General features: G+C 49.1%; 7 protein-coding genes across 19 annotated transcripts; 5 read left to right on the forward strand and 2 right to left on the reverse strand.

The window, feature by feature from the left end:
* The first annotated feature begins 12,840 nt into the window (after positions 1–12,840).
* Positions 12,841–22,623, forward strand: SH2D2A (SH2 domain containing 2A). The gene is made up of 8 exons (XM_024572420.3): positions 12,841–12,971; positions 13,563–13,723; positions 14,516–14,700; positions 15,461–15,550; positions 15,839–16,007; positions 18,968–19,117; positions 19,299–19,595; positions 21,550–22,623. Exons 2-8 carry the CDS (start codon positions 13,607–13,609, stop codon positions 21,715–21,717), a joined length of 1,176 nt encoding a protein of 391 aa, XP_024428188.3. The 5' UTR covers positions 12,841–12,971; positions 13,563–13,606; the 3' UTR covers positions 21,718–22,623.
* Positions 22,624–27,889: 5,266 nt separating this feature from the next.
* PRCC (proline rich mitotic checkpoint control factor) lies at positions 27,890–63,470 on the reverse strand. Its single transcript, XM_024574395.4, has 7 exons — positions 62,731–63,470; positions 51,646–51,693; positions 48,386–48,952; positions 45,042–45,137; positions 43,220–43,363; positions 40,698–40,763; positions 27,890–28,333 (listed from the first exon to the last, which is right to left on the reverse strand). The coding sequence occupies exons 1-7, from the start codon at positions 63,190–63,192 to the stop codon at positions 28,247–28,249; spliced, it is 1,470 nt and encodes a 489-aa protein (XP_024430163.1). The 5' UTR covers positions 63,193–63,470; the 3' UTR covers positions 27,890–28,246.
* A 10,391-nt stretch (positions 63,471–73,861) lies between these two features.
* On the forward strand, positions 73,862–83,606 carry HDGF (heparin binding growth factor). Of its 7 annotated transcripts, none has more exons than XM_071219727.1 (7): positions 73,862–74,291; positions 80,395–80,471; positions 80,613–80,751; positions 81,191–81,260; positions 81,412–81,597; positions 81,838–82,046; positions 83,102–83,606. In XM_071219727.1, the coding sequence occupies exons 2-7, from the start codon at positions 80,465–80,467 to the stop codon at positions 83,160–83,162; spliced, it is 672 nt and encodes a 223-aa protein (XP_071075828.1). In that variant the 5' UTR covers positions 73,862–74,291; positions 80,395–80,464; the 3' UTR covers positions 83,163–83,606. The 7 variants fall into 7 exon arrangements, with proteins under 7 accessions (XP_071075828.1, XP_024430142.1, XP_024430151.1 ...); XM_071219729.1 differs by lacking the exon at positions 73,862–74,291 and adding an exon at positions 78,818–78,857; XM_071219728.1 differs by lacking the exon at positions 73,862–74,291 and adding an exon at positions 79,866–79,915.
* A 919-nt stretch (positions 83,607–84,525) lies between these two features.
* On the forward strand, positions 84,526–88,565 carry MRPL24 (mitochondrial ribosomal protein L24). Of its 4 annotated transcripts, none has more exons than XM_024574348.3 (6): positions 84,526–84,608; positions 87,139–87,382; positions 87,463–87,558; positions 87,764–87,867; positions 88,108–88,238; positions 88,337–88,565. In XM_024574348.3, the coding sequence occupies exons 2-6, from the start codon at positions 87,200–87,202 to the stop codon at positions 88,471–88,473; spliced, it is 651 nt and encodes a 216-aa protein (XP_024430116.2). In that variant the 5' UTR covers positions 84,526–84,608; positions 87,139–87,199; the 3' UTR covers positions 88,474–88,565. The 4 variants fall into 4 exon arrangements, with proteins under 4 accessions (XP_024430116.2, XP_024430124.2, XP_045060823.2 ...); XM_024574356.4 differs by having other exon boundaries at positions 84,547–84,666; XM_045204888.3 differs by lacking the exon at positions 84,526–84,608 and adding an exon at positions 84,634–84,742.
* A 346-nt stretch (positions 88,566–88,911) lies between these two features.
* On the reverse strand, positions 88,912–95,075 carry METTL25B (methyltransferase like 25B). Of its 3 annotated transcripts, none has more exons than XM_053915081.1 (8): positions 94,800–95,075; positions 92,426–92,550; positions 92,081–92,188; positions 91,558–91,620; positions 91,161–91,304; positions 90,221–90,705; positions 89,622–89,806; positions 88,912–89,215 (listed from the first exon to the last, which is right to left on the reverse strand). In XM_053915081.1, exons 2-8 carry the CDS (start codon positions 92,507–92,509, stop codon positions 89,094–89,096), a joined length of 1,191 nt encoding a protein of 396 aa, XP_053771056.1. In that variant the 5' UTR covers positions 92,510–92,550; positions 94,800–95,075; the 3' UTR covers positions 88,912–89,093. The 3 variants fall into 3 exon arrangements, with proteins under 3 accessions (XP_053771056.1, XP_053771055.1, XP_024430095.2); XM_053915080.1 differs by having other exon boundaries at positions 92,081–92,233; XM_024574327.3 differs by having other exon boundaries at positions 92,081–92,273.
* Positions 95,076–95,238: 163 nt separating this feature from the next.
* Positions 95,239–100,792, forward strand: ISG20L2 (interferon stimulated exonuclease gene 20 like 2). Of its 2 annotated transcripts, XM_024574310.4 has the most exons (4): positions 95,239–95,529; positions 96,094–96,942; positions 98,993–99,193; positions 99,903–100,792. In XM_024574310.4, exons 2-4 carry the CDS (start codon positions 96,208–96,210, stop codon positions 100,014–100,016), a joined length of 1,050 nt encoding a protein of 349 aa, XP_024430078.2. In that variant the 5' UTR covers positions 95,239–95,529; positions 96,094–96,207; the 3' UTR covers positions 100,017–100,792. The 2 variants fall into 2 exon arrangements, with proteins under 2 accessions (XP_024430078.2, XP_024430071.2); XM_024574303.3 differs by lacking the exon at positions 95,239–95,529 and having other exon boundaries at positions 95,536–96,942.
* A 22,488-nt stretch (positions 100,793–123,280) lies between these two features.
* Positions 123,281–128,180, forward strand: CRABP2 (cellular retinoic acid binding protein 2). Its single transcript, XM_024571081.4, has 4 exons — positions 123,281–123,504; positions 126,778–126,956; positions 127,160–127,276; positions 127,709–128,180. Exons 1-4 carry the CDS (start codon positions 123,435–123,437, stop codon positions 127,757–127,759), a joined length of 417 nt encoding a protein of 138 aa, XP_024426849.2. The 5' UTR covers positions 123,281–123,434; the 3' UTR covers positions 127,760–128,180.
* Positions 128,181–139,221: the final 11,041 nt, after the last annotated feature.

Consider the following 139,221-nt stretch of genomic DNA (forward strand, 5'->3'; position numbering starts at 1 on the left):
TCTTCCCCACACACCCTTACCCCAGGTATATGACCCTCTCCTTCTTACAGTCCCTGGGCTCCGTGCTTCTGGTTTAGCTGCTGTCGTTCTGAATTATCTGGATTTGTTTACCTATGCATCTCCCTGCCCTTGTGTCTTATTTATCTTTCTAGCCCTTGAAACTACCACCACTCCAGCACATGATAAGTTCTCAATAGATGCTCAATGAATTAATGATAACAAACCAGCCAGGGGCAGAGAATGCAAAGATGAAAAAAATACTGCCTTTGGAGCCAGATCTGAGCTGAATCTTAGTTTAACGTACTTACTAGTCTGCTTGAGCAAGTTATTGATTATTTACTTCTCCTAGCCTCAGTTTAGCTCACCCATCAAATGGAAAGTCCACTGCACACCTCACAGCACAATGCCTGGCCCAAGGCATCTGCAGGCCTACCTGCCTCCTCCTTCAGATGGCTGTGGGTGACACTTAGACCACCCATGAGGACCTCAGCCCCAAGGGAGGCACCAAGAAACCTGAAGCACTGACTCCATGGCTCCTTCTCAGCCAGTCTACATGCTGGACCGTGATGGAGGAGGGAGTGGGAACCTTAAATCTCCCCACCCTCTCTAGACCTCGGATCCCAGCCCCCAGAGTCTATGAGACTCTGAACTCCCTTGAACACCTTATTGTCCTGACCCCCACATTCCCTGGTGCCTTTGATACCCTTAGCCTCACAGGTTCCTTAGAACATCTGGCACTTCCTTGGGTTCTCTGGGGTCCCTTGAGACAACCAGGATCTTCCACACTTCTCCACTAGTCTCCCTTCCTGATCACCTCCCAGCAGTCCTGGAACCTGACTCTCAAGTCACCAAGAACTCTCTCTCTGCAGTCTCTGCGGACTCCCAGCCTCCCACGTTCTCCTCATGATCCTTGTCTGTCCCCTCTGGACGCTGCCAGCTCTGTCCCGGCAGCAGCTGGACACAAGGCTCTCTGGCTGCCTGGAGCAGGGACTCCAGCTGCTGCAGGGCCCCCCCCCCACCCCCCGCAGCCCTCTTGTCGCAGCCACTCCAGCCAGCTCTTTCCTTTGCCGTGTTGTGATGCACTCTAACAGCAAACTCAGCCTTAGGAAACTTCAAGCAGGGCACACATTCCCAAAGGGCCCACAGCAGGAGAGAGAAGGAGAGAAGTGGAGCTAGCAAACTGATCCGATCCCGTGTGCTCTTCACATCTTGGCCCAGACTGTCTCTGAACCTAGGTGGCTTCTTATCAAGGTTCCGCATAGCTGTCCCCAAACTCCTCTGCTCCTCCTCCCCTCCATCGCCCATCAGAAGACAGCTCTCTCCCCTGAGGCCCTGGGGAATACCATGGCTCCAGGCACAACTGCCTTGAATCTCCTGTGATCCTACCTGCCTCAGAGTCTGAGCTCCATGAGGGGATGGGCTTTGACATTTTGTGTAGGGACTTTGTGTCCCCTCACTATGCATATGTTGAAGCCCTAACCACTGCCCACCCCCCCACCCCTAGTGTGGCTGTATTTAAAGATAGGGCCTTGAAAGAAGTAATTAAGGTTAAATGAGGTCATAAAGGTGGAGCCCCAAACGGATAGGACTGGTGTGCTTATAAAAAGGAGAGAGACCAGAGACATCCCTGCTTCCATACACCAGCACAGAGGAAAGGCCAGCTGAGGACACAGCAAAAAGGCAGCCATCTGCAAGCCAGGAAAAGAGCTCTCACCAGAACCCAAACACGCTGGCAACTTGATCTTGAAATTCCAAACTCCAGAACTGTGAGAAAATAAATTTCTATAGTTTATGCCACACGGCCTGTGGTATTTTGCTATGGTGGCTCAAACTCGTATTTGGGAACTCAGGAAAAGGGTTCTGGGAGGGGACACCAGCAGACAAGCCATCTCACACATACTCCTCTGTAACCCTTCCTGTTATCAGCCCAGCAGCATGTATGGCGTGGGGTGGGACTGGACCCTGGCCTCCCCAGCCTGGCCAGAGGGAAGACATAAGATCTGCCCCTTGCCCCAGCCACGAAGAGACACTCACAAGAGTTCCCCTCACAGTCCCAGGAGCTGGTAGGAAAGAAGGGAAGAAAATACCTGAGTTCCTTCTTCGTATAAGACAGATGCTCTGCCCTGCTCAACACCCATTCATTGCTGGAATCCCACAAATCCTCCCATAGAGCTGTTCTTCCCCATTTCCCAGGTGAGACACATGAAGCTTGGAGTGATCAAATAATTACCCAGATGACCTTGGCATGAGGTAGAAGTGGATGAAATATAAATAAAGGTGAGAAACAGTCACAGCTGTAGAGAGGGCTCAGGCTCTCCAAGTGATACTCCTCTGACGAAATGTGGAGGCAAAGACGAGATTCCCGGCAGGCCCATAACGTGGTCTGTGTTTGGACAGAGCTGTTGTGGGAGGGTCCACTGTACCTGGATCTAAGAGAACCAACTTGCCAGTGCTGCTGGCCTGGGCCAACGCCTCCAGACAAAGAGAGTGAGTGATCCCATTTTAAAAGTGAAAAGTGCTTCTGTTGCAATTATCTCAAAGTGTATCAAAGCAGTGAGCTGTGCAAAGCGTAATTCCAGCCACATGGAGCATCGCAGAGCAAAGCCCTGGCATTTGATGGGGCTGCACTGTAGTGGCTCCTGCCTCCTGGTGATCAGTTAAATGGCAGGTTATTGAGAAGGTGGCGATCAGGTGTGGGAGAGTGGGGGTTACTTAATACCAAACAGTGCCAACCCTCATGGTGTCTTCCTACTCTGGGGGGATAGAAAGAAAGAGTCCTTTTCTGGGGTCTTCTGTGTCCAAAAGCCAGAATCCTGAGGTGGAGATGACCAGGATTCTGGAATTCTCTGCAGAATCTGGGCTCAGTTTTCAGACTTCCGGGCTGGAGGGTTCTATGTAGCCCCTCCACACTCGTCCTGTCTGCTTTTTTCTGTTTCCATTTTCTCCAACACCCTGCAGGCTGGCTCTGCCCCATCCCAGGCCTGAGCCAGCCCTCCCTACTTCCCAGAGTGAGAAGTCACAACTGCAGGAGGCTGTTAAGTGCAATGGCAATGGCGTGGCTGGCCTGGGAGAGCAGGGTGCACCTGCAGGAGCTGACAAGGGAGCCCGCTGGTCCCAAGGAGGTTCTCAGGCTGAGATCGGCAGACTGGCTTGTGACTGTGCCCAGTGCTCCAGGCCACTGCACCTGTGTCCCAGACCTCGAAAGTCTGGCTTGTTCTTTCCTGGTCAGCGGGTTAAAGTGTCTGACATGTCCTCAAGAGAGCCTGCGTTATCATCTTCATAACTCCTAGCACAACCCGAAACTATGTTTCTTATTTGTTCACAAGTTTCTTTTTCTCTCTCTCATGAGAATGAACGCCCCAGAGAACAAGAGCCGCGCATGTCCTAGCGGCTGCATCCATCATGCCAGGCTGCTGACACCTCGTGGGAAAACTTACCTCTGTTGAATGGACCAACACATGGCCCCCCAATTCTTTTTTCTTTTTCTTTTTTTGGATAAACATTTTGTAATTGATTTTAGAGAAGGAAGAGAGAGAGAGAGTGAAACATTGATGTGAGAGAGAAACATTGATCAGCTGCCTCCCGTATGCACTCTGACCAGAAATTGAACCTGCAAATTTTGGTGTTTGGAATGACACTGCAACCCACTGGGCAACCTGGCCAGAGCAGCCCTCTATTTCTTATCATTACTCTATTGATATAATAAGTAAAATGATGATACCGAGTACAACAGCCTTTGCCAGTTGATGATGCATCGCCTGAGTCACAGCCCATTTTCCACATAAAATGGCTCAACCTGGCTTATCTCCATTTTACAGATGAGGAAACTGAGGCTGAGAGGGTCAATGAGATTTGCCCCAGGTCACAGGGTCCATAAGTGGCAGAGCAGGGGCTCAAACAGACCTCAGCTCCCATTCTCCTTCCAGTCACATAATCTCCTCTTCTTGTGACACTCTCATCCACACAGGTGCCCACAGCAGGCGCAGGTGTGACGTGGAAGAAGGCATCTGCCACAAGCCCATGTGCATGAGGAGATGCACATAGAATGAGAGTGGCCTGTTAGGGAGACACATACAATGTGAAAGAGGGTTGGGGGGGAGACGTCAACATACAGACGACTCTGCCTAAAATGGCTGGCTTTCTGTTCTCTAAAAGCTTTCTTTTCTCCTTTTTAAAATTTTCTCAACAACCCTGACTGGTGTGGCTCAATTGGTTGAGTGTCATCCTGCAAACTGAAAAGTTGCCAGTTCGATCCCAGGTGAGGGCACATGCCTGGGTTGTGAGCCAGGTCACGGGTCAGAGTGCATACGAAAGGCAACCGATCGATGATTCTCTCTCACATCGATGTTTTTCTCCCTCTCTTTCTCTCTCCATTCCCCTGTCTCTAAATATAAATAAAATCTTTAAAATACATAAATAACATTTTTTCAACATGTCAATACATAGTTATTGAGCACCTCCCAGCATTTTGCCAGCCACTGGGAATGCAACATGAATAAAAGGAGCTTTTTACCGAGGAGTAGAAAAGAATGAAGAAAAAACTGAGGAAACTGTCTCTCCCGCCATTGATTCGCTGCTCAGGTCTATCAGTTGCTCTTGGAGCCCACTGTGCCGTATTATTAACCAAGCCAGTGATCTCATTTATCAATATCAATACTAACATTATATTTACAAAGGACCTTATAATTTTCAAAAAATCGAATATATTATTATAGTATATATTATTTAAAGAGTTTTTTCATACCTTCATAAGAACAAAGAATACTTTTATGAGGCCTGGCTCATCACAAACTCATGTAATAGTTCTGTACTAAAGCTGTGAGTTGAGAAGCCCAGCCAGACCCATGCAGACCTATGGAAAAAACAAGTTGTTGAGGTCAGAATCAAGGGCTGACCATTTCAATCCACAGCACCTCAGTTTTACTGAACTTATTTGGTTATCTGTTCCTTTTCAATAAGAAGTTAGAGGCACTAAAATGTTTACATGCCATGGCTATTTCTTTTCACCCAGATGTGAACTCTAAAAGAACAGGTTGCTGGGTTTTTATTTACTTTTGCATGCCTAGTCCCTGGCATGCTTGGTATAGTGTTGGCATAGAATTAATGTTGACTAAGTAGATACAGGAAGAACAATTATAAAGTAATGCCTTTGGTTCTGCAAATGCCTGGAGCTGCTCAGAGAAAAGGTGCCGAGTGAGAACTAAAACATCACTGCTCCTTTCAGAAGCACTGTGGGAGCGTGTCAGAGCGCTCACAAGGTCAGCAAAGTGCATGTGAAGAAAAGTGGTTCTGTCCTGGTCAGTGTGGCTCAGTCGTTTGGGCGTCATCCTGTGCACCAAAAGGTCACCAGTTAGATTCCTCATCAGGGCACATACCTAGGTTGCGAGTTTGATCCTTGGTCGGGGTGTATACAAGAAGCAACTGATGGATGTTTCCCATTCACATCAATGTTTCTCTCTCAGTTTCTGCTTCTGTTCCCCGCCTTCCTTCCTCTCTCTCTAAAGATCAGTGCATAAATCCTCAGGTGAGGGGAAAAAAAGAACAGTGGTTCTGCAAACAAGTCTATGTTTGGGGTTGCAATTGCTGCAAAGCATAACAGGTTACTGGAAGTGTAGAGTTTTGGCTGGTGGTTAGAAAAGTTTCTTGGATTCTGTTTTTTTATAGTATGAATGTACTGGTCTTCTCTGGGAAATTCCACAGAGTTCTTTTGTCCCAGTGACAGTCAAAAGCTTTGAAAGTCCTGCTCCTTTTCTGCTCGACTCGGTTGTCTAACATGAAATTATTAGGTGGGAGAGCAGTTAAGTAGTGCCCACCTATCCATGTGGGGTTATGTCCCTGATTCAGTAGTGGCTACTCGTTCTCAAATCTTGAGATCCCAAGATTTGAAGTCAGATTGCCTTGTTCTGATGCCCATTTATTGACGTATGACCTTGAGCAAGTTGCTTTATCTCCTGAGTTCTCAGATTCACTGCCTGTGAAGTGGGAATGGTAATAAGAATCACTGCTATTGGCCTGTTATCGGGGTGTATGAGTTCATACCTGCAAAGTACTTAGCACAGGGCTTGCTCACACAAATACTCCCTCCTCACCCACAGAGCCTAGAAGTCCTAAGCTGGAAGCACCTGCTCGGTTCAGATTAATGTTCTCACTGTGTGACTAAAGCTAAGTCCCTTGACCTTGATCTCAGTTTTCCCACTTGTGAAGTGGTGCCAGGTAATCCTCAAATAACACAATGCCAGCCCCTGGCAGTCATTTATAAAATAGTAACTGCTGGCTGGTGCAGCTCAGTGGATTGAGCGCAGGCTGTGAATGAAATGGTCACTGGTTCGATTCGCAGTCAGGGCACATGCCTAGGTTGAGGGCCAGGTCCCCAGTAGGGGGTGCACAAGAAGCAACCACACATTGATATTTCTCTCCCTCTTTCTCCTTCCCTCTCCCTCTCTCTAAAAATAAATAAATAAAAATCTTTGAAATAAAATAATAACTGATCATACAATGTAATAGTGGGCTGTTGGTAAAGTCTGGACACAGAGGACAGGATAGTAAAAAATCATCCATTTTGTTCCCCGAAAGCAGATAGGAGAAGCAAAAATGCATAATAGCATGCATTATCTGTGCTGTGTTGGACAGAGCTCAGATTCCCTTGATCACCACCTCTTTCCCTCTTCTTTACAGAAATATTTTCTTTTCTTTATTATTTAATTGATTTTACAGAGAGAGAGAGAAACACTGATTTGTTGTTTTACTTATTTATGCATTCATTGGTCGATTCTTGAACATGCCCTGACCAGGGTTTAAACCTGCAACCTCGGTGTATCAGGACAATGCTCTAACCAAATGATCTGTCTGGCCAGGGATCACCACCTCCTTTCCAAAAGCCCTGGTCTTCAGCTTGACGTCAAGGACAAGATGCTACACCCTGCACTTTCTAGCACTAAGAAGAGAGCACAGCGTTCATTTGGTTTCTTTGAACTTTGGGGACAAGGTGTACTGTGCTTGAGAATACCACTTCAAACTAATTATTGAGTGACACAGAAGGCTGACAGCTTCAGGTGCATCCCAGACCAAGAAAGGGCCCTGCAGCAGGTCCAGGCTGTGAACAAGCTGCTCTGGTACTTGGGCCTTTTGATCCAGCATGTCCAGTGTGCTAGAAATAGCTGTGGTAGAGAAGGATGCAGTGTGGAGTCTCTGGCAAGTTCTGGCACAGAATTGCAGCACACACCCTGAGGTTCTGGAAAAAGGTCATTCTCTCTCTGACTCTTGGGAACCATCCTGCCTGGTTTCAGAGGCTGTAAGCCCACCAAAAGGTGAAAAGGCTCCACAGCTAGGGGACCTTGGGACCATAAGCCACTAAGGAGACAAAACTTATCCTCCTGGCAGAGGCACAGCCCTTTACTTCACCTGCATGGCCTTGGGCAGGTGACTGGTTAGCCAATGACACATAAGATTCCTCAAGGGAGGGACAACCTAAGACAGGCATGGTCACGAAGGGCCATCAGGGAAGACTTAGGGGATTGTGGAGAAGGGACAAAAAACCCTCACTCCTTGGCTTTATCATAGCCTGAGTCCTCATGCTATCTGAAAAAGTTACCTAATCTCTTAGCTGCCTTGCTTCCCCCACCTGATTCAGACCTGAAACAATGCCAAAGGGGGGTGCAGCCCTGTGTCAGAACCGGTGGTTCCTGGTGGGGGGCGATCAGGCCTAAGAAAGAATTTATAAAGTCCTGTAAAACCTGCTTTGCTAAGAATGCCCTCAATTTCAATGTTAAGGGTCCAAGCACAAAATAAGTTTGTTTCCCAAGGTTTTACAGCTGATGGGCATCACCCTGTCTACCAGACCCTGACTCAAAAGGACCCCATGACCTCAGAAATATTATCTGTAAACTATACCACCTTTCACTGATATGCATCCCTATGCAAGCTAAACTCAATAAAAGCCCATTGAGAGAGAGGCTAAAACACCTTTCTCCTCTGAGATACTGGTCAGCCTTCCTCCCCAAACAGATAACATCTTGATAGAATTATTCTCATCCACGGTGCCCCAGGGTAGCGCTGTGGGCAGAGCTCCCCGACATCTGACAAAGAATTACATCTAAAAAACAGCAACTGGTATGCTATTAGGCCCTAATAAAAATGGAGTGCCTGACCAGTGGGCACCAAGTGACCATTCAACTTGATCTACCCCCATAAGCTGAATCTTATCTGACCTGTGAGTTATAAAGTTAGACAGGCAAAGCAGTCATCCATTATGTGATTGGAGTGACACCTCTGGACCAGACTGGAGCTTCTCCAGAATGTGTAAGTAAATTGCATGAGCCCTGGCTGGGTAGGTCAGTTAGTTGCCTAGTCCTCCCAATAGGCCAAGGTTGTGGGTTCAATCTCAGGTCAGGGAACAACAAAGAATTAACTAATGAGGGCCAAGATGGAGGCGTAGGTAGGTACACTTTGCCTCCTTGCACAACAAAAAGAAGGACAACAACAAATTTAAAAACAAAAAACAACCAGAACTGCCAGAAAATGGAACTGTGTGGAAGTCCCACAAACAAGGAGTTAAAGAAGAAATATTCATTCAGACTGTTTCTGGATAGAGGGGCAGAGATGGGCAGCTGGGGCAAAGAAGACAAGTGGCAAGGCAGCGGCTGGCAGACGGGGCAGTTCCACATTCACGTGCAGATAAACCAGGAGGAACAACTGGGGAGTGAGACAGCCCATGCAACCCATGGTTCCCGCATGGGAAAAAACCCTCAAAACCTCTGGCTGTAAAAACATGTAAGTGTTGCAGCAGCAGGAGAAACTCCCAGCCTCATAGGAGAGTTTGTTGGAGAGACCCACAGGGTCCTAGAACGTACACAAACCCACCCACCCAGGAATCAGCACCAGAATGGCCCAATTTGCTTGTGGGTAGTGGGGGAAGTGACTGAAAGCCCACAGAAAGCTGAGCAAGCGGAATTGTTTCCTCTCTGACCCCTCCCCCACATACAGCACCACAACACCCAAAGTGGGTTACCCCGCCCTGGCAAATACCTAAGGCTCCGCCCCTTACAACATAACAGGAGAGCTGAGGCAAAGAAATATGTCCCAAATGAAAGAACAGATCAAAGGTCCAAAAATAGAACTAAGCAATGAAGAGATAGACAACCTATCAGATGCAGAGTTCAAAACACTGGTAATCAGGATGCTCACAGAAATCGTTGAGTGTGGTCACAAAACAGAGGAAAAAGTGAAGGCTATGCAAAATGAAATAAAGAAAAATATACAGAGAACCAACAGTGACAGAAAGGAAACTGGGACTCAAATCAATGATTTGAAGCAGGAGGAAGAAATAAACATTCAACCAGAACAGAATGAAGAAATAAGAATCAAAAAAACTGAGAGGCTTAAGAACCTCCGGGTCAACTTGAAATGCTCCAACATCTGGATCATAGGGGTTCCAGAAGGAGAAGAGGAAGAGCAAGAAATTGAAAACTTATTTGAAAAAACAGTGAAGGAGAACTTCCCCAATCTGGAGAAAGAAATAGACTTCCAGGAAGTCCAGGAAGCTCAGAGAATCTCAAAGAAATTGGACCCAAGGAGGAACACACTAAGACACATTATAATTAAATTACTGAAGATTAAAGATAAGGAGAGAATCTTAAAAGCAGTAAGAGAAAAGGAGACAATTACCTACAAAGGAGTTCCCATAAGACTATCAGCTGATTTCTCCAAATAAACCTTACAGGCAAGAAGGGGCTGGAAAGAAGTATTCATAGTCATGAAAGGCAAAGACCTACATCCAAGATTACTTTATCCTTCCATTTAGAATGGAAGGGCAGATAAAGTGCTTCCCAGGTGAGGTCAAGTTAAAGGAGTTCATCACCACCAAGTCCTTATTATATGAAATGTTATAGTGAATTATCTAAGAAAAAAGATGATCAAATACACGAACAGTAAAATGACAACAAACTCACAACTATCAACAACTGAACCTAAAACAAAACAAAACAAAACAAAAACAAGCTAAGCAAACAACTAGAACAGGAACAGAATCACAGAAATGGAGAGCACATGGGGGGTTATCAGCAGTGGGGGGGAGCGAGAAAGGGGGGAAAGGTACAGGTAATAAGAAGCTTAAATGGTAGGTACAAAATAGACAGGGGAAGGTTAAGAACAGTATAGGAAATGGAGAAGCCAAAGAACTTATATGTAAAATGCATGGACATGAACTAAGTGGGGAAAATACCGGTGCAAGGTGGAGGGGAATAAAGAGGAGAAAAAAAAATGGGACAACTGTAATAACATAAGTAATAAAATATACTTAAAAAAAGAATTAACCAACAAATGCATGAATAAGTGAAACAACAAGTCAACATTTCTCTTTCTCTCCCCCCTTTCCCTTCTCTCTAAAAATCAATAAATTAAAAAAAAAATTTTAAACAAAACAAATTGCATGAGCAGGCATCCCAGACTCCCAAGTCACGTATCTTCATCGCACTACTGCTTCTGCAAGCCACATATATGCCCTCATGGGGGTTCCCAGTTGATGGTCCCATTTAGGGTGTCCCTGAAGGGCAGTGGCAAAGGGAATATTCCCAGGGGTTAGAGCTGAAAGCATTCACTGGTCATGTACTATGTACATAGGGATGGTCCAGGTTAAGGATGTGCGTGGAGTACTGGGAAGTGTTAAGTGGCTTGGCCAGTTGGTCAGAGTCTTGGAAAAAAATAAAATGGAAAGGCTGAAGGAAAAGAGGCCTGGGGAAGAGATAAGTGTATGGCAGGTCCAGGACTGGCATGCATTTCCGCAACACTGAGCAGGATAACCCACCCTGTGGACGTCAGCCAGCCTTTCTCTTTAGCCATCAGGCACCCTCGTGCTGGAACAATGGGCTGACAAACAGCAGACTTGGTTACAAGATGGAGGCTTTGCATGGGCCCAAGATCATCGGAGCCGTCTCACCGAGGTTGAGAGCTACTGCTGAGTGTCCAGCTTGCTCACAAGAGAGATTGACACTGAGCCCTATTACTTAGTAGGGGGAGAAAACATCCAGCCACACAGTGGCATGTTGCTTAGAGTAGCCCCCCTATCCCTTTTGAGGGGGCAGTGATTTGTCCTTATCAGAATCCGTAAGAACTCCAGCATTACCCATGTGCTTACAGAATGTCTGCTCTCAGTATGGTGTCCCACATCTCAGTGCCTCAGGCCAAAGAAGTCATTGTGCAGTAAAGAGGCACACCACAGGCTCATGACTACAGGATCTACTGGTCTTACCCTGTCACCCCAAATTAATCAGCTCTGTAGAACGATAAAATGGCCTATTGAAGGCTCAGGCACTGTCTCGGGAACAACCCTTTATGGAGTCAGAGCTCTCTCCTCCAGGAGGCACCTCTCAGTCCCCTTTCCATCACCTGGGGGCTGGGACCAAGTGTAAGGCAACAGTTTTTATAGAAGGGAAGAGGGAGCAGGCAGCTCAGGAGGAGGTGAATGAGGCCTCGGGTATGGCTGGGCCAGCAGTAACCGCTTCAAAAAGTGCTCCCCTGCCCAGAGCAGGCAGGGAAGTGGCTCTCCAGGCTGAGTCGGGAGCCCAAACTCCTTCCCCGGAGCAAGGCAGCATGTAATACGGCCTGGTGCCCTGCAGCCACATAAACTACTGCTGGCAGCCTCGGCGCCAGCTTCCCCTCTAGTCACATCTTCCCCTCGGCTACCCCACGTACCACTTCCATCTTCTGTGCATTTGCACATGCTTGTCCCTCTTCTAGAAACACCCTTCCCCATCTTCCTCAACCCTACGTATCCTCCACAACTCAGCTCAGTCTCCTCTTTGACATCCCCACTCCTATGCACACAGCCACACACACCAGGCTAGAGTGGGGGCCTCTGAGTTAGACTCCAGTAGCATCATCCACACCATTAATTTGCCACAATAAGTATCTATTGGCAAGTCCGTCCTCCCCATCGGCCGTTTTGAGACACAATCCTTTTTCTCTCTGGGTTCTGCACATCAAGAACAGTGCCCGGCACATAGTCATGGACCATTGACCTAAATCACAGTGAAATTAGTAAACGATCTGGATTTTAGTTCCCAACTCTGCCACCAACTTCGGAGCCACTGAAAGACCGCGGCCAAGGCACTTCTCTGAGCTTTAGTTTTCCCTTCTGGAAAATGGGGATAATGTTCCTGGTCCCCTTCTCATTTGTGAGGAATCAAGTGAGAAAGAAATAGCAGAGACAGAAGCCCACCCGAGTTTAAGACGTCAGCGTTGAAGTTACTAACAACTTCTAATAATAGTGTTACTACTAACAACAGTCTGCCTGGTTGGAGGAAATTCTCCCTCCCTTCCTCCAGGATTGCCTGGTTTGTCCTAACCCAGCTCTGCTATCCGCTGGAGGAGGCAGCCAGGCCCCCTTCTCTTTATCCTTTGTCTCACAGATTGCATATGACCTCAGAATGTCCTTCCAAAAGTCGGACCCACATCCATCCCATTGCAGCCCTGCCCGCTCCCTCCCCAGGTGTCCTAAGAGCATTATCCTGAGTACAAATTTCTGAGCAGAGGGTCCAAATCCTGAGCACCTTCTAGGGTTTATCCTTCTGAGGTTGACATCCCCACTGCCACTGCTCAGAGCAGAAGCTGAGAGACAGAGGAAGAGAAGTCCCAGTCTGTAGTGAGGGAGTAAAGAAAGACTCGGGAGGACCCAGGTCAGACAACAGTAAGGACTTCCGAACACCCAGACACAGTGTGACACAAATATGCACCACAACCACCTTCAGCTGCCTGGCTTCCGGGGGAGGGACAATTGTCTTAGGCTTTCCATGACGCGAGTCCCCTGCTAGGGCTAGAGCTGTCGGTAAAGCCACATTTCCTGCTCCAGGGTCTGAGGTGAGAGGAGAGTTGCTGAGTGTGCACACCTTTTGAGAGCGCAAACACATACCCTGCTCCCCGGGCTTCCTCTCAGGCTGCCCCCACGGAGTTCTCCCTGGCCAAGATAGGCCCCCAAGGTAAGTGTGATGTGGAAGAATGTGGGTGGGAGGGGAAAAGACCCCCACAGCCTGCTCTCTCCTGGGCCAGAGCCCCACCCCAAGCCAGAGCTGGCAAGGCTGACTGCAGGGTGCCCACAACCCCTTCTCCTCTGGGACTGCAGGTCTGCTCAGCCCTAGAACAAGGGGTCTGCTGTGTGCTCTTTAGGGGGGAGGGCAGAGAAAGCAGGAGGGATGGGGGAAGCCAGAGGACCCTGGGCCAGAAGAGGGACCTGCACTGAAGAGATCTGGCTCTCCTCTCCAATTGTGGGACTGGGTTCCAGGACACTAGAAGGCCAGATGACATCCAGCTCCCTTTTCTGGTGCCCAGTTTCCCCAACAAGCCACTCAGCTGCCTCAGCCCCTCTGTCCCTCCTTGGCTCCATACTTTTCTCTGAGAAATCCACCCCTGCCATTGTCCTACCTGTACTTCTCCTGCTGACATAACTGTCCCTGTCCTCCAGGTTCCTGGTCAAAAGCATGCAGGGCACCTCTAAGCCTGGGGAAGGGGTGAGCAGCAGAGAGAGGCAGTCCCTCGCTGAGAAGTCCTACCTGTTTTCTTTGTGCTAACAGGGAGCCACGAAAACCCTACCCAAGCCTTCAGCACCTTCCAGCCCATGGAGTTGACCTACAAAAGCTGCCAGGGCCTGGGCTTGCTTCCGGTGCCCAGACTCCAGGCCCTGACGGCTGAGGAGGCCCAGTTCATCCCTAGAACCCCGGATGTCCACACTGGGGTGAGTGGGAACCTGGGTCTGCAGCCCCTTCATCTGCTCTCAAGCCTCCCATGGGTGAGGACTTACAGATGAACAAATGCCAATGGGGAGAAAGCAGGAGTGACCTGGGACTGTCTACAGGGATAGCTCACAGAGGGAGGAAAAGAAGATGGGAGGTCCCTTCTTCATGTGCTGAACTGCCCTGCCCACTCATTGCTCCTCTGTCCCTGGGAAGCTCAGGTTGAGTCCCCAGGTGGCCAAGGTACAGTGTATCAAGTCTCAGAAACGGGCATCTGCATCTTTGTCCATGACCTTCATTTGCCTAGCACACCCCCATCGCAGTCCTTCTAGCTCACCCAGTTGTTTGGGAATCCTCCCTGCCAACCAGTTCAATCTGCCACTGTAGGGTGGGCTCTCCCTTATTCCAGACTCTGGGGTGACCTCCTGCTTCATCTCCCTTCATCTTCCAGGCCAGGGTATGACTTCCGGTCCATCTGGAAGGCCTCACCCCATTTGAGCACAATCTGACAGCTTACTGCTACTGGTATAAAGGCCCCCCAGGATCCAGTGACAAGTAGAAAAATTCCCTAGAAACCAAAACAGCTGGAACCGAAGAAGGGATTTAAGTCAGACCTTGGGAGGGACTTTCTGGGCAATGATACTTAAAATAGGCAACTGCAATGGGGGGCTGGGAGCTTCCTCCTCCAGCCCAGGAGGGTCTGGAGATGAGGAGGAGAAGGTGGCCACTGGCTTGGCATCAGAAGTCCCACTAATCATGGCTGCTTTCCCTCCTTGAATTCCTCCCCTAACCAGGCATCTTCCCAGGCCCTGGGGGCTGCCCCCAGCCCAGAAGACACTGGAAGGGCTGAGGAGGTGCCTAGGGAAGGAGGCCAGTCCCTGAAGGCCGAGACCCGGGCTTGGTTCCAGAAGACCCAGGCCCAGGGGCTCCTGCAGCATGGGGCAGCCCCTCCTTGGTTCCATGGCTTCATCACTCGGAGGTGAGTTGCAGAGGAGGAAAGAGGCCCAGAAAGGGGCAGGAACAAGTCCTGGGTCCCTCAGCCAGTCAGGAGTTAATTGGGGCTCCCATCCAGGCTGTGCCTCCTGGAGGTTCCCAGGCCATTCACTAAGGCATCTCTCCTGGAGGAGATCATTGGAGAGGCTCCAGCCTGACCCACCCTGTGCCTCAGTTTCCCCTCTGTAGGCTCAGTTATCCTCCTGTATCTAAGGTCTCTAATCCTCATGGTTTCCATGTGTCTCAGGCTCTCTCACCCCTTCTTTACCTCTGGCTCACCCAGCCCTCCTCTTTCATCCCTCCCTTGCAGTTCCTCCCTCCTCCTCCATTTCTCAGCTTCACTTCTGTATCTCTGTTCACCATCTCCCTTCAGCTTGACTTCTGTCATCTAGAAGTCTATTAGATCCCTGTTGTTGCAGCCACCGCACCAACAACAGAACCGCCATCACCCCAGCTCCCCTTCAACCCTGCCCACCCGCCCCAACACACCACCAGCTGCCCTTCCAGGCTGGGGCCGGGAGGAGAATGCAGGGCTGGAAGTCGTCCTGGGTGAGACCCCTGGGTTCCATCCACGACCAGGCGCTACAGTGGAAGAGTAGCGCCCACAGCCTCTGGCCCATCTCCACCCTTCTCCAGCCACTTCAGTCCGCTTAGTTGGGTCTGGGGGTCCCCACGGGAGCCCGGGCAACACGGGGCAAGGCTGGAAGAGTCAGAGCAGCATTCTGTCTCTTCTCCATCACCCAAAGGGAGGCCGAAAGGCGGCTGGAGACCAAGCCGCAGGGATGCTACTTGGTGCGGTTCAGCGAGAGCGCTGTGACCTTCGTGCTGACTTACAGGTGAGGGGCGGTACCCCGCACCGGGTGACCAGGAAGCGGGACTTCGGGCTAATCCGAGGGGCGGAACTGGGTACAGAAGTTGGTTGTGGGCAGAGGTCTTGACTGCTCGCAGGAGCCAAGCTGTTCGTTCAGCCGCTCCCCTTCCTCCTCCCCACCCCCACATCTGAGAGTGGGACCTCCTGGGGCCGGGGCTGGAGGTGGGTAGGGACCACGCCTCGTGCTGGTGACCCTGGCCCGGAGAGTTGGGCCTGTGGGGGAGCGGGTCTGATCCCGACTGGCGCCCTCCAGGAGCCGGGCTTGCTGCCGCCATTTCCTGCTGGCCCAGCTCGGGGACGGACGCCACGTGGTGCTGGGCGAGGACAGTGCCCACGCGCGGCTGCAGGACCTGCTGCGGTACTACACGGCGTCCCCGCTCAGTCCCTACGGGGAGACGCTCAGCCAGCCCCTTCCCCGCGAGGTACGCCACCCCCCCCCAACACCTTGGCCCTGACCCTGACTCTGACCCTCACCGGGGGGCCCAGGCCAGCCCCCCTCCTCACCCAGAGCCCAGGCCAGAGGACCGCGGCGGCAGGCACTTTCTCACCCCGACAAGACTGCCAGCCGTGCCTCCCTTGCCCACATCCCTCCGCGGGAAGCCCTTTGAGAAAGATCATGCTGTGGGAGGGGTCCTTGAAAGACCAATCCAGCCACAAAGAGAAGGCACATGGGTCGCTTGTTTTTGTTTGTGTGTACATTTGTTTTTAATTAAGAGATATTTACTGAGTACCCAGAATGTACCAGATGCTGGCAGGTTCTGGAAACAGAGCCATGGAAAGACAGACGGGTCCCAAACCCCCAAAGCTTACTTACCAGCAGCAGAGAGAGAGAGAAATACTGAGAACCAAGTGTGAGGGTGTGATGGGAGGAGGTACAGAGTAGGGGAGCTGTGTCAGGGGGTGCCTCTCTGAGGGCCTTCAGGCAGTTCTGAGGGACCACTCTGCAGGGATTGGTCTGGGCACTGGAAAAATAGCAGTAAACAAAACTGACCAAAATATCCCGGACTTCATGGAGCTTACATTCTAAGTGAGAGGAGACAAACGAATACGCAATACAGATTACTAATGGATAATATGTAATAACATATTCAGTAATGGTAAGTAAGTGCTAAGAACTAAAAACAAGCAGTAACAGGGAGTGACAGTTTGGGGCTATCTTCCATAGAGACATCAGGGAAGGCTGCTCTGGTAAGGGGACATTTGAACCGAGCCCTGAAGTAAGGGAGGGAGCCGTGCAGACAACCAGAGGAAAAACCCTCTCGGCAGAAGGAACAGCAAGAGCAAAGGCCCTGAGGTAGAGAGATGTTTGGTGTGTTTGAGGAAGCTAGCAGGGTGGAAAGGTAGGAAATGAGATCGGACGGGTGGAGGGAGGAGGCCCTGCAGACTCTAGTAAGGATTTGGGATTTTATGCTGAGTGAGATGTTATGGTGAGATGTTATGGTGCCAGACAGTTAGAAGTGAGGGTGACACGGCCTGGCAAGTGCGGGAGAGGCGAGGGTGGCCAGATGGAGGCTACTGCGATGCGTCAGGCGAGATGAATGCAGGCTGGACCAGGATGGCAGAGGCAGAGGGCTGAGGAGGTGGGATGCTGGGTCTATTTTGAAGGTGGGTTGAAAGGGTTTTTTGTAGGACTGGATAAGAGTGTAAAAAGATGAGCTCTCACTGACTGAGGGGAGGAAACTGCAGGAGGAGCAAGCCTAGGGCTGGTGGAGAACAGGAGGTCAGTTTTGATATGTACAGTTTGAGATATCCATTCGCTATCCACGTGGAGATGTCAGGTAGGCAGTTGGAATACCTGAGCCTGGAGTTTGGGACACGGGTCTGGACTAGAGATAAATATTTGGGTCATCAGCATGTAGCTGGATTGACTCTAAAGCCTTCAGGAGGGGTGAGAGTGAGTGTAGATAGAAAAGAAAGGACTGCCAAGTCTTCAGCACTTAAAGTTTGCAGATGTGAGGGAGAACCTACAAAGAAAATTGAAAAGGAGCAGCCAGAGAGAGGAGAAAACCAGGAGAGGGCGATGGCCTCGAAGCCAAGCAAAAAAAGCAAGTCAGGGAAGAGCAGGTGCCTAGAGGTCCAGAAATGACCACTGGACTTAGCCAAGAAGTCATTGGTGACCTGGGCAAGAATGGTTTCTTGGAGCTTGATTGGAATCAGTTCAAAGAAGCAGTAACTGTCTATGGGTGACCCTTTTGTGGAAGTTCTTGAGGAACAGGAGGAGACCTGAAGATTCTGGAGTGGCAAGAATGGTGTGGGACAGCCTGGAGGTGAGGGGAGCCAGCTGGAACTGACAGAGCTGAAGGCGGACCTGCTGCAGACCAAGCTCTGTGACTGGGTCTCAGAGGGTCCGACACTCAAGCTCTCTGCAGTTTAGACTTTATCTGGGAGCAGCGGGCCGCCTCCAAAGTGTTGCTAGGAGAGTTTCTGCAGGCTCACCACCCACAGAGTTGGAGAATGGTTTGCCAGGGCAAGATAATGCAAGGGCAAGATTTAAGAGGCCTGGAGTGGGGTGGTGGCTGTGGGCATGGAGAGAAGCGTGCAGATGTAAAAACACTGAGGCAGTGAAAGGAGCAGGGCGGTGTTCACCAGATGTGGGTACGGAGGGGTCAAGGTTGGCTCCTAAGGTGCTGTGTGGCAGCAGGGTGGAGGTGATACTTTTTATTCATAAAGGGAATGTGAGAGAGGAGGGGTCGGGGCAGGGAATAAGAATTCTGATTTGGATCCATGAAGCCTGCAGTGCTTGTACACCTCTGGGTGGAGACATGCACTTGGTGGACAGACGGCAGGAGCACAAGACAAGCCCCACGGCCAGAGCACACCAGCAGAAGCGGGCGTGTGGGAGCAGTCCCGACCCCAGGGCTAAGTGCCGAACTAAAAGCACACCTGTTATGGGAGAGAACTGTCCCCCAGTAAGACTCATCTCCCCTGAGGCAGTCTCTCTGCCCTAAAATATCTGGCTTATATCTCCATAGAGTACTCCTCTGGGACCTGCAGAAATAAACATAGGCTCAGTAGACTTGGAGGCTCAGTAGACAGCACGCCAAAAATTTTAGGCTAAAAACTTCTCAAGCCTTGTTGCATTTTTACAACCACAGGCACAAGGGAGGCCTGTCTGGCCCTGTGTGCCAGATGAAATCAAGTTTAACACTAGATAATGCCTGTGACCAGAGCTATACCCCTCCCTGCCCTCCGTCGCCCTGCCATCTCTACACCCTCTTCTTCAGGCAGGGAACCCAGCACTGGCCAGATTCCTATGCCCCCCCCTCGCCCCCCGTCTTCCACCTGGGCCGGTTTACTTTGTCCTCCTAGATCGCCTGCCCATCCCTACCCACCAGCCATCCGCCCTCAACCAAGTCTCTCAAGCCTTCTTTTTTTGCTGCAGACTCCTGAGCCTGCAGGACTTTCCCTAAGGACTGAAGAATCAGACTCTGGAAGCAAAAGCCAGGACCTACACCCCCAGTACAGCCCAGTTCTCAAAAAGGAGAATCCCAGAGTCCCCACACAGAAAGAGGGGAACGGCGAGACAAAGGAGGTATTGGGCTGGAGGATCCTGGAGCAGGCCAGGCCGGAGGGAGGCGAGGGAGGGGAGACAAAAAGCAGGCAGCAGCCTGCAAGGAGTGGGGCCTGGGAGGGGCGGGGTCTGCAGAGGGCACAGGCTCCTACCTGGGTTGCTCTGACCCACTCTCCTCCCCAACTGCCGCCTTCTCTCCTAGCCGCCTAGGCCCAAGCCTCCTGTCCCCGCCAAACCTCAGCTACCCCCAGAAGTCTACACAAGCTCGACTCCAAGACCCCGCCCGGCCCTGCCCCCCAAGCCCTCCAACCCCATCTACCATGAGCCCGATGAACCCATAGCCTTCTACGCCATGGGCAGGGGCAGCCCTGGGGAAGCCCCCAGCAACATTTATGCCGAGGTGGAAGTGGCAGTGCCCTCAGGGAGTGAGGACCCACCGTGCATCCTCCAGCACCCGGTCCTCTGGAAGTGCTGGTCCAGGCCTGTCCCAGGAAGCCAGGTAAATGGGAGTACAGGGAAAGCTAGATCCCAAGAAGGACTTTCTGAAAGCTAGTTTGAGAAAGATTCAGATTGGATACCTTGGTCAGGGTGAAGGTCAGAGGTCTGAGGCCCAGAGATTGCTCCCTCTCTTCTCCCTGGAATCACTGGGGCCCTTTGTCAAGTCCCAGCCCTCTCCCCCCCCCCCCCGCCCCCCCAGCAGTTCATCCCTTCCTAACTCACAGAGAAAAGAGAGGGCCCAGGCAAGTGCCCCTTCCCCTTCCCCCACCAGAGCCTGTGTTTTGGTTGGTGTCCGTCTCACCCAGCTGGTCTTCTTTAAATCCACCTGAGACCTGCCCCACCCTGTGTCGTGAATCTCAGCCTCACCCACCCTCTCCTCCCCAGTCTGGATTGGGCCCCCAGCTCCCACTCCCTCCCTTCAGCCTTCATCGCCCTGCCCCGTGTGAAGAAGAGGCTCAGAGTCCCTTGTGTCATCTCAGATGGGCACCTGCACTGTCCCACCCCACCCCCAATGCTCACCCCCTCTCCTTTTTTTTTTACAGCATTTATTTATTTATTTATTTATTTATTTTTAGAGAGAGGGAAAGGGAGGTAGAGAAACATCTATCAGCTTCCTGACTTCCTCTTGCATGCCCCCAGCTGCGGACCTGGCATGTAACCCAGGCATGTGCCCTGACAGGAAATCGAGCCAGAGACCTTTCCGTTTGAAGGCTGGTGCCCTCCACTGCGCTTCACCAGCCAGGGCCCCTCTCCCTTCTCCAGCCCTCCGCCTCCCCAGTCTTCTCACCGACCAGTTCAAGTCAGATCTCATGGGATGTGTCAGGCCCAGCGGGCTGCTCCCACCCTGTCCCTTTGCCTCCAGCCCCCTCAGGCCCTTCCCACCTCTCCCCCTGCTGGTACCCCAGACTCCCCTTCACCCTTGTATCTGGTTATACTCACCCACACCCTTGCCACCTGCTGCCATCCTAGAGCTGATGTCACCAGTCCATTTCTGCACCCAACTTCTCTCCAGGCTTCTGCTCGACTCCCCAGTGTCCCACGTCTCTCACATTCAACACAGCCAACACTGCCCTCACCCTCGCTCCCCAGATTGCCCCTCCCATGTTTCCTGCCCGGATATCCAACCATCCAAGCCAGAATCCTAGGGCTCCTTCCACATCTCCCTCTCTTCACCCCCATTCCTCTGTAAGTCGCTGATTTCTTCTGGGCCTCTTCCCAGATTTATTTTTCCTTTCCCCGGTTTCAAGCCCCTTCTGATCATCTCTTATCAGAACTTTTCCAAGAACTTCTTAACTCTTCTCTAACCACCAGTCTTGCCACTTCTGATCCACTCTGCCCCAAGGGTGCCAGAATGGTCTTTCTAAAACAGCTGCCTGGCCCATGAGGCCCTCCACACTCAGAGGGAAGTGCATGGGGAGGGTGCCACCTCCTCAGTCTTATCACCTCTCCTCCCAGAACTATTCATGCTTCTCCAAATACACCAAGTGGTTTCAAGCCTCCTGGGGTTTGCCCGTGCCAGTCCCTCTGCCTATACCAACTTCCTGCAAGTACAATCTCCTGCTGCTTGGGAAACTTCTAGTCACCCTATGAGCTAGCTTGCACCTCTTCTCCTCCGGAAAGACTTCCCTGACCTGACCATAGAGCCATCCACTGTGCTTTATACACAGCAGCCACACCACTGAGCAGCCGGGACATGGCTTCCCTTTGCCCAGCAGAGTGAGTTCTGTGAAGGCTGGGGCTAGGGCCTATTCTTCTCTGTTTCCAGAGCACCCAGCACAGTGCCTGACACGGAGCAGGTGCTCAGGAAATGTTGGTTGAATGAATGAGCGGGATTTAGCCCTCCTTTGTGCAGGCCAACATCTGTTAAGACCGGATGTCTTGGTCCTTGAGGCTGCAGGTAGGCCTAAGAGGCAGAAGGTAGAGAATGTGACCTAAGATTGTCCTCTTCTCTACAGAATCCAGGTGGCCGGCAACTACATTCTGAAAATTCTGCAACCGAACAAGGCTCTCCCGTGCGCCGCCAGCCCCTGCCTCTCCGGGGACACAGCCTCCCTCATACCCTTTCTAGACAGGTCCTTCAGGACAGAGGACAGGCGTGGCTTTCCCTGGGGCCTCCTCAGTAGCCAGTGATTCTGAGCAAGGATAACCTGGAACATCTGGTCCAGAGACTTCACACACACCTGGGTGCCCTTCTCAGGAAATGTGGATGGAACAAACTGTAGGTGATCAAAGCTGGAAAGGACCTCAGCATCACCTATTACAAAGATGGCAAAAAGGTGTCACCTTGCATGCCAGCGCCAATCCATTGGTCTTTGCTGCCCGGGTCACTGCATTGGAAAAGTTGTTAAGGTCATATCTGAACTCAGCAGAAAAGAGCACTGTGATTGATTAGTGATGTCTGCTATGGGTGAGGGAAGGAAGAGGAACAGCATCTATTTTTGCCCTTCCTGATCAAGTCCAGCTTTCTCACTGCGCAGATAAGTAAACGAAGCCAGAGTGGGATAGTGACTTGCCAAGGTCAAGGACTGGAACACAGGCCTCCTGGTTCCCTGGTTTAAGCTCTGTTCCTGACCCCACATCCACTAAGTCTTCACAGGAACTATCAGAAACTTCCTAAAATAGGAAATCTCTCTGCTCTCCAGAGTTCTACCGCATTGGGTCCTGGGTGCTGGATCCCTTCCTCAGATCCCAGTATAGCCCTGTTACCCTGACAGGTCTGGGATCCCACAAAAAAGCGCAGAGGTTGGAGGAGCAATTGTGGAATCCACTTCCTATTAGGGACACACCCACCGGTTCCCTCCCAGACTCCTCAGTGATTGGTGCTCCTCTAAAGACGTGGGCTAGCAGGGCCCTGCTGCCTCCCGCTGCCCTGGCCTCTCCTCGTGGAATCTGATTTCCTTGGCCCTCTGAGCCTTTGGGTCTGGGCCCTGGTCCAATGCTGCTGTTGTCTGAGGGTTGGTTTGTCGAGAACAGATGTTAGAACTTGTTTGTTGATTCTTGTCTGGCTAATAAATCATCGCCAACCACTTCCCCCTACAGGGATCCAAGTACTCCAGGCTCCTTCTATGTCTGCCTCTCACATTATGGAAGGGCAGGTGTTTGAGCTGTTACTGCAGTGGAAGGGAGAGGGGCCTGGGGGTCAAGAGACACCTGGGCAAGGATCACAAATCTGTGGGCTGGGGGCCAGGAGACACTGAGACAAGGGACACAGACCTCTCTCTGCAAAGTGTTCCTTCCCTAACTGGGTTGGGCTGGGCAGGCAGCCAGAGAGAGAGAGGGGTGACTGTATCTCCTGTGGATGCCAGGAAAGGAAGACGAGCAGGGAGGGAAGTTGTTGAGGGTAGCCCCTGCACCTCCTTCCCCACCCCCCTGCCAAGCACAGGCCTGAGAAGGGGAGAGTGCACCGTTAGCCTGTGTGCGTGAGCCCTTACAGGTTGAGGAGCCCCCACAGTGGCTCCAAAACTCCTCTGTGCTTTCCCAGCAAGGTCAAGGCCATAGGCTTTTGCCTTAGTCAGGACTCCAGTTCTCTTCCCTGTCCCTCTTGTGAGATATCCTTCCCCTCTCTGCCCAGACCCACTTCAGGGCAGCCTCCTGCCCCACTGCAGAGCTCCAGACTCGGGGCTTTAACCACCTGGAACAATCTGCCCTGGGTCCTATTTTTGTCTCAGATTGGGGGCTTTTCAAGGCAGTATTGTGTCTGCCCCTGGATTACCCTCAAGGCTCAGGACAGAGACTGTCCCCACCCCCTACACTTTGCCCTAAGGCCACTCAGGCCCAGGTACTCCAGTGGCCCCATCTCTGCAGCCCATTTAAGGTAATCAGTGCTTATCAGGGTCCCTTTTCTGCTAGAGGCATAGAAGTCCCCCAGACCCTTTCCTGAAGCCATGTCCCCTAAGCCTAGCTGCTGCGAACCACACCACCCCCAGCCTGGTGCAGGTGCCAGCTCCAGTGACAGGCGAATTCCCCTCCTTTCCACTCCAGTGCTAATCAGCTTAAGGAGAAATTCGGTTGCTGAGTCAACAGAGCTGGGGTTCCACTTCCTGCTGTCTAAACTCCCTCCCAGCAAGAGAAGAGATGGGGAGGGCAGGGAGCAGATGGTGTGCCGAAATCAGAGGCTGAAAGTGCAAGAAAGGTCTCAGATTAGACTCAGGATGTCACCCAGTGGCTGATTCCTTGTGGCAAGGGGAGGGGGCAGAAAAAGGAGTTCATACTCTACGGCAAGAGCTGGAAATCAGAAAGTCAGAAAACAGGATGGACAGGTGCAGGGAGGAGGCAGAACTAACTGCATCGTGATCCACTTGGTGTTTCTGGAGGGAAGCCTGCTAGAGGAGGGCCGAGTGGGACGCAGTGACTCTCTCTCTCCGGCTTCACAGCTCGGGGTGGACTCACTGAAGGGGTCAGGGAGAACCCAGATGATGGCATCACGAGCCCTGGGTCCCTGCTGTAGCACTGTGCGAACTAGCTAGGTAACCTTTGGCAGGAAAACCTTTTCTCCGCATCACTGTTCCCCACATTCCTTTGAAGTGGAGGTGTAATGCCACCTTATTTGCACACAGGACTCCTGTACAGATCAGATGAGATGATCCAATGAAGGGCATGGCAGAGCAGGGCTGCTGGGGCTTAAAGGGACTTCAGACCCTTTGTGACTATTTGGTTCAACTAAATAGGAAACTGAGGTCTAGAGAGCGGAGGTGACAGTGAGTTGCCAGCAGTCAGACCCAGATCTTGCCATCCCAATCCAGGGTTCCCCCTTATACACAGGGCCCCTCTGCTAAGCAAGAGTAAGATCCTCATCCTCCCGAGGACTCCAGCTGCAGACCCAGCCCTGAACAAGGTGGTGGAGGCTCCCTTCCCCTCACCAAACAGGGGTCCCCTAGCACCATCCTGCTAACTTCACTCCCAAGCTAAGCCCTGGGGCTACGGTGAGACCTCAGAATGAAGGTAACTTTCACAGAAAAGTAGCTGGAGCCACGGTGCTGAGGGTGGGGCATTTCCCAGCTAACCCAGTCTTCCCCTGGGCATCCCATCCCTACCCCTGCCTCCCGCGGGCAGGGGACTCTATGGCTCAGCCCTGAGATCTGAGAGGAGTCTCCCACCCCCCAGGCCCAGGTCCCCTTCAGAGCCTGCAGTTCACACAGTCGGTGCAGGGTCCACACATTCCTTTCGATTCCAGCCCCTTCAGCACCGTGGCTGACCCTGGTAACTTTTTTTCTTTTCCTGATCCTGCCTCCGCTGAGCTGCCCCTTTCATCCTATCTGCTCCTTCAGCAGATGCAGCGGACAAGCTCAGTAAGGTGGCCTGTAACTCAGGGGCAGGGGGTAGAAAAGCAATAAATTCCATAACCTCAGCCATCTCAATTCCACAGCACATCCCTGCCCATGAACCCACTCACCACTGGGGCCCCACTTTCAACTACCTCTACTGGCCTGAGCACACCTGAACCTATCTGAAAGAAAGCTGGGGGAGAGGGTAAAACAGGGTAGAAGCAGGTAGCACAGAGCTTCCCAAGGCCCCCACAGAATTTCAAACGCCCCCTTAAGGGACTGCAGCTCCTTGGACAGCAAGCTCAGCACCCAGCTGGGGTGAAGACCTGGCCAAGCCCCACCCCAGGGCTGGCAGCTGTGGGATTGGAGCTGAAAAACCCTCGGGACAGGTTTGCTGTCTCTGTGCAGCTTCTAAGCTGGATTCCTCTATACCTGAGCTTCCCAGGCTCCGCAGTTCTCATCAGTGCAAGGCTGCACTGGGGCTGTGCCCCAGTCCCTCCAAAATCCACCAGGCCATATAGATCCATTTCCGACCAAGGCCTTCAGCCCTTCTTCCCTCTGCCCCATGGCTGTTGCTGCCTGCCAATTTTAGCCAAGTGACATTTCTCTTTTATTTTTAAAATTTTTATTTATTTTTAGACAGAGGGGGAGGGAGGGAAAAAGAGAGAAGAAACACCAATGTGTGGTTGCCTCTTGTGTGCCCCCTACTGGAGACCTGGCCCACAACCCAAGCATGTGCCCTGACTGGGAATTGAACCAGCTACCCTTCGGTTTGCAGGCCACTGCTCAATCCATTGAGCCACACCAGCAAGGGCCCAAGTGCCATTTCTTACTCTTCCTCATCCCTGTCTCTTTCCTATCTATTCACCAAAACTTGAGGCTACCTCCCAGATGAAGTCTGCCAATTTTCTAACCTATAAATATTTCTCTTGGTGACCAAGAGATTCCACCGCCCCCCTAAATGAAGGTAAAACTAAAAGGTGGCTTTTTGAAAAAAGTAGCTTAAAGTGTGTGTGGGTGGGAGCTGCATGAGGGGTGAAGGGGTTAGGCAAAGAAAAAAAAGAAGACTCATGGACACAGAACAAACAGTACAGTGACTGCCAGAGGGAAGGGGGTGGGGGAGGTACAAGAGCGTAAAGGGGGGATAGTGATGGAATGAAACTCAACTAGGGGTGGTGAACACACATCCAATATAAAGATGATGTATTATAGAACTGTACACCTGAAACCTATATAATTTTATTCATCAATGTCACCCCAGTAGGTTCAATTAAAATAAAACAGTGGTTTAAAATTACTTGCACAGAATCAAAGGAGGTGGAAGGCAAGAGGAACCTTAAAGATATCTGGCCTAAATGTCCATTCCCAGAAAACACTGGACTCTCCCTACCTACCATGTCCTGCCCCCCAGCACAGAACACTTCCTGCTACATCATGATGCAGCCCCTGCAAAGAGAAAGTTGAACAGCTGGGTCCCAAGAATGTACCTCCTTGGGAGAGCAGGGCTGCCCCTGTAGCACGACACACACAGGAAAGAGCGTTTGACTCCTCAGGATCACAGACTGGCTGGCCCTGCTGAGCCTGCCTCACCACCTAAGACACCCAGAGGGGCCGTCTCAGCCCCTGTGCCTCCGTGGATGGTGGGAGTTGTGGGAGCCCATGCACCGATTTTGACTACAGCCTGAATGTCCCTGAGGGAGGATGCAAGAGCCCTGTCTGGCTCCAACCCCGAAGTAGGTCAGATTTCAGATAAGTGGGTGGTTTTCCTGTAAGTGATGAAACCCTCCTCTGCACTTAATGACAAACAGACTCAACTTACCCTAGCCCTGCACAGAGGAGCATGGTGAGAGGCCACACTTCTGCCTCTTCTCAGCCCCAAGCCCCCACCACACACTTAAAACTGCCCCTCGGGCCTTAACATTCCTTTCACCAGGACTGTCAAAAACTAACTCTGCCAGCCCTGGTGGGGTGCCTCAGTTAGTTAGAGCACTGTCCTGTATACAAAACAGTTGTAGGTTGATCCCCAGTCAGGGTGCATACCTAGGTGGTGGGTTCGATCCCCAGTCAGGGCGCAAACAGGAGGAAACCGATTGATATTTCTCTCTCCCCCTTCCTCTCTCTAATATCAATAAGCATATCCTCGGGTGAGGATTAAAAAACAAACAAACTCCTCTGTATATTATTCCCTCTTCTGAACCTGCAGCTGGAGTCAAGCATCTCTGTCTATCCGGTGCTTCTCAGACAGCACCCAAGGCCTTTCTTCTTGCTGGAGTTTCAACACTTCCTCCCTCTAGGAAGCCACTACAGTTAAACCCTACAGGAGTCCCAGTACCCTCAGCAACACATTTCAGGAAAATCTGCAGGGTTTTGTGACCAGTGCACACATCTTCCCTGCCTACTTGAACCTTGAACCCTCCCTCACAGGGAGGAACCACGCCTCCTATCTCATTGCTTCTGGGCATCACAGCACCACACCACTAACTCAAGTAGGCAGGCCCGCCACCTCCCTTCCCCAACCACCCACTGGAACCACCCTTTCCTCCCTAGCAAAAAGCTAGGGGCCCAGAAGCCTCCCAGGGGATTTGTCTAGCCCCCCCAGCTCTATGCAAAGGTTCCAAACCAGTCCAGGCCAACGACTACCAGTACAAACTCGAATCATCTTCAGGACCAGGCATTTCACCACTTTCCCTCCTGCTGGACTGAATCTTACGTCTAACAACTCTTTCACGTCACAGAAAGAACCTCCTGACTTCCCCCAATCTTCAAAGACACCTGAGATCAGCAATATTGCCCACGTTTGGGATCACAAGCTCCCGCCCCAAACACAGCTGACATACAATTCCTGGGGTCTTCAATGGTCATGAACCCAGTTTAGATGGCGGGGACAGGAAAAAAGGCAAAAGAGTCATCGAGGCAGCTCACAATGATTGGAGGGTGCTTTGCACAAGGTAAAAACTGAGACCCAGGGACAGGATAACAAATGAAAAAGGAGACCAGACTAAAAAGTAGGAAAGGGGTCAGGGCAGGAAGCGTCTGTCAGACTGAACGTTTTATTTCATCACACATCCCTGGTTTAAAAAAAAAAAAAGGTGGAGGGAGGGATTCAACATTTCATCACACCCAACAGGGAGCAAATTCCCATCCAAGAACTCAGTACCCCTTCTGAGGCATCACTTGAGTCTTTGCTAGCTCCAAGACAGAAAGGAGCTGAGTTTTCTAACTTTTGTAAGAAAACTCTATCAAATATGTTCATTCTCGCAGAGGCGAGGGCTGGGTCCTCAGGGAAAGAGATCCTGGGCTTGGAGCAGCTGGGGTCCCAGAGATGAAGCTGGGGGCTGGACCAGTAGAGATGCAAGAGATCCTGGGATCTGCAATCAGGTCCAGAGCCCTAGAACCCATACTTGGCTTGGGTCTGCCGGCGGCTGAGCTTGTTTTCCGACCAGGTGTTCTTCAGCTCCAGCTCCCGCTCCTTAGCCTATGGCAAAAAAGAAGAGGCAGAGGAGAGTCAAACTGGAGTTTTGCAAGACATTGTTCTCATCTCTATGAGCTTCCCCATTTAAAATATTTCTCCCATCATAACAATTATGGGGAAATAGCAAATCCCTGAAAAGACGTAATTTTCTCTTACTCAAGCATAAGGAGAAGACCCTGAGAGAGCAAAGAAAAATCATCTCTTTGGGAAGCTAACAGTTTCAAAACAATAAAAACTCAAGAATCCTGGTCCTTCATCTGCTAGAATTAAAACTGAAATCCTCACCCTGGCCAAGTAGCTCAGTTAGTTAGAGCATTGGTCCTATATGCCAAGCTGTGGGTTCAATCTCTGGTCAGGGAACATACAAGAAACAAGCAATGAATGCATCAATAAATGGAGTAAGAAATGGATGTTTTTCTCTCTGTTAAATCAATTTTTTTTTTAAATTTAAATAAATCAATAAATAGAACTGAAATCCTCAAGTGGGGAAAAATAGACAAATGAGAACTAGAATTTGAATACCTGACCAGCCAATGGGAGAGGACAGGCTCAAAGACTTGGACAGGGCTAAATAGGACAACATCTTAGCCTACAGACGCAGCTTTGCTGTAGTGCCGAATACAGTGTATGCGGAACCCTAAAAATTCACAGCACTTTAAAGTACAATGGAGCTGTGAGAGAGACTGGACAGTACTAGAATCATGATTACCCCCTTCCACCTGCTGGCTCTGCAATTGCATTCTGGGAATGTGCAAACACCGTCATAGAAAACGGACACCTCAATCTTACCCCTACAAAGTTAGAAGATGCCTGCTCACTTCCCATGGAATAAAGGTAGGGGGCGGCTAACAGTTGGGGTTTAAAAATAGACCCTATCCTCAAATAATATCCTGCAAGTAACAAGACAGGGTAAGGCCACAAATGAGTTCCTGCAAAGGGGGGTGGAACTATGACAACAAAAGTCTGATTTGCCACTGAAATCACCAAGCAGCATGGACACGCCCCAAAGGGCCAGGAAAGCTTTTATTCCCGTCTGTATCTTTGACAGCATTTCATATAGTAAGCCTCAAACAAAGGGTTCATACTTAATGATTAAATGAGTATTTGAAAGCTGCCAGGTCCTATCAAATCAGTACAGATACGTTCTAATTCCCAAAGACATTTTTTGACTGTGATTCTGAATTATCTGTGTTGATGTTTCCTGTCACGAAGTGGAGAATACAAAACCGACCTCCTCGTTAGTGAACCAACTTTTTCTTTAAATAGTTTTTTAAATTATTAAAGCTGCTATTTAAAAGAACTCTGTGATAGGTGTGTTCCAGTCAACGTGGCAGAGTAGGTAAGCACTGTGCTCACCTCCTCCCATGACCACAAAATTACAACTACATTACAGAACAATCAGTTTGGACAGCTACCTAAAGACTAGCTGGACAGAAGTCCTATAACAAAAACAAGAGAAGAAGCCCTCTTGAGACTGACAGGAGGGGCAGAGAGGCAAAATGGGCTGGTCCCACATGCACTGTGGCAGCTGAGAATCAAGAAGGACATCTCAGCCACAGAGCGACCCTTTTGAGGAACAAGGGGTCCCTGCCCCACACCACGTTCCCCAGCCAGAAGCCCCAGTGCCGGGAAGAAGAGCCCACACAACATAGCCGTGAATGTCAGCAGAATTCTGTCCATCTGGGTGGGAGGGAAGCTGAGAGAAACCCAGGCATCCTCTTAAAGGTCCCACACACAGATTCATTCACTCATAGGCACTCACCCTGGGCTCTAGCAAAGGGAACAGTGGCTGGGGAGGACAGGGAGAGTGACAGACACACACGGGAAAACTGAGTTGTATGACTTCAGGGCGAAGGCTGGAGGGACGGACAGCTGCCATTGTCCCTGTGTTCAGCCCTCCTACCACACAGCCAGAGGCAGTCACTATTTTTCCTGTGTTAAGCCATCCCCCCACGGGGCCATACCTGAATCTGTAATAGCCTGGTGAACACCATTCGCCCCACCCTGACTCCCTGAGATCCCACCCCCACCCAACTTGAGTACCACCAGAGGCTCTCGACGGCAGGTAGCCAGCCTCAGCCTGCAGCCTGCACTGAAGTTTTTCTTAAAAATTCTCGAAGGTCCACAAGCCCCGGGCAGGGGGCAGCTGGCCTCTGTGTGCCCTGTGCCTTTTGCTGAGTGACCATAGGCTTGGCCCTGCTGCCAAATCTGAATCTACATTAACCTGGTGAACACCATTCCCTCCACCCTAGTGACTCCCTGAGACTCCACCTCACGCAAGTCAGGTAGCACCCCAAGCCTCTTCAGTGGCTGAGCCTTATGAGCAGCTGGCAGATGGAGGCAGGCCTTGGGGTACCAGGTGCCTCCTGCTGAGTAACCACAGGCCCAGTACTGGTGGAGGCTGGCCTGAGTTCACAGAGCGGTTCTCCTACATGCCTCCAAGCCCAGCACGGGCAGCTAAAACCACAGATCCCTTTGTAGCTCCTACCACGTATCCCTGTGCCAGTCACAGGCAGCACCTGACCTTGACCTGCACCAGAGCACCTCCCAAAGGCCCCCACGAAACAAACACATCTGGTAGCCAGCTTCACACAACAGAGCACCACCCCCAATAGCTCCATAAGCAGCAAACCCAAAGGGTGGTCTTGGTAGGCACCAGAGGCCACTGGGTTGAATCCCACTTTGTGGGGTAAGTTTCCACACAGCAGTGTGTAGACTCTGCTTGTGGCCAATCCTCATAGCTGGTCAACCTGAGGGTCAACCCCACCCACTGATGTGCCAACAGCAGTCAAGGCTCGACTACAACAAGGGTACACTAAACCCACACAAGGGACACTCCTGAAACACCCTGTTCAGGTGATCTGGGACCCCGCAGGTAACCTACTATGCAAAACCACCCTACCAAGCCTGAGAAATGTACCTAATACATAGGACCAAACATAGAAAGGCATCAAAAATGAGGAAACAAAGAAACATGCCCCAAATGAAAAAACAGGAGAAAACTCCAGGAAATCTAGAACTAAATGAAATAGAGGCAAACAATCTACCAGGTAGAGTTCAAAACACTGGTTTAAGGAAGCTCAAAGAATACAGTGAGAACTTCAACAAAGAGACAGTAGGCATAAAAAAAGGACACAGAAACCATAAAAAAGAATGAAATGAAGAATACACTAGATGGAATTAACAGCAGATTAGACAAAGCAGAGGATCAAATCAGCAATTTGGAAGACAAGGTAGCAGAAAACACCCAATCAGAAGAGCAAAAAAAAAAAAGAATTAAAAAAGTAAAAGAACAGTTTAAGGGACCTCTGGACAACATGAAATGTAACAACATCTGCATCACAGGCGTACCAGAAAGAGAAGAGAGAAAACAAAGGACTGAAAACCTATTTGAAGAAATAATGACTGCAAACATCTGAAACCTGATGAAGGAAATAAAATATACAAGTCCAGGAAGCACAGAGTCCCAAACAAAGTGAACAAGATATATCATAATTAAAATGCCAGCCCTCACTAGTGTGGCTCAGTGAATTGAGTGCTGGCCTGCGAACCAAAGGGTAGCCAGTTCAATTCCCAGTCAGGGCACATGCCTGGGTTGTGGGCCAGGCCCCCAGTGCAGGGCATGTGGGAGGCAACCACACATTGATGTTTCTCTCCCTCTCTCCGTCCCTTCCCCTCTCTCTAAAAATAAATAAATAAAATCTAAACAAAGGAATAAAAAAAAGCCAAAAGTCAAAACAAAAAGAAAACTGAAAAGCAGAAAGAGAATGGCAGTTAGTTACCTACAAGGGGACTCCCGTAAGACTGTCAGCTGATTTCTTTTTTTTTTAAGATTTTATTTATTTATTTTTAGACAGAGGGGAAGGGAGGGAGAAAGAGAAGGAGAGAAACATCAATATGTGGTTGCCTCTCACACAGCCCCCACTGGGGACCTGGCCCGCTACCCAGGCATGTGCCCTGACTGGGAATCAAACTAGCAACCCTTTGGTTCGCAGGCCAGTGCTCAATCCACTGAGCCACACACCCAGGGCTCAGCTGATTTCTCAACAAACTGTGCATGCCAGAAGATACTGACATGCAATATTCAAAGTGATAAAATGCAGGGACCTACAACCAAGGTTACTCTACACAGAAAGGCTACTATTTAAAATTGAGGAAGAGATAAAGACCTTACCAGACAAGAAAAAGCTAAAGGACTTCATCACCACCAAATCAGTATTACAAGAAATATTAAGGGGCCCTGGCCAAGTGGCTCAGTTGGTTGGAGCATCATCCCATACACCAAAAGGTTGTGGGTTCAATCCCTGATCAGGGTATATACCTAGATTATGGGTTCGATCCCCTGTCGGGGTGCATACAGGAGGCAACCAATCAATGTTTCTCTCTCACATTGATGTTTCTCTCTCTCTCTCTCTTTCCCTCCCTCTCTCTCTAAAAATCAATGAAAGATATCTTTGGATAAGGATTTAAAAAACAAAAAAGAAAAAGGGGACTTCTTTAAGGAGAAGGAAAAAAATATGAATTATAAAGTGGCAATAACTCCATACCTACCAATAATCACGTTAAATGTAAATGGATTGAATGCTCCAATCAAAAGACCAAGGGTAGCTAAATGAGTAGGAAACAAGCCGCATACATGTGTCTACAAGAGACACACATCAGACCTAAAGACGCAGACTAACAATAAAGGAATGCAAAAACAAATTTCATGCACATGGAAATGAAAAAAAAAGCTGGGGTAGCAATACTTACATCCAACAAGACAGGCTTTAAAACAAAAGACTGTAACAAAAGACCAAAAGGGCACTTCATAAAAATAAAGGAATAAATCCAAGAAGAAGACATAATCCTTGTACACATTTACACACACAACACAGTAGTACCAAAATATCTAAGGCAAATACTGACAGTCATAAAGGGAGAGCCTGGCCCTGACTGATGTGGCCCAGTGGATCGAGCACCAGCCTGTGAACCAAAAGACTGCCATTTCAGTTCCTAGTCAGGGCGCATGCCTGGGCTGCAGGCCAAGTCTCCAGCTGGGGGCGTGCAAGAGGCAACTGCACATCGATGTTTCTCTCCCTTGCTCCCTCCCTTTCCCTCTCTCTAAAAACAAAAAGTTAAAAAAAAAAAAAAAAGAAAAGAAAGAAAAAGGAGCGATTGATTGACTGTAATACAGTCACAGTAGTGGACCTTAACACCCCACTGACATCACTGGACAGATCTTCCAGACAGAAAATCAACAAAGAAACAATAGCCCTTAAATGACACGTTACACAAAATAGATGTAATTGACATTCTTAGAGCATTTCACCCCAAAGCAGCAGAATATCCAGTCTTTTCAAGTGCACGTAGACATTTTCCAGGATAAACCACATTAGGCCACAAAACAAGTCTCAACCACATTAGGCCACAAAACAAGTCCCACATGGTATAAAACTAGAAATAATTACAAGATAAAAACTGAAAAACACACAAACACATGGAGGCTAAATTACATGCTACTAAACAATGAATGTGTTAACAATGAGATCAAGAAAGAAATCGGCCCTGACTGGTGTATCTCAGTGGGTTGGGTGTTATCCTACAAACTGAAAGGTTGCCAGTTCAATTCCTGGTCAGGGTGCATGCCTGAGCTGAGGTCCAGGTCCATGGCTGGAGGCATGTGAGAGGCAACGGATCGATGTATCTCTCTCACATTGATGTTTCTCTCCCTCTCTTTCTGCCTCCCTTCCCCTCTCTCTAAAAATAAATAAAAAAAATCTTTTTTTAAAAATCATAAGATACCTTGAATCAAATGAAAATGAAAACACAATGATCCAAAGTCCAATGGGACACACAGAGAAAGCAGTTTTAAGAGGGAAATTCATAGCAATACAAGCCGACCTCAAGAAAGAAGAGGTATCTCAAACAAACAATGTAACCCCATACTCAAAGGAAACAGAAAGAAAACAACAAACAAAGCCCAAGTGAGTAGAAGGAAGGAGATAATAAAGATCAGAGCAGAGTCCTGACCAGTGACCCCTCATCCTGTGAAGTGAGGGGCCACTGGTTCGATTCCCAGTCAGGGCACTTGATTGGGTTGTGGGTTCCATCCATGGTCCAGGCACATGCAGGGGGCAGCCAATCGATGTTTCTCTCTCACATAAATGTTTCTCATCCTCTCTTTCTCCCTCCCTTCCCCTTTCTCTAAAAGAATAAATAAAATAAAATCTTGGGGGGGGGGTGGAAAGCAATCACAGCAGAAATAAACAAAATAGAGTCTAAAAAATACAAAAAAATCAATGAAACTAAGAGATGGTTCTTTGAAAAGATAAACAAAATTGATAAACCTTTAACCAGATTCATCAAGAAAAAGAGAGGACCCCAATAAATAAAATCAGAAATGAAAGAGAAATGACAATTGACACCACAGAAATAAAGGATTATAAGAAAATACTATAAACAATTAATTACAAGTCAACAAGTAGGACAATCAGAAGAAATGGATAAATTCCTAGAAGCACGCAATCTTCCAAGACTGAATCAAGAAACAAAGAAAATCTGAACAGTCTGATCACTACAACAAAATCAAATCAGTAATCCAAAAACTCCCAACAAACAAAAGTCCTGGCTCAGATGGCTACACAGGTGAGTTTTACCAAACATTCAAAGAAGATTTACAACTTTGAATCAAGATGGAGGTACAGGCAAACACACTTCGCCTCCTTGCACAACCACAAAAAGAAATTACAACTAAATCTTAAAACAAGTAACACCCAGAACTGTCAGAAAGGTGAACTGTATGGAAGTCTGACAACCAAGGATTTAAAGAAGCCACATTCATCTGAGACTCGGAGACGCAGCGTGGCACAGAGAGGCAGCAGCGGAACAGGTATGCAGGGTCCCACATTCACGTGTGGTGGATAAAATTGAGAGGGATACTTTGGGAGTGAGTGACCCCAGCCCCAGGCCACAATGCACAACCCAGGGTTCCAGCACTGGGAAGATAAATCCCCATAACCTCTAGCTGTAAAACCAGTGGAGGCTGGAGTAGCAGAAGAAACTGCCAGATTTTCAGAACACTGCTTAAAAGGCCCACATGGTCTTAAAACATATGCAAACCCACCTATTCTGGGATTCAACACCAAGGCAACAGCCAGAAGGGCACCAGTCGCATATGGGGAGTGAGTAAAGTGACTGGAAACAAGGTGAGTGCCAGGCACACCACCAGAAGCCAGGCAGTGGCACAGTCCCCTCTCTGAACTCTCCCCCCAACACAGAGCCACAAAGCAGTGAAGAGGGTTGCCCCACCCTGACGATTACCTAAGGCTCTGCGCCACAAAATTTACAGGTGCCTTTTACCGGGGTCAAGCAGCTCTACCTAATACACAGAAACAAACACAGGGAGTCTGCCAAATTGAGGCGACAAAGAAACATGACCCAAATGAAAGAACAGAACAAAACCCCAGAAAAAGAACTAGATGAAACAGAAATAGCCACCCTATCAGATGCAGGTAATCAGGATGCTCTAAGGACTCAGTGAGCACACCAACAACGTAAAGGGAAAAATAAAGGTTACATTAAGTGAAATAAAGAAAAATCTAGGGAGCCAACAGTGAAGGGAAGGAAACTGGGATTCAAATCCACGATTTGGAACATAACGAAGAAATAAACATTCAACCAGAACAGAAAGAAGAAATAAGAATTCAAAAAAACAAGAAGAGAATAAGAAGACTCTGAGACATCTCCAAACGTGCCAACATCCAAATCACAGGGATGCCAGAAGAGGAAGAGCAAGAAATTGAAAATTTAATTTGAAAAAATAATGAAAGAAAACTTCTCTGATTTGGTGAAGGAAATAGACATACAAGTCCAGGAAACACAGAGTCCCCAACAAGTTGGACCCAAAGAGGACCACACCAAGCCACATCATAGTTAAAATGCCAAAGGTTAAACATAAAGAGAGACTCTTAAAAGCAAGAGAAAAGCAGAGTTACCTACAAAGGAGTTCCCTTTGTCTGCTGAAATAAGACTGTCAGCTGGTTTCTCAAAAGAAACTCTGCAGGCAAGAAAGGACAGGCAGAAACCTAGAGGACTCTATCCAGCAAAGCTATCACTTGGAATGGAAGGGCAGATAAAGTGCTTCCCATACAAGTAAAGCTAAAGGAGTTCACCATCACCAAGCCATTATTACATGAAATGTTAAAGTGACTTATTTAAGACAAAGAAGATGATCAAAACCATGAACATTAAAAGGGCAGCAAATTCATAGCTCTCAACAACTGAATCTAAAAAAAATAAAAAATTAAAAAAATTTAAATGCCCTGGCTGGTGTGGCTCAGTGGATTGAGCACTGGCCTGTGAACCAAAGGGTCACAGGTTTGATTCCCAATCAAGGCACATGCCTGGATAGCAGGCCAGGTCCTCAGTTGGGGGTGTATGAGAGTCAACCACACACTGATCTTTCTCTCCCTCTTTTTCTCCGTCCCTTCCTCTCTCTCTAGATATTAATGAATAAATTTTTTAAAAATAAATTAAAAAACAAACAACTAGAACAGGAACAGAACCACAGGCATGGAGATCATTTGGAAGGTTATCAGTGGGGAGGGGAAAGGGGGAGAATGGGGGGAAAAGTGCAGGGATTAAAAGGCGTAATTGGTAGGTACAAAATAGACAGGGGGATATTAATAATAGTATAGAAAATGGAGAAGCCAAAGAACTTATATGCAAAACCCATGGACATGAATTAAGGCAGGGGAGGACTGCTGGAGGGCAGGGGGTACCAGGCAGAGGGCAAAGGGGGGAAAAGTGAGACAACTGTAATAATAATCAATAAAATATACTAAAAAGAAGAAGAAAAATTAACACGTATCCTTCTCAAACTACTCCAAAATATCCAAGAGAAGGGAAGGTTTCCAAACTCATTTTATGAGGCCAGCATTACCCTGATTCCAAAACTATACAAAGACATTACAAAAAAATTAAATTATAGGCCAATAGCACTGATGAACACAGATGCAAAATCTTCAACAAGCCCTAGCTGGTGTGGCTCAGTGGATGGAGCCCCGGTCTCTGGTCCCAGAGACCCAGTCAGGACACAGGCCTGGGTTGCAGGCCAGGTCCCCAGTAGGGGGCACATGAGAAGCAACCACACATTGATGTTTCTCTCCCTCTCTTTCTCTCTCCCTTCCCCTTTCTAAAAATATATGAAATCTAAAAAAATAAAATAAATTTAAAAAATCTTCAACAAAATACTAGCAAACCAAACCCAGCAATACATTAAAAAGATCATACTCCATAATCAAGTGGGATTTATTCTTGGGATGCAGGGTTGGTTTGGTATCTGCATAGCAATTAACATGATAAACCACACAAACAAAATGAAGGATAAAAATCACATCATCATATCAATAAATGCAGAAATAGCATTTGACAAAGTCCAGAATCCATTTATGATAAAAACTCTCAGCAAAGTGGTAACAGAGGGAACGTATCTCAACATAATAAAGGCCATATATGAGGAGCCTACAGCTAACATCATACGCAATAGGGAAAAGCTAAAAGCATTTCTCTTAAGATCAGGAAGAAAACAAGGATGTCCATTTTCACCACTTTTTTTCAACATAATATTGGAAGTTCTAGCCACAGCAATCATATAAAAGAGAGAGAGAGAGAGAGAGAGGAAGGGAGGGCGGGCATCCAAACTGGAAAGGAAGAAGTAAAACTGTCATTATTTGTGGAAGACAAGATACTATATAGAGAGAACCATAAAGACTCCACCAAAACCTATTAGAACTGATAAATGAATTCAGTAAAGCAGCAGAATACAAAGTCAAAAATCAGTTGCATTTTTATACACCAATTACAAACTATCAGAAAGAGAAATTAAGAAAACAATCCTATTTACAATTGCATCCAAAACAAAAAACAAAAAAACCCACCTAGGAATGAATTTAACCAAGGAGTAACAGACTTGTACTCAAAAAATTAAGGCCAGAAAGACACTGAAGAAGATACAAATAAATGAAAGCATATACTGTGCTCATGAAGAGGAAGAATTAACATCATTAAAATGTCCATACTACCCAGAACAATCTATAGATTTAATGCAATCCCTATTGAAAGAAAAATAAAGTTGAAGGTATCACACTACCTGATATCTAACTGTACAACAAGGCTGTATTAATCAAAACAGCACAGTATTGGCATAAAAACAGACATAAATTAATGGAACAGACTAGAGAGTCCAGAAATAAATCCACACCTATGTGGTCAATTCATCTATACAAAGGGGGCAAGAATACAAATGGGGTAAAGATAATCTATTCAATAAATGATGTCAGGAAAACTGAAGAGACAGATGCAAAAAAATGAAAGCAGACCACCTTCTTATACCATACCCAAGAATAAACTCAAAACAAATTAAAGACTTAAATGTAAGACCCAAAACAATAAAACTGTATGAAAACATAGGTCGTAAACTCTCTGACATTGTCCTTAGTACTATTTTTTCAGATATATCTCCTCAGGCAAGGGAAACAAACAAACAAAAAAGAAACAAACGGGACTATATCAAACTAAAAAGTTTTTACACAGCAAAGGACACCAACAAAACGCAAACACAACCTACCAATTGCGAGAAGATATTCATTCGCCAATGACACATCCAATTAGGGGTTAATATCCAAAATTTATAAAGAATTAATACAACTTAACACTAAAATAACAAACAATTCAATTAAAAAATGGGCAGAGTACCTACACAGACATTTTTCCAAAGAGGACATACAGATGGCCAACAGACATATGAAAAGATGCTCCATGTCACTAATTACCAGAAAAATGCAATTTAAAACCACAATGAGCCGTGGCTGGTGTGGCTCAGTGTATTGAGTGCTGGGCTGTGAACTAAAAGGTTTCAGGTTCGATTCCCAGTAAGGGCACATGCCTGGGTTGTGGGCCAAGTCGCCAGTTGGAGGCATGCAAGAGGCAACTGTATCTCTCACACGTCTGTGTTTCTCACCTTCTCTTCCTCCATTCCCCTCTCTCTAAAAAATACATTTAAAATCTTTTTTAAAAAAAGCCACACAATGAGATATCACCTCACACCTCTCAGAATGGCTATCATTAATAAATCAACAAATAAAAAGTGTTAGTGAGGATGTGGAGAAAAGGGAACCCTTGTGCACTACTGGTGGGATTGCAAATTGGTGCAGCCACTGTGGAAAACAGTATGGAGGGTCCTCAAAAAATTTAAAATAGAACTACCTAATGACCTAGCAATCCCACTTCTAGGTATTTATCTGAAGAAATCCAAAACACTAATTTGAAAAGATGTATGTATCCCTGTGTTTATTGTAGCATTATTTATAATCGCCAAGATATATGGAAGCAACCTAAGTGCCCATCCAGAAGATGTGGTATATACAGGGTCTAGCAGAAATAACGCTGCTTGAGTATGGTTGGTAGGGTAATAATACGGGTGTAATAATTTATAATTTTAATTTGAACATTTCACCTAAAATGTCATATGCTGTGCTTGAGTGTGATATTGTTATATTACAGAATTACATACTTATAATTTTGTTAAAAAAGGGCATTATTTCTCCCAGACCCTGTACACACAATGGAATATTACTCGGCCATAAAAAGGAATGAAATCTTACCATTTGCAATAAAACATCAATGAATCTAGAGGGAACTATGCAAAGTGAAATACATCAGACAAAGCAGGACAAATACCATATGATTTCACTTATATGTGGAACCTAAAGAACAAAATAAACAAAACAGAAACAGACTCACAGATACAGGGAACTGATGGTTGCCAGACTGGGAGTGAGGAGATATTGGGGGATTGTGTGAAAAAGGTGAAAAAGGTGAAAGGATTAGGATGTACAAATTGGCAGTTACAAAATAATCACAGGGATGTAAAGTACAGTGTAGGGAATACAGTCAATAATACTGTAATAACTACATGTAGTGCCAGGTGGGCACTAGATTTACCGGGGGAATCACTGTGTAAGTTATATAAATGCCTACCACTATGCTGTACACCCAAAACTAATATAAATATTGAATGTCAACTGTAACTGACAAAAATAAATTTATTTTAAAAACCCTGTGATAAACTATTTCACTCCCTCTACACTTATATTTTAGATATCTGAATTTTCACTTACAGACTTTATTTTAAGCACCTGTAGGTGAGTCTTGAAATAATTCTGAAGGACACACACCCCCTAGTGGCCACATGGAGAACGGGACAGAACGACTGCCCAGAGCAGGTAGGTGCCCAGCAGCTGGGCTTGCCGTGCAGATCTCAGCCTTCAAATTCCCACGTTTATAGGGACCCTGCCAGGCAAGCCAGGGCCCTCAGCACTCTCACCTGATGAATCAGATATGTGATCTGGTGTTTCCGCCGCTGCTGGCCTGTTGGCTGTTCACCTTTCTTCTGCAAAGGAAGAAAACACAATCATTAATCCACAGAAAGAAAAGCAGGAAGTTTCTCAGGTGCCTAGACAATGTGAGGCTGGGGATTGAGAAAACAACAACACTGCCCAAATTCTGGGGGAGAAAAGTGAGCTTGGAGCTATTTTTATGTCTACACACTTACAAAACAGTTATTTTTATTAAAGGCCTTATATGCAAAAAGCCAAGCTCAGAATACTTGCCTGGAATAGCCTGCTAATATCCCCATTAGATGGGAAATACTTTAAGGTGGGGACTCTGTCTTCTCTTTCTTAGCAACCCCACCCCACCCCCAGCACCTAGCTCCGCCCACAACATTTGATACCAGTTGTATTGCCTATAGTCAGCCTAAAACAGCTTAAGTGCCAGAACACAGGCAACCTCCCTTCCATCTCACAACCCCTTGAGTCCTGTTCATCTCTGTCCCCTACTCCCCAGCCAGTGCAGATGCCTAGCCAGTCTCCTACCTACTGCTTACCAAACTCTCTCCCATCAATCACCTTCGGCTGAACCCCCAACTGCCCCCATTCTAGCAAGTCCCAACAGCTTCCCTGGAACTAGAGTTTTCACCATCATCACTCCACCTCTCTCCAATCTTCCAGCCTCCACCTGTAACAGCACTGAACCCCTAACTAAACTGTGATGCAAATGATCTACTGTCAAAATCTGTATTGGTTTGGGCCTTTGTTCTGTACTTTTTCTGTCCTCTGCCAGTGTTTTCTCAGACTAGAAGCTTCCTAATCAGCCCCACCCAACTCCTAAAACTCCTCTCAAGAGTCTCGTCAGCACTTAGGTAATCAATTTGCACTGTAATCATTTACACTCAAGTGTTCTTAAATCTTTTTCCCAACTACACTGTAAACTCTGCAAGGAAAAGGAATGAATCTTTGCCTTCTTTTTTTCTTTAAGATTTTATTTATTTATTTTGAGAGAGGAGAAAGGAGGGAGAAAGAAAGGGAGAGAAACATCAATGTGTGGTTGCCTCTCGTGCACCCCCACCTGGGACCTGGCCCAGAACCCAGGCATGTGCTCTGACTGGGCATCGAACTGCAACCTTTCAGTTCGCAGGCCGGCACACAGTCCACTGAGCCACACCAGCCAGGGCATGCCTTCTTTTTAAACAAAATCTAGCTCAAGCCCTGGCTGGTGTGGCTCAGTGCCGGCCTGCAAACTGAAAGGTTGCAGTTCGATGCCCAGTCAGAGCACATGCCTGGGTTGTGGGCCAGGTCCCCAGGTAGGGGTGCGCGAGAGGCAACCACACACTGATGTTTCTTTCATGTATCATGTTTGATGTTTCTCTTCTTCTCTATCTCCCTCCCTTCTCCTCTCTCTAAAAATAAATAAATAAAATATTTTTTAAAAAATCTAGCTCAGTACAATTAGATGGTGGAAAGAAAACTTGGACCGGGGAAAATAGCAAACCCCAATCCTTGCTTTACTTAATGTCATTTAATGTGGCAGTTAAAGCTGATAAACATAAAACATCCAGCTCCATTCTTGGTCCACAGTGAGTGCTAACAACAGTCGCTATTACTATGTGATGATACCTCTCGGCCCACAGTTAGTACAGCAAGCTCTAAGTGGTTTTTCCAGGAAACGGTGATGGATGTATGCTATCTAACCACTATCCTTTGCTCTGTCCTATATGACCGCCAACATTCAGTTAAAACAAATGGCGAGGGCTCCAATGACCATCTGTGGCCACTGAACAAAGAAAACGGGAGGAGAAGGGAATAAGATGCCCGACCTTGACCCTGCTGGTGCTGGGCTGGAATCCAGGGCTCCCCCACATTCTCCCCCTGTGGCAGGCTCATAAATGTCCACATTTGCTGTACGCAGCTACTAGATGAAGAGATGTTCATCATTCTAACTGAAGACAACTAGCCCAGAGAAGGTGGGACAGCGGTGTGGGAATGTGAGGAATAAAGCATGTGAAAAGGTCGCAGGTGGCTACAATAAATAATGGAAAGGAGAGAGGAGGAGGGCTTGCACACTCAGAACCTAGGGCCCAGGGCTTCTGAGGCTCTGTGGCACCCACACCTCAAAGCTGTCCTCAAATCTTTTTCCCAGCTATACTATAAACTCTGCAAGGGAAGCCCACAAAACTCTGCAAGCTTTGAGCCCACAGCCCAATGGGATGGAGAGAGAGATATGACTACAGGGAGAGGGTAGAGCAGCTGTGGACTCTGTCAACATATCAGAGATCTTCCCGAGTGGGAAACTGTTCTACCATTCATCTCAGCAAATAGAATGCATGATCCAGATGGAGAGCAAAGTGCCACAAAGTGCTGGAAGGCAGGAGCAGTATCTGTGAGGCTTGGTGCAAACTCCAGTATCCTTGACAAGAGGTGTTTGCTAAAGGTGCTGTGACAGTAACAGTAGGGAACAGGACTTAGGGGGCCTCCCAAGTTTGTCACCCAGTAGATCCTTCCCACTTACTTTGCTGAATGACTTCATGGTTTTCTCTTCTGTCAATGACTTGGTCATCCACTGCTGGGCCCCACTGAGCTGGTCATCCCCTTTGATCTCCACAAAGTTGATCTCTTCCCTACCTCGGTTCCTCTTGCCCTGCAGCCGCTTAAACTGGAAAAGGAGAAAAAATGCAGGAGTAGGGTTCTGGGTGGGGGATTAAGAGATGTGGCTAAGGACCCATATTTTATGGAATGGTTTCACGATTCCCCAATTCCATTGCACCCTCACTTCCCCTCTGTATAATACATTCTTCCACCCTACGCCTACCAAGCTGCCCTGATGCCAGATGCATGGCTACTCCCCAGTTCTCCTGGACTCAGGGAAAGGAGGGTCAAGAGACACTTCTAAACGTGAGTGAGTACTGAGAATAACTGGTATGAATTTGCACTCAAATTATTATAAATTGTATCTGCCTAAAAGGACTGCATATAGTTTTCAAATTAAGAATTCGGAAAAAAAAAAAAAAAAAAAGAATTCGGTATAAAAAAATATCTAGGAATTCTCTAAAAATCAGTTCTTTTTGTCTGTTCCTTCTCATTGGTTTGGTATCACCAACTCAGCAGAGCCCGTCGCAGAGCAGTCATCAGTGAGGGAAAACAGACAGCTGGGTAGAGAGGGACCTTCACAGAAAAAGGCCTGGGAAATTTCCTAGGAGACCACACTCTTTCTTCTTCCTCCTCACAAAAAATGCAGATCACTTCAGTCACCCAAAGATGTGCCTGGAAGGGAGTGTGGGTTCTGAGAAATCAAATTAAAACCCTTAGAAACTTCGGTGAGACTCAGGGCTGTGAGGCCTCTAAGGTCACTCTACCCACAAGAAACTGACTTTTGCCAACTGGATGACTCCCTGATGCCTCCTAGGCTTAGAACAAAAAGAACCTAACTATGGAACTTGTCCAGGACATGCACAGGAGAGTGGATGAACACAGTATTAACCACAGGCAGAGAAGTATGCAAAGGTATGGACACCTTCCTGTGAACAGGTAAGTAGAAAAAATTTTTTGTAAGAACCTGCATGGAATGAGGTAGCACCCTCTGTTTCTCCACTCCCCCTCCACAAAAGGCTGGGACAGCCCTACAGATGAAACAATACTTTACATCCTGAGCGTGGCCTGATGGCTGCAGGACATGGGGTCTTCACATGCCCTTGCACTGAGGCTGGGGAGCTCAGCAGCAGGGGATCCAGTTATAAGGAACACAAGGATTACTTACTGTGGTTGCTGTTCCCTCCCAAAATCCATCTCCCCTTCTCTTGTCATGTGAATGAACCCAACATTTAGGCTAGGAATATTACCACTCAACTGAAAGACTACATTTCTTAGGCTCCCCAACAACTAGATAAGGCTATGTGATCAAATTCTAGTCAATGAAATAGAAGTGGAAGTGAACTTAGGAACTTTTGGGAAGTCTCCTAAAAGAGGAGGGAAAATGTCTCCTCTCTTTCTCTTTCCATCCTGCTGGAGGGCCAGATAAAATGCAGATGTGACAGCTGTAGCCTTAGCTCCTATCACTGATCACATGAATACGGACCACAACCTTAAAATAATAATCAGAAGGGGACTGGATCCCTGACAACTTTGTGGGGTTATCCCACCGGCCCTGCCTGGCTTGCCTACCACTAATCTTTTAGGAGGAAAATAATACCTTCTCTTACAGAAGCCCTATTATTTGGAAATTCTGTTACATGCTACCACACCTAATCCTAACTGAATATAGTTTAAAAAAGAATTTCCTTTAGCTTCAGATTTATCTGTGGGTCAAGGATGGTCACTTTTGCTTGTTAACTTACTGCTTCGTCATCGATGAAGGAGGCATCTGAAGCCATTTCCTGGGGGGGAACCAGGGCCGGGTCCTGTGCAGGATAGTAGCCACCACTGTAATAATCCTGCAGCCAAGGGAAGAAAAAACTCACCGAGGGTACGTTGGAGAGGGGACGACAAGGTCTGCCCAGGAACAGAGAAAACCCTCCTGAAAGAGGCAACAGTGACACCCACACTAGACCCCTCAATGGACCAGTTAAAGGCACGGGTCCTGAGGACCTCAACTCAAGAGCAATTTCTTCAGCTTTTCTGATAGGCACCATCCAGACGGATGGGTATTTTTTAGGTAAGGATGACAAGAAATAAGATATTCTCTTTTGCTTCAGTTTACACCCTGTTCCCTCGGCTGCTTCCCAAGAGTGACTCCTACCCTTTACATCTGCTGTGCCCGGAGCTCTGCTCCTCCTGCCCATAAGACCCTAATAAGCTCTGATGTGAGAGGGGTGCGAAGGTGTGAGGGCATGTCATTGCTGCTCCTCATCCTATTTAGAGCCTCTGTGCACGACACAGGGGGACTGCCTATAATAATGAATGGGCGGGGAGGCTTCGCATCTCTGGTGTAAAATCAACCACTGTACGGGTGGCATGGGATTTAGAAAGTTAGGACCAAACCAAGTTGTGTCACCAGGTTTCTGGCTCAGGAATCTGGTGATTCCTCTTAAGGGCGAACTATCCAAATGTTGTAGACACTAGAATATGGCAAGGCCGCTGCTGAGGCCAAGCCAGGCAGCCACAGGGCTGAGACACTATTTCTACCCTGACCACACGTTTTCCTAATCCTTCCATCTTTGTCCAAAATGCCAAAAAAATGCCCCTCTAAGAACATTCATTTTACAGTGACCTAAATGGAAAATAAGGTCTAAGAATTATTAAATCAAAAATACTATATAAAAATCGAGTGATGAGAGCGTAATTTTCCATGAAAGTACAGCTGACCACTGAATAACAGGAATTTGAATTGCATGGCTCCACTTACACATGGATCTGCCCCCCATACTGTAAAGGTATTTTTCTCTTCTCTAGCTTACTTTATTGTAACAGTACAGTAGTATATAATTTATATAATATATAAAATACATGTTAATCGTCTATCATGTTATTGGTAAGGCCTCCAGTCAACAGAAGGCTATTAGTAGCCGAGTTTTGGGGGAATGGAAAGTTATAGGAGAACTTCTGACTCTGTGGGAGATGGGAGGTTGTCAGCCCCCTAACCCCCTCCTTGTTCAAGGGTCACCTGTATTGACAATAAGATATTTACATTACAGGGTCCTCTAGTGTATTTAAAGTGCCTTAATTTGCCCTGGCTGGTGTGGCTCAGTGGACTAAGTACTGGCCTGCGAACCAAATGGTTGCTTGGTTCAATTCCCAGTCGGGGCACATGCCTGGGTTGTGGGCCAGGTCCCCAGTAGGGGGCACTCGGGAAGACAACCACATACTGATGTTTCTCTCCCTCTTTTTCTCCCTCCCTTCCCCTCTCTCTAAAATTAAATAAAACCTTTACAAAAATAAATAAAATAAATAAACAAATAAAGTGCCTTAATTTGCACAGACTGCCTCAATGGTGTTTAGAACTGGATACAGAATTCCATTTTGTTATTCATTTGCTGAATGTAAACCAGGTTTCTGATTTAAATAGCATCTTTTTAAATAAATTTTTGTTCGTTCATTCATTCATTCATTCATTCATTTTAGAGAGAGAGGAAGGGGGAGAGAAAGAAACACCGATTTGTTGTTTTACTCATCTGTGCATTCATTGGTTGATTTTCTATGCCCCCTGACCAGGGATTAAACCTACAACCTGGGTGTATGGGGACACTGTTGTAATCGAGGTACCTGCCAGGGCTTTTTTTTTTTTTTTTTTTTGCTAAAAAGGTCAAAACACTCTCATCTTCCTCCTTCCTTCTAACAATGTTTAGGGAAGATAGATTAGTCCCTGATCAGCTACAGGACACAAGGTTTAACAGCAAATACCTAAGAAACACAACTGTCTAAAGTCTTTGAACTGAAAAGGGTCCCTATCCATGCCCAGACTAAAGATAAGATTAACACTACCAGTCAGAAAAATCACAAAAGGACTTAAGCCTTCCAAGTACCCCAGTCTGGCAGGAACACTTTCTACAGTAGCCCAGCCGGGACCAGCCAACTGCCTATGCTCAACCACTACTTCTCCAAACTTCTCCAAACTCACAGGATCCCTCTCCAACTAAAGAAGCTCTGGCTGCTGGGAAAGTCTTCTTAAATCTATTTACAACCTAGCATCCTATACGCTCCCTCTCTAAGGCCACACAGAACAATCTAGGTAGCTCTTCTAAATAACATTTGAATAAAAAGTTATCATAACTGTTTACTGAGCATTTACCATGTTCCAGGCACCATGCTAAGCTAATGTAATTTTAGCAACCCTACGAGGTTAACATTATCACTCCCACTTAATAGCTGAGGAATCTGAGACTCAGAGACCGTTAAGGATTTGCCCATACACATATAGCTTGGGATTCAAACCCAGCCCACCCTCAGACCTCATTCTCTATCACAGCCCAACTGTGGCCCCCTGGGCCTTGCCTGTGTCCTTTCAACTTCTCATGAATAGGTGAAGGCCTCACCAGTCTTATTCCCCCTTTTCATTCAACTCTCCAGATTCCCTCATTCCTCTCCAGTCCCACCTCTCCCCTTCCTTTCTGTGTTCTTAGTACTTTCCACCTCCAGGAACTCTTCTTGGACTCACTGTGATTAGAAGTCCAGGCCACAGTTCACTTATCTTCATCATCCCTATCTGTGGAACTACCTTGGATTTCTAAGTTAAAGACCATTCCTCTTCTGCCTTCTCCCTATATCTCCCACTAGCTCCTCCAGGAAGATTTTATTTTCAGAATAAAAGTGTGGATTATGTGGTTCTACCTGTTAGATGTCAAGACAGGAAATTTTAGACCAAATATGGTTCAAAATAAAGGTAGTATGTTTTGAGCACTGGATTGAGCACCAGCCTACAGACCAAAAGGTAGCCAGTTGGATTCCTGGTCAAGGCCAGGTCCTCAACTGGGGGCATCAGAGAGGCTACGGATCGCATTTTCTTTTGCACATCCATGTTTCTCTCCCTCTCTTTCTCCTTCCCTTGCCCTCTCTCTAAAAATAAAACAAATAAAATCTATTAAAAAATAAAAAATAAAAATAAAGGTAGTATGTTTTGAGGCCCGATAAATATAGGAAAACCACTAGACGATTGATTAATTCAGCTAAAGTGATGCCCCAGAGGCTGACTCACTGGCTGAAAGCTCTCCCTGATGGCCATGCGCCAACATTCCCTCCTACCTACCTGATAATAAGCACCAGCAGCATTAGCATCGCCATATGTGGAGAACTGACTGTAGCTGTAGTCATCCCCAGGCTTAGGCATCCAAGGGGCCCCGCTTGAGCCTGCTGCCATCTTGAATTCAAGGGGGGCATTGGCTGCATCATCCTGGAAGGCTGGCTCTGGTTCCGTGCCTGGAGGCAGCTCTTCGGGGACAGTGGGAATGGGGTAAGGGTATGGCTCAACTCCAGGTGGCTCAGCCTTGTCCGGGAGGGAGAAAAAGTTCTCAGGGGCTACTTCCTCATCGCTGTCATCCTCCTCCTGCGTGATCTGCTTCGTCACCTGCAGGGCAGCACTCTTGGCAGCAGCCTTGATGGCAGAGGGTGACGGAGTGGTGGTTGTGGTACCCACAACAGAGGCAAGAGAGGAGGGCTTGGTCTTTGAAGCCTGTCTGGAGGGCTTAGTGTCAGAGGAGCCATCCGAGGGTTTCCGAGAGAAGGCATGGGGCAGGAGCAACCTGTTAGTCTCTTTCACAGTCAGGTTTTTAGGTTGGGGAAGCAAGGCGGACAAACCAGTCCCCTGGCCAGATCCCTGGTGAGCCCGGGTTTGGGGAAGGAGGGAAGAAAGATGACAAGTGAAACGTTATAGTATGTACCACTAACGTCAGGAACAAGAATTATAGGTATGTGCTCCAGCCTAAAATCTTACCTGCCCTGTTGCCGTCTCACCTTCACCAATCTGGGCCTAAGTCCTATCTCAGGCCCTTCTGCTGCCTGCTTCTCCCAAGGTAAGATGTCATCATGGTTTTGGTTGACTCCATGCCAACCCAGCCCCACTGCCCTCTGTCACAGAGCCTTTCCTGATTCTGTGTATTTGGCAACTACAATGCTCTTCACCTCATCTTTCTTCCCAAAAAGCCCAGGGCTCTCTCCAGCTGTCCACTCAACCTCTTTCCATGTCCTGAAGGTTCTTCTTAACATGAAAACTTGCTGCTTCCTTTGGACTGGTACTCAAAGTCAAGAACAAGGCTCTGTCCAAAAAAGACGTTCATATGTGTTGCCAAAAGGCCCCTCCCTTGACTAAGAAAAGTCCTACATATGTGTTATATTCAGCTTGCTTACACCAGAGTCAAGCATTTAACATTTCGTAAGAATCTCTCAGATTTTGCTTTTGATACGCTACAGGGCAGCCTGGTCTAACAGTAAAGCTGAGGGAAGATCCAGTTTGAAAAAGGAGAATGGAATAAGGTCACTGGTGTTTGAGTACCAGTATACTACAGCACTCTCAGCTAAGAAATGCCCAGGCACATAAATAAGATTTTTGAGTCAAGCAGGCCAGACAGAACTGTTCACCCAGAAAATGGGCTCCTCACCTTGTTCCCTGTGCTCACAGGTTTGAGTCGCTCTGGCCTGGCAGACCCCAGATGCTCAGAGTCATAGGAACTGAGCGAGGTGCCAGGTGGAACACATCTTCAGGGTATCTTATGAAGTGTTCAACTTCTCAGATGCTACCTGCATCCTGGCTACATCCCTGTGCAGTGCTGGGTCCCTACTCTGCCCTAACAGCTCAGTTTCTGTATCTGTAATATGCATCTCTTCCGAACCCCTGGAAGACTGCACTTTACCACTGGCGTGTCTTCCGATCTGAGCCAGTGTCCTCTCATCACTTTTACGCCAGTCTACCTCCTCCAGGAAGCCACTTTGGTAATAGGAGAAGGACCAGCCTCCTTCAGTCTCAGCATGCCAGTTTCCTCCATCACAAATATGGACACAGTGTCACTCTGGCCAGTTATCTAACTTCCACGTTCCATCCTCCTAAGACTTCTCAGCAGTGGAACTGACACGGTAACAGAGTTAGGGAAATGACTCGGCATTGTACACTTGAATCATGAGACAACCACCTTATGAAGAGAGAACCAACTTTGATCCACACCCAGTGTGGAGTAGAACAGGAAGAAAACCTTGGGAGCCAGAATAAAAAAACTGGGATGAGGAAACAGAGGAAGCAGAGCAAGCAGCAGAGATCATCTCTTGGCACTGTCTGGTTGAAGACTTCTGGTCTTGATTACGGAGCAGCAGCCAAACGCAGCAGGTCACAGTTTGGACTCCACAGGCAGGCTGCCTAAGTCTAAAGCCCAGCTCTGCCACCCCGCAGCTGTCTGACCTTGAGCTCTCAGTTTCCTCATACGTAACACAGGGACAATAACACTACAACTTAGGTGATATTATGAGAGTTAAATCAATTAAATGCTACTGAAGCACTTAAATCAGTGCCTGGTACACAGTAAATGATATTTAAGTATTTATTTTCCAGGCTAAAAATGAGACAGAGAGAAGATGGACAATTTTAAAATACAGATGTTCTAGAAAACAAACTCATAAACACAGAGAACAAGTTGATGGTTGCCAGATGAGAGGGGGGATAAGGGGCTGGATGAAAAAGGGATTAAAAAATACAAATTGGCCTATAGGAGCTACTATAAAGGACACAAGGACAAAATCAAGGGGGAGGGTAGAGGTGGGGGAGGGAGGTGGGACTGGCTGGGGTGGGGTGGAAGGATGGGGAGAAAATGCAGACAATTGTAACTGAATAAAAATTAATTAATTAATTAAAAAAATACAAATTGGCAGTTATAAAATAGTCATGGGGATATAAAGTACAGCAAAGTCAATAATATTAATAACTGTATGATGTCAAGTGGGTACTTGAAAGGGGTGATCGCTTTCGAGGTTATGTAAATGTCTAATCACATGGTGTATACGTGAAACTAATATAATATCATATGTCAACTGTAATTGAAAAGTAAAAATTTCAAGAAATTTTTTAAAATTATTTTATTTATTTTTATTCAGTTACAATTGTCTGCATTTTCTCCCCTTCCCTCCACCCCACCCCAAAATTTCAAGAAATTTTTAAATAAATAAATAAAACATACATGATGTTCCCTAACATCACTTTGACCCAGTCATCGTTTATACTACCCTTCCTAAATAATCCCTCTCCCAGAAATGTAATGAATCCAACTGAGTTCCAATTCATCTCCCTATACTACCTGTCCTGTACGGGAGGTACCACCACCACACTAGAGCCAGGGAACGGTGAGGAGAGGGCACAGAAGCACAAGATCTTATGTTACCAAAGTAAGCAATAATCACACTTAAAATAGTTGATCCTTAAATACCTGCGTTTGACTGATTTGGAAGCCGCTGGGCACTGTAAATCCTGTCTTTCAGGAAGCAACATGGGAAGAGAAGAAATGGCTTCTATTATGTCACAAAGCTTACCTGAAGGACAGTTTTCTTCTTTGTGGGTTCATCTTCCTCAGAATCTGACTAAGGAAAAAAAATGATAAATCGAATAAAGGCCTCGCTGTTTAAGATCGGTGTAGGAAACACATTCAATAAAGCACATACGAATGACTGGACAACAGTGGCCATCTCTAGGCTCCACCTCAGCACAAGGGGCACCCCCACCCAGGCCCAGGGCCAGCCCGACAACAGAGCTCCCCTCCTGCCTTCAAACATCAGAGAATGGCTATGCGCTGACCTCCCCTCCTCTTTCACTCCCCATCCCAGACCTGTTGCATAGCCTTCTTGACATTAATTTCTATTCCTTTAAATTAAAACTATTTCCTCTCATTTAGTCTTTGGTGGAAGTAAAAAGCTATACCCATTTTTCTTCCTGTAAGTCTGCCCACTAGAAGATGAATGGGATTTGGCCCACAATCTCACCCAATCTCAGCTTCACTTCTAAAACCACTTACATAGACTACATAACCACAGGTCTGGGGAACTCCAGTGGGATTAAGTGGTGTGTTAACTACTCTTCCATCAGGCATTAAAGGTCAAAGCCATTGGAGAAATCCATTCCCTCTCCAAGTTTGATCTATTGTCTGCCAAACAGCTGATCGTGTCCAGAAAGAAGGCAAGCAAATGACGACTGCGAATTTGGGGCAAGACGAGAGGTCATCTGTGTTATCTCTCTGACTCATCAGAACTGTTTCTAGTATAAGCTCTCACACTGGAAATATCTAAACTTTTAACTCAATATCAGTTCTCAGTATTTTTAAATATAGAAAGTTGCAAGGCATATGAGTAGCAAGTTTAACATTTTATTTTTAAAAGTATTTCCCAGCCCTGGCTGGAGTGGCTCAGTGGATTGAGCTGGGGCCTGGGAACCAAAGGGTCGCTGGTTCAATTCCCAGTGTAGGGCATATGCCTGCATTGCAGGCCAGGCCAGTAGGGGGCGTGTGAGAGGCAACCACACATTGATGTTTCCCCCTCTCCCTCCCTTCACCTCTCTCTAAAAATATATTTTAAGAATATTTTTACAAAGAGAGAGAGAGAGCCTATTCTACACAGGCCCTATTCTACTCCATGCTGTGTATGTACACAGGGCTTCCCAACTGGTGTCCCGTGGCCGGGTTACAGCTATGATATTGGTCCTCGAAGCCCACCGGGCCCCCTGCAGGACTTGGAGCACGCAGACTCCTGGCCTGCTGGTTTCCAGAGGCAAAACCTGGATCATGTACTCCAGCGTCCTTCAAAGATTTCCTGTGTGTGCCATGATGAAAAAAGTCCCTTCCTTCAAGGACCTTCCAGTCCAATGAGAAAAATGACAAATATCCAAATAACTGTAATAAAGACAGTAAGAGTTAAGGGCATCAAGTGTGGCTCAGATATCACTTCAAAAACTGGTTGTTCCTACACTTGTGCTTTCTTTCACGTAAGTCCCTTGCTTAGAACTCTCTCTCCCCGTACCAATGTCACTACCAGCACTCACTCTCCTGTCAATCTGCACTCTGTACTCCTTATTCCAAACTCCTGAGAAGTCTTCCTGGTGGATCTCACCTTGCTCTTTTTTACTCTGCGTCACTGGTTTGTTGGGATAGGATCACACCAACCCTGATTTATTTGTGCTTTGCTCTGGAAATGTTACGTTTTTCATGTGTGTATTCTTGCCTCTACTCTGACAACAAAGGCCCTACAGTTCAATATTGCTGCACAATAGTCTGTACATAATGATTTTAATTATTTTCTGCCAAATATATTTTAAAAACCACTTATCTGTCTCAGTATTTAACTGTGAGGACTAAGAGAGGGTGGTAGATGAAAGGATACTATGTGTCAGGCAATTTACAATCTTTCACTTGGTCCTTAAAATAACATTTCAAGGTAGGCATTGATATCTCAACTTTATGGTTAAGAAAAACAAGGCTTGGAGAGGTTAAATAATGGCTGAGTAAGTTCCGGCTCCCATGCTTTTGCAACAACATTGCGCCGAACTGTCCAGGCTTCACAGCCACACTGACCAGACGCCACTTGATCCCACAAGACTCGGTCAAGAAAGTACCAGACACAAAATCAGAAATGCAGGTTTGAGTCTCAGCTTTGCCACTCACTGGCTAGGGAATCCCCAATAAGCCATTTAACTAACTCTCCAAGCCTCAGTTAGAAATACTTAGCCATGTCACAAAGGTGTCCTAGAGACTGCCTGAGCTCCTATGAGTGAAAATATATATAAACTAAAATTCTAAAGAGTTCAAGGATTATTATTCTCTCTAGTCCGCCAAAATGTCCAACTCAACCAAAGAAAAAGCTTTAAGCCCCAAACACCTCAGTATTTTCAACCTTTTCTCTCTGTTCTAAATTCCCATTGCCACAGGGGCTCCTGACCGCCTTCCCTCTTTTGACCACGAAGACTTGTATCCCTTCCAGCAGACCACACAGAACCACCTCACTATGGAGTACGTAAGGGTCTCATGGAGTCCCCAGGCACATTTAAACTTTAACATCTTACACAATAGGTTCAATGGAAATAATCTGAAAATAAATAAATTTTATCAAAGTTTAAAATGATTACATTTATAAAATTGTACAAGTATATTCTTATTTTTCAGATACTGTGACAAAAAGTGGTCGCTGTGAAAGTGTAGGCAGATTGTCCTACAACTAATAGAATTGAAGGCACTTCAACTGTGGACAGAAAATTCAATTTCTCCTTAAAGAACAGAGATTATGTCCTGCCTGGTGTGGATCAACTGGTTGGGCACTGTCCCACAAACCAAAAGGTTGCATGTTCAATTCCCGGTCAGACCATATGCCTGAGTTGCGTTTGGTCCCTGGTTGGGGTTGGTGCAAGAGGGAATAGATCAATGATTCTCTCTCATATAGATGTTTCTCTCCCACTTTCCCTTTCTTTAGAATCAATAAAAGAACCCTGGCTGGTGTGGTTCAGTGGATTCAGTGCCAGCCTGTGAACCAAAGGGTCGCTGGTTCGATTCCCTGTCAGGACACATGCCTGGGTTGCAGGCCAAGTCTCCAGTGGGAGGCGCATGAGAGGCAACCACACATTGATGTTTCTCTCCCTCTCTTTCTCTCTCCCTTCCCCCTCTCTAAAATAAATAAATAAAATCTTTAAAAGGAAAAAATTTAATAATATAAATATCAGAGATTGTTTCCATTATACTGACATTTTTAAAAACTGTACAAAGACCTTAGAAAAACCTTACTATTTCTGGATTTAGGGGACTGCTATGGCTACTCACATCATCCTTCTCTCTTTGAACGTATCATGTGAATCCACTAAACCCCATTATAAATCATCTCATGATGGGCACTAAATATGACAGACTCTCTAAAACAGCACACTAAAACAAGGCCCTCAAAAAATGTGCTGAGCCCCTAAACTCTTGTTAAGTCATGTCTGTTGATTTTTGAAGGAAGGGTAGAAATAAATGTACACCCCTTAAAGCTGACAAAACAGGGCTCAGAGACACTCACTAACCACCTAGGACCACAGAGTAAGTTCCAAAGGATTGGAAGAATGCCAAAATAAATTAAGGACCACCTTTTGCCCCTAGGATGGAGTAGCTAAAATATATAACTGTAGCCAACTCCATCCTAGAAAGGGGTGGAAAGGTGGACCTCGCTGGCTCACTATGAAAAGAAGTTCAGGTACCACTCAAAGCAGTTCTGGGCATGTGGGGCCTGAATGAAAACAGGAAACAGAAGGAAAGCTCAGCAAGGCATTTCCCAAACACTTCACAAAGATAATGGATTTTGGTTTAGAGTACCAAAAAGCAGAGAGATGAGTAATCCAAATTATAGAAGATGTGCCAAATACCCTCCAGTCACCCTGGGGAGGGATGCAGGGAGGAGGAGATATGGCTGCCTTGGAGCATTTGAAAGGAAAATCAATTCAGCTTCTATCAAGTAACTAGCTAGAAGCAACGGGCTTAGCCTGAGCACACAGTATTTAATTTAGACTCCAGGAGAACCTGCTTGATAGTGAGAGAGAGGTACAGAAGCATATTGGTTTTGTTGGGCTTTTTTAAGCATAGTAAAACACACATAACATAAAACATACCATTTTAACCATTTTAAGTATACAATTAAATGACATTAAGTACATTCACAATGTTGTCCAATGCTCACCACTGTTTCCAGAACCTTTCATCACCCCAAACAGAAACTCTGTGCACGATAAACACTAACTCCCCATTCCTACTCCCCACCCCCAACCACCTGGTAACATACTCTACTTGTCATCTCTATGAATTTGCCTCTTAGGGTTCCTCACGTAAGTGGAATCATACCACGTGTCATTTTGTGTCTAGCTTATTGTTTACTTAGCATACGACCTCAAGTCCATCCATGTTGTAGCATGTATCGGAATTTCATTCCTTTTTAAAATTTTTTAAAAGATTTTATTTATTTTTTTAGAAAGAGAGGAAAGGTGGGAGAAAGAAAGGAAGAGTCACATCAATGTGGATGTGCTGGAGAAACATTGATCGGCTGTCTCTCTCGCATCCCCACCTGGGGACCTGCCCTGCAACCCAGGCAAGTGCTCTGACTGGGAATCAAGTCCACAGGCCAGTGCTCAATCCACTGAGCCACACCAGCCAGGCCTCATTCCTTTCTAAAGCGGAATAATGCTCCCTGGTATCTATATACCATACTTTGTTGATTACTCATCTGTTTATGGACATCTGGGCTATTGCCATATTTTGGCTACTGTGGATAGTGCTGCTATGACAGTGGTATACAATCTGTTTGAGTCCCTGCTTTTTCTTTTTCTATTTTAAAAAACACTTTATTTATATTTAGAGAGAGGAGAAGGGAGGAAGAAAGAGAGAGAGAAACATGAATGTGAGAAACATCAATCTGTCGCCTCACTCGCCCCCAACTGCGGACCTGACCAGCAAGCAACTCAGGCATGTGCCCTGACTGGGAATTGAATCGGCGACCCTTTGCTCTGTGCAACGACGCCCAACCCACTGAGCCACTTGGGCTGAGTCCCTGCTTTCAACTGTTTTCACCTAAGAGTGAAATTGCTGGATCATATGGTAATTCTAATTTACTTCTCGAGGAACTGTCAAACTGTTTTCCGCAGGAATATATGAAATGGAGGCTGTAGAGTCGATTCCTAGAGAGTACTAACGACCAGTGACTGGTAATCTAAGTGGGTCCGTGCCATTGGACGAGAGAACTGGGTAACACTCGAAAGACCAGAGCACCCAGGGCTGGGAGAAGTGTGCTGGACCAGAACAGGCACTCCCGAGATTTGGAGGCACAAATTGGCTGCCTTTCTTAAGAAGAAAGTATTTTATTTCTCCTTGGCCTCACAAGAGCCTGAACCTCAATGGCTACCTCTGTCCCATCTGTTCCAGCTGCCAAGAGTGACAAGACACACACACCCCTAGACTGCTGAGCAAGAACGGAAACAGACGTTTTCCATTAAGCTAAGCCCAGTGGGATCCACTAATCTATCAGAGCCCATTCCCGATGGCAGCCTCCCTCTTATCTTCCCAGGCTCTGGTTCTGACAGACTCCCTCTTCAAAAAGCAATCACTAGTTGCCAGGGCCAGGAGCCAAGAAGGAAATAAGGGCCCAAGCACAGACAGACAGAAAGACAGACAGAGACAGAGACTCAATCACTACTGCACTCCTCTCTGCTATTAATCTCAATTAGCTACATTCACCAACTTTTTTTTACTCTTTGGTCTGAAATATCTTTCGCTTGTATCTGTCCTTTAGTTAGGTTATCACTTCCTCTCCCGTTTTTGCACTCCTCATTGTATTGCTTTCCTATTCTGGTTACCCAAGCTCTTCTATCCTAATAGGCACTATGATAGACAGAACAGAACAGATCTGGGTGCAAATACGACTTTCTGCTACTCCCAAATTGTGTGGTTTTAGGCAAATCACCTGTTCTCTAAAGTTCCATTTCCTCATCTGTAAAGTAGAATGCCCTTACAGAGTCACTGAGCGCCTACGCAATGTCAGACATTAAGCAAGGGCCCCCCAAGTGCTGGTGGGGCCCTCTTTCCCATCTATCCAGAGCTAAAACTTAGCTTAATCCACTTCAATCAACTCTTAATTACTTGGTTAACAGAAATGACCAAAATTAGTGAAATCTCAATCTCACAACTTTAAACTTTCCACTATCTGGGTAAACCATCTGTTTTTTGTTTCTTGGTCTTTATAAGTGAAATTAATTTATAAGTTGATTATAACTTATAATCAAAATTGATTATAAATTATAATCAACTTTATAAGTTGATTATTATTTTTTTAATTTATTGATTTTAGAGAAAGAGGAAGGGGGAGCAGAGAGGAAACATCAATTTGTTGTTCCACTTATTCATGCACTCATTGGTTGATTCTTGTATGTATCCTGACCGGGAATTGAAACCTCAACCTTGGCGTACCAGGACACTCTAACCAGCTGAGCTACCCAGCCAGGGCTCAATAAATAATCTCAAAGTACGGGTAATACCAATCCAGATAACCATAAAAACTCCTACTGGCTTTGAAATGCGCACGCATTCTGACAGAAAACTCTTCCAACAGACTTACTCCTCTAATTTTGGTTTTCTATATCCTAATTTTAGAAGTTTGCATCCTCTAAGCTGCAGGTGGCAAACACAAAGCCTGCAGGCCCAATCCGGCCCTCCACCTTGTTTTATCTGGCCCAGCACCTTGTTTCTGCCCGGTGGCGGCACCGAGCTCCTTGCCCCTACTTATGGAGTAGGTACATTTATACAGTCCTAAAACTACATTTGGCCCTTTGAAGGCAATCACGAGGCTGATGTGGCCCCCGGTGAAAGCAAGTGACACCCCTGCAGTCTAAGCCCATGAAATCGACAATTGAGCAATGCCTGGAAGTAGCCTGGGTCAGAGCAAGAAGAAGGAAAAGAGGACAAGTGTCCATTTTATGGACCATTCCTAACTCCTCACATAAATCAAAAGCTGAAACTTGATTTTGCAGTGCACCTGGAGAGAGAATATGGCACTAACCTGTCCCCTGACTGCAGCTAATTGATGTGTGACCCAAATCAAACGAATCTCTCCTGGAAAAACAGAATTGATACTAAGATTGTATTTCAATCTGGGTGGCTCACTAAAAGGAAGGAAATGAAAAACAAGAAGGTGTGGGTGGCCATCTTTCACCTGCAACAAAGACTAAGAAGCAGAGGAAACTGTTGTGCAGACAAAGAAGAACGAATCAAATGTGCAAGAAGCTGTGTGGGTCCCCAAAAGATCTCTAATTCCTGATTCCAAGCCCAGGAGCTTGAGTTGGTTTTTATACTTGCAACCAATTAAATATACTCTGCCTCCTGAATTCCCTAAGTAAATGGCACCACTATGCCCTGGCCAGGTGGCTCAGTTGGTTGGAGCATGGTCCCATACACCAAAACGGTTGTGGGTTCGATCCCCAGTCAGGGCACGTAAGTGAGGCAACCGACTGATGTTTCTCTCACATTGATGTTTCTCTGTCTCCCTCTAAAAATCAATAAAAGTATCCTCAGATGAAGATAAATAGCCCTACTACCCTCCCAGCTGCCTGAACCAAAAGGCACGAGGTCAACCTTGAATCCTCGCCTTCATCCATGATATTCAATCAATCCCCTAATCTTATCACTTCTACCTCTTAAATAGACCTAGAACCCCCAGCTCCCTCTAATCCCCGCTAGGCCCTTTCCCTGACCTCTATCACTGCACACACTGTGTCTCTGCCAGTCTTGCTCCCCCCACACCTTTCACTACTCTGTGATCAGAGAACGCTTGCTCAGCCTTCACTACCCTCACAATTACATAGTAAGGCTTTAGCATGGCACCTAAGACCTATTGTCATCTGGCCTCAGCCTGTCCCTCTACAGCCCCAAATTCCATCATTCCCCCTGCCCATCCATGTGCTCCAGCTACTGTACCTTACTCACTTCAGACTCCCCCAGAGCACTGTCATTCTCTCTCACCACTAAGCTTTCATTCACTTTGTTCCCTCTGCCTGATGCACTCTTCCCCTCTGCACCCCTCTTCCTCTGGCTACCTCCTCCTCACCTATCTTACCGCTGTTCAGACATCTCCTCTTTCTGGAAGCCTCTCCAGCCTGTGGACTGGTGTGCTCCCATGGCACCAGCTCTATCATGGTTCTCCTCTGACTTGACCTAAAGTCTGCTTCCTTGTCGGTCTCCTCCAATGAGCCACAAGCTCCTTTTGAGCAGGGTCTATCATGTTCACTACTGTACTCTTAGCTCCTGGCAGGGAAGCAGCTCAACAATGAATTAGCCAATCTAATTAATAAGAGTTCACAGTTAATTACTTCTGCTTTAGCACCAAACTCTACAGGGAAATTACATAAGGAAGCCTAATTCATTTATTTAAACATGTACTAAGAGCCTACTAAGTGCAAGACACAAAGCTTAGATCCAGAGGGGCTTAGAACTGGAGGGGGCACAAGACAAAGGTCACCGTCATCTGATCATCTCGAATGTGCTTAAGCTACCTTTCCCCAGGAATTGTGTTCCAAAAACAATACTAACTTGAACAGAAAAAAAAAAACGGGAAACTAAACCAGCTAACACGTGACTTAATTTTAATTATATGTAACACCGTTCACCTCAGGAATTTAGTGAATTATATTACACAGAAGGGATGGTCAGGGGTCCTCAGAGTTTTCTGCCACTTCAGCCAGCCTAAACCGAAGGTTGCCTCTCCCAGTGACTTTTGCTGCTGCTACCTTCACAGACCTACAACTGACCCTTTCCCCTGTCACTATGGAAGGAGGCGGGCTGACAAAAAGCACCACCTTCCCCCGTAGATCACAACTAGGCCGAGATAAAGAACAGGGAGAAAACTGCGAAGAGGGGAGGAAAGAGAATGCCAAAGAAATGAGCCTATTTTCCTCTGTCACATTCAGGAACTTTGCTTTGTTTCTGATTAAATCAAAGCCAAAGTAAATTTCAATGTGGCGACAGGCTTTTTTGTGGGGGGTTTTTTAAAGATTTTATTTTTATTTTTAGGAAGAGGAGAAGAGAGGAAGAGAATGAAAGAAACATCCACAAGCCACGTGTGAAAGATTGATTGGTTGCCTCTCGCTCGCCCCGAACCGGGACGAACTGCAACCCAGGCATGTGCCCTGACTGGGAATAGAACCAGAGACCTTTCGGTTCATGGGACAGCACCCAACCCACTGAGCCACACCAGTCAGGGTGCAGAAGGCTTTTCTGGATTCTAGACTTAAAAATGGCAGGTTCAGATGACAGAGAAGGAGAAAATAATATGGAAGAACAAGATAGGGAGGAAGATTCTGGAACCTCCTTCCATGAATAATCCACATTCATTTGAGTTCATTTACTCAGAAAACATTTAAGTTGTACTCTGTATGTGCCAGACATTGTTTTAACCACGAGACATAGCAGTGAATAAAATAAACCATAAGCCCAATAAAATATCTTATGTTAGATGGTGGTTAGGTACTGTGGATAAAAATAAAACAAGGCAAGGGGTGGGGGAGCGTGGGTGATAGGAAGTTGCACTTCATTTTCTTTAATTTTTTAAAAAATATTTTATTTATTTTTAGAGAGAGTGGGGAGGGAGAAAGAGGAAGAGAAATGATGAATGTGTGAGAAAATGGATCAGTTGCCTCTCTCACGCCCCCAACTGGGGACCTGGCCTGCAACCTAGGCATGTGTCCTGACTGAGAATCGAACTAGCCACCTTTCAGTCCACAGGCCAGTGCTCAAGCCAGTGAGCCACACCGGCCAGGGCTGCAACTTCAATAGGTAGGCTAGGAAGTTCTCACTGAGTACATGTCTTTTAAGCCAAGACTTGAAAGAGGTGAAGGAGAAAACATTAGGATGCCTGGGGAAGAAACTGAGGGAACAGCAAGCGCCAAGAATGGAAATGGCCCCTAGGCAGTGTTGCAAGTCTGAAGAAAAGCAGTAAGAAAAGAACAAGCTTCTCCTGGGGGGTAACCAAGGTAAGCCAGGGACTGACCAGTTAACTTTTCAAAAGAGAAAGGAAGGAACTAAGGAACTCAGGGTAACTCTAAAGCATTACCTGTCCCTATAATGTCTCCTTTATCCCCAAAGTACTCACTCCAGAAAAGGTCCTCTAGTTTTTTGCCCTAATATACAGAAAAATAAGCTTGGCTGCCTCTTCTGCAAATAGTACCCAAGCATCCTAATTCACCTGGACTTGACAGTACCTAAACCACAGGTGGCAAACGCAAGGCCCACACTCGAATCCAGCCCTCCACCTTGTTTTATCCGGCCAACTCTTGCTTAACTGTTACGGGGTAGTTACATTTATACAGTCCTAAAATTACATCCCACCCTCTGAAGGCAACCGTGAGGCTGTGGCCCGGGGTGAAAATGAGTTTGACAGCCCTGGCCTAAACGATGAAACTGAGGCACAGACCAGAGCTTAGACAGACCAGCTGTTAATCCCTCTACCCTTTACCAGGTAAGATCCTACGTGCTGAACATCTGTTTGTCATCTGGAAAATACTGGAAGGGTATCTCCCAGAGTGCTGTCATAAGCCTGCCAAATGATCTGAATTCAACAAATGCTCAACTTCCTCCCTAACGGTCCTCAAAAATAGAGTCCATCATTCCTCCCCTTTTCATTCAGACCCTGATGCTTTTAAGTTCAGGGTCAAAGGAAAAGTTTAGTCAAGAATGTTCAGCAAAGGGTAAGAATCCTGTCTCCTGTGACTTCTTCAGGTACCAGACTTTACGCTGTTCTCAGCGTAAGAAGGAAAACAAAACAAAACCAAAAACCCGGCCTGAGCTAAAGATACAACAAAGGGAGCAGAACCAAGTGTCCCTAGGCCTGAGCCGGGGTCTATCGTTATTGCCAAGTGATGGTATGTGGCCCTTCTACAGGAGGCTCCAGCCAGCTCGATGAGACAAATACCTTACTAACTCCTCGAAGTTGACAAACTTCAGCTCAATTGCACTGAACCAGGAATCTAGTGGTCTGGAATCAACGGAAACACTTACGTCCCGGGAGTCCTTCCTACAGCTGAGCCCATGTCCAAACCCGATGTACAGATTGGGGGTGTCCTCCCCAGATACTCACATCCCCCTTATGCAGCTCTGGCGCCGCAATCTTCACGGGCTCTGTCCTCTTCTTTGGCTTGGGAAGCCCCAGGAGGGGCCCGGCACCGCCGATAGTGGGGGGCAGGCTGAGGCCAGGGCCGAGGGCCGAAGGCAGCCCCAATCCCAACCCCTCCCCAACTCCTGCCGCTTCAGCCGGGCTCACGCCTGGAGGTGGGGGGAAGCCTCCCAGGCCGAAGGGCAGAGGGGGAGGAGGCTGCAGCCGGGGGTCTCCGCTGGGTGGGGGCAGTAACAGCGGCGGGGGAAAGGCTGGGGCTAGCATCTGAGGGGGCGGAGGCAGCAAGGCCGGAGCCTTGGGTGCTGGGAGAGAAGCGAACAAGCCCCCTAAAGTGGACCCAGATGTAGGTGCCACCGCCTCCTCCTCCTCCGGCTCAGCCTCATCCGGCTCACTCTCATCGCTGCTAGCGTAAGCAACCAGCGACATGGCGCCTCCTGCTTTTGGGGCGCCCTTGCCGGCGGGCTAGGCCTACTCGAGACCGGGGATGCCCGGAGGCCTAGTGGGCCCCGCCACTCGGCGGGGCGGGGAGCCGTCAAGTCCACCTTCTCCGTACTCTAGGGCTAGCCCCGGCAGGAGCCCATCGCCAAGGCTGATTTCCACCGAATAAGGCTTCTCTCTTCACTTAAGCTCCTAATCCCGGGAAACTACACACAGCTAATGGCCGCCGAATCACTCCGCCCCCTCCTCGCCTTTCTAAAACAGAAACTACAACTCCCAGAGAACACTTCGGCCATAGCCCCATTCTTCGCCGCAGGTAGCTCAGCGCAAGTCACAGTGGGAGTTGGAGTTCGAGGAAAGATTAAAGGGCGCGCAAAAAGACAGATGGACAACCCGCCTCTGGCGCGAGGTCTTCTGGAATGAGTAGGGTTTTTTTTTTTTTCGGGGGGGGGGGGGGTGTCGCCTCACAATTCCTAGGTGACTACAAACCCCAACGGTCACCGCGGTAGTCACGGAGGCGAGGAGGAGAGCATTTCGGTACTTGAAGTTCCCCAGGGTATAGCCTCTTGAGCGCTAAGCTTTATGGGAGATGTAGTGCTCTTAAGAACTGCAAGTGATGTCGGGAATTAGAGGGCGTCTGGGAAGGTGGCGGGATGGAGAAAAAATAGCTTAAAGGGAAAGTGACGTGGAAATAAACTGATGAAGTTCCCCAGTCGCCTGAAACCGGGGTTGGAATCGTACACTTCAAAGAGAAGCATGGCTCGAGAGACGTGTACGAAATTGGGCTGCGAGTCAGGAGGAACCGAGATTTCAAATCTATCAATAAACATAATGTGACATAGAAAGATGAGGTGATCCTCCTCACCTTCACCAAGTTGCACATCAAGAAGCAAACCTAGCCCTTCCAGCTTGGGGACTGGCCTCCCTATACAACAAACAGTGAGACAGAAACATGGGAAGGGCCCTAAAAGAACTAGGTACTTAAGGTTAATCCCTTCCCCTCAGCCCAAACGGACTAACTGCATCTCAGCCCCTTTCACAGATCTGGGGCATCCCTGAGTCCATCTCTGTCGACTGTACCTCCCACTTACCCCTCTGCATATGTTCTGCATATCCGGCTCTGTCTGTGCCTGGTGTTTATCCCGCCTTTGTGTGCGCCCTTTATATGCCCATGATTCTGTACCTGTCCTTTCCTGGCCAGCTGTGACCTTGTGTCCTTTTCTTCTTTATCCATCTTTGTCCTTTCCTGTCTGCCTGTGACTCAGTCCGTGCCTTCTACTTGTCAGCTCTCTGTGAGTCCTTTACATATGAACCCACCTGTGTGTGGGTGCCACCTCCCTGCTCCCACAGAGCCAAAGATTGTACTGAGCTTAGCCCATGAAGATTGTTGCCGTTTGGGGAGGAGGCTACGGAGGAAAATGGAAAGGATGATAAGAGGGACAATGGCAGTGGCAACAATGAAAAGGATAATGAAAGGCCCAAGCCTGATCCTCCATGAAGCCTGATATGGCCCCCTCCTCTGTACCCTCTCCATGTGTCTAAATCTCACCCTGCCTATATGGACAAACCCACATACCACTTTCTCCATAAAGCCTCCTTAAATATGTTTGCTCTCTGCCCTGGATGTCCAAAGCATTTTTCTGCATATCAGTTCTTAAACTTTACTTATTTATTTTTAATCCTCACCCAGGAATATGTTTATTGATTTTAGAGAGAGAGGAAGGAAGAGAGAAACAGCAATCAGTTGCCTCCCTTACACAGTCCAACCTGGTATCCAACCTGCAGCCTGCAACCTAGGTATGTGACCTGACCAGGGATCGAACCTGCAACCTTTTGTTGTACAGGATGATGCTCCAAACAACTGAGCCACGCTGCCAAGGTGTAATTCGTTGTTGTTGTTGTTGTTTTAAGATTCTATTTATTTCTTTCCAGAGAAAGGAGAAGGGAGGGAGGGAGAGAGGGAGAGAAACATCAGTGTGTGGTTGCCTCTTGTATACCCCCAAATGAGGACCTGGCCCACAAACTAGACATGTGCCCTGACTGGGAATCAAACCAGCGACTCTTTGATTCACAGGCCGGCACTCAATCCACTGAGCCACACCAGCCAGGGCCCAAGGCATACCTGAGATCACTGGGAAAGCCTCTTAAATAAAATGTAAATTTATGAATCAACGCTAAAGAGATTCCTAATCAGTACGTGTGGGGTGGGGTGGGGCCCAGAGTCTGGATTTTTAAGAAACTCCTCAGTTAATTGCAAAGCAGAACCACTCTGAGAAACTAGAACTTCCAGTCCTGGTGTTCTTTGCACAATGCTGACTTTTAACACCTGCTTTCGAATCTAGGTTCCCCAACCTATTTTCTGGTGACTTCAGGCAGTCACTTCTCTTCTCTGAGCCTTACTTTTCTCCTTTGAAAAATGGGTAAAGTATTAAGGAGCCCTGTCCTATTATGTGAAAAACACCTGCTATTAACACACAGTGAAATGACTTAGAACCCTAAGAGAGTAAGAAACTTTCAAAGGGATAGGACCATCCTTGTTCCTTGTTAACACATCGAGCTGCCCAGCAGAGAAGAGAAGCCCCATGAGGTCAGGGACCTCTCTTTGACAAATATTTTCAAAGCTAGGTCCTCTTACTCTAAAGATTAACGATTCACACAAGAAACTGATAATAGAAACTTTAGAGCAAGGGTGGAAAGGGGATTTATTTCTTATGTGTACTCTTTCATACCTTTAGAAATTTGTAACCTTTATATCTAATTGGGTTCCCTTCTGAAATCCTACTTAAACTTCAGTAAAAGAATTTTTTGTGAAAAGGCATTAAAGACCATTTTGAAAAGATTTAGGTCTCACCCTAGCTGGTGTGGTTCAGTGGATTGAGTGCCGGCTCGCAAAACGGGGGGTGGGGGGTGCTGCACGAGGAGGGGCTGCCATTTCGATTCCCAGTTGGGGCACAAGCCTGGATTGCCTGCCAGGTGAGGCCCCCGGTGGGGGGCACACAAGAGGCAACCACACATTGATGTTTCTCTCACTCTTTCTCCCTCCCTTCCTCTCTAAGATAAATAAATAAAATCTTTTAAAAAATGAAAACTCAGAAAGATGGGACAATGAGAAGAGGAAACCACAGTTACAACATTTTGGAAGATGGAAAGCAAATGCCCTGGTGGTAACTGATTTGACATATCCAAGACAGCTGAGACCCAGGCTGGCTTTGGGGAACGTCAGAATCAATACGCTCTGTCCTAGAGCCTCAAAAGGCTCAGGAGGACCTCTGGAAGTGCATGAGACAGGAAAGGAACAAAAAATGACAGCTGGTTAAAAGCTGTTTAATAAACTGCTATAGCTCCTCCCCACTTCGTGCTAATGGGAAACTGGCTCTCTGCAACCCCAGAAAAAATAAAAGCAGGTAATTTTTTTTTCTTTTCCTCAAGAGGGAATAAAAGAGGATTTCTGATATGGGAAAAACCAGGCACAGTCAAGGACAGAGGCACTACACAGAAATCAGGGGAATGAAAGCAATATGCACATGGGATTCAGAGACCCAACCGTTTCTTCCAGAAGACTGGCCGTGGGCTCTACCCTCCATCCTAGATATTGGGAAACTCTCCATTGAAAATCTGCTCAGCTCAGGAAGTAAGACCTATGGAGTCTGATATCATGGATTCATCCTACAAATTTTCCAACCAGATAATCTTAACGGCAAGTTCTCAGCTGACAAGCCCCAACAGCATACCCAGAGATACAAGATGGCTTTTTAGTCCCTCACTCTTAAACACTAGCAGGTACTAAGGATTATATACTGAGGAAAGCCTTTGACACGAGTGATAGAAACAAAACAAACACAAATACAGAAAGTACAGCCCTGACCCGTGTGGCTCAGTCGGTTGGGCATCGCCCCCAAACCGAAAGGTCACAGATTTGATTCCTAGTCAGGGCACATGCCTGGGTTGTAGGCCAGGTCCCCCACTGGGGGCCCGCGGGAGGAGGCAACCTATCCCTAGGTGTTTCTCTTGCACATCAATGTTTCCCTCCCTCTCCCTCTCTCTCACTCCCTTCCCCTCTCTCTAAAAATAAATAAAACCTTTTAAAAGTACATAGAGCCCTGGCTACTGTGGCTCAGTGTATTGGGCACTGGCCTGCAGCAGAAAGGTCACCAGTTCGGTCCCCAGTCAGGGCACATGCCTTGGCTGCAGGCCAAGTTCCCACTTGGCGGTGCATGTGAGACGCAACCGATCCATGTATCTCTCACACATTGATGTTTCTCTCCCTCTCTCTCTCCCTCCCTTCCTGTCTCTCTAAAATAAATAAATAAAATCTTAAAAAATAATAAAAATATATAGAAAGTGCAGAGTAGAAAAATTTTAAAACCTATCAATAATTTTCATACATAAACTAGAGAAGATACTGTACGTATGAAACAAAAACAGAATGCCATAAAAAAGTGATATGCACCCCTTGCCCAGTTGCTCAGCTGGTTAGAGTATCCTCCCCACACACCACGGTTGCTGGTTTGATCCCCAGTCAGGGCACACACAAGAAACCACCAACGAATGTATAAATAACTGGAACAATAAATCGATGTTTCTCTCTTTCTTTCTATCTTCCTCTCTCTCTCTCTCTCAAATCAATAAATAAAATTTAAAAAATTAGATTAATATTTTAAAATATTAACATTTTTAAAGACCTTATTTAGAGATTTTTAGAGAGAGGGGAGTGGACTAGGAAGAGGAGAGAAACATCAATGTGTGAAAGAAACACTGATCAGCTGCCTCTTCCACACCCTGCAACCCAGACATGTACTCTGACTGGGAATCGAACCTGCAACCCTTTGGTTTGCAGGCTGGTGCTCAATCCACTCAATCACACCAGCCAAGGCTAAAAAACCTTTTTTAAAATTATTTTTAGTGTTGTTCAATTACAATTGTCCTCATTTTTCCCCCATTGCTCTTCCCTGCCCTGCCAACACCCCATCCCTCATTCAGTCCCCACCCCCACACCCGTTGTCCTTGTCCATGTGTCCTTTATACATGTTCCTTGACTTGACCCTTCCTCCTCTTTCCCGTTATGCCCCTCTCCTCTCCCTTTTGGTCACTGTCAGTTTGTTCTTTATTTCCATGTCTCTGGTTCTGTTTTGCTCAGTTGTTTGTTCTGTTGATTAGGTTCCACTTATAGGTGAGGTCATATGGTATTTGTCTTTCACCACATGGCTTACTTCATTTAGCATAATGCTCTCCAGTTCCACCCATGCTGTCATAAAGGGTAGGAGCTCCTTCTTTCTTTCTAAAAACTATTTTAAAAAATATAAGAGCACAGGGCGACCAAGCAGAGGTGCCAGAGGATGGAATGAATATATATGGATAAATAAAATTCTCACTAGAAGAGTTGGAATAAAAGTTTTAAAAAATCAGAGAACTGGCCCAGAAATATCTGAATAATGAGTTCCAGAAAAAAAGAAAGAGCAGAAAAAAACAGAGGGGAGTAACTCATCAATGGAATAATTACAGCCCTGACTGGTGTGGCTCAGTTGGTTGGAGAGTCTTCTCCCAAACTGGAAGGTGGTCAGTTCGATTCCTGGTCCTAGGCTGCAGGTTTGATCCTGATCAGGGGAGTCAGGGCTCTATGAGAAGCAACCAATCAATGTGTCTCTCCCTCCCTTCCCCTCTCTCTAAAAATAAATAAATAAAATCTATTTATTGAGGAAAAGGAAGAATCTGTGAGGCTGAGATGGACAGAGGAAAGATCTACTCCATAGATTTCCATCAATAGATACTTAAAACTAAATAAATCAAGAAATAGCCATAAACACATGTTGCTTAGAAACAGAGATAAATTACCCAAAATTAGTTAAAATAGTTTGTTTGCATGTTGAATGTTGTTGTCTCGGGAACAGAAAGAAGTGGGAGCTAGGACCACTGTTTTGCATTAAATTTTGTAGAAATCGGCATCTTTAGATTATGTGCGTATGTAACTTAAATAACAGCAGCAACAACAAACTCAAATGCACAGAAGTGAAGTTACCATGATCTTTGCTTCTTAATTAGTTTCATCGCTGGTCCACACATGACCCTCACTGATTCATTTTAGATGGATATAATCAATACCCACATACCTGTCACCCCAACCTTTCCCACTAATTGATGCTTTCCTATGCTCCCCTTCCTAATCAGGCCTCCCACTTCCCCCCAACACTAGGTATTCACTGTCCTAAAACTACATATATGTAGTTTTTTTCACATCTGTTTACTCCTGAAATTACTGTTCAATTTCAGCTGCTTTTAACTTTATCATCAAAAGGGTGACAAGCTGTAATGGCTAACATGTTTTACTCAGTATTATATTTCTTAGATTCATCCACGTTGAATATATTTGTTTTTTTAATAATATTCCTTTATATGAATCTGCAGCAGTTTACTATGCATTCTCCTGCTGATGAAGATTCGAGTTGTTTCTAAGTTTTCACTATTATGAACAAACCTGTTATGTTCTTCTCCACATTTCCTAGTGCACACACACAGTACCTCTCTTGTCTACTCTATACATTTAGGAGTGGAAACAATGGACCCTGGCTGGTGTGGCTCAGTGGATTGAGCGCAGACTGAGAACCAAAGGGTCGCCCGTTCAATTCCCAGTCAGGGCACATGCCTGGGTTGTGGGCCATATCCCCAGTGGGGGGCTTGGGAGAGGCAACCATACATTGATGTTTATTTCCCTCTCTTTCTCCTTTCCTTCCCCTTTCTCTAAAAATAAATAAATAAAATCTTAAAACAAAATGTCCTCAGGTGAGGATTTTAAAAAATCAACCAGTGAATGCATAAATAAGTGGAAGAGATTGATGTTTCTCTCTCTCCCTAAGACAATAAATAAATAAATAAATAAATAGTCAGAAACTTCATTAATTTTTTTCCGAAGGATAGTATATATAGGGAGTTATAATACAAGCACTTTAAAGAAAAATAGCTAATATTATTATACTAATGGCTAATAGCAAACACATAATAGCCAATAGTATTTACTATTGATATATTACATATATCACATATATTAACTGATTTATCAACATCCCCCTTTACAGATGAGAAAACTGAGGCACCGAAAGGTTGAGTAACTTGGAGCAGGTCACACAGTTGGGAAGGGTGGAGGTGGGACTTAAGCCCAGGCGAGCTCCTAAGCCCATCCCACCCACACTCACCCACTGTAGCAGTGCCAGGGCATGATGCTGGCACCTTAGAGGCTCGCTGCAAAGGAACCCATTTTCTCAAACTAAATATTGCTCAATAACTAATATGACAAATACAGTGATAACCAATTTTATCAAACACTCAGTATGTTTCAGGCTCCGTTCAAAGCACCTTAAATACATTAGTGCATTCTTTTTTACAGACACAGAAACTGAAACACCACATTTTACAGACATGCCAACTAAGACTCAGGTTAATTAGATAGCTTTCCTAAAGTGACATAGTGTGTTAATGGTGGGGCAGGTACTCACACCCTGTTATCTCTGATTCCTAACCCCCATGATTCCTCCTAAAATGCATAAAAACAGGGCTGCTCTTTTATTTTGGGTGGCATGCATGAGAGGGGCAATAGAGATACAGTTTTGAAAAACACTGGTATAAACTCCCCATATTCCTCTTGTCCATTTTCCAGTGGGGGTAACTGGGGCCAAGAAGTTGTGATGGCAGTAGGACACCCAGCACTGAGGGCTGGAGCCAACCCTCTTCTCTCCCTCCTCTCTTTCCTCTCCCTTCACCCCACATCATCGATCCATCTCTCTCTCTCTCTCATTTAAAGGGAAGAAACGGTCATTTCCTTTGATCCTCATGAGTAGGTGTGGTTTCCACATGGGTAATCTCCTTTACCGCTCCATAAGATAGTTATTTGTATTTGTATTTGCATTTTTACAGTGGAAGAAAATTTTGTTTAGAAATCCTAAACGTTGAAATTAAGAACAATCTGACAGTAACCAGAGGGGAAGTGGGAGGGGATAGTGGGGGGAAGGGGGAAGGCTTTTCAGGAACAACTATAAAGGACACATGAACTAAACCAAGGCCCGGTGGAAGCAAGGGAGGGAGGTGGGTTTGGCTGGGGTGGGGGGGCAGTAGTGGGGAGTAAACACAGACAACTGTAATTGAACAACAATAAAATAATTAAAAAAAAAAAGAAATTCTAGTTAAGTCTTTGCCAAAAGCAAGATTCAAACCCAGACACCCTGCACCCCCACCCCCCCGTGCAAACCCAGGTTGTGGCCACTAGAGCACCCTCGACCCGTCCCTCTGGCCGCTCAGCCCAGTCAATCTTCCTGATACGGTCGGGAAATGTCCACCTCATCTTCCCTGACCTTCCTCCTCCACAGACCTGCTCCAGAACCTGACAGCCAGATCTGCACCCACAAATCTTCTCTGCTCTGGGGCCCCAAGTCCCCTGACTTCTGTCCTGACCTCCCTCCCACACAAATGTAGAAGCAAGCACCGGCATTTGCACATTAAAGTCTGCACAGCACTAAGACCTGAATCCCAAGGGATGCAGGCTTATGCCCACCTGCCCCTGTAACTGACCCTCTTTTGGCTGGATTGTTAGGGGCACCTGGGAGTTGGTTGATGTTGATCGTTTGTAAGGAGAACGTGGATATTAAATTGCATCCAAGGCCTGGGAGATCACAGCAACAAAGGAAACTCTGGCTGGTTTATTGCAACCGGCATCTGTATGGTGAACTGAGACAGGCCCAAGAGATTTGTTGCAAAAAGAACGTAGAAACCTTGTTGCCACAGGATTTTATGATGCAACTGAAGGGGACAAATGGATGGACTCTTAGTTTTAATGAAATTGGGGTTTGCTAAATTGAAAGTGGTTTTAAAATATTTGTTGCACTGAACCTGTTCATATTTATAACACTGACCTGGACAGTAAAAGGAAACTTACTGCGACATAAGGTATACACAAATATCTTTAAAAACTTGTGACAAGGGTCTCTCCTAACAACAATAAGAACAACAAAGGAAAATGCTAGCCTGACAGAAACTGGACTGTCACACTGACTGCATTTCAAAGTGGAGTGCATTGCAGAATAAACACCTGCTGGAATCTGGCTGCTGTGTTGTGACAAGTTTGGATTTGCTATTGAACAAATCTGCAAGTCTGTGGCTGAAGACATGCTCTCTTCTCTCAACAGGACCTTGCAGAGTGCCCCACTGTGCCAGCAGCCTGAGGCCTGGAGTGCCTATGGACAGGGCCGGAGGGACTCTTGTCACAGGGGCAATGACGTTAAGAAGGCACACCGTCATAAGGCAAAACTTGTGAAGTGCGCTGCTATGGGCAGGACAACCAACGGACACGAGAGACCGAGGGACCTGCAGGCCTCAGCTAACGATACACAGCTATTCCGCACCTCTGATGTTGGCAGGGCAGCGATGTTATCCCATCTTCCTGAGGAAACTGAGACTAAGAGCTAAATTCAGGGGGTCATCCAAGTCCTCATGACTGGGGAACTGCAAGCAGGGTAAAATGTGGACCTGGGCCTTTTGGCTACATCCTGCACTTCTTTGCAGAGAAACTGCATGTGCCTTGAAGTAGAATCAGGAAAAGTGTGGGAAGAAAAACTCACATTTTACCTATTCAAACCTAGACAATTTTGTTGCAAAATTTTAAGGATATGGACATGCTATAACACACGATTCAAATATCTTATTTCTAGAAGACCATAAGTGTCTGAAATTTGGGCAAATCCAAGACCACTACAGTGACAGCAAATCAAAGATATAATTAAAATAAAGTCTTGTTTGGCTCAGTGGGAAGAGACCTGAGTTCAAGTTTTGGTTCTGTCACCAGATAAGACATAACCTAGGCTAAAATGTAGTCTCTGGGATCCAGCAAAATCATACTACCTCTTTAGGTCCCTGCTGTAGGTAAGCAACGTTTGCGAAGCCTTCCCAGATTCTCTCCCACTCCCACTCCGCAAGCTGATGATTTGGGATTTACTGGCTTCTACTATCTCTTCCCACTAGAATAGGGCTCACTTTCCCCACCTCAGCTAGTCGTAGAGTCCAGCTCTCTTTTGCCAGTAAGTAGCATATAGAACTGAGATCTATCTAGTGCAGCCGGAACGTGGCCACTTTGTGCCATAACCCCTCTGCTACCTTCTGGCAACCAAACTCAAGCCATTCCTCCCCAACAAAGATCGCCGTAGGACGCAAATTCCCGACGTTTCCAGGGCCACCCCACTGACTGTAAGCACGTGGAGGTCCAGGGCAGACCTCTGCGCGCAGCGGCACTGCGCCCACCCCTCGCCCCGACGCCAAGCTGGCTGCCAAGCACGGCGAGCGCCGAGCACACGCTCGTGGATTGGGATGGAGTAGAGGGCAGCAAGACACTCGAGTAGAAGTCGCCTTGACTGAGTGAAGGCCACGGTTGTGAGCGCCCCGCGGGGTCGGGGGAGGGGCGCCAGGCCGTTCCGTCCAGCGGGGCGCCAACTCCTCCCGCCGAGCGGGCACCCACTGACTGTAGGCACACAAAGCCTGCTCGGCGAGTTCGGCGATCGGCTCCGCACGCCTGGGTCGCCGCGCGCCGCCCTCCGGCTTCAGGTTGGGCGTCGGGCGGTGACAGGCCCGGGCGTCCGGAAGCTGCGCGCATCGAACCGCGGCGGGAGGGGGTGCCGAGGGGAAGGAGGAGGAGTGGGGGAGGAGGGAGCTGGAGTGGGGACCCGGAGGGGGGTGGAGGAAGAGGCCTCGCGCAGAGGAGGGAGCAATTGAATTTCAAACACAAACAACTGCACGAGCGCGCACCCACCGAGCCGGAGCGTCGTCGCCCCGGATCGGCGCCCGCCCCGTCCGTGCGGCGCGCGCGGGGAGTCGCCGTGGCCGCGCCAGAGTTTGGGCCGGGGACCGCCATCGAGGCGGGGGCCGCGCGAGGGCCGGAGCGGAGCGGCGCCGCCACCGCCGCACGCGCCAACTTGGGCTCGCGCTTCCCGGCCCGGCGCGGAGCCCGGGGCACCCGGAGCCCAGCTATGTCGCGATCCAACCGGCAGAAGGAGTACAAATGCGGGGACCTGGTGTTCGCCAAGATGAAGGGCTACCCACACTGGCCAGCCCGGGTGAGCAGCGCGGCTAGTCGTTCGATTCCCCTCCGGGCTTGGGTTGCATAACACCGGGAGGGCGCGAGCGCTCCGCGAGGAGGGGTGGGGGCGGCGGGGTCTGAGCCCTGGACTTTTTCCCTAGCGCCTCCAAGCCCACTCGCTTGTTACATAATGGGGGAGGTGACGGGGTGAGGGCAGCGAACACCTGGCAAGACGGCGTCCGAGCACAGAGGCGTGTGCACGGCGTGGGGACCCGAGTGCACGGGTCACTTCCCGACTTGGCTCTACGTGCTCAGTCAGCTCCCTGCCCCCCGTACTCCCGGCGGTTTCGGACCCGCTCCCTGGGTTTGAGCCGACCGTGTGGCTCCTCCCACCCCCCCAGCGCCACCGACACCCCCTCTGGGACCCCCTTAAAGACCCCTAGCTTCTTCATTGATTGTTGCCTCCAGCTCAGACTCCTCCCTGGGTTAAATGGTTAAAGGAGGATCTCATCCTAGAAAGGAATAGACGGAGGTGGAGTTCGTCTGTAGAAAACTTTAGTTCAGAGCGTCCGTAAGAGGTGTTGAAGTTGAGAGGGTCGAGGAATGGTTGGGGACGGCGTAAGAAGGGATCTGCCTAGCTCGGAAATTATCCGCCAGAGCCCTTCTTCACTCCTCAGCCCCACAAAAATACACCTCCATATGCTGCCAACTCAAATTTGGGGCTGAGGGTGGCAGGGCCCCTGTAGGACAGTGAAGTCCACCCCATACTGCCTCTTCGTGGAGGCGAGGTGGGGTGGAGAGCCCGAGTTGCTTCTATTCCACTCCCCTTCTCCTCCCCTGTCCCCCGCCCCCTAGTGTGAGCCTCTCGCGCCAGAAAGGCCCAGACTGCCATGTGGTGGATCAGCCCGCCAATATGAGGGCTCCTCCCCACTTCCAGCCACCTGTCCAGGTGGGAGGGTGGGGCCCAGAAGCCCTTCTTGGTGTGTGTGTTGTCAGGTGTCCCTATGCTGAGGCAGGTGAAGTAAGAAGGGAGGGAGGTGGCCAGAGGGTTCTGGAGGAATTTGGGGGTGTCACAGTGGGCAGTGTCTCTGGCACCTTATTTCAAAGTTGGTGTAGGGAGGCCTTGGTATTAGGTACAGATGCCTAGAATGTGAAACTGGTGCAAAGTAAAATTCAAAGGCAGAGAGGGGAAGGGCATCTTCAGGGCCAGGGGGCCAAGTGCAGAATTGTCTTAAGGCTGTTCTCTTGATTTTAGTCTGTGTCTCTTTATCTGGCCCAGGTCCTGCTCTGAGCTTAAGAAGTTACCTCAGGATCCTCTCCAGGGTGTCAGGCTAACTTTGGGGTCACTCTGAGAAAACCCAGAAGACCCTTCCTCACGCTGTACCCTCTCCTGAGGAATGTGCCTTATCCCAGATGCCTTGTTTACTGAAACTTCTAGATGCCTGGCCTCTAGAATGGGGGTGAAATACAAAGAGAAGCAGGACTCCCAGCTTCCAGGGCCTCCTAGAGGACTGGGGAGGCAGTGTGAAGCAGCAGGCGCAGCAGCCTTGTGTGCGCATGTGTGTGTGAACACGCATGTATGTTACCCTGCACCTTTGATCCAGCCAGCTTCTTGGCCTAGATGCCAAGGTCCTGGTGGGCAGGGCAAGCACTGAGTCCAGGTCTTCACCACTCCTGCCTCCTGGGGTGGGACAAAGTCCAGAGACTGGGCTAAGGTCAGGGGCATGGGGGGTACAGCTGGCATGTGGGTTGCAGGGAATCCCTTCCACATCAGGGGAGAGAAAAAGGATCGAGGGAGACACGGATGGGTCCACATTGACCCTGTGAGGAAGATTCAGGTTTCTGGTGGCCCCCTGAAGAGGGCAGTGCTTGGGACTGGGATGCCATCCATTCTGTCTCTTTCCACTGGCCTCCAGGGCAGGGGGTGGGATGGGGAGGCAGAGGCTCTTCCTTTGTTGATGCCTGGACCTTTCAGATAAAGTTAGGGCTGGGGGAAGGCGATCAGAAGGGACCCCAAAGCTGGGGCCCCACCCTTTGCCTGTGCTCTGGCTCTTGACTGTTACAACTGGGGGGGAGGGGTCGGGGAGCGCTACACCCAAGGCTGTTTTTATCTGACATGCATCTCCCTTGAATGCCAAAAGGACAAATCGAAGCTCCATCCACTGGAGATAGTCTTAGTGCCTAGAGTGGCAAAGCCTGAAGGGGCCTGGCCCCTTCAGAGGGGAGGAGGAGTAGGGACCACCCCTCCGCTGTGCTGAAGGCCACTTCCTAGACTTTTCCTTCCAAAGCCCCTGCTTCTGGGTAGCATGGCTGATTCTGAGTGAGACTAGAACAGCCCAGTGCTGGGAGAGTCCAGCCAGAGGGGCCACGTGGTAGGCAAGACCTGCCTGGAAGGATGGTGTGACTCCATCTTGACCTTCTCCTTTCCCTCTTCCTCCTGCCTGACTTCCTGGGGGATCTCCAAGCACTTAACAATTAACCTCCAAGAGTCAGGGATTCTCCCCACCTCCCCAGGTTCCTTCCTCCAGAATTTCTCTCTTCCTGTTTCACAGACCCAGAAAACCTGAGCAGCCAGAGGGCCTCACCCCTCTTTCTCCCTCTGCCCCTCCCCCACATCCAGGCGCCACCTTCTCTTTTCTTCTGCCTCTCTGGTTTGCCACACTTTCCTGGCCCCAACTGTCTCCTGCCCCAGATTTTCCGGTTCCTGGGTCAGGTGGGGCCGTGGCCCTGGGTGTGGTGGTCAGAAACCTGGCAGTGTGGGCTTGGCCTTCCCTGCTGCCTTCCTCCCAAACTGGGCAGGCCACCCTAGACTTGGATTTGGTTTGAGGCTGAGGGTGAGGTATTCAGTCCTCACCCCCACTCCTCACCTGGGAACTTGAGATCCCCTTTCAGACCTCCAGGTGCCCATGGGCTCTGGGAAGACTGGATTTCATATGCTCAGACCTGTCTGATGGAGCTAGGCAAATGCAGAGGGAGGGGTGGGAGTAGGTGGGCCTGGCCTGGGAGAAGTAACTTGCTTGGATTCCTGGAATGGCAGAGAAGTAGCAGAGCCCCCTCCCCTGTTGGGCCAGTGGAGGGGGTGCAGTGGGGTCTCCGGCACTCATCTGGTCCCACCCTGACCCACTTAGCCTTGACTCACTTGCCGAGTCACAGCCTGGATATAAAGACACTACCTGGGAGACATATGTCTGTAGTGTGGGTACAGGCCTCCCCAGAGAAGTCATATCATCTTTCCAAATGTAAGAAAAGACATTTCCTTTGTAGCTCGGAGGATGAAGGGTCCACTACAGAAGGGATTTCTCCCCTGGGAGGTGGGGTGAGGCATTGGAAACTCCGTGGAGTGAAAAGAGCACACCTCCTGGCCCCTTCCCCCTAAGTGCCTCCACGCAGGGTGAGGGTGGCTGTGGGGGTGGGGGGGCGGGTGACACTTAGGGGATAGGTCTGCCTATCTGCCCAGGCCTGGCCTCTCTTCTCTAGACCCACCCTTTACTTGGCCAGAGGCCAGCAGCAGGGCTGGTATATCTGGTGTGTCTCATTCTATTTTTAATTCCCACCCATTCTTTTGTTTCTCTCCCGCCCCCGAGGCTGGGCAGCTGGTTGCCTCCTGGGTCCTGTCACACCGGTCAGCTCGCCCTCTCCAAGTTTGCTTTCCACGGGAAAGAGGCTGGTGGTCAGGGGAGCGGCTTTGCTATGGCTGTGCTCCTTGAGAGGACGTCACTCATCTCACCCCTCTCCTGAGTCTGTTTCTCCTCTCTCACATTTCCTATGAGCATGTTGCTGCCCTGGCTCAGGTGTGCGCACTGAGAACGCAGAGCCCAAAGTTTGCTGCTGCACTCTTAGCTGGAGAACCTCAGATCCCCGCACCCCCCCCCTCGCGCCCTGTTCCTGGTGCAGCCATCCACCAGGGAAAAAGCATAGGGAAGGGGGTTGCTATTACTGTACTGTGCCAGTCTCCTGGGATCTCTTAAGCCCTGAAGGCTCTCATTTTGTTTTTTGCTTCTCCCTCTGAGAAGAGGGTGGGGAGCTAGCTGGTAACTGGACCCAGGTGTCCTGGCCAAGGACAGGCTCCTCCTCCTCCGCCCCCACTTCAGGTCCAGCTTCCTGAGAAAGGGCCTAGGCCCTCCAGCCTTAGCTGTGGTTTCAAGCACGACCCAGGACCCAGGTGCCAGAGTCTAGGCTTGGGGGTGGGGTGTGTTTTAGTGTCCCCTCCTCCCCAATCCAGAGAGAAGGCCCGGGGGGGAGGGGTGGTCACATTCCTGATTGCTGAGTTGCCCCGGGGGCGGGGTTGGGTTGTCATGGCGATGGAGCTCATGTGTTGGGGGGGCGGGGGACAGTGTGCTTTTCCACCCCCTGCATTCACACCCCAGAGTCTCCTGGTCATGGGGAGGGCCCAGTCGGTGCCCGGCCTTCCTGGGGGGAGGGGCCGGACCTCTGTCCCTAGAGGCCACAGGGCAAGTGGGGGAGGTGCCCAGGAGCCTGAAGATTCCATGTCTGGAGCAAGATGCCCCTAAAATTCGTGCCCGGGGCTTCACCGCCTCTCCTGGGTGTATCTTAGCTCATTTCCATCGTCCCAGCGTACATGTCTCCCCTGGCCACCAGTCAGGTACTCTGATGCGGTCTTGCTGCGTTAATCACTGCCTTGGCCTGTCTCTTTCCTATCTGCGCCTGGGGCCCCAGTCAACATGGCCACCTGGCCGCTGTCCGGAGGGAAGCCGGGCTGCTGGAGCTGCTGCAAGTGCTTCTGGGAGTTGTAGTTTGCCCTCAGTTCAGCTTGGCCTGGGCTTCCTGGGCCTAATGTGAGAGGCTGGCTGGGCCGTTGACTCTCTCCATTTCCCTGACCTCAGACCTCTTTCACCTTCACCACCACATTGCTCTAAGTACCCAGGACATGTGGGGCAGGGGACCAAGTCAGGAGATCTGTCTCCAAGACCTGGCCCTTACTAACTTGCCCTGTTATTTTGGGCAAATCACTTTCTCTGCCCTCAGTTTTTTCATCTGTAAAGGGAGAGAGTTTGACTACATCAAGTGTCTTTTAAAGTGTTCTCCAGGAGCCTTTGGGGGCTGCTGCTGAGGCGAGTGAGGTGAAACAGGCAGCCCCTTTGCCTCACCCCTCCACTACAACCAGAGCTGTCTGATTTTATCTATTTCAGAGACTGGGTCAGCCATCCTTTGTGCATCTGCTGTGTGCTAGACACTGCTGGGGTGAAAACAGACCTGCTCTCTGATTGCAGGGCAGGTAGAGTCCACACAGACATTAATCAGATGATAATATGAGGAACTGTACAATTGGAATTGGGGAAAGCACTCTGAAGGAGAGATGGATGGGTGGCTTTCTGGGGGAAGAGGTGATAGGGCTGAGGTTGGAAGGCTGGTCGGGTCAGTGCAGCTGGGAGGCTGCAGGATCAGTCTGACTGGGGCAGCAGGCAGAGGGGCTGCCCCCTGGGTGAGGAGAGGAGAGTGGGCACGGATGTGGGGCGTGCTCTGAGCAGGCTGTAGTCACGTGGTCCTCACAACCCTGTGGCCTAAGTACTATGACTGTGTATTTTACAGATGATGAAACAGGCAGAAAGGTTCTAATGTAAGTTGCTCAATGTCATACACATACGGGTGGCAGCATTGGGATTCAGACCTTGACGTTAAGGAGAAGAGGCGAACTAATGGGTGGGCCCTAGAGTCATGAAAAGCCATTGAGAGATTTCCAGCAGGGGGAGGAAATGCTCACTCGGAGCAACGCTTTGAAAGGCCCACTCTGGCCGCATTGGGGAGCATGGGTTTCAGTGAGGCAGAAATGGAGGCTGAAAGAAGAGATAGATGCTGTAGTTTTAGTCCAGGCGGGAGGTGGCAGTGGTTGAACCAGGGTGGTAGCAAAGACACGGAGCTTATGGTCAGGACCTGGGCATGTTGAGGGCAGAATGGATGCTGTTCCATTTGTGAAGGAGATGGGGGTGGCTCTGGGGCTTCCGCTGGGCTATCATGTTTGACTTTGAACAAAGTTCCACTGCTGAGAATGATTCTAAAACCGTCTTGATGATCTGCTGGGTCCCTCTCAGTCCTTTACACAAATGTGCCTTAGAGGTCAGCCCCGCAGCCCCAAATCCACAACCTCCAGCTCAAGCTCACTTTCCTCATCTTGCTTGCAGATTGACGAGATGCCTGAGGCTGCAGTGAAATCAACGGCCAACAAATATCAAGTGTTTTTTTTCGGGACCCATGAGACGTGAGTGACGGGGCTGAGGTGGGGAGGGCTGTGGGCAGTCCACGTTGGGGAAATGGGTGGTTATGGTGCCCCTTCCCTGTTGGGCTGTGCAGCTCAGAGGCAGTGAGGGGCTCGAGAGCACAGTCTCCCATCTCTCACCAGGGCATTCCTGGGCCCCAAAGACCTCTTCCCTTACGAGGAGTCCAAGGAGAAGTTTGGCAAGCCCAACAAGAGGAAAGGGTTCAGCGAGGGGCTGTGGGAGATCGAGAACAACCCTACTGTCAAGGCCTCTGGCTACCAGGTGAGCTGCCAGCTGCCCAGGAGACCCCCTGGAAAGCAGGTGTGGACATAGGCTCCGGACACCCCGGACCCACACTTGATGTCTTCTGGAACGGGTCTGAGAAACACCGGGGCTTTCAGAGTAGGAGCTAATAGGGTGGGGGGACGGGGGAGGCTTCTGTTGAGGGGATGGGGTTGCAGGTATGAGGTGTAGTTGTGGTGAGGCGTGGGGGGGCAAAAACAGGATGGAGGCGGTAAGTGGGGAGGCCTTTGTTGGTCCCAGCAAGAGTGTAGGACTTGGCCTTAACTCTTCCGCAAAGGCTTCCTGGAGGAGGTGCTCGTGAGCCGGGCAGGGTGAGGCGGGCAGGATGAGGCGGGAGGGTGGGGGGCGGGGGTTGGCGGGGAAAGGGTCCCAGCTCCCTTTGGGAGAAGTTGACCCGAGGTTTTGCCTCCTGCTCCAGCCCTCCCCCCTCCTGCACAGAGCCCTGCCTGCCCGGCCAGTGGGTTTACCCCGGGGCTAATCCGACAGAGGTGGGTCTCAAATCACTCGTGAGACTGGGCACCTGGGTGGGGGTGGGGGAGAGGTGGGAGAAGGAAAGAGTGAGTGGCCGAGGGAGGGGTCTGGGGAGGGGCCAGCATGGCAGGCACTGGTGCCACTCAGCCTCTGCTGTCACTGCCACAGTCCTCTCAGAAAAAGAGCTGCGTGGAAGAGCCAGAGCCAGAGCCTGAAGCTGCAGAGGGTGATGGTGACAAGAAGGGGAATGCCGAGGGTAGCAGTGATGAGGAAGGGAAGCTGGTCATTGACGAGCCTGCCAAGGAGAAGAATGAAAAGGGGGCGCTGAAGAGGAGAGCAGGGGACCTGCTGGAGGTAACTGCTCCTCCCTGGGGCCTAGGAGCCAGGTTCCCAGTCCGAGATACAGACCTGACCCCTGGTCTTAGGGAGCTGCTCGGTGAAAAGATGGAATACAAGGACATTTCAGCCATCAGAGGGATGGGAGGGACTAGGGATACCCAGGAAGGAGCCTCTGGGGAAAGGAGGGGTAGGCACAGGCTGGTGGCTGCCATCCTTCCTCTCCAGCCTCAGCCCTCGTCTGCCAATCCTGCCTAGGACTCCCCGAAACGTCCCAAGGAGGCAGAAGACCCTGAAGCGGAGAAGGAGGTGGCCATCTTGGAGGGTGAGCATCCCCTTCCTGTGGAGGTAGAGAAGAATAGTACTCCCTCTGAGCCTAGCTCTGGCCGGGGGCCTCCTCCAGAAGAAGAAGAGGAAGAGGCTGTCAAGGAAGATGCTGAGGTCCCAGGCATCAGAGATCATGAGAGGTGAGTGAGGCCCTGCCCTGGCAGTTTGGCCAGAAGGGCCCAGCCACCTGTGGAGAGGAGGAGGTGGAGAGCCTGCGGCTGTCAGCCTCTCAGGAGGCAGGAGGTGGGAGGCCGGGTGGGCTTTCCCAGGAGATTGGCACTGGCTGGGGCAAGGGCAGGCCAAGGTCTCATCATTAACCCTTCTCCCCTCCAACCCTCCCCTGCAGCCTGTAGCCACCAATGTTTCAAGAGGAGCCCCTGCCCCGTTCCTGCTGCTGTCTGGGTGCTATTGGGGAAACTGGCCATGGCCTGCAAACTGGGAACCCTTTCCCCACCCCAACCTGCTCTCCTCTTCCACTCACTCTCCCTCCCCAAGCCCAGCCCCTGGAGATTGACTTGGATGTGGCAAGCTACCTGGCCCTTACCTCCATGTCACCTTCACGTCCCCACACCCTGTGATCTGATCAGGGCTATGTCTTCTGCTCCGTGGGATGAGATGAGGCCTTTGTCCCTCCCTGCCTGGTGCTGTCTCCTAGGATTTCTCTTGGGGCCCGGACCAGCTGTTTCCACCTCTTGACACCCCTTTGCCCCTTCCCCAGGCATTTTGGACCTCTGGGTTGGTCGGGATCAGAGTTAGGAATAGAAAGGATGGAGGATAAACAGCAAGGGTGGGCTTCTGGGGTCTGAGAGGAGCAGTCCTCAAAGTAGGGTAGGGAGGTGGGCAGGAGATGGCATCTTCTTGAGCTCCTGTGCCTTCTTCCCACACTTACTATCCCAGCTGCCTAGAATCAGGGAAAATGGGACAGTTTGTGTGGAGGGACTCCCATAAATTCTTGATGATTAACGACACTGATCCTTCTCTTTGCTAATCCTAGGAGTTCTAGGAGTTGTAGTTAATTCATCAAAAGACTTTGAGGCTTCCCAGTTGTTTGGGCCAAGGACCTGAGATCTGAAGTGTTGACTTCACTCCGCTTGGATGGGAGTGTTGAGGAGTAGCTGTCCCCACTTTTAGATCTTGGGCCAGAGATGGGATACCCTGGGGAGATCCCTAGCTGCCCTTTTCCCTCTCCCCACAGTGCTCAAGGCCAGCCTGCAGTCACATGTCGCCCAGACATATGGAGAAGACACATTTTTTAGGAAATGTTTTTAATAAAAGAAAATTTAAAAAAAAATTTGAAGACCCCTTATCCCTTTGTGTGCCCCCCACACTGCTCCTTTCTTCCCCACTTTTGCCCTCATTTCTGAGGTACACTGGGAGGCTCCCCCTCTGTTACGGCTTGATGATTTTCCTTTTGTAGCTGGGGCTTTGGTGTTCCTTCTGGTGTCATTTCCCATCCACATACTCCCACCTCGTCCCCTCAGTGTTGTCACCAGATGCGATTTGTAACCCACTGAGTGGACAGGGAAATGAATGCCCTTTCCTTACCTCTTTCTAGTGGTCTCGATGCCTCTTCCATCTCGTGTCTGGTTCACCCTTGTCCCTCTCCCTAGGGCTCTGATGAAAAATTGCTGACTGTAGAAGTTTAGCTCCGAGAACCGTAGGCAATTTCAGTTCTAGGAAAATAAACCTGTTGATTACTACATGGGATTCTGACTGATTCTTTAGGGGGGAGGTGTATTGGAGAAGGGGAGAAGGGAAGGGAAATACAAGTGATTTCTAAATTAACTTCAGATTGAGGTGGGGGTGACAGCCTCTCCTCCATTCTCAAGCTGTTCGAAGTAACCAAAATTCTACATGAGGGGAAAGTCACAGAATAAACTACATCATTTCTTTCTGCTTCTCTTGCACAACCACTTTAACACAGGTTCCCCCAATAAGCACCCAGGAATGTAAAAAAAAAAAAGTTTGCACAAGAAGTAGGGTATAAGAAGGTGTCAATATCAACCAAAGCCCACGACGTCCGTGGAAGTAGGGGTATTTGAGCTGGTTGAGAGCTAGGTATACCCGGCGCCCTGAGCTGGTGATTAGAGGGGACGAGGTTGATAGGGTGAAATCTTCCCAGCACTCCTGTCAAGTTAAATGCCTGAATTAGGTCATATGAAATTCCTTCCAGATTTGACACTTTGTGACTAGATCATTGACTGGAAGGGCCCACGTTATATCCCTTCCTTCAGAACACCTATGGCAGTTTTTTAATCTCCTGACCCCCTCCAACAGAGAAGGGCGCGTGGGGGGGGTGGTCTATTGTCTGTACCCTTGCCTGGAAAGGGTGGCACTCTTATTTTGAACTGGAAGCCACGGACTCCTAGAAAATGGAGCCATCGGCTCAACTACAATTCCCAGCAGCCCGCATAGCCTGTTCAGGAATGTGCCAGGTGCGGCGGCCTTTCTCCTCCAACGTCCGACGTGCTTCTCGGTGATTTACGCTCCCTTGGTTTCCTACCTGACCCAATTTCCTGTTTCAGCGCGCTTCGTAGCTATGGACTACAACTTCCAGCATGCAGAGAGAGTAGGTTGGCTGAGCTTCCGCTCTACGATTAGACTACATTTCCCACAAAGCCGAGGGGCGGGGACGGGCGGGGCTCGGGGCCCACGTGTAGCAAGCAATTGGCACGACCTCTGCGGTGCAGCGGGAAGCAGAGGTGAGGCGGGTACAGCGGAGGTGTTGGCGACTTTCGGCTCGTCCTGGAGGCGGGTGCGGTAAGGGTCATCCTTTTCCTGGGCCGCCGCTCGGTGGTATCGCCCAGAGTTGTTCTGCACCGGAAGCTTGGCGCGGGTGGGTGCAGCTGGCTTCCTGGGGCCGGACTTCGCCCGCACCTGTGATGGGGCTGGCGGGGAAGTCTTTGGAATTGAGGCCTGAAAGTCAGACGCTCCCCGCAGTACCTTTCACGGCGCTTCCAGAGCTTGCCGCGAAAGTCCCACTGTGAAAGGGACACCACCCTCTCCAGGGTATGGAAGGAAAAAAGGGAAGGACCCAGGGGGATGGCTTTTGGGATCTCCTCCCAGAGCTTCAGATTTAGAATGGCTGAGGTTAAGGGACTTTTTGCAGTCGTCACGCAGGAGTCGTGGGTGTTAAGAGTGGCTCTGCTTCTGCTAGGCTGTATGACCTAGGACAGGCACTTCAGCTGTCCGGGCCTTGGTTTCCTTGTCTCCTGTCTACTTCACTCACAGGGCAGTGGGAAGATGAAATACCAGTAATAGTGAAGTTCCCAGCATTTGTCTGTCACACAGTAGTGCTCACTGACCATTTGTTGAGTCTGAATGGGGACGTTGAGACTTACAGTCAACTAGCAGTAGTTGAAAATAACATTAGGCCTCTTCCATATAGAGGAGTACAAAGAAAAAAATCACACAATATCCCATTGTTTAAATAAACCAGTTGGTGTGGCTCAGTGCTTTGGGCGATGCTCCACGGACCGAAATGTCACCGACTCGATTCCCGGGCAGGGCACAAACTTGGGTTGCTGGGCCAGGTTGGGGCCTGCGAGAGGCAATGGATGGATGTTTCTCTCCTCTTTCTCTCTCCCTTCCCCTCTCTCTAAAAGTAAGTTTAAAATCTTATTTTTTAAAAAAGATATGGTGCCCTGGCAGGTGTGGTGCAGTGGATTGAGCACCAGACTGCAAAGCAAGGGGTCTCTGGTTGGATTCCCAGTCGGGGCGCATGCCTGGGTTGCAGGCGGGGTGCATTAGAGGCAGCCACACATTGATGTTTCTCTCCCTCTATTTCTCACCCTTCTCCTCTCTCTAAAAATAAATAAACAAAATCTTAAAAAAAAAAAAAAAGACATGGTTAAAATGCAAACGTTATGGCAAGAATCAAGATGGAAAATAATAGCCCTCCCAAATGGTTCCTTTCCCCCTAAACAAGTACCTGAGTTATTTCCTGCCCATAAACATTTATGCCTGTACCAGAATATATATATTTTAAAATTTACCCCAACAGGATAATACTGTTCACATTTTTTAAACATTAAAAATAATTTGAATGACATCAACCACCCTGTAATGTTTTATGGATGATGAAAGAGACGCTTGCCTTGGGTCACAGAGTAAGGATGGTGAAGTAAGTACCAGAACCCAGGTCATCTGACTGCCAGTCCAGAGCTCTAGATGCTGTTATAGTGCACTTTATTTGTACTTTGAAGCTAGACTTCATTCTTAGCTATAAAACAAGATTGATGGTACATACTTTCTTTCTCAAATGAAGTGATACAGGAAAGCACATAGCGTGGTACCTGGCAGGTAGCAAGTGCTCAATAAACGGAAGCACTTACTTTTGCCCTTAGTTCTCTCACCACCTTGTAAATTTAGTTCATGATCCAAAATTGAGAGGCTTAGGATATATAATTTGTTGGGCAGTTTAGGACACAGTAGTCCTAGAGTCTGGCTCTGTGTCCTTTCATTTAGAAAAGAGGCTATCTTAAATTGGAGTGGTCTTTTCCTGACTGAAGGTAGGGATTGGAAGTGGTGTAAGGACATTTTAATCTTAGTTTCTATCTCTGTTCCCTGTCTGGTTGTTTTACTTCATAACTGCCTGCTTTTTGGCCCTATACCAGTGGTTTGTTCCACAACTTGGGTTTGGTTTTGTTTTCTTTTCCTATCCTGTTGTTTGTGCACTTATTTAATAACTTTTTATTGAGTACCTACTACCTGCTGGATTCAGGGGTAAGCTAGATAATGTGGTTCCTGGCCTCAGTGAACTTTTTGAACTTTGAAGTCAGACATATGTGGGTTTGAATGCTGATTCTTCTGCATGTAGCTTTTTTTAAAAAAGATTTTATTTACGTATTTTTAGAGAGAGCAGAAGAGAGGGAAACCAATGTGTGGTTGCCTCTTGCACGCTCCCTGCTGGGGACCTGGCCCGCAACCCAGGCATGTGCCCTGACTGGGAATTGAACCAGCGACCCTTTGGTTCGCAGTCCAGCACCCATGATGGCCACTGAGCCACTCCAGCCAGGGCTGTTTCTTCTGAATAGTAGCTTTATGACCATGGGCAAGTTAGTTAACTTCTCTGAATCTATTTCCTCTCTGAGGAAATAGACTCAGTAAAGTGAAGATGATATATTATGGGGATTCAGTGAGATGAGGTCCACTGAGCAATGGAGTAAGTGCTTTAAAAAGAAATTCCTCCCTTTGCTTCTTTGCCCCCTTGTTTCTACCTGTCTACTCCAGAGCTGACTAGGAAGGTTTCTGGGTCTTTCACTGGCCAAGGGATTCCTCAGAGCCTTCAGCCATGCGTCTCTCTGCCCTGTTGGCCTTGACATCCAAGGTCACTCTGCCCCCCCACTACCGCTATGGGATGAGCCGCCCAGGTTCCCTTGCAGACAAGAGGAAGAACCCTCCAGGGACCAGGCGGCGCCCAGTAGCTGTGGAACCCATTTCCGATGAAGACTGGCATCTGTTCTGTGGGGATAAGGTGAGAACCTCAGATGAGGTAGACAGGTAGGGGGCTCCTGGGGAAGGATCTCCCTCCCTGACCCTCATGTGTTGCCACAGGTGGAGGTCCTAGAAGGCAAGGATGCTGGGAAGCAAGGCAAAGTGGTTCAAGTTATCCGGCAGCGAAACTGGGTGGTCCTGGAAGGGCTAAATACAGTAAGTGAAGAGTGGGGTGGAGACGTTCAGGAAGCCTGTCCCATCTATCCCTTTCTATTAAGAGCAGCAAAGGAGTCAGGAGACTGGCTGAGGGGATGGTGAGGCAACTGAACCTTCTGTTTTTCAGCCTGGGCCAGATGCTCAGAGCTGTGGTATGCAGGTCGCCTTCACACCCTTTGATTTCTAACCCTCCTCTTTCGGACAGCATTACCGCTATATTGGCAGGACCAAGGACTACCGGGGAACCATGATCCCTAGCGAAGCACCCTTGCTCCACAACCAAGTCAAACTTGTGGATCCTGTGGACAGGTAAGCATGTGGGCTCTGGTTAGAGGGTTTCCCATCCTGAGTTCTTACGGATGTTAACCGCATTTATCCAATGGCAGTGGTGGTTTGGATGCTCTGGAAATTGAGAGGGGCCATCTCATGGACATGACCCCCTGTAGGCAATCCCAGTACAGAGGTAGCATTTTCAGCCATTGAATTTTAGGTTGTGGAGTAGCAGGGAGACCTGGCTCCCAGGCCTGGTGCATCTCTTCTGTCCACTAGGAAACCCACTGAAGTGGAGTGGAGATTCACTGAGGCAGGAGAGCGGGTCCGAGTCTCCACAAGATCAGGAAGGATTATTCCCAAACCTGAATTTCCCAGAGCTGATGGCATCGTCCCTGAAACATGGATTGGTGAGGCTGGACAAGGGACAGGAAGATGGGGTAGGGTGATAAAAGTGGGAGTAACGGATGTTAAGATCCTCACCCATCTTTATTCCTCTGGCTCACAGATGGCCCCAAAGACACATCAGTGGAAGATGCTCTAGAAAGAACCTATGTGCCCCGTCTAAAGACTCTGGAAGAGGAGGTGATGGATGCAATGGGGATTCAGGAGACTCGGAGACACAGGAAAGTCTATTGGTATTGATCCTGGGGAGAGCAGCTTCTCCCCTCCTTGTCTTAGCCTTGAGGGCTGGGGTCACATCTTCTTCAGTCATCAGTAAAGAGCCATGAGTCCTCCTCTGTGTGCAGCTGCTGTCTTCTGGCACCCCTAACCCATGGTGCCTGTTCCAGGGGCTGAAGGGAGGGAGCATCTGCCCCAGTGTATGGAAGTTAGCTAGCCTTAAGATGGCCTTCCTGAGGCACAGCGCTTACCGATCCCGGGATGGAGACTGGTGGGAGAGAGGTTCCCTCCGATGGAGCCCTGAGTAACAGAAGATGCCACCTGTTCTGGAGGGCAGTCGGGGTTGGGGACGTGAGACCAAATAGTCGCGCCTCTGGAGGATCTAAGTAGGGAGGGTGTACGCCTGTCCTTTTCTATATTTAATAGAAGGGGAAGAGAAATAAAGATTCTAATTTTTTCATTAAAAATAAATTTTTACTAACAAAGCATAACACATGGAGGGAGAGAAAGAGTACGAAGCTGAAGGTCTGTGGGGCACCAAGATTCCAGGGAGGATGCAGGATACTCATCCTCTGCGTCAGGAGTGCAGACTCTGCCACCCAGTGTGGCTCCTGGGCCCCAGGTGTGCCCTTCCGCAGGCTGTGTCAGCTGTCTTCACTCTCCAGAACAGAGAAGGCCTGACCCAGGGGTCCCTTGGTGGCCACCAAAACCAGGTTTCTGGGAGAGAGTTCGGGGCTGAAGATGGGTAGGAGCTCGGAGTGGAAGCCTGTGAGAAAGACAGGGCTGCTAAGAAGGGGAGAAATGAAGCCCACTCTCAGCTGTACTCCTTGCCCAGGCTGCAGGCAGGCATAGCTCCTTTCCCCATGGGGGAAGCTCCAGGAGACTAAGGACACCCAGTTCTCTACCAGGAACACCTAAGGCACCGACTTGAAAGGAGGCACAATGCTGGTTCCCAAAGCCTGGGATGCTTGCTCAAAAGGCACTTCGGGGACACATGCCAGAGGCTAATTCAGTAGAAATCTGTTAACAGGTCTCCCACCCCACTCCCATCACTGGTGACTCTGAAGCAGGTGACCTAAGAATCACCACAGTGATGAACTCTGGACCCTGAAGGAGGAACCCCAGGACTCCAGGCCCTCTAACCTTGGGCCCCTGCTGTAGGCCGCCCTCACCCTGCTCCTGAAGGTACAGCAGTCGGTCCAGTAGAATCAGTGTCTCCACCAGTGGAGCCAGCAACAGGGCCAGGCTGAAGAAGGCCACCACACGGTTCTCCTGGGCCTGATGGGCCCGAAGGGCAGCTAGATTCAGTGGCAGCTGGGAATTCAGCCCCACTCGCTGCAACCCCTGCTGTACATATCTGTGGGGTCAGCCACACAAAACACTCAGTTTGGTTTTTGGGGTCCCCCCCACTTAAACTATTGGCTCCTAATTTGACTCTAACTTTGCTTGATTTTCTACCCTAACTTGCATTTTAAATGTTTCTCTGGCTGTCAGCTGTCTGTCCAATAACAAGTTGATCCAAAAATGTATTTTCAGCCAGATCTGTCCAATTATTTAGCCATATTTTTAGCATTTAAAAGCACTAAGTCTTCTGATAAAAGAATGACAACTCCTTTCTGAAGAAATTTTGAGAAGCTGCCCCAGTCAGAGAACTCAGAATCACCCCTCAGGAGCATTTAAATTTTCTTAGGGACTGGCTAACAAGTGAGGTGGGGGGGACTCAGACCTCCAGTTACTCCCAACACCAACCCCCCAAACTCCCCAGCCTCACTCTTCAATCTTGAGTTCATGGACCCTGGGGATGCCCTGCACGCCTGGCCGACGGAGCTTGGGCTGGACATGCCGGATGACCATCTCCAGGGCTGCCCGGTAGCAGTGGGTTCGGAGGCCAGGGCCTGCTTTTTGTAGCCTCTGGGCATATTCCTCCAGGGCATGGCAGGCCCCCTCCCTCAGCCTGTAGGACAATTCGTAGCCAGGCAGCGTGGCCACCCACTGACTCAGTGGGTAGCCACCAGGGTCACTCAACTTCATGTAGCAGCAGCCCACTGAGGCTAGGGCCTCCACCTCAGGGCAGTAGGAGAAATGCCTCAGCAAGGCGACACTCAGGTCCCCGCAGGCATGGAGGCCTGTCAGCAGCAAGCGGGCGCCCCCCCGAGGTGAGTCCTCCAGTGGAAGCAGAAGCTCCTCACACAGGGTCCTGGGGTCTACCCACTGAACCACATGGTGTGGGGAGCGGCGAGACCCAATTTGCACCACCTGTGGAGGCAGGAAGGACAAAGCAGGTGAGAAGTGTGTTTGCTGTCCCCATTCCACCTCTGGTGGCTAGAGGGATCTGTCCTCTGTTCTTTCCCAAGGGAGAAGGTGGACGAGAAGCTGGGGCATGGGAGAGTTAGACCTTGAATCAAGATGGGATAAATTATGGACCTATCATTAACTGCAAGTTTTTTCATCTCTGAGTCCGTTTCCTCATTTGTAATGAGTGTAATACTGACTGGCTACTTCAGTTCGTTGTGAGATGGACATATCAGTGTGGAAAGCACGTTGTAACTAGAGAGTGCTTTTAAGATGTGAAGAGGCTTTGCCAAAGGGGAAATCTGGGAAAGGGTTAGCAGAAATAGGAACCACACCATCTCAAGCTGAGAAACTTGAAAGACAGCCCAGCCAGTCAGACCCTGCTCCTGCAGTTCTGGCTGTAGTAAGGGCTGGCCTACCTGTGGGTTCCTCTTCTCCTCCTTTTCCAGAACCTGCAGGAGCTCCTGGTCCAGGTGCTGGGCTCTCTCCACCAGTCTCTGATCCCCTTCAATGCTCTTCACCTTCAGCCCCAGCCCCAGGGACATGAAGCGAGAGAGATGGCCCTGGAACCATGAGAGGGAGAGTAGACAGCCCCATTCAGTGCTCTTACCCACTATCACCTCTATCAGTGGCCTGGACGGACACCTGGGTCACAGGCTCCCAGAAGACTTAAATTCTGTCCTGTTTACTTTTACTGCTCCTTGGTGCTGGCCTCCCTGGGCCTGGGGCCTGACAACTTGCTTTCCAGCTGTTCTAGCCCCAAGACTCCCCTCGCCTACCCCTGCCCCCCAAATGTTAGGAGTCTGTCTGGCTCACCTGGCCTGAGCCTACATCCACAACCTGGGTGCAGCCTGTGAGGTCACTCAGCTTTTTCACCAACTGAAAAAGGAGAGAACAAAGCTTTGGCCATTGGTTCTTGATTCCCGGAGCTTAATGATGGTGGAAGGGGTAAGATGGCAGAGGAAGAAGGGTAGAGGGTGCCATGGAAGAGATAAGATAGGGAAACTAATACTAGGGGTGCTGACCGCAGGCTCCTTGCTCCTTAGGTCAGTATTCAGTCTCCCCCTTAGAACAAGAGCCCCTCTGTGAAGCCATGAGCAGGTTATAGGGGTGAAAAAACAGGAATTTCAGTCATAGCTACCAACCAATCCAGCAAAAGGATAAAAAAAAAAATCCCCCAAACCAGCATAAGTTCTGATTTCAGTATGCCTACCAAGGAAGGAAACTTCTAGGGCCTCTGGTCCTGAAGGTGATATAAGGTGCCTTCATCTTTGTAACCCACTAGCTTAAGAAGTCCCCAGGCCCCCAAACGCCACCTATACCCCAAGCATCTCCTTACCTCTCCGAGCCTCCGGATCTCATGCTGCTTCTTGGGCCTGACGTGTTTTCGGAATGGAGCTGTAAGTCGGGAGCTCTGGCTGGGGTTCTCCAGAAACTCTGAGGGGGTCTGAAACCCAGGTGTCCGGTTAAAGGCCAGGGCATAGGCTGTGGACTTCAGGGCCAGCAGGGTAAGTGGCCACACCGACCTGTACCTGAGATAGCCCACCCAGACCCCCAGTGAATAGACCCATTGTGTCCTGAGGGCACCAGTTTACAACCCAGGAAGCCCTTGTGAGACTCTGAGTAATGGCTGGCTGCAGAGTCAGTGCCAAGTCCCCCCGCACAGGGCCCCCCTTGCCCGTACCTGACCACTTCCCCATCCCCAGGCATCCCTAGCAGCAGTGTGGCCAGCTGTGGTGGGGTCAGTCCGTCCAGTGCTTCCTGCCATGAGCAAGGCAGTGTGCCCCACAGGCTGTCCGTAAAAAACTCCTGCAGAAGGGGAAATGTGATCAACAGGCTGCTACTGACTGGGGTGGCTCCGTGCTGAGCATCGTCCTGCAAACTGAAATGTCTAAACTGACTGATGTTTCCCTCTCTCTCCCTTCCCCCTCTCTAAAAATAAATAAATAGTCTTCAAAAAAAAAAACCCAAAACCCGACTACTATCATTCCCATTTGTCCCCACGCCACTCTCAATATAAGGCCACTGCCTGCAACCAACGGGTAACTCCTCCTCATCTGAGTCACCTCTTCTCTAAAACCTGTTCCAGACTCCCCCTCCTTCCTCGGAGACCAGAATGCATTCTGAACACACCTCTCCTTTTAGCGTTTGCCACTTATGTATGTGTGGGTTTTCTCCACTCAACTGAACCTAAGGGTAGGGATGGTGTCTTCTTTACATCAGCATCCCCAACACCACAGTGACTGACATGCAGTATTAGTATGTTATTTATAACCTACTGTTATATATGCCAGACACCTGATATGTCAGGATGGATTTTTATTCATTCATTTGTTGAACACAAGTGCTGGAGCTTTGGTTATGCACCAAGCTCTATTCTATGATACAGCAATGAACCAGGCAGACAAAATTCTTGCTCTTGCAGAGTTTACATAAAGAAAAAAAAATTCAGATAACATCAAATGCCACACAGATAAGAAAACACTAATGAAATATAAGGAGACTCTGAAAGAGTACTTTAGATAGAGTAATGAGGGAAGGCTTGACACTTGAGCTGAAACTTGAATGATTAACAGGAAACAGGCATGTAAAAAAATCAGGTAATAGCAAACACTTATAAAAATATGCCAGGCACTGTTCTAAACATTTTATATTAATACATTTAATTGCTGTGTGAGGTAGGTATCATTTTTATCCCTCATTTTACAGATAAGAAAAATGGCGACCTGGCCAGGTGGCTCAGTCAGTTGGAGCGTCATCCTGTGCACCAAAAGGCTGCAGGTTCGATTTCTGGCCAAGGCACACACCTAGGTTGCAGGTTGGATCCCCAGTGGGAGCACCTAGGGGAGGCAACTGAACAATGTTTCTCCCTCACACTGATGTTTCTAAAATCAATAAAAACATATCCTCAGCTGAGAATTAAAAAAGAAAAGAAAACTGGCAACAAATTAACTTGCCCAAGTCAAAAAGCTAGTAAGTGGCAGAGCTGGGATTTTAAATCAACCTGACTAGAATTCTTGCTTTTAACCATTCTACTCTATTACCTTTCTGTTGAGGAAAAACATTCCAGACAATCAGTAAGAGCAAAGGCCCAGATGCCTGCCCTATCTGTGGAGTAGAACTCAGGCCAGTGGGGGTACAGTATGTGAGTGTGGGAATGAAATGTGATGGGGTTCAAGAAGCAGCAGGGGACAGATCCCACAGAGCTTCATTAAGTATCAAAGGTAATGAATGGTAAGGAGTTAGGATTTCATCAAAATGCCTAGCAAGGGACTGTTGTGCTCAGATTTATATTTTAGAGATCTATCTGGCTGCTTGTGAGGAACTGGTTATGGGGGAGCTGAAATCCAGGAGAGAGATGATGGTGGCTTGGCCCAGGGTGGTAGCAATGAAATGGATACAAATGGGTGAATTTGGCATTTTTTTCTGGAGGTAGAGCCAAGAGAACTTGTTGAGGGATTGGACTGTAGATCAGTGAAGGAAAGCTGAATCAAGGATGGCTTTTGGGTTTGTGGGCTGAACAATTCAGCAGATGTTGGTGCCATTAATACACCATCTAATTTATTCTTCTCAATGATCCTTCACATAGGAACCCATTTTTGCAGCTGAGAAACTAGGGCTAGGTGAAATTTTTATTTAATGCCTAAGGCTACCACAGTAGGAGAGGATTCTAGTCGGAGTCTATCGGATTCCAAAGTTTACTGTCCGTTACGTTACAAAATCAGGAATTTCAGCGTGGATGAATGAACTTGTGTGCTCTTGGAACACCTCACATGTTCCTAGGAGAGTTCAACGTTATCTGCAGCATGGCTCAAATGTCCATGAGTTTTATTTTGGATTTGGAAAGGTTAGAAAAACAACCTAGATATTAGAAATATTAATATTTGTGTCATCTGTTTTAAAAAAAAGGAGGAACCATCCCAGTTTTAACCTCTTTTAGTAAAGACAGACTGAAAGTCATAGAAGAGATCAGAAGCTAACTCCAGATTCTCCCTCTGTCGCAGGCACCTAGCCACGCACACAACCAGAAGCACCCCGCCACACCCCCATGGCCTCACGATGATGTAGGCGTCCAGGATGGAACGGTACAGCGACAGGACACGAGTTAGGTTCACAGCTAGCTGCCTCCTCTCCTCGTGAGAGAGGCCCCGAGCGGAAACGCCCGGCATCAGTGGTCCAGTTGGTGGCGCCGCGAGCGAGAACGCTGTGAGGAGGGAAGCAGGGTCAACACCACGCGGGCCCGCAACCTAGAGCGGGCTCGGCTCTGCAGAAGAAACCAGTCTGCATTGGCCTCCGACGCTGTCTTTCCCGTTCCAACTGGAGGCTGAAGACGTAAGACGTCCTCCTGACGTCACAGGACGCGACGTCCGAGCGGAAAGGTGTAGGCGTTCGAGGCGAGCAGTGGTGGGGTGTCGGGTAGTGACGCTACAGAGGCAGGCCGCGGCGTCCAAGTCCCGCCCCTTCCCGTGTACTTCCCCACCCCCATCCCCGGAAGTGGAGCTTGGGGTCCCGGCGCGCGGCAGTTCCCGTTTGTCGCGGCCTCCCCACACCTTCAAATTGTACCTCAACGGAGCCAAAGGGACCCGGGGAGCGCATCCCGCCCACGCCCACGCCCCCGCCTCTGCTCGGTCCGCCGTCCTGGCCTCGGCCCCAGAGGCAGAGTGCCTCGGCGCGCGCGCGGGCGGGAATGTTCCAAACCGCGCGCCTGCCGGTCCGGGCCCCATAGGTGCGCGCAGATTTCCGTGCCCGGCTCCGGGCGTTTCCGGTCTTAGCGGGCTCATCTGGGAGGTAGGTGATCGTGAGGAGGACGGGCTCCGTGGACGGGACCGCCTAAGTGTGCTCGCCTAGGTAGCCTGCCCGCGGCCTCGGCTTTCCCCCGATCTTGTGTGTTGTCAAAGGCCCTTTCTTGGGAGAAGGACTTGGGTGAGAAGCATGTGGAGATTCCCTCGATCTGGGACCCGCGCTGGGGATGCCAGGGTAATCTAGATGCCGTCTATGCCGCACTCCTCACTGGTTTCGAGCGTACTTAGACGTTCCCCCTGTGGGCAGATGTAGAGCTCACTTATTCTGGCTTTCCAGACTCAAAGAGACAGAATCGAGTTGGTTGGCCCTTCAACCTTTTCAGTTTACAAATGAGACGGATCTAGAGAGGGAAATGACCTTCCTAAGACCATAGAGCTGGTTAATTGTGGGCTTGTCTCAGTGATCCTAACGTCATTTCACATTACAGATTCATTCCCCCTCTATCAAGGAGGTCGCTCTGATTATTCTCTTTCTTAAATCCTATGGAAACGAATCTTACTGTTCTCCCAAGCCTTTGGGCTCTGTTATCAAGTTCACTTTCTTCTCCAGGGTACATTACAAACCTCCAGATGTTGGTCTGTGGGGTTCAGCAGAGGATGAGTTCTCTATCCCTTCACTGGTAAGCCACTCTTCCTGACAGCTGTCCTATCATCCACCATCCTCATGTCTACCTTACTTCTCAATCTGGATTTTGGTGAACCTCCCCCAAAAAAGGCATTAGAGGGGAATGCCAAGCACCAAAAATTTGTCAAGAAGCGGCGGCTCTTGGAAAGGAGAGGCGTTTTGAATAAGAAGAACCAGCCCCCTAGCAATGTGCCTAAGTTGCACTCAGAACCTCCAAAGAAAGGGGAAACTGGTCAGATGGATGACACTTTGAAAATCCCTCTCCCTCCAAAAAAGAAGACTGCTGCTGCCTCCAGTGGTGGGTCAAAGCAGTCCCTGGACAAGCGAGCTTCTGTGCCTTGGCTGACCCCTGCCCCTTCACAGAAGGCTGGTTCTGTTGTGGCTAAAGTAGACTTGCTGGGGGAGTTCCAGAGTGCCCTTCCAAAGATTAAGAGCCACCCAACTCGCCACCAGAAAAAGGACCCCCAAAAGAACCCTCCTCAGAAGAATAGCCTGCAGAACTCCACCGCAGCTCATTCAGAGAATAAATGTTCTGGAGCATCCCAGACGATGCCAAGGAAGATGGTGGCAATTGACTGTGAGATGGTGGGCACAGGACCCAAGGGGCATGTCAGTTCCTTGGCTCGATGTAGCATCATCAACTACAACGGAGATGTGCTCTATGATGAGTACATCCTTCCCCCCTGCCACATTGTGGACTACCGCACCAGATGGAGTGGTATTCGCAAGCACCACATGGTGAATGCTACACCCTTCAAGATTGCTCGGGGTCAGGTGAGAGGCGTGGGGCACTATGGTAGCAGTGAGGTGGGTGGGGGGAGGTCCAGGCAGGTGTGGACCATGGTGGTGGTGGGGGAAGGCAGAATGTTTACAGAAGGAACTTGGGCGTTATTTATATAACTGGGACAGGTAGTCTGCAGTGAAGGGGATAAAAGACATGGCTGATGTGTCTTATTTCACCCATTGAGCTAACCTACTCATTGTAGCCCTCTGTTGGGGACTGGGAGCACAACAAATGAACAGGAAAGGAGGGTGTGTCAGCAGAGGTGATGGAAAGGAGGGGAGCTTACTGGCCTTGGGTGGCCTCCAGAGGGCGCCCTTGGTCCACCTCTTTGTAATTTCAGCTTTGCATTTCTTTGCCTTTCTAGACACATTCCATTACAGTATTTCCTTACATACCAGAATAGTCAGTTGGAGGAGGCTCATCAGGGGTGAAACGGTTGTATTTTACAAAGAACTTGGGGAGTTGAAAAACCTGTGCATTAGTGGCACAGGTGAGCAAAGTCTTGGGAGAGACAGAAGATGGGGTGTGTCTGAGACAGCAAATCTGCTCGGCTTAACAAGGGCTATGTATTGAAGTTAATACAAGTAAAGGTGTTGTTGGACAGTAAACTGCAAGTAAAGTCAGGAGCAAGTAAATACCAAGTGGACTAGACTGCATCTGGTTTTCATCATAAATCATTTCCCCAGGGTCCAAGTGGGGTATGAAACCCAGGTATATCCAGATGAGTCCTTTACCAGGACTCTTGCTCTTGTTTAAAACCTATTTGGAACTCCATTTTGGGAATGGCCTTCAGAGCCCATAGCGTGTTCTTTGGTTGTCCTCACTGGTAATATGTCTCCATGCTTTAAGATCCTGAAATAGTGAGAAGTTATTTGATTCCAAGTCTGGTGTGAATAAGGTTCCCGAATGCCTGGTAGACACCTGGCTATGAGCAGGAGCATCTATAAAGCAGTGGGACTGACTTTCTGTTAAAACAGCACAAGCACTGGTCACCTGATCACTTCCCTCTGCAGCCTTAGTCTTCAGTGATTCTCAGTCTTTTATGGCTTGTAGACCTTTTGAGGATATGACGAAAGGCTAGACCTTCTCCTTACAAAAAACAAACAAAAATATATGTAGGTATGTCAATTTGTGTGTAATTTGGGGCTTCCATCACCTCCCTGGAGCCCATCTTTGATTCCATTTGTCCCAGCCTTGCACCTAAGGGCAGCATAAAGATAACAGTTAAAGGAGTTCAAGAAGCAACCAGAACTGAACTAGATGCTTTATAGTTACATAAACATCTTGAATGTGAGTGTGATTTGGGACTGTGGACAAATTAATCTGTCATTGGGATGGAAATAAATGAGAAGGTAAGGAGCCACTGACAAGGTAAGTCCAAAAAGGGTTACACTGTGGTCCTGGCTGGGTAGCTTAATTGGTTAGAGCGTCGTCCCAAAGTGCCAAGCTTGCGGGTTTGATTCCTGATCAGGGCTCATACGAGAATCAGCCAATGAATATATTAATAAGTGGAACAACAAATTGGGGTTTATCTTTCTCTAGGGTTACACTGTAAAAAATATCTACTTCCAGGGAAGGAGAGTTGAGGGACTGGGTGAAAGAGGTGAAAGGATTAATAAGTACAACTTGGTGGTTACAAAACAGTCATGGGGGTATAAAGTACAGCATAGAGAATATAGTCGATGACGTTGCAGTAACTATATATAGGGCCAGGTTGGGTACTGGAGATGTTGGGCGGAACACTTTGTAAAGTTTATGATTGTCTAACCACAACATTGTACACCTGAAACCAATACAAAATAATATTGTAAACTAATTGAAAAATAAACACAAAAACAAAACAAAATGTCTACTTTCATCTTGGGGAGAGGAGATAGATTTCAAGTGAAAGAAAACTTGTAGGAGAGGGCATTTCAGAGATGAGGCAGGTGAGCACTTGATGGAAAAAAATCTGCAAGGACTTGGGACCATGACGGACTTGCAGGACTCAGGGCTCCACCTGAGTTCTCCTAATCACCGCCTCTTCCACACTGCTTTCAGATCTTGAAGATACTCACAGGGAAGATAGTGGTGGGACATGCCATCCACAATGACTTCAAAGCCCTTCAGTACTTTCACCCCAAGTCTCTCACCCGTGACACCTCCCACATCCCCCCTCTCAACCGGAAGGCCGACTGCCCAGAGAATGCTACCATGTCTCTGAAGCATCTCACCAAGAAACTGCTGAACCGGGACATCCAGGTAGCATGCCCCCACATGGTGCCAGGCCCCTTGCTTGGACACTGTGGAGTCTTTCCTTGCTGTGTCTGTAGGCTCTGACCTCAGAATTCCTTTGGTCGTAGAGAGATTCAGGCAGGCTGCCCTTATAGGAAGAGTGTTGGTGTAAGGCGCCCACTTCTCTCTCTCTAGGTATGCATAGGAATAATTCCGGTTCTCTACCTCACAGTGTTCCAAAGGGTACTTGGAAGAGGAAAAAAAGCCTTAAGTGGGTATAAAACCCTAAGAAAAGAGGAGAGTCAGGTAGTGGTGGTGGTCTAAAGACCTCATAGTGGTTGCAGACCTCTCACGTATTTCACATGTTTGGCTTTCAAGGAAGGGGTGATTTGCCTGGTAAGAGGCTGTAGACACGTTACAGAGAGAATTAAGGAACGGGGGAAGATGAAGACTCAGACAGCCTGGCTATGATCTGGATGTCCTGTTTCTACAGTGTAGACAATATGGCATACACACGGTGCCGCAGAAAGGGCTGAGGCAGGCTTTAGCAAAGGCTTCCTAGGAGTTGAGCCCTTGAAAGCAGGTAAAGGGCAGGGCCCCACCAGAGTTCTACCTTTGCAGCCCACTAAGTCTGCAGAAACAACAGCTTGTATCGGGGTTGAGGGGAGCAAGCGGGAAGTGGGGAAAAAGCAAACTTTCTTATAGCCTCTTGCTCTTCTCTTCCTCCCTTGTTCAGGCTGGGAAAAGTGGACATTCCTCTGTGGAAGATGCTCAGGCCACCATGGAGCTGTACAAGTTGGTCGAAGTTGAGTGGGAACAGCACCTGGCCCAGAATCCCCCCAAAGATTAGCAGCAGTGGGGACACCCTTGATGAGAAGAGGCAGAGGCAGCACCACACCCGGAGAAACAGGGCAGCGAACCAGCGGACAGCCCGGCCAGCTCCCCACCTTGGGAAACCGGAGTTGTTGGGGGGCAGAGAGGCTCTACCCCAGACTTATATATGTATTGAAATCTTACCTCAGGTGTTGTGTCCTGTGTCTGGCTAAGTGTCCCATGGAAGGAGGAATCTCCATGTCAGCACCCAGCCCTATACTGTTTACCCGTTAAATGGTGCTAACCACAGGTCCCGGGGTGCTTTGTTCTAGTCAAGCTTTTTGACTCTTAAGGGGGCAGGGCATACTGGGAAATTCAGTTTCTCAGACTGCCTTATCACGAGGGTAGCTATATGTCCCATTGTATGCCTTTTGTTCTCAAATAATAGCACCCTCTTTCACTCTCAGAGGTATCCTGGTCGAATGATGATTGTATGATCACATTACATATCAAAGTCTACATTTAGTCTATGTCAGAATATCACCTGTTTTCCCCCCCTGACTTTGAGAGGAGCCATCCCTGGTGAGTTACAAGGCAGTAGAGGTCAGAGAGTATGACTTGGAAATCAACTTTTATGATGTAGGAAAGCATTCTCTTTCTTAAAGCAATAGAGGATTTATTTAATTTAGACCCCACTTGATAGGTTAAAAAAGAATTTTAAAGTCTTTTACTTTGCTAAAATAAGCCTCTTAAAAATTCAAATTATTCCCTTGATAAAATCTTTTTCCTTGATAAATTTTAATGGAAAAATAATTATATGGTGTTTTATTTTATTTATTTTTTAATGTTTTTTTAATCCTCACCCAAGGATATGTTCATTGATTTTAGAGAGAGACATTGATTGGTTGCCTACCATATGCACCCTGACCGGGGATCCTTTTGGTGTATGGAACAGTGCTCCAACTAAGCTACCCAGCTGGGGATTAACTCTCTTTGTTGCAAAGTCTTGCTGGGCTGTAACTTTGTAAGGGGTTCCAGTGTCTGGGTGGCACTGACTGGGTCCTGCTTTGCTGGAAGTCACCAGCAAGCACTGAAAAGCCTATTTGTGTAGCTAGTGTGCTCTGGTACCTTGTCCTTGCCCTTCCCACAAATCAAAAAGCACAGCTCACATCACACCCCAAGCCACTGGAACACCTTTACACAGAGTACATGTGACCAGGAGAGTGACTCAGTGGGCACATGGGAGGAGTGGAGCAAGAGGAAGGGTGTTTTGTGATGCTAGCCCGGTTGCTCCTGCTGTTGTTTCCTTGGTACACACCCTCATTTTGGGAAGGTGAGTCACAGGTCTGACCTTGTGTCTGAGATAACTGTCTTGAGAAAATGAAGACTCCATATTTTTACCGGGACTTGTGCCCTCTTGAGTGGCTGGTTTGGCTCCAGGGTCCAGAGTCACAGTCCTGGCTGCCTGTTAGGGATGGTTAGGACAAGACCTGGCATGGTCTCGTCACATACTGTGCTGCAGGATCTGCTTGCACATGCAGCTCTTGAGCTCTGAGAAAATTGGTTCCTGCTGAGCCCAACTTGAAATGTCCATGACACTTCACAAAGAGGTGCCAGGTGCCCTGCACACTAGGAAGGCCACACCCCAACTAGACGTACACATGAAAGCAAGTCTTCATTACATTGTGATCAGTTCACTAGAAAACCCTCATTTGAGTTCAATTTTGGGGTTACCTGGTGGCTGAAACAAACCTGGGTTTGTATGTATCTTGGTAAAGTAGCAACTGGCTTTTCTACTTCATCCCCTTATCCTGAAACCCCCACCCCCATGTTCTGAAGGGCCCCTCGTCTCAGTCCAACATTAGAAAGAGCTCAATCTTTGCTCACCAGGAAGAACCTGGAGGATGAGAGGACCTTGCACTGTTTTCTCTCATCATTTTCTGATCAGAACCCAGCTCACCCTACAAGGGTACTTGGGGATACACTGTCATTTAGTCCCCTTTCTTCTCCACAACCCTCCGTCCCCAGGATCCTGGCTTCAACTGATAATAGAAGAGCCCCACTGCAGATTGCTACCTGAATCCCTGTCAGCAAGACCTTTATGGCTTTAAATTTAAGATCCTTCAGAGTCAGCCACATGCCTGACAAAACACAAGCTCTTCTAATAATCTCTTCCTGGCATAATGATGTATTCTAATGCTAAGAGACCCACTACTGCAGGTGAACATGGAAAGGGCAAAGATTGAGAACTGTATTCACCAATCATAAACTTAATAGTCTAAAACTTAACAGAGTGGTTCTCAAAAGAGGAAGGGGGAGTGTGTTTTGAAATTTCAGATGATAGCACTGCCCCTTCCTCCACCTTCATGAAGCACTGATCAGATTCACGGGGGTGGGGGACAGGGGGCGGTTAGGGGGTGCAGGGATAGAGCAAAAAGGAAAAAAGACTCATGGATAACAGTGGTGATTGCAGGGTGAGGAGGGGGTATAAGGGGACTAAATGGTAATGGAAAAACTATAATAAAAATTTTAAAATACCCCACTGATCTAGTGAAGGCTCCAAAGAGGAAGCATTTAATCCTTAGTTTAACAGGTGATTGCAGGTGACAATAAGAAAGATCAACAGTATTATAATTATGAACTTGTCCCCGAGGCACGTTAGCCAAAGTCCAAATTTAGAGACAAACATTCATGTATGCAATATGCCAGGTAAATATCCTACATCTATAGTCTGTGTAATGTACACAAAGCACTTTGGATAGAGGAACTCAAGAGTTAAAGATTTTAGCCTTAGTTATAATTGAGAGGCTGAGGTGATTAATGCATGTGAAAAGCTGTTATTCCAGGAACTGGAATGCATGACCTCTGTGACTCCAGGAGGTCAGCACGTAATTCAGCCTTTGTGCCCCGGGGGTCTGCAGGGCGGAGGAGCTGGTACCTGAGTCATTGTGCTCCTAGGAGGGATGTCTGCCCTGCACAAGAATTGTTGATCAACAGATAGAGTACTAGGAAAATCTTCGCCAGACTGCAGGTACTTCTTATCCAGTTAACCTTTTCCCCAACCCCCTTACCTACCCTTTCTTTTTATAAAAAGGTTGCTTTGAGATAAGATGTTAAGACAGTTTGAGGGGGGGTACTTAACGCACTTCCATCTCAGATCACTGGCATCTGAATAAAGTGCCAATAAAGATTTAATCCTTGTCTCTGCTTATTGGTTCTGGTAGTGACAAGCAGCACGAACACTGACTTCTCCAGTTTCATTTTCTGGCCACTCTGGTGGGATACCTTCAAAACTCTCTTGTAAGTCTAGGTTTTTGGCAGGGAGTCCTCTTGGCTGCCTGGACTGGAGGGCCTCTAAGGTGCAGATTTGGAGACTCCCTGCAACTGCCAAGTGATTTCACTTGGGGACTCTCCTCTGATTCTCAGTAATCCCCATCACCTTCACGTTGGGTTGAATCACTGTGCTTTCTGGTTTGAGATTGTAGTCCCGGGTTATGACTTAGAACAGTCATCAGGAATTAAGGTGCCTTCTAGTTTGTGTGATATTGCAGAGCTCCATCTGGTAGAACAGGGGTGGGGGGAGCTTCCATTCTGGAGACAGCTCTTTGGGGAAAAGTATGGCTGATTGGTCACCTATGCTTATAAGCCTATGAATAAAAAGGAAGTGGTATTTTTTAAAAAGATTTTATTTGTTTGTATATTTACTTTTAGAGAGAGGAGAAGGGAGGGAGAAAGAGAGGGAAACATCAATATGTGGTTACCTCTCGTGCACCCCTCACTGGGGACGCGGCCCACAACCAGGGCATGTGCCCCGACTGGGAATTGAACTGGCAACCTTTCGGATCACAGACCAGTGCTCAATCCACTGAGTCGCACCAGCCAGGGCATGAAATGGTCTTTTATTGCTATACTGCTTGGCCTACATACAATCTAGACTCAGGAGAGCACTGGTCACTGAATGGGTCTTTAAATTACTATACTGTACTGCAATTAGAGTTGTTTTGTCAAAGAACAAAACAACTAATTGCATGTTTCTTTCATCAGGGAAAGGGAATGAAGTACCTTATGTAGAGGTTTTTATGACTTTATATAATAAATATGCAGATACAGGATTAAAAGGAAATAGATCGATGGCCCAGAGAAAAGGAATTTACCTGTGGTAGATAGCAGAAGCTCCAAAGAGAGGTACTGGGAAGATCAAGATGCCGTGGCTGCTGTGAGCGTGGTCAGGGTTCCACGGCCCCATCAACCCGGGGGGATTGTCCTCCTTACCCAGCTGAGAGAGCCAAATAAGGTGAGCCTGAATTGGTCTCTCCATCCCAAACTCATCTGGGAACCAAATTCAGGGGAGGACAAGCCCCTACCGGGGCAGGGCAATATCCTTTGTGAAGACTTCCAGTGGGACTAGGGCCAGCCCACTGGATATTATTAGGCATATACTCTGTTTTCTACATTGGATCTGTTAAACCAGAAAACCTCAAATCCTTCTCTTAAAAAAAAAAAAAAGATTTTATTTACTTATTTATTTATTTTCAGAAAGAAAGGGAAGGAGAAAGAGAGGGAGAGAAACATCAATGTGTGGGAGATACATGATAAGTTGCCTCTCACATGCCCCCAGCTGGGGACCTGGCCCGCAACCCAGACATGTGCTCTGACTGGGAATCAAACTGGTGACCCTTTGGTTCACAGGCCAGCACTCAATCCACTGAGCTACACCAGCCAGGGCTCAAATCCTTCTTATAGGGATTATCCTTCTAAAGTGACTGATTTAGTTATGTCAATTTTTGCCACTCTCCATCCCAGTTGGGCAGACACATAAGCCTTACTGAATATTTGACTTACAGGGGATGAGCAGAGGTTGGTGTTGGATAAGGCAAATGAACAGGCTCAGAAGCTGCACCAAGAAAATCCTGATTAGACTTCCAACCCTACTAAGGCAGTACCTTTAACCAAACCCAACTGGGACCCTAACGGGAACGGCCTTCCTCTCTTAGAGGATTATAAGAGGTGCCTCCTTGAGGGACTGAAGAAAGGAGTCCCTAAGCAGAAGAGTCTGAGTACGGAACAGGCAGTACTACAAAAGCCCACAGAGGACACCTCTGACTTTCTTGAAAGAACCTATGAGGCCTATAGAAAATATACTGGTCAGCTGGATCAACAAGCCCCTGAAAATATTAGAAGGGCAAACATGCCCTTTCTCTGTCAAAGTGCACCAGACATCAGAACGAAACTCCAGAAGTTGGAGGAATGGGCATGAACCCTTCTCAGCCAGTAGTCATTGCCTTCAAAGTTTATAATAGCAGAGAACAGAAGAGGGCCCACGTGGCCACTATTGGAACAGGCCTCAGCGAAATTCCATTGGTGGGCAAGGGGCACTCTCCCAACCCCCTCTAAAACTGTTGCCACTGATCAATGCACGTATTGCAAAGGAAAGGGGCCCTGGAGAAGGGAGTGCTCCAAGCGAGGGGACCGGAGGTCAGAGTCTGAGAACTCGAGAGTTATGCTGGGAAACGGAAATAGCACCAACAATGAGTGATGGGGCCCAGAGATTCTACTATTATAACAACCTGTTAAAGTCGCTCCCTCCCCAGCAACTTCGGGTAAAACTAACAGTGGGGGAACAAATTCTAGACTTTTTGGTTAATACAGGAGTGACATATTCTGGGGTCAATAGACCTCTAACTAAGTCCTTGTGGCAAGCTGTAACTATAACTGGAATTTCTGGAAACCCCTCAAAAGCCAATTTTTCTTGAAACCATTAGAATATGCTATGGGAAATATGGTTTTAATTCATATATTTGTATATATTCCTCTTACATGGAGTGACCATTCCCTCTTCTGGGGAAGGACTTGCTGTCACAACTCTGCGCTCAGATCACTTTTTCTGCAGCAGAACAGCAGCTCCGCCTCCAGGTCTCTCCAGAGCACACCTGGCAGTTCCTTATGAAACCAGGGAAAAAGAAGAAAAGCGACTCTGGCCAGAAGATGTTGAGAATCAGGCAAACACCATGGTGTGGGCTGCCGGAAGGCCAGAGAGGGCTAAGCAAGCCCCACCCCCCACTGTTAAAGTTGACCTCAAACCAGAGGTGGGGACTCTTAATACAAGGCAGTATCCCTTGCAGAAAGGGCCCTAGAAGGAATTCACCCAATAATTCAGAAGTTTCAGTAATACGCCCTTATTTTGCCCTGCCGCTCCCCATACAGTACACCCATATTGCCCATTAATAAACCCTGTTCTGGACCTAACTGGTTTGGCTCAGTTGGGCATTGTCCCACAAATCAAAAGGTCACCGGTTTGATTCCCAGTCAGGGCACATGCCTACATTACAGACCAGGTCCCTGGTTGGGGGCATGCGAGGAGCAACCAGTCGATGTTTCTCTCACACATCCATGTTTATCTCCCACTTTCTCCCTCCCTTCTCTCTCTAAAAATAAATAAAATCTTTAAAAAAGGAAAGAAAAGAAACCCCACTCTGCTCTGGTTATGGCCTGAGAACCCAAAGGTCACCAGTTCAATTCCCAGTCAGGGCACATGCCTGGGCCCCAGCTTGGGGAATGTGAGAGGCAGCTGATCAATGTCTCTCTCACACATTGATGTTTCTCTCCCTCTCTTTCTCCCTCCCTTGCTCCATCTCTAGAAGTAAATAAATCTTTTAAAAACCCCACTCAAATGAGTATTGATTTGTTCAAGATTTAAGAGGTATAAATGACATTGTATGGGACATTCATCCCACTGTCCTGAATTCTTATACCTTGGTGAACAGTATACCCGGGCACAGCCGCTGGTGTTCAGTGTTGGACTTAACAGATGCCGCCTTCTGCATTCTGGTTGGCCAAGACTCTCAGCCGCTGTTTGCTTTTCAATGGCAGGACTGGGTCTCGGGTCAACACTCAGTACTGCTGGGCAGTCTTATCACAGGGTTCAAGAGCTCCCCGTGATTTTGGGGGGAGACCCTGAGCCAGGACTTAAAGGATCTAAAATTAGAAAGAGGAATTCTGTTACAATATGTAGATGACCTCTTAATTACCAGGACATCATTTCAACAACGTTTAACTAACACTAACACTATATAGCTACCTTGAACTATTTGGCTATAAAATATCAGTGCAGAAGGCCCAGATGTGCCAAGAAGCAGTAAGGTTTTTTGGGTTCCTGCTTGAACCTGGCAGAAGGAGTCTTAGTGGAAACAGAAAAGAAACCATAGTTCAAATGAAGGCTCCCAATACCAGGAAACAACAGTTCAGAGGATTCCTAGGACTGGCGGGCTACTGCTGCATTTGGATTAAACCACTGTATGAAGCTCTGAAAGGACCAGAATACAGCTCAGCACTCAGGCTTTTGGTCTCTGAAGGCTCACCTGGCTTCTGCATTAGCCTTGGGGCTTCCAAACCTACTGAAGCCCTTTCAAGTATATGTATGTTCATGAAAGGCAGGGCATTGCCCTAGGAGTCCTCACCCAAATGCTTAGTGACATTCTGCAACTCATCACATACTTGTCAAAGATCACACCGTTCATGGGTGGCCAGCCTGCTTGAGAGCTGTGGCAGCCACCTGTGAGGAGCTTTTACAGGAAGCTAAAAAGTTTTCTTTGGGACAGCCTATCACCATTTATGTACCTCACTAGGTATTAAACCTGCTAGAGCAAAAGGGAAATTTGTGGTTCACTGCTGGAAGAACAGGCAGGTACCAAAAAATCCTGGACAATCCCATCTCCCACAAAACTGAAAGTTAAATCCTGCCTCCCTTCTCCCAGAGCCTGACTCGGCTGCACTAATGTATGACTGTGCTGAAACAGTTGATGAAGTTTATTCTAGCAGAATTGATTTACAGGACCATCTTCTATAAGAGGCAGACTGGACTCTATGCAGATGGAAGCAGTTATATGGACAAAGGAAATAGAAAATCTAGATGTGCCATTGTGACTCTTGAAGGAGTAGAAGCCAAGGCCTTACCACCAGGAACCTCTGCTCAGAAAGCTGAACTGATTGCACTGACAAGAGCACTGGAATTGTTGCACGCAAAGAGTAAATGTGTATTCTGACTTGAGGTACACTTTCCTAATTTTGCATGTACATGCTTCAGTCTGGAAGGAAAGAGGGCTATTAACCTCCAATAAAAAGGAAATTAAGCATGCAACAGAATTTTTTTAAAAGATTTTTTGTATATTTATTTAGACAAAGGGGAGGGGAGGGAGAAAGAGAGGGAGAGAAACATCAGTGTGTGGCTGCCTCCTCCATGCCCCCCACTGGGGACCTGGCCCGCAACTCAGGCATGTGCCCTGACTGGGAATCGAACCGGCGACTCTGTGGTTCTCAGGCCCACGCTCAATCCACTGAGCCACACCAGCCAGGGCAGAAATTTACTTTTTTAAAGATTTTTTTATTTACTTATTTTTAGAGGGGAAGGGAGGGAGAAAGAGAGAGAGAAATATCAGTGTGTGGTTGCCTCTCTTGTGCCCCCTACTGGGACCTGGCCCACAACCCAGGCATGTGCCCTGACTGGGAATTGAACTGGTGACCCTTCGTTTTGCAGGGCGGTGCTCCATGCAACAGAAATTTATATATTTTTTAAACATTTTATTTTATTTATATATATTTTTAAGATTTTATTTATTTATTTTTCAATAGAGGGAAAAGGAAGGAGAAAGAAAGGACAGAAACATCCATGTGTGTTTGCCTCCCATGTGTCCCCAACTGGGGACCTGGCCCACAACCCAGGCATGGACCCTGATTGGGAACCGAACTGTCAACCCTTTGGTTCTCAGGCCCATGCTCAATCCACTGAGTTACACTAGCCAGGGCAAAAATATTTTCTTTTTAGAAAGAGGGGAAAGGTAGGAGAAAGAAGGAGAGAAACATTGATGTGTGAGAGAAACATCGATTGGTTGCCTCCTGCACACCCCTAACTGGGAACCTGACCTACAACTCAGGCATGTGCCCGGACTGGCAACCTTTTGGTCTGCAGGCTGGCACTCAATCCACTGAGCATACCAGCCAGGGCAGCAAACAGAAATTTTTAAATTATTAGAGGCTGTGCAGGTACCTTTACAGGTGGCAGTTACACACTGCCCCAGGCATCAGAAAGAGGATGCTGAAGTGGCTAGAGAAAACAATCTGGCTGGTCAAGCAGTGAAAGGGTCTGCTAAAGGAACATTTATCATGCCTTTGGTACCTGTTCTGGCCTCATCACAATTTGACCTTGAATATTTGACTGCAGACTTGGAAAAAGCTAAGAGCTGGGGTTTTGATGAAGAAGGCCCGTATAATGAATGGAGGAGGAATAAGAAAGGAGTTTTACTGCTTTTTGAACATTTAGTAGAGCCAGTTATGAAGCATTTGCATGAGGCCACTCACTATGGAAGGGATTCATTAACCACCTATATTAAACCATGGCTCACAGGTTCTGGAATTTCTAAAGCCATACGTTAAACAATAGCTAAATGTGTTGTGTGTGAGAAGAACAACCCCAGGACAGATCCCCATCAGAAGAAAGAAGGGGAACAATACCAAGGACAGTGCCCATTTGAGGACTGGCAAGTAGACTTTATCCAGATGCTGGAGGTCCGAGGATGGAAATATTTGTTGGTCTTTGTTGATTCCTGTTCAGGATGGGTAGAAGCCTATCCTACTAGAATGGAGAAATCTTTGGAGGTAGTGAAAGCCTTACTGAGTGAAATGATTCCTCACTTTGGCCTACTCGGCAGCATCCAGAACAATAATGGACCTGCTTTTGTTTCAGAAATCACACAGAAAGTTAGTAAACGTTTAGGAATCAAGTGGAGACTCCACATGACACGGAGACCTCACACTTCTGGGGAAATAGAGAAGGTGAATCACATCTTGAGGAAAAATATAGCCAAGGTTTGTTAAGAAACTCCTCTCCGTTGGGATCAAGCTTTGCCTGCTAAGGATAAGGGTAGCTCCTCGAAGTGGAATTCAATTGAGTCCTTATGAAGTACAGCTGACCATTTCAGTCTATGATTGGCGTGGGAGATACGTATGTAGATCAAGAAGTGAAGGTAAAGAACTATGTACAACATCTAAGTCAGACCATAGCTATGGTTAATGACCTTGCTTGTATATATTAGAGCTCTCTCCCCAACAGATTCACTACATTCCTTTGAGCCTGGAGATAAGGTGCTACTCAAGACTTGGAAAACAGGATCCCTAGAAAGCCAACTAGAAGAAAAGTAGACTGTACCTTAGGATGTACTCCTCACCACCCCAACCAGGGTGTAATTAGCAGGAATAAAACCTTGGATTCATCACACCAGAATAAAGAAAGCCCTGGAAGAACAATAGACCACCAAACCACAAGAAGACCTGACAGTCATTTTTCCAAAACGATGACTTACAATCTTTTCCCATGTTATGGAGAACTTAGTCCTTTCAAACAAGATGAAAATATTTGGGTATATTTAGTAAAAAAATGTCATAATATCCCTGACTTCGGTCTTGCAGGAGGAACCTATGCTGAGCAAACTTTTACTTTATGAATTGTAGGTGTTTGTACTCCCCTGGGAAGCCTCCAAAATTATTAATATAATTGGGGACCTATGGTAACTCTAAAGGACAGGGAAATGTTCTTCTTTAAAAATCAGTAATGCAGTCCCAGCTGGAGAGTATGCAACTTTTGCCAAGTGAACTAAGAATTGTTGTAGATGGATCACAACACCACCACTAATGTATTTTATGCCTCTAGTCCTGTGAAATTGCCTGCAGGATGGTTTCTAATATATGGAAGGGCTGTTTACTCAACAGAAAAATGATTACTTCCATATGAAATAAATCTTATAAAAATAAGATAATTAAAACTAACAGTGAGGGAATGATAGGGGAACTCATGAATTAAAGATTAACGCATGTAGAAAGTTGTTATTCCAGGAACAGGAATGCTTGACCTACGTGCCTCCAGGAGATCCGCAAGCAGTTCAGCCTTTGTGCCCCAGGGGGTCCGCAAATGATGGAGACAATGCCTGAGCTACTGTGCTCCAGGGAGGGAACAGCTGCGATGCACTGATACAGACGTTCTGGGAAAATAGTCTCCAGACTGCAACTCTTATCTGATTAACCTTTTCCCCCAAAGCCCTTACCTACCCTTTCTTCTTATAAAAATGTCACTTTGAGGTGAGATATTAAGAAGGTTTTTGAGGGTACATAACTCTTCTCAGATGTCCAGCATCTGAATAAAGCATCCGTAAAGATTTAATCTTTGTCTCTACTTACAGGTTCTGGTAGTGACAGGCAACACGAACATCGATCGACTCTTCTGGTTGCACTTTCACTTACCTCTACTGTGGAGCGAGTCCACCGAACAGCTGTGTAGTCTTAAGAAACGTACAAACCTGTAAAAAAATTTGTAAGAGTTTATTTGAGCCAAACTGATGAGAAATTCCAAGAGGCAAAATCTCAATAAATTGAGAAAACATTTCCAAGAATGGCAGTTTTACAGCTTATTTTATACATTAGAGTCAGAGGTGGGGTTACATGAAATTCATTGGTGGTAGATTAGGGAGGTGGGAGAGAGCAAAGGGAAGGGAATCCCTGCGACTGTATAAAGAGTAAAACTGAGAGACAAACTTCTTTTACATTGGTGAGTGTTTACAGCATGTGGAGAGGGTCTGTAGGGAACAAGATAACAATGAGGTATTCTGTGGCCTCGAGCTCCGAGGGGTCTAAAAAGGGTATTACTCTGGCATTCCAAGGATGTGTTATCTTAGATGCACCAGGACAACAGACAGGCTCATTTAAGATTGACCTTTGTTAAAGGAAGCTCCATACCTAGGATATGACTACCCGCCATGGCCTGTTTTTAGCTAGAAAGTTTTAATTTCAGAACATCCTATGGGGTTACTTTTGGTTTCTGAGCTTGTCAGGTTTAGTACGTGGCCCCTTTTGTCCACAGCTTATAGAGTAACCACAAGTTACCTTGCCTGACACCGGGTTTTAAGTTTGATTTTTACCCCTTACTAAATGCGTAACATCATCGCTTTGCTTCTTGGAGCCTCCCTCAGTGGGTCGAGTATCAAAAATCCTGGATTCTTTTCTAACCCTTGACATTTAACTGATGATTGCTGTCATTAATAACAATGGCAACTATTTACTGAGTGCTTCTCTGTGCCAGGCACTGTGCTAAGCCCTTTCGGTGCATTATCCCATTCTCTGTAAGGTGGGGAGGGGTGGTATGCTAAGTTAACAGCTGAGGAAACCAGTGATGACAAAACGTAAGAAATCTTCCCCAGGCCAAATAGCTGGAGGTTGGTGATGCTGGCACCCAGACCTCCCAAGTTTGCCAGTCGGAAGCCTCTGCTCATAATCGCTGTGCTGATCTGCTGCTGACATATGCAAGTGGCATCTGGTGAGACTCGGAATCCTTTCACTGCATTTTTTTTAATTTTTAATCTATTCATTTGAGAGAGAAAGGAAGGGGAGGAGAGAGAGAGAGATCTATTTGTTGTTCCACTTCATTATCCATTCACTGATTGCTTCTTATATGTGGATGGAACCCACAACCTTGGCATATCAAGATGATGTTCTAACCAACTGAGCTACCTGGCCAAAGTCCACTCAGATTTTTATTAAGCACCTGCTGTGTGCCACACACTGTGCTAGGCATTAGGAAAATGGTATTGTCTTGGCCCCCAAGTTGCTTACAGCAACGTGAAGAGAAACCAGTACACTGACTTCAGTGCACAGTGGCAAGTGCTGTCCAGAGTCACTGAGAGACTGAACGCAAGGGACTGATGTGATCAGATTCCTGTATCGGGAAGATGATGGCTGGCAGCCAAATGAAAACTGGATTGAATAAGGGCTAGCAGATGAGTTCTTCTGTCTGAATAATCTGGATGAGCAATGATGGAGGCCTGAAGCAACGAACTGAGAAGATGCATAGGAGCACCACCGAGGAGCTGGAATCAACAAGACTTAGAGATCAGGGCAAGAGGACTAAAAGTAGACTTGATATTTCTGAATTATAGTGAACAGAGAGCCATGGTGCCATTCACTAAAATAGAGGATAGGGTAGGCAGAAGAGTAGGGCTGTTGTTTTTTTTATTTTATTTGTTTATTTATTTTTAGAGAGGGGGAAAGGGAATGAGAAAGAGAGGAAGGGAAACATTGATCAGCCGCACGTGCCCTAACAGGGGACCGAACCCACAACCCAGGCATGTGCCCTGACTGGGAATCAAATGGGTGACCCTTCTTTGCGGGACAGCCAACTGAGCCACACCAGTCAGGGCAAGAGCAGGTTTTTGAGGAAGATGAATTGGATATTGATTAGAAAGCTTTAAGCTGCCTGAAGATAGACAAATGGAGATGTAACCCAGCAGCTGGAGATACCAGACCAGAACTTAGCAGAGCAAAAAGAGATCTGGGGCTGCCAATTAAACCTCAGAGATGACAGTGTAGCTGTGGGATGAGGTATATAACCTTTATATACCTTTATATATGAAGGTATATAAAGAAGAGCAGAAGGTCAAGACCAGAATCTTAGGAAATACCCACGCTCAGTGAAGCATGAAGAGCTCTGAGCTCTCCCAGAGAATGGCTGTGGCCTCAGCCAGGGCTGTTCCACTCCCAAGTTCAGATTTGCGCTTTGTCAGAGTGCCTCTTTCATGTACCTAGCAAAGACAGCTAAGTAAATGATTAAATCAGGGACAAAAGTACTAATGAAAGAAACAATCAAATATTTCTTTTAGCCTTAGTAGTCATTGATTTTGACTGAAGTTGTTCACTCACGCTTTATTGATTTTTATTGATTTGCTTAAAAAATATTTATGGAGCCCCAACCAAATGCCAGACACCATTTTAGGCCAGTAATGTCTACAGAGATCCCCTTTCTTTGGGGGGGAATAAGTGGTATGAAGAAAAGTAAGGGATGAGGCAGAGATATATGTACATAAGATATTAGCCCTGGCCGGGTAGCTCCGTTGGTTAGAGCATCATCTTGATAGGCCAAGGTTGTGGGTTCCATCCCTGGTCAGGACACAGACAAGAATCAGCCAGTGAGTGCATAAATAAGTGGAACAACAAATTGATGTTTCTCTCTCTCTCTCTCCCTCCCCATTTCTCTCTCTCAAATCAATAAATTTAAAAAGAAAGATTTTACTTATATTTAATTTTTTTATTGATTTAGAGAGAGACAGAGAGGAAGAGGTGGGGAGAGAGAAAGAAACAACAGTTTGTTTCCCTTATTCCTGCATTCATTGGTTGATTCTTGTATGTTCCCTGACCAGAGACTGAACCCACAACCTTGGTCTACCAGGACGACTCTGTAACCACCTGAGCTACCAGGCCAGGGCTTTAAAAGGAGGTGACATTTGCCCTGGCTGGTGTAGCTCAGTGGATTGAGCACTGGACTATGAACCAAAGGCTTGCCAGTTCAGTTCCCAGTCAGGGCACATGCCTGGGTTGCAGGCTAGGTCCCCAGTTGGGGGCACTCAAGAGGCAACCACACATTGATGTTTCTCTCCCCTTCTTTCTCCCTCCCTTCCTCTCTCTAAAAATAAATAAATAAAATCTTTTAAAAAATAAAATAAAAGGAGGTGATGTTTGAGCAGAGACCTGTGAGGAAGTGAGTCATGTAAACACCTGAGGGAAGAAATTTCAGAAAAAGTGATGGGTGCAAAGGCCCTGAGGTAAAAGCATGCTTGGTGCATTCAAGGAGCAACAAACAAGGAGGTCAGAAGCACAGTAAGCCAAGGGGAAAGCTGTAGTAAGGGGAATCGGTGAGCAGAGGGAGATGTAGGCAGATAATATAGAGCCTTATAGGCCATTGTAAGGACTTGGGCTTATATCCGCAAGAAACAGGGAGCAGGGTTTTGAGCAGAGGAGTGGTATGAACTGATATATTTAAAGAACTCCCCCTGGCTGCTGTGAGGGGGGAGAAAGGGACAGAGAACCAATGTGGAGGCTTTTGCTCTTATCTAGGCATGAGGTGACGGGCTGAAGCAGTGGAGGTAGTAAGTGGCCTAGTTGGGGGCAGAATAATTTTACACACACAGATGATCTTTGATGTGGTTATCCTGAACACATGATTAAATCAAAGCCAATATATTTGGCCTTTCAACTCCCAACCAAGTTCCTGTACACATTGGCTCCCCAAGGAGTGCTCAGGGTGTGACTGCCCTCAGAAGTGGGGGACCCATGTGTGCTCAGGGGTGGAGGTTCGCTGCAGACTCTAGGCAGAGAGTCGAGATGCGTGATCGTTTTCAGTCAGTGCCTAAATGGATATGTGGCAGGTAGTGCTCCTGCTGAGAGGCAGGGTCATGGTGAGCCAGGTCTCTCACCCTAGAGCGCTCCCTGTCCCCCAGCTCCTGGCGTTTGTGGACTCCCACTTGTCTGTCCTGGTGTCCTCATTGCCCTCCCATTGCTCAACTGTGCTGACACTTACTGGTCTGTCTTCCTTCCTTCCTTCCTTCTTTCCTTCCTCCCTTCCTCCCTCCCTCCCTTCCTTCCTCTTTCTTAATGTGTATGGCTTCTAGACTTATTTAGGGACACCATCAGCTCTATGCTTTCAAAATCCTAATGCAGCCCTGGCTGGTGTGGCTCAGTGGATTGAGCACTGGCCTGCGAACCAAAGGGTTGCTGGTTCGATTCCCAGTCAAGGCACATGCCTGGGTTGCAGGCCAGATTCTCAGTAGGGGGCACGCGAGAGGCAACCACACATTGCTGTTTCTCTCCCTTTCTTTCTCCTTCCTTTCCCCTCTCTCTAAAAATAAATAAATAAAATCTTTTTAAAAAAATCCTAATGCATAGGATTTTGAGAGAGGCCGGGGTAGGGGGAGAGATGGAGAGAGAAGGTATTTTTAAGAATTTGGCATGGAAAAGCAAGCACACCTTAATTTCCTTCCAGGCTCAACCAAATTCCATTCTGGAGTGTTTAAGAGAAAAGCTATAGAATCAGACAGGCTTAACGCAGCACAAGGGAAGTCTTGCACAGGGTGGGCCCAGTCATGCCCCTCCTCTCCCAGGCCTGCACACTGAGGGCTGGGCCCTGCACCTGTGGCCTGACCCCTCGGTCCCAGTGCACAGAGACACCATGAACCTAACTTGTCTGTCATCCCTCAGCCAGAGGCAACTTCCCAAAGGCCAACCCTACTACCCCATGGAATCCTGTTTGGTCACTTCTTTGGAAAGATTCCAAGAGAAGAATCCACGCCATAACCTAAGGAGGAAGAAGGCAGGTATCCATGCTCTGGAAGCTGGGGCCCACACCCAGGACCCACAGGGAGGCAGAGGCAGATAATCCAGACTGGCAGCTTTAGACCTGAGTCTGGGCCGGTAGGATGGGGAGATCTGGGAAACTTTCCTGAAGGTGGGGATATGGAGCTGGGGTACGAGCAAAGGGGCCCCAGCTAGGGAAAGGACAGAGTGTTCTGGAAGCTTCCTCAGAGGCTAACCCCACACCCCAATACCCCGCCACGACACACTCTCCACTTCAAGGCAAGAACTCACTCCTCCCAGCTTTGGAGTCCACTCCCTAGGTCTCCTGGAAGCCTGGTACCAAGGGGTCAGGGAGCTTACAAGGGGAGACTCGGCCCGCAGAGACCACAATGCCCGTAGAAGTGAGAAGGGCCCACCCCATGTGTCCTGGATTCAGGATGGCTCCCTCTCTACACCAGTTACTGTGAGCTCAGTGGGAAGACTATCCCAAAATCCGGATCCTCTGGAAACCTGTGGCTGACAGGCCCAGAGCTTTGGGATTTAGGAGGTGTGAAACCACGGCCACAAGGTTGGCAGCGGTGACGTCCAGGAGCTGCTGTCTCCTTTGATCCCCCAGGGACAGGTCCCTGCAGATTCCCAAGTGCCAAAGGTCCTGCCAGGATGTGTTCCCCAGATTGATGGAGGAGACACAGGTCAGCGAGGCTGGGGGCTTCTCAGGGCAGTGTGCCTGCTCAGCCTGGCTAACTGAAATTCACAGGTGCTAGCCCAGTGTTCTCTGGGAATCCAGGCAGGCTGAGGGACCCTGCTTGATGGAATGGGGTAGGAGGTACTGGGCAGTGGGAGGTGGGAGACTGTGCAGTCTCTCTTTGACAGCTAACATTTTCCAGAGCTGGCGCCCGCAGCGGAAAGGAAATCGGAGCTTCCCACCTCACACATCTTTTTCCCATTTTGTTCAGGCTGCCCGGGGAATGCTATTAGGGCTAGGTCAGGCCAGGGCCTCCCCTACCACCCATCTCTCCAGTCTACCATAAGGGGGGTGATGGTGGTAGGGTCACTGGAAGGACAAGGCACTAGCCTGGCTAAGGGGCCAGACTCTGAACTCATGCCCCTCCTTAATTCCCTGCCTGCCCATGATGGGAGGGTGGGGGCAGAGACCAAGAATGTGGGTTCCTGAGACCTCCCTTACTCTGCTCAAATCCCCCTGCACCTCTGATTCCATCTCTAGGGAGTCTGGCCCATTGGCCAAAAGGACCTGGGCCTGGGCCTGGTCTGCAGCAGAAAGGGCCCTGAGGTTGGAGAAGCTGGTCCTTATTACCCAACTCCTAGGGCTCCAAGCCTCCTCCCGGAGCTGCTAGCACAGCTGGTTTCCATAGGCCCCTAAGAGCCAGGCTGGAGGCCAGCTATTGTGTCTGGAGACAGTAGCCGCATTTGGGAGAGAGGAGGGAAATAAAAGTACTCAAGAGCCTTGCAGAGGAGTTCTCCCCAGGCTGCCTGAGCCCTCCCTAAGGATGACCCATCAGCCCTGCTTACTCAGACCACCCCCCACCAAGTGAGTCCATTCCCCTCTTTCTGTCCCTATCCAGGCCTCAAAGCTCAGACCTAGGACCCTCTCAATGTCTGGGAATTTGCCCTTCTCTTCTTTCTCCTGCCTCTTTCCTCTTCAATCCCAGAATCTGGTTATTTGGCCCAGTGCCTACTCTCTGCAATTCAGGCTAGAAGAGGCACATAGCACCCACCCATACTGCAGGCTGCTGATACATCCAGGAACTCCAGTTTATCTCAATAAGGAGAGGGATTTCCTGGACCCCAGGCTCTTCTTCCATTCCCAGTCTCAGAAAGTGGGCAAGGTAGCATCTGGGAGAAGGCTTGGGCTCCCCAGGCCTAGCACCCCGGGCAACAGTAGCAGGGGTCGAGGCTAGACTGCAGGCTGTCCACCACTGTCCCTAAGTGTCCAGTCTGCCAAACTTGTCACAGCTACAGCCTTCTCCCTTCTCCCCTGGGCTGCCAGGGGTTAAAGGGCCAGTGCAGGGCAGGGAGTGGGAGTGGCAGAGGGATCTGGCCCTAGTTACTGGATCATAAAAGCCAAAAGGAGTTAACTACAGTTCATGTTGCTGACTGACTTCTTTATCCAGCAGTGTTACCCTGGATGGGAGAAGGAGCCACAGCTGGTCAGGGTCAGGCCCAGGTCTGTCCAGCTTTAGATGTTGGCAACTGCCCCCCACAGCCCCAGTGACACTGTATCCCCACCTCTCCCTGGAGGTTTTCTGAGAAGCAGGGGGGCTGGGAGGGAGTCGAATTGGTGTCTTTCACTGTAGTTGGAGAAAAAAACGAGCAGGGGCCTGAGTGGGGATAGAGATACCTACCCCCCCCTCATGCCCAACTGGCAAGAAGCACCAGTCTGGGTGGGGGAGCCAGGACAGAGGAACAGGGAAGCAAGAACCCCGGGGCCAGAGAATAAGATCAGTGTGGCGGCTGCCTGCACCTGCTCAGGGCTCCAGGCTCTTCAGTGACTGCCTGTATACTGTCCCCCTACTCCGAACAGGCAGCAGAGCCAGGGGCTTCTTTCAGGGGACAGAGATTCAGTCCCGACATGTCCTCAGGCAGTGCATCCCACCTCCTCTGTCTCCTTGCCCCTCCATTGGCTCAGTCTGCCTGCTCAGCGCCTGACCCAGCCCAGAGGAGAGCACTGGCAGCTGGAGTTGGGAACCAGGTGGCAGAACCAAAAACAACAGAGGAGTCGCCTGGCTGCCTGGGTGCTTCCCAGTCCATTCCTGGTCTAACTGTAATGCCTCCTATTGCAGAACCCCCACCATGTTTCTGATCCCACTGGGGCACACCTGCCTCCCTTTGCCAGGGCCTGGAGCTGGCCCTAGAGGTCACTGTCAGGTGATCTTGGAGTCCAGTTGCCCATACCTTCCTTGGTTCCCAGGGTCTCTCCCCAGCTCCCAAAGGTTTCTAGGAAGGGAGTAGCCTTTTTCCTGGATCTCTGGCCCCACTTCTCAGCTTGCACTTCAGCTTGCTGGAAGCTACTTTTGGTCTAACTCCCATCCATCCTGCTGCAATTTTATTTGGGAGAATCAGAGCCCGGCCTTACTAGATTTGAAAAGGGCTGGGTCCCTGAATCCAGGGAGACAGGAAGGAACATTCCCCGAGGTATGGGGGTCAGACCAGATGAGGAGGCAGGATGCTCTCGAGTCCACACTCTGTGCTAAGTGGAATATTAAGGGCTCAGGGAGGCCGAGATGCAACTGTCCTGGTATAGCCATTCCCAAACCTTTCTTCCACTCTCAGACCTCCCACCCTCTGTCCAAGTCCTGCCTTCTTTGCTGCTCTCATATGGAGTGTCAGAGACCCAGGGTCCACCCCCACCTGGGTTTCATTTCTACATGATTCCCAGCCAACAAACTCTCTGACCCAGCAGATGCAATAACACTGCTCAGGGTGAGGCCCTTCCACAAGTGCTGAATTTGGCTGGAGCTTCTCCTTGGTCCCAGTTGGGGGTGAGGGTGAGGGGTGCAGGACTCTCCCACTCTTCCCACTCCTCCCCCCAATCAGCCTCAAGGGAGTGATGGAGAGGGGTGAGGACATCTTTTCCCAAGGCCCAGACCTGTGGGTCGTGCATACCACACTCTCACTGACACCCCTCCAGCCTCTATTCCTTGTGCTGCAAACCAGCAACTTTCCTCTCAGCCACACTGCAATGGGAACAAAGTCCCAGAAGTTTCATCTCCTAACTCTCTAGCCTGTTTCCTCCTTACTCCACCCCCATCCTGCCTCTGCTCCCCCAGCTTTTCTCACCAACTTTGCACCCTCCCCCACTTCAGTCTCCAAATTCCTGGGGAGCCCCAAGAGAAGGGTATGACCAAGGCCCCTAGAAAGGGGGAACGGGTTGTCCCCAGCAGATCTGCTGCAGATTTGGTCATAATTAAAAGACCAGCAACACTGGGAAATTCCTTCTCCTTATTGATCCCAGCAGAAAATTAAAGCCAGTTGTTTGTGACTGAACATCTGACGCTCTCTAAGCTCCTCCCCAGTGCCTGGTTCCAGGGCCCTAACCCCTGCTCCTCGTTCCTAGGCTAGCCCTTTCTCTCATCCTCCTCTGTTAATCCCCTTTCCCCATCCCTTCCCCCACTCCCAGCCTTCTCATCAAACTCCCATCTCCAGCGTCTTCCTTAAGCTCCGCCCCCATCCCCCCCCCCCAGCATTTTCCAAGGGGTTAATAGGACTGCTGGAGGCTGAGACTTCCAGCCTAGCTGCCCAGCATCCTCCTCCAGACCCTGGGACCACCTCCCTCAGCCACAGTTGGGGTGCTGGGGCTGAAGCTCAGGCCCAGAGCTGCCAAACCACAAACACATCTGGAAAAAATTCCCCTCCCCAGCCTGACTTCCCTTTGTCTTACTTCTGTCTTTTTGGAAATTCTAGCCAACTAGTCAGTGGGGGGAGTGAGGAAATAAAGGGAAGGGAGTGGGCCCAGGCCTCCCTGCCCCACCCCAGGGAGGTCCCGTCCAGCCTCCCCAGTATTCTCAGCCAGACCAAGTCCCTCCTTTGTGCGCCTGTAGGTCTAGGCACCAGGCTTGTGGGGGCGGGGGGGCCTGTCCTGGCCCTTCTCTCTGTAGTAGGTTGCCTATTGAGCAGGAGAATGGATTCTCCTGTCTGGGGGCTCAGGAGAGCTGGAATGGAGTGGCGTCTTGGGTGGAGGAAGCAGGGGGCAGTGAGGGAGGAGGAGGGGCAGCAGGAGTCTGGTTTCCCTGGTTCCCTCGCTTTGGCTGGGAGCCTGATTTCACTGTCAGAACCTAATCCTTCTCCCTTTACCTACAGCACTGCTGGAGACAGTGGGTGGGGGAGGAGCACAGGCAGAGCCTGCAACCCCAGGCCCTAAACATCCCCCAGGGACACCCTCTTCCTGCTACCACCCCTGCTTTTATCTGACCTTCCTCAGGGAGCTCCTAGACTTGCCACCCTCATACTTCCAGGAGCCCAGCCCTCCCCACCCCCACATAAGCTCCTCTACATAAAACCTGGACCCCTAAAACCAGGCTTTGGCATCCAGCTCTCTTCTACAAATCTGACAGTTTATTGGTTACTGCTGGGTGGGGCACCTTCAAAAAGCCCTTTCTATCCCTGGTTGGTGTGGCTCAGTGGATTGAGCGCTGGCCTGAGAACCAAAAGGTAGCCAGCCGGTTCGATTCCCAGTTAGAAAACATGCCTGGGTTTAAGGACAGGTCCCAGTAGGGCACCCGCAGAAGCAACCCACACATTGATGTTTCTCTCCCTCACTCTCTAAAAATAAATGAATAAAACAAATCTTAAAAAAAAAAAACCAAAAGTCCTTTCAGGGTCTCTGTTGGTTAGAGCATTGTCTTGATAGGCGAGTCCCCAGTTCCATCACCAGGAGGGCGCATGAAGAAGCGACCAGTGAATGCACAACTAAGAGGAACAACAAACCGATATTTCTCTCTCCCGTCCTCTGTCTTTAAAAAAAAATCAAAAATCATTTTAAAAAGGGCTTTCTACAGTCTAACCTCCAACTCTCCTGCTCCAGAGTTACCCTAGATGCTTTATTTTAGTTTTCTATACATCCATTATTCAGAGACTTCCCTCATTACAGCAGTCTCGACCCCCCAGTGCGTCTTTTGTAAATCTTGTCTTTTGGCTCTGGGCCCAACTAAGGTCCCCAACCCTCTAGACCGGTCCAGGGCTCTAAGGGGCAGAGCTCAAAATGTCAGAGCCTGTCATCTGCTCCACCCAAGGCCACGCTGGCAGGGAGGAACCAGGGCTGGGACCAGCTGTGGGGTTTCTCGTCCCCGCCTCGGAAGGAACTGGGAGGGTAGTGCTGGAAGGGTGAGCGGGTGCGGTACGGATGAGAGGCAGGGCCTTGTGCGCGGCTTCACCGAGGGCACCTGAGCTGTAGCGTCCCTCCGCGCAGGATAGGGCTGGACCGCCCAGCCGCCTCGTGGCAACGCGTCCCACCCCGCCCAGCTCCACTGTGTGGGGACTCCGGCCTCCAGCCTGTTTCCGAGGCTCCCAGCCTGGCCTCCATTTCTGCTTTCCTGCACCCCCACCCCTACCCTCCCCACCGGGGTCTCTGCAAGAAGCTGTTCCCTGCCCCCTCCTTTGATCTCCCAGTTCAAAGCCGCTAGCTGAGGGGCGGTGATCCTTCCGCACGTTTTTACGGTTGAGAAAGGTGACACCTGAGACCCTGCTCCTCCCCCTTCCCGGGGCACCCAGCCTCCCTCTCATCTGGGAGCCGCGTGGTGCGTCGGGGTTCTGCGTCGGTTCCCGCCTCCCCTCCCTGCCGCCTGCTGTGGTCTCCTCCGGGATCCGCGGAGCCGAGCTGCAGAGAAAGCGCCTTAATAAAGAGCTCGTGTCAAGTGATTGGCTGTGACCTCTGCCCTCCCCAGCCTCGCGCGAGGGGCTCCTGCTTAACCCTTCGATGCCTGCCCTATACTTTAAGAGGAAGGAGTCTCCCTGAGCCAACTTCTAAAGTCCCCAGGTTCTACCGGAGCCCGAAACCCAGGGGGGAATAGGAGTGGGGTGCTGCCCCCTCCCAGTCCCGTCGAGTTGTTCCAGCAGGGGGTGCCGTTGCCTCACTTAAGTGCCTGGCCCAGAACCCGGGCTCCTAGCCAGTCTAAGTTCTAAGTGGTCACGGTGGATCCAGTTCAGGCTTCAGTGCAGCCGGAGCTCCGGCCCCATTCTCTTCCCCAGCTCCAGCTCGAGAGCCGGGGCTTACTCGCTGATGATGTCGCCAGTGGTCAGGCACCACGGAGTTGGGAAGAGGTGGCAAACCGTTAAGATATGACCCTGGGGCTTGGACTACAGGACCTGCTACCCGGACCGAGCATCTGTGTCCGGCCCTGGGGCACCCCCTTCTCAGCTGAGAGCCCAATCCTAGTACTCGCTTTCTGCCCTTCTCCCCATCCAACCGTTGGCGCGGGGAAAGCTATCTCGGTCCCTAGCAAACTCTGGTCCCGCCCACGAGGCTAGATCCAGAGGCAGGGGGCCTGGGGGTGGTGTCGGTAATGCAGGGCCAGGGCTCAGGGCCCCCCAGGTGGGGTGAGAGGCGGGGCAAGAGAAGGGGCCGCCTCATTCTTGGGCAGGGGCGGGCCCGCACAAGGTATAAAAACTGTCCGCTCACGAGCCCAGGCCAGATTCTGGGTTGTCCTGGGACGTGTCCTGCTTCCTGAGTTTCACGATCAGGCGAAGGCAACGGCCACATACTTTTAACTAAAGGGACTCAGCATCCAGTGCTCCAGCAGGAGGATCTAAGGAGACTGCCACCCGCGCCGCGACCATGCCCAACTTCTCTGGCAACTGGAAGATCATCCGATCGGAAAACTTCGAGGATTTGCTCAAAGTGCTGGGTGAGGAGATTTTAATGCACCCTTGAGAGGCGAGGGCGCGGGAGTACTCGGTGGAGGGTACGGGAAAGAAAGGGTGTGGGCTGGAATCGGGGAGTGGGAGGCTGGGCGCCTGCATCCCCAAGAAACGGGACGTACAACTGGGTCCCGGGTTGCTGGGCTGGGACACCTAAATCCTGCTTTCCCTGGCGGGGCGCCCACCGATGCCAGCTCCTGCAGTGACTCAGCCTGTGAATCAAGTAGAAACAAGAAGCACGAGGTCGGTATCCCTTGGGGTGGGGAAGGGGGCTCTCCGCAGTTCAGAAGCTGCAAACTCCGCATTCAGACAGGGAGCCTGGGTCCCTACCCCACCGAGCTCCTTGGAGGCATTCCGGCCTCCTACCCTTGTCTCCACTGGTAACCCAGTCCCCAGCGCAAGTCCCTAACCTCTCTGTGCTTCTCTCCACCCACCAGGTGATCGCCGCCTGAGCATCCCCTTGATCCCCCTTCCTTCTCCCTCCAGTACTTTCCACTCTGCTCCCCACCCCACCCCCATCTGTGAGACAAATATTTTTCTACAGCGAGCAGCTCTGGAGTCCTAAAATCGCCATGTATAATTATCACTTTCTTCGATTTCAACGAAAGGCTTCGTGTATGATTCCCGCACCCCCTTTCTGAAAATCTGAGTTCTCTTCTCTCTTCCTCCCTGGAGACATACTGCAGCCTAGCTGGGTGTGCTGGTTAAAGGCGGAGGAGGTTCTACCCACCCAGATGGCCCTTCCCAACTCGTGTGTGCCCTCTCTCTGGGGAAGGGGTAAAAGCCCGAAAATGGCTGGAGAGGGGGCTCTGGGAAGAGATGGAGGTTAGTGAAGCAAATGGGAAGTGACCTGGGAGCCCTGGAGCCATCTGTTTCTGGACTGAACTGAGAGAATCCAGCTGGGCTAGGTGGGGAGGGTCACCTTGTGTGGGGCAGGGAGCTGAAGGAGTGAATCTGGACCTAGGCAGTAGCTGGAATACTATGGGGAAAGCAGGGATTTTCATCACTCCTTGCTGTTAGTTCTTCTTACAGTCTAACCACGATACTTGTAGTCACACCAGTCTTTCTTGTTCTGCCCTTGCTGAAATTAAATACCAAAAGGGTAGAAAATTTTCCTTCAGAAAGACTCGATGTCATTCCTTCCCCCCTCTTCTCTGGATTGAGCCCCTCCTCCCAGTGGATGAGGCAGGGGCTTGATGCAAGCCCAGGCCCCAGCTGGAGAATAAGACCCAAAGCCCAACCTTTTTGCCTGTCTGTCTTCATCTGTTTGTCCTCCCTGCAGGGTCGCTCAGAGCCACGTGCCCTCTTCAGGTCCTGCTGGGGGACAGATTGAAAGCAGACCCATTAATACAGTTCTGAGTCAGCCAAGATTGGCTGAGCCTGGACCCAGCTCCACAGGCAGCAGAGGCTGGCTAGAGGGGTATCTCCTCTGAACCTAGCAGCCTCGCCTCTGTAGGAACCTCAGTCTCTTCTCACCCTCCTTTGCCCTAGACAAGGGTCCCTCTCCCAGTGAGGGATGCTCAGGTATTTGGAGGATAACTGTCCCTTGCATAGCAGGTTCCGCTCCGGTAACAGGAAAGATTGCTGTCAGATAGCAAGATGGTCTGCCCAGGCAGCAACAGAGTGAAGTAGTCTCTAAGAAGTAGTCTCTGTCCAGAATAAAGTAGCCTCCTCCTCTACCAAGTCAATTGGACCTGGAACCTCACTCATTCTTCCCTGGAAAGGAGATCAGCATATAAGAACCAGACTCCTGGGGCTCCCGAGGAACAGGGCTCTCTCCCTCCCACTCCCTCTTTCTGGACCAGAGTGGGTCTGCTGTGGTGTCAAAGCAGAAAGAGGGTTTGTTTCTCTAGGAGCCCAGGCCTGGAGGAGGGCCAGGGAGTTTGGGCTAGATCAAGGGTAGGGAAATCCTGCTCACTTGGCCCAGCCCAGCTTGGCCCCTCATCCCCACTAATTGCTTCTCTGAGGGACTCTGCTCCAGTTCAGGGCAGGCGGCCAGGCCAGACAAAGTGGTGTGAAGTTTAGATCTGGGCCTTGGCCGGAGAGGCCTCCCTGGCGGCTTGTCTTCGTATCAGAGGTTGCTCTCTCCTGGCTCCCCCACCCTTCTTAATAACTGGGGGACAGACGGAAGGGGTCCAATCTGGGAAAGGATATGGGGGTCAGGCACAGGGACTGTGCATGAGAAGACCTTACCATCACCTGAGGAGGGGTGGGTGATCCTCGACTTAGGGACATATCAAGGGAGGGGATGGCAGTGTCCCTTTCTCTCTTTAAGGGAGAAGGGTGTGGGAGCCTTCCAGGAGGGCAGTTGAGCAGGAGTCTGATGCAGAGAACGTCTGAGCCCCAGCTCTGACTTTTTCTTTGCCTTCCTTTTATCAGTGAAAATAACAGCAACAGTAAGACTATCTACTGTTTCCTGAAAACTCAAAGGTGTGCCTGGCACTGTGTGCTAGGTCCTAAACACACCTCATCCCATTTGCTAGGCTTTGGAAGGAGCTATTGGTCTCCATGTTACAATTGAGGAATCTGCGGCTCAGAGAAGTTAAGCCATTTGCCTAGGGTCACCCTGCCTGTAGGGGAGGCTGAACCATGTAGAAATCAGGGCCTAATGGATCTTACTCCAGAGCCTCTGGCTTCCCTAGGCTGCTGGTGGCCTCTTGCCCTGCTGAGAATCCTGCTCATTCTTATTTTGGGGAGGGACAGAGATTGGGCAGGTGAAGGCCTGCCTAGCACCAGACAGGGGAGGTGGATAGCGCAGAGAGGGAAGTGGTCCCTGTTTCCAGAACACAGGTGGTGAAGCCTGGCCTGGGAGGGTCTGCCCCACACTTGGGCAAAGGTGAAGACACAGTGGATCTAATGAGCCCACCCCAGCTGAGGGTCTCAAGTAGGGTAGACAAAGGGCCAAAAGTGGGGTGGACAGAGCCACGGTGAACCCATAACAGGATGCCTGCTGGGTGAGGAGAAAGGAAAAGCTGCCCCTGGGAACTCCTAGAGTGAAGAGCTGAGACTCTGGGGAGTCATCCAGGACTGCTGACTCATCCAGGTGGGGTGGCAGCTAGGAGCAGGATCCTTAAAGGCAGGGCACTGCCTCTCTGCCCCTCCTCCCTAAACCCCACCAACCATCCAGGCTACACCACCTGCCCTCTCCTTCAATGTACCTTCTTGGAAACTAGGCAGACTGCTCCAGCTGTCTCAAGGGGAGGGTGAAACACAGGCGCCTGGAGCACCCTGAAACATGAGCCTCTCTCCTCTCTCTGCAGGGGTGAATGTGATGCTGAGGAAGATTGCTGTGGCTGCTGCATCCAAGCCAGCAGTGGAGATCAAACAGGAGGGAGACACTTTCTACATCAAAACCTCTACCACCGTGCGCACCACAGAGATTAACTTCAAGATCGGAGAAGAGTTTGAGGAGCAGACTGTGGACGGGAGACCCTGTAAGGTGAGCGCTAGGAAGGAGGCCCTCAGTCACGACTATTCCCTTGCCTCTCAACATGCCGTTTCTTAGTCTCCTGGACTCCTTTCTTTTCTAATGGAGAAGGTCCCTAGGTAGTGGTGGCGGGTAGAAAGTAGTACATGCCCTACCCCTCTCACTGCATGGTCCCTGCTGTGGGCCCAGCTCACTTGGCCACCTCTGTCTTGCAGAGCCTGGTGAAATGGGAAAGTGAGAATAAAATGGTTTGCGAGCAAAGGCTTTTGAGGGGAGAGGGCCCTAAGACCTCCTGGACCAGAGAACTGACTAATGATGGGGAGCTGATTCTGGTAAGTCCTGCCTCCTCCCAGCCAAGAACAAGCCCGCTGCTACCTTGGGGAATTTTCTGGGACATTCCAAAGTGCAGGGGATTTAAGGACAATCATGGTTGGTCTCCCTGCCTCCTGATGCAGCTGCTGGGGTGTGACTAACCTGTCCCTGTCCCATACAGTATCCTTCTGTGTGGAGCAACAGACATGCACTGAGAGGTCCCACAGTTCTCCAGGGATCTCCCTGGCCTGGGGATGAGAACGTAGGATGGACCCCTTGGGCTCTCTTGTCCTATTGCCTCCCAGGATGCCCAGGTATTTTGGGTATCCTGACTGTTGGTCCTGAACCAAGAAGTAGGTCTGGGCCTAGAAGCAGAGTTTCTTCGTTCAATCCTCCTCCTCCTCCTCCCGAGGGGCCTCCGAGGCTAATGATGACTTCTATCCTCCTTCCAGACCATGACGGCTGATGACGTTGTGTGCACCAGGGTCTACGTCCGAGAGTGAGTGGCTGTGGGTCTGAGAGATTCTCGAGTCCACCCCCAGCCCAGCCCATGTCCCTGCTTCACTGCCTGTGGACCGCCCCTCCCCCATTCCTGCCTGGCTAGGTCTCCCCTCTACTCATCATTATTCCCCAGGGTGCTGGGATGCTGCCTGCAGGGGTTCTGCTTTTTTTGGCCTCTTCTCCCCTGTACCAACAAAGAGGATGGATGGCAAAAGCCCAGATCACCCATTCTAGAATCACTCCTCCCACTCCCCAATTGTCAGTCCCAGCCCCAAACCAGCCCAGAACAGTCTCTCTTTCTGTGAGGGGACCTGAGGGCCTAAGAGGGAAAGACTGGCCCTCTGGCTCCTGCTTTGTCCCTATAGCCTATACCATGTCAAATATTTATTGGTTGATGTTATTAAAATGTTTTCAAAAATATAACCTGTCCCTGGCTGATTGGAAAAGAGATAGATTAGTGTAAGTGTGGGAGCTGAGGTTTCAGCAGCAGGGATTCAAGTTACAAAACTTCCCTTCACTCTCCTCACCACCATTCATTTGCTGCTGAATCCATGAGTATCACCTCCACTTTCCTGCCTCCAGCTTCCTTGGTTCCCCCTTCTGGCTTCCAAGGTCACCAGGGCCTCATCCTCCTGACCTCTCGGAGGGGCGCCTGACACTGACGAGCTGATTCATATCTTCTCCCACATTCTCCACAAAGGTGACACAACTTCCTTCTCCGCCTTCAATTGTTCCTTCTCTCTCCTCCAACCTCATTCTGTGGGCAACCCCAGGCCTGGCACTGGCCTCCCACATGTTCCAAATGAGCTCATCCATGCCTCCAGGCTGGCCTTGTACCTGCCCAGGTCCCCGAGTCTGAGACAAGCCCATCTCTGCCTTGAGATCTGTCACAGACCCCTTCTTCCTTGGCTCCTAGATCTTCCAGGCCCCTTGGATCCTCCTCCCATGCATCTTCCTGAACCTCCAGACTCAGGTCTATACTGCATTTTCCCAAATTCCATCCTGATCTCTCTCTCAAACACTTGCCCTCCTGCCCCAGGCCACTGCCCTATGCCACACCTTGTCATCACTGACCAGGTTTTTCTTTCTTTTTGGGGGGCATTCGTTGGTTGATTCTTGTATGTGCCCCGACCGGGGATGGAACCCCCAGCCTTGGCATATTGAGATGACACTAACCAACGAGCTACCCAGCCAGGGCCTCTCACCAAGTTTCATACAGCCGCAGCTTCTAACTAGTTTCCCCTCCTTCTCTTTCCTTTATCACGGCATGGCAGGGTGAAATGAGCACCAGTGCCAGAGTAAGAGTTTGGAATCCAGGTTCTGCCACTTGCTATTTGTGTGACCACAGATGAGTTACTTAGTTTTTCTGAGCTTTAGCTTCTAACACAGCCTGAAGGGGCCTCTCCTGCATCAGTGCTGAGTCAGTGGGCATGCTTCATAGCCTCTGTGTTGGCAGGTGAGCTTCCTCTTCCTGCAAGACCAGGCTGCCTGGGGCCAAGGCCTCCTGTTTCTGCCCCATGAGAAGCCACATGCTGCAGCTGAGGGCAGAGGGTTAGAGCCAGGGTCCAGGGTCTCCTCTGAGTATAGGATGGGAGAGGTGAGGGGTCCTTTTACTAATTCATCCAACTCTCATTTCCTAAGTGCCTCCTCCTAGGAGCTGGGTGCCCTGCTAGGTGCTGGGAATGCAGAAATGAAAAAAACGAACAAGATCTCTGCCCTCCCGGGGCCTGTAGGGGGAAACATAGAGAATTAAAGAATAAAAGCACCAATAAATAATTACATACTGTGCAGGTGCTATGAAGGAGGAGAGCAGAGGGAGAGCATGTGATAGAGGCGGCTTCACCTAGACTGCGGTGGGCAGAAGTGGCCGGAGAGCAGGCAATCTGGAGGGCAAAGCACTTGGGAGGTCCTGAAGCACCTAGTGGGGATGAGCAGAGGGAAAGATGCTCAGGGCAGAGGGAACCACAGGGTAAAGGCCCCGAGCATGGTTTGGGGATGTCCAAGGAGTGCAGGGACATGAAGAACGCAGGGCAGCTTGGGGCTGTCAGAGGCCAGATGGACCAGAGGGCTGCAGTGTTTCATATCTTATTCTAAGTGCAATGAGAAGCCTTCAAAAGGTTTTTTTTTTTTAAATGGGGGGTGGCATTCCAGTTGTGTTTTTATAAGGGCCCTCTGGCTGCCAGTGGAGATGGGTGGGAGAGAAGGGGGAGTGAAGGGAAACCAGCAGGAGGCTAATGAGATGCTCAGCAGAGGGTAGGATGCAGAGGCTGCGGGTGCAGCCTCAGTGGTACAAGAGATGGGACTTGGCAGTGACGGAAAGGGAGGTGTCAAGTGGCTCTCAGGCTTCTGGCTTAGGTCACTGTGGGGCTGGGATTGTTCTCAGAAATGGGAAAAATGGATTGGGCTGGGCTTTCTGGATGCTGCTTTTCTGTTTGTTTTCATCCAGAAGAACCCTAACTGCTTGACCTGAGCCCTTGCCTTGTCTCCTTTCCGTACCGCCTCCTCTTCTCACCCATCTAGGGCTCCAGTTTTGTCTGACCTCTATCCAGGCTGTGGCTCCCAGGCCTACCGTTTCCGACCTTAACTTGACTCCCCTCTTCCATCCTGGAGAGACCTTTTTTTCAGGTCCTCTGGCCCCCTTCCCAGGTCCTGGTGGCTGGAACCCTCTGCCATTTTGCTCCGAGCACCTGCTCTTGCTTCTCTGCCTAGTTTGTCTCTTTCTGGAACAAAGGTGTTGAGAAAAGTAGAGAGAAGAGGCAGATTTCTCTTTCTCAGGAGATCCCAGGGGGCAGAGACTGCGTCTCCCCCATCAGATTGGGTGTTCTCTGAAGGGAGTGGCTCCTTGTGGGCAGGGCCTTTCCCCCTGGCTCTGCTTTTCCAGTTACTTCCTGGCCCACCAGCCTGAGATGACAAGGAAGCCACTGTCCTAAACCTAGAGATTGGATCAGGGAGGGGCCCCTCACTGCCTGGCCCAGCCCTTGAAAAAGTCCTTTCAGCTTCCCTTCCCACCACCAAGGCCCTCTTGGGCTCTTCTGTTACCTGGGCCTTCATTACTCAGCAGTGCATTTGGGAGAAAATGCACAGGAAACCCCACGCCCTGCCTACATTCCGAAAATTCTGTGACATCTCCATGGGCAATGTGCTCTGAAGTCCAAGCTTCTCAGAACCCAACCATAGGAGGTTTCGTGAAAGGGCTCAGGCAGCAGAGAGGCCTGGCCACGCAGCCCCAGGATAGGAAGGCAAAGACAAGGGAGTGGGCATGTGGGATTCTGTCCCGGGGCTGAGGACTGACATATGCGTCAGAGGCACCAGGCACCGGAAAAGTCTGCTCCAACATCTCAGGGAAACTGAGGTGCGTACAGGCATGCACACCTAGAACACAGGAGCATGGAGCTCAAAGGCCTAGTAATGTCAAAACCAAGAGACTCAGGGCATAGCTAAGACCAGAGAAGATAAATCCCTGAGTCCAGAGTGGTTTTGAGGCCCCCAGAACCCAAGGGCAATTCCATGCCTGTATGTGGCAGGAATAGCCAAGTTACAGGCACCCAAAAGGGAGGGATTGGCAGATGTCTGGTCAGAGACAGGGAGAGAGGGAGGGAGAGAGAGAGATTTGGAGGGAGAGAATGGGGCTGGGAAGAGATTGGGGGAGGAGGACCCTGGAGAAAGTAGCGGGGGGGGGGGGGGGGGCGGGGGGGGGGAAGGGGTAGAGGAGAGGGGACCTGCTGGTCAGGCTCTCTGACCCCAGGTTCCTACAAAAGGCTGCTTCGGGATCACCACAGGTACTAGATGGATGGGACTGGAATAGTCAGGCCCTTTGTGGTGGGGGAGGGGGAGTTGAAGGGGATGAAAGGAAGCTGCTTCTGAGGAGAGTCCTCCAGGGTCCTCCACCTCTTCTTGGCTCCCTTTCCCCTCCCCAAGTGACCTCGGGAGCCTTCCAGAGTTAGTGGGGGATGGGGAAGGGACTGAAGGGGGGAGGGGAGGAGCAGAGTCCAACCAAGTATTTCTCTTGGCTGGGCTAGTCATACCTGAGAGAGATAAGGGAAGGACTATAGGAACAAGGGGGAACCTGGGGCTGGGGAGTCCCTCAGTCTGTAGAGAAGGTGAATCGGCCCTGGCCGCATAGCTCGGTTGGTTGGAGCATTGTCCTGATCCACCAAGGTTGCTTGCTGTTTGATCCTGGTCAGGACGCTTACAAGAAGCAACCAATAAATGCATAAATAAGTGGAACAACAAATCAGTGTCTCTCTCTCTCCCTCCCTCTCTCTTTCAAATCAATTAAAAATTTTTAAAGAAAGAAAGTGAATCAGTCCCATGCAAATAAGACACAAACGCAGTCCCTGCAGAGGCCCCAGCAGTGATGGTTGAGACTGTTGTCCAAGCGTCAGAGCCCCATCAGACCCTCCCAGCTCCCCTTCAGCCCTGCAACTGCCCTCCTGACCTCTTGGCTTCTTCCTGCCTCTGGCCCCTTGGCACTGCCAGCTGCCAGTCGAGAAACCAGTTCTATTCCTGCCCTGGATAAGGATCTCTGGGCTGGGCTTTTCCCAGGCAGCAGCAAAAATCTGGCAGGCCGACAGCACCCCGCCCCCAACCGGGGCTGCCAAGATTCCCCATTCCAGCCCCACTGAGGGGCCTTGCTCCTTTCTCACCATCTCTCCCAGGCGCCAGCACCACCTTCCTCTGGCCCGGGGCACACCCTTTTAGACTTCCCTGTTTCAGGGAGAGCTCTGTAGCTCTTACGAAGGAGGAACCCTAGAGGAGCCCCTCCTCTGGCTCTCGTTCCAGCCCCCAGGACATGTCTAAGCCCCTTCTCTTCCAATGACAGACACTGGGACCCTCAGAGTTCCTTGCCCAGCCCTATTCCTACTCAAATGTAAGTACGTACTCCTTAGAAGAGCCTTGTAGGAGGCAGGGTCTGTTCCTTGGCTTTCCCTCCACCCACCCCACCCCCTTGTCCATACCCACTCCCATTCGTCTGCATCGCCTGAACCATTTCTGCCTTCTTCCCACCCTCCCCCCTGGGTCCCCACAGTGCTCTGACAGTTGCTCCCACAGCAGGGTCAGCCCCCTGCCCAGTCACTGTCACTGAAGCGGGTAAAGTGAGACAGGGTTGACCCCACTTAACCCCAGCCTATGGACTGCCCTGGAGCCATTATTCATTTCCCAGGACATTCCAGTCCTTTCCTCATCCTTTGGAGCTGCAGCATTCCTCCAACTAGACGGGAGTTTAAAAGGTCATCTCCACTATTCTTCCGCCTCCTCATGTCTGCCTGACCTCTGCCCCTGCCCAGTGCACCAGAAACCTCAGACCGATCCTTGTTCCTGTCCCAGCCCGCCACAGGGTTGACCAGCCTCTCTCAACTTCCCCCAGGGATCCAGTCACTTGCAGGGGGCAGGGAAGGTCCAAAAGCAGAGAAAAGGCAATTCTGGCAGCCATCGTGGAAGATCTAGGGGCTTCCGGAGGAGACTGGACTCAGGCCTCAGCTCCCACCTCCGCCCCTTAAGCAGGTGTGACAGGCCAGGCTGGGATTTAAGCTGGTGACTCAAGCTGGAGCAGCCTGACAGCTTCACAGTCCTAGGCAACAGCCCTCCCTTCTGGCTACCTCCATCCCCACCCCCCACCCCCCTGGAATCTTAGAAGCTGGGATTTCTAGAACCAGAAAACAGAATCCCAGAAGGAAGGGCCCTGGGGGATCATGCTTCTCCTTTGTTCCAGAGGAAACTGAGGCCCAGAAAAGGGTGTAGCTCACCTGGGGGTGTCACTCAGGCCACAGAGGTGGGGAACTCACTGGTAACAGGAAGGGGCTGCTTGGGTTCAGTACAGCGGGTGTCAGCTGGACCCCTCCAATCCTTTCTCTCAAGCGAGGGAAGCAGGTTCGTCAGTACGGAGAGAAACATTTGTCCTCCCGTAGTCTATCTTCCATCTCTCAGTCTAGAGTGGGCCAAGCCTGTGCCACTAACTAGGCCCCTCTCCTCCTTCTGGGCTGCAGATTATGAGGCTAGAATAGGTGGAGGCACCTGATTCAGGCTCAGATGGGGGATTAGGGGCTAAGGTTTCAGCAGGAGCCCTGAGGCAGGGGGATCCTGCACCCAGGCCAGGAGAGGGACACTGGAGGAGATTCTTCAGTGGCTTAACCCAGCCCCCCACCCACCTCAGCCTGCACATGTATGTGCCTGAGTATGAGGAGAGCCAAGGCCAGGTCATTGGCCACGTGGCCACACTGGGCACAGGTGCCATCACTGTTTCAGAGGTGCCATAAAGGCAGGACCTGGACCTGGGGCTGGTCCTAGGCAGATGGGCCGCATTTACTCCCTTTACCAGCATTTACGAAGCATCGATTATGTGCCAACATGGTGGTGGGCGGGGCCGATGCAGTCCGGGACACAAGAGCTTCTATCTGTCCTTCCATCAAGTGAGAAAATGTCACCAGTCACTGAGCTCCTACTCTGTGCCAAGCATGTCCTTCCTGTACCTCTCCTCAGATCCAGAGCCAGGATGGGACCTCTCCAGCGAGCTCTGTGGGACAAGGTGTCGAGGAGGGCCCTCTCTTGCCATCACCCGTTTCTGCCATCCTCAGGCTGCTCGGCCTCAGCCTCCAGCCCCTTTCCTCACAGCTGGTATAGAGGCTTAATCTTTCAGTGAAACTTTCCTGTAATTGTCCTGTTACCACAGCTGGACTCAGAAGTCAGCCAAGGAACTGTAGAAACACAGAGGAAGAAAGGTGAGGTCATCCTGTCTGGCAGCCTGTCTCAGGGCAAGAACATATGCTGCAACCCAGCTGAGTCCCAGGACTTAGCAGAGGAGAGAATCCACCCTCCCACAACCTTCCCATTGTCCCCATTCCTCCAGGGAAGTCCTTCTTGAAGGCTGATTCAAGTGCCTCCTGCTATAGCTTCAGCTCTTCAGCAGGATGGCGCCCAGAAGACAGAATAATTTTCTTAAGGGGCTTCAGGGACTAGGAAGGGGAGAAAGAGTGTGGGTGCACCCAAGTGGGGCACTTTCTCCACCTCTCTCACCTTTTCTTATTCTCTTCACCACGCATTCTTTCCTCTTCCCTCCTCTCTCCACTGGCCCAGCGGTGTTCCCGCCTGGTTCCTGCTCCCTCCTCCTTCCCTCCTTGCCCCTACACCAGCAGGCCCTGGCCCAGACTGGGGAAAGGCGTTTATACTCCTAGCCTCTGCTTCCTCACCACTCTGCTCTTCCAGTCCCCACTGATGGCCTCCACCCTGACACAGGAGGCTGTAGAGCTTGGGTTACTCAGGGCCTCTGGTTATTTTTAATGCCATCAGCTCAGAAGATAAATATACTTCCCTTTCCCCCCAGCTGTCCTGGACAAACCACCCCCCACACCCACACACAGATTCCCTCCTTCTCCCACCATTTACCCAATCGCCTCAGACCCGACGTGCCTCTAATCCTTCTCCTCACATTCCCTCCTAGTGGGACCCCTCACACTGGACTCCCAGCAGCAAGACAGCTTGACCCCCAAATCCCATAGATGAGGCAGGAGGTGCTGTGTCCTGGCTCCACCTAGTGCCTTCTTGAGACATCACATTCAGCAAAGGACTGGCAGGAGTCCCCCCGCCAGTGGCCCTGGGCTGGAGCAGGACTCAGAAAGCCCTAGGAAGCAGGTGCGGACCAGAGTGGCTCCTGCAGGTTAGTCTGCCTTCTTGGCCCCAGCCTCGGCCCTGGGGTCTTGCTCTTACTTAGCCAAGGGAGGAGCTGGTGGTCGAGAGCCCGCTGATTCTTCTCTCCCTGATCCCAAGTTCAAGTTCTTCCTGAAATTAATTTCCAGGCCTCCTGCTTTGACCCAAAGAACCCTCTGACAATTGCTCAGGGCAGGAAGTGCAGCTCTCCAGGGAGGTCAGAAGAGGGACCCTGGGATCAAGTTGTCCACTTCTAAATTGTTGGAGTCCCCAGGATTGAAGAAGCCACCAGGATCCACTAGGACAGCTCCTGAAACAAATCACCCTACAGTGGTTAGGTGGGTGCTCCCGTAACAGCATCCGCTCCATCTGGTGGCAGCCTGCTCAGTACAGAAACAAGTCTTGCGACCATTTCCTTTGGGCTGGCATCTGGGTGGGCCTCATCCCTTCCGACCATCAGGGCCTGTTTCTGTTTCCTGATCCACGTAACAAAAGTCTGGGCCCTTTTACGCAAGAACCCTTGAGACATTTAAGGTGACTCACCCTCCGTGTTTATTTTCTAATATCGCATGTCCTCTGTCAGAAAAGAGCCGTGTTACAGACAGCGGTGTATCTCTCCAAGCCCTTTGCATCTCCTTCCTCCTCCCCAGACAGAGCCAGTGTATTCGCCTTCATTTTTATCATTATTTTGCCTTTCAAAAAATATTTTTACTGCATATGTATGTATCTCCAAATAACACATTGTTTTGCAGGGTGTTGAGTGTTTGAGAATCAGCATCTGCTGTGCATATTTGTGCATATTGACGGCAGCTGCTTTCCTTTTCAACACCACGACTTTCGGCCTCATTTGATGCACCTCCACAGTTATGCTGAATGAGCACCACTCGGATGAAAAATTAAAAAAAACTGACAGTACCATGGTGATGCAGAGCAATGGACGCTCTTCATTCACTCTTTGTGCTCACCCACCTTAAAAGCCATGTGGTGGTGTGTCCAGAGGAGCGAAGGTCTCATTCCCTCCCCGGGGGTGCAGAGAAGGGCCTGTGCACGTGCACCTGGAGCCCAGAACGGCTGTCCCCAGTGTGGGGGGTAACACTAAAGCCCCCCTGCCACATTCACTTATTTCACAAGCATACATTGCATACCTGTTGAAGGCCAGGTGCTGGGAATTTGAACAGGACCTGCCTTACTCTCACAGGGGTGAGCTCTCTGTGCTGTGGTGGGGAAAGTACTATATTTTGTAAAGATTTTATTTATTTATTTTTAGAGAGAGGGTAAGAGAGGGAGAAAGAGAGGGAGAGAAACATCAATGTGTGGTTGCCCTTCATGTGCCCCCCACTGGGGACCTGGCCCGCAACCCAGGCATGTGCCCTGACTGGGAATCCAACCGGCTAGCTACCCTTTGGTTTGCAGGCTGGCGCTCAATCCACTCACTGAGCCACCCCAGCTGGGGTGGGTACTATTGTCCCCATTTTACACCTAAGGAAGCTAAGACTCAGAGAGGTGAAGTGTCTCTCTAGGACTCAAACTCAGGTCTGCTCCCAGAGCCATTGCTCTTAAACCTTGCCACACTGCTTCCAGGGGCCTGGGCCATCAGCCAGCACACTGAAGTATGTCAGTGCCCTCCCTCCATGGAGTGCTCAGAGCCAAACCCAGTGGTGTGGTCAGACCAGCATGCAACAGGACAGTCAGCAAACACCTACCTGGTGGGAGCTTAGTGTGGTCAGGGCAGCAAGGTCCTATGGGAAACAGATTTCACCTTCAGCTTCCTCCCTGGTATCCCAGCCCAGCCCCTTCCAGCCTTCAGTTCTTCTCCATCTACTTCTCCCCAAAACTGGGTTGGGGTAGGGGTGGGATAGAAAGACTTGATTTTAACCGGAAAGAACTGGCACATCCTAGAACTGATCCAACCTAAGTATTCTCACATCTCTTCCCTCCTCTCGACTTCTAGGTTCAGGTCTCATCACCATGAGCCTTGATGGTGGCGACTGCCTGGCCACCCTGCCTGGCTCCCCCACCTCACCCCAGTCCTCCACAGTGATCTTCCTAGGCTCGGCCCAGGTCCAAAGATGGGCAGTGGGGAGAAGTGCTCCGCTTTTTACCTCCCACCCACCTCTCTGCCCCACTGTGAGTCTCTCTCCCACTGCAGGAGGGAGGAAGAAAATGGGTGAGTGTCAATTACTTAGTACTATGGTGAGACTCCTTCAGATGTAGCCTCCCTTGTGGGCAGTGGTGCCTAAAGCTTGCTGCCACATGGGGGCTCCTTTCGTGGAGTCCTCTTGGCCCACAGAACCTTACCTCTCTCCATGTGGCCCCCTCTATTCCTGGCCACCTTTCTTCAGGGTCTGTTTCTTCTACTTAGTGAGGCCCAGAGGGCAGATGAGCACGTCCGCTGCCCTAAAAGACAGCTGGCCAGGAGCAAGGCACCAGGGGCCATCAACCAGCACACTGAGGTATGTCAGTGCCTCCAACCTTGAGGGGGTTCCTATGGAAGTCCTCACCCACTCGCTGTGGTGGGCCTCAGCCTTCCCCTCTGAGCAGAGGAGGGGGGAGCACAGCCTCTGTCGGGGCTGGCCACTCTGCATTCCGCGCTGCATCACACAGCCCCTTCGAGCGCCCCCCGCCCCCCGCCCCCCGGCCTTCTCTCATGTAGCCTGGGGAGGCTGGGACAGGGCTAAGGCCTTCAGGGTGACTCTGGCAACTTTCTTTAGGCTGTGTGGTATCACAGGCTATTCTTTTTAGTTTCAGAGCTTAGCTGCCATCCTGAGACAGGAGTAGATTCAGAAAGTCTTCATCACACATTATTCTAAGTCCCCTTACCATCTGGTTATGTTCCTCTGGGATCAATTCCAACTCATAAAGGTCCCTCTTAAAATACAGTGTCCAGAACAATCCTCCAGGTGCAAAGGGCGAAGAGACTGTCACTACCTCTGATGTGGACATCTTCCACCTGTGAGTCACATATTCTTTTTACTTTTTTAGGCAGCCACTTCAGTATCGGTTCATAAAATGCTTGTGGTCTGCTAAACCCACCAGGTTTTCTTCACTAAAAATGCTCTATTCTTTATTTTTCTTTTTATGTTGTTATTATATAGTTTTAGATTTTATTTATTTACTTTTAGAGAGAGGGGAAGGGAGGGAGAAAGAGAGGGAGAGAAACATCGATGTGCAAGAGATATATCGATTGGTTGCCTCTTGCACACCCCCAACTGGAGACCTGGCCCACAACCCAGGCATGTGTCCTGACTGGGAATCGAACCGGTGACCTTTCAGTTCGCAGGCTGCCGCTCAATTCACTGAGTCACACCAGCCAGGGCTATGTTGTTATTTTTTAATTTATTAATTTTTATTTTTTAAATATTGTATTTATTTATATTCAGAGAGAGAGAAGGGAGGGAGAATGGGAAGGGGAGAAACGTCAATGTGTGAGAGATAAATCGACTGGTTGCCTCTTGCACGCCCCCAACTGGAGACCTGGCCTGCAACCCAGACATGTGCTCTGAGTGGGAATCAAACTAGTGACTTTTCGGTTCATAGACCAATGTTCAATCCACCAAGTCACACCAGCCAGGACTTTTTTATTGATTTTTAGAGAGAGGAAAGGAGAGAGAGACAGGGTGGGGGAAGAGTGGGAAACATCGATTTATTACTCCACTTATGTATGCATTCATTGGTTGATTCTTGTATGTACCCTGACCTGGGATCGAACCTGCAGCCTTGGCATATGGGACAACACTGTAGCCAGCTGAGTTCCCCAGCCAGGCTCTGTCCTATGCTGTTAACTTTTAAAAAACCTAAAGCAGAATTTTACATTGGTCCC

Source organism: Desmodus rotundus, chromosome 12 (genome assembly GCF_022682495.2).
Source record: "Desmodus rotundus isolate HL8 chromosome 12, HLdesRot8A.1, whole genome shotgun sequence".
Lineage (NCBI taxonomy): Eukaryota > Metazoa > Chordata > Mammalia > Chiroptera > Phyllostomidae > Desmodus > Desmodus rotundus.

Coding starts and splice junctions, on each gene's coding strand:
- SH2D2A (XM_024572420.3), top strand. CDS start 13,607: ATGGAGTTGACCTACAAAAGCTGCCAGGGCCTGGGCTTGCTTCCGGTG. Junction 14,701..15,460: donor CATGGCTTCATCACTCGGAG/GTGAGTTGCAGA, acceptor CATCACCCAAAG/GGAGGCCGAAAGGCGGCTGG. Junction 16,008..18,967: donor GCCAGCCCCTTCCCCGCGAG/GTACGCCACCCC, acceptor TTTTTGCTGCAG/ACTCCTGAGCCTGCAGGACT.
- HDGF (XM_024574374.4), top strand. CDS start 74,205: ATGTCGCGATCCAACCGGCAGAAGGAGTACAAATGCGGGGACCTGGTG. Junction 80,472..80,612: donor TTTTTCGGGACCCATGAGAC/GTGAGTGACGGG, acceptor ATCTCTCACCAG/GGCATTCCTGGGCCCCAAAG. Junction 82,047..83,101: donor GGCATCAGAGATCATGAGAG/GTGAGTGAGGCC, acceptor CTCTCCCCACAG/TGCTCAAGGCCAGCCTGCAG.
- ISG20L2 (XM_024574310.4), top strand. CDS start 96,208: ATGTCTACCTTACTTCTCAATCTGGATTTTGGTGAACCTCCCCCAAAA. Junction 96,943..98,992: donor TCAAGATTGCTCGGGGTCAG/GTGAGAGGCGTG, acceptor CACTGCTTTCAG/ATCTTGAAGATACTCACAGG. Junction 99,194..99,902: donor TGCTGAACCGGGACATCCAG/GTAGCATGCCCC, acceptor TCCCTTGTTCAG/GCTGGGAAAAGTGGACATTC.
- METTL25B (XM_024574327.3), bottom strand. CDS start 94,910: ATGCCGGGCGTTTCCGCTCGGGGCCTCTCTCACGAGGAGAGGAGGCAG. Junction 91,621..92,080: donor AGATCCGGAGGCTCGGAGAG/GTAAGGAGATGC, acceptor CTCCTTTTTCAG/TTGGTGAAAAAGCTGAGTGA. Junction 90,706..91,160: donor AGGAGAAGAGGAACCCACAG/GTAGGCCAGCCC, acceptor CTGCCTCCACAG/GTGGTGCAAATTGGGTCTCG.
- MRPL24 (XM_024574348.3), top strand. CDS start 87,200: ATGCGTCTCTCTGCCCTGTTGGCCTTGACATCCAAGGTCACTCTGCCC. Junction 87,559..87,763: donor TCCTGGAAGGGCTAAATACA/GTAAGTGAAGAG, acceptor TCTTTCGGACAG/CATTACCGCTATATTGGCAG. Junction 88,239..88,336: donor CGTCCCTGAAACATGGATTG/GTGAGGCTGGAC, acceptor TCTGGCTCACAG/ATGGCCCCAAAGACACATCA.
- CRABP2 (XM_024571081.4), top strand. CDS start 123,435: ATGCCCAACTTCTCTGGCAACTGGAAGATCATCCGATCGGAAAACTTC. Junction 126,957..127,159: donor TGGACGGGAGACCCTGTAAG/GTGAGCGCTAGG, acceptor TCTGTCTTGCAG/AGCCTGGTGAAATGGGAAAG. Junction 127,277..127,708: donor ATGATGGGGAGCTGATTCTG/GTAAGTCCTGCC, acceptor TCCTCCTTCCAG/ACCATGACGGCTGATGACGT.
- PRCC (XM_024574395.4), bottom strand. CDS start 63,192: ATGTCGCTGGTTGCTTACGCTAGCAGCGATGAGAGTGAGCCGGATGAG. Junction 48,953..51,645: donor AGAAGAAAACTGTCCTTCAG/GTAAGCTTTGTG, acceptor CGGGCTCACCAG/GGATCTGGCCAGGGGACTGG. Junction 45,138..48,385: donor CTGCTGGTGCTTATTATCAG/GTAGGTAGGAGG, acceptor CCTTGGCTGCAG/GATTATTACAGTGGTGGCTA.